The 127,833-nt window shown below is 36.5% G+C and overlaps 4 protein-coding genes and 2 long non-coding RNA genes across 7 annotated transcripts; 5 read left to right on the forward strand and 1 right to left on the reverse strand.

The window, feature by feature from the left end:
- The first annotated feature begins 3,117 nt into the window (after nt 1–3,117).
- Nucleotides 3,118–7,555, forward strand: LOC129453940 (uncharacterized). The gene is made up of 3 exons (XR_008647628.2): nt 3,118–3,299; nt 3,435–3,502; nt 4,181–7,555. It is a non-coding gene; the product is annotated as an uncharacterized lncRNA (long non-coding RNA).
- A 10,155-nt stretch (nt 7,556–17,710) lies between these two features.
- LOC141362998 (uncharacterized) lies at nt 17,711–18,272 on the forward strand. Its single transcript, XR_012368524.1, has 2 exons — nt 17,711–17,951; nt 18,166–18,272. It is a non-coding gene; the product is annotated as an uncharacterized lncRNA (long non-coding RNA).
- A 14,716-nt stretch (nt 18,273–32,988) lies between these two features.
- LOC141362997 (uncharacterized) lies at nt 32,989–42,354 on the forward strand. Of its 2 annotated transcripts, none has more exons than XM_073865401.1 (4): nt 32,989–33,523; nt 35,211–35,522; nt 35,688–35,987; nt 42,088–42,354. In XM_073865401.1, exons 1-4 carry the CDS (start codon nt 33,469–33,471, stop codon nt 42,243–42,245), a joined length of 825 nt encoding a protein of 274 aa, XP_073721502.1. In that variant the 5' UTR covers nt 32,989–33,468; the 3' UTR covers nt 42,246–42,354. The 2 variants fall into 2 exon arrangements, with proteins under 2 accessions (XP_073721502.1, XP_073721501.1); XM_073865400.1 differs by lacking the exon at nt 42,088–42,354 and adding an exon at nt 36,244–36,642 and having other exon boundaries at nt 32,995–33,523.
- Nucleotides 42,355–43,361: 1,007 nt separating this feature from the next.
- On the forward strand, nt 43,362–63,272 carry LOC129453010 (uncharacterized). Its single transcript, XM_073865266.1, has 4 exons — nt 43,362–43,609; nt 62,084–62,419; nt 62,640–62,927; nt 63,121–63,272. The coding sequence occupies exons 1-4, from the start codon at nt 43,555–43,557 to the stop codon at nt 63,270–63,272; spliced, it is 831 nt and encodes a 276-aa protein (XP_073721367.1). The 5' UTR covers nt 43,362–43,554.
- A 26,386-nt stretch (nt 63,273–89,658) lies between these two features.
- LOC129454080 (uncharacterized) lies at nt 89,659–98,631 on the reverse strand. The gene is made up of 16 exons (XM_073865267.1): nt 98,307–98,631; nt 97,875–98,222; nt 97,557–97,655; nt 97,257–97,310; nt 96,577–96,645; nt 96,309–96,362; nt 95,525–95,578; nt 94,916–94,954; nt 94,703–94,738; nt 94,082–94,126; nt 93,867–93,920; nt 93,529–93,573; nt 92,452–92,778; nt 91,805–92,098; nt 90,890–91,069; nt 89,659–89,738 (listed from the first exon to the last, which is right to left on the reverse strand). Exons 1-16 carry the CDS (start codon nt 98,593–98,595, stop codon nt 89,659–89,661), a joined length of 2,067 nt encoding a protein of 688 aa, XP_073721368.1. The 5' UTR covers nt 98,596–98,631.
- A 3,850-nt stretch (nt 98,632–102,481) lies between these two features.
- Nucleotides 102,482–107,040, forward strand: LOC141362952 (uncharacterized). The gene is made up of 4 exons (XM_073865268.1): nt 102,482–102,494; nt 104,018–104,341; nt 106,446–106,766; nt 106,902–107,040. Exons 1-4 carry the CDS (start codon nt 102,482–102,484, stop codon nt 107,006–107,008), a joined length of 765 nt encoding a protein of 254 aa, XP_073721369.1. The 3' UTR covers nt 107,009–107,040.
- The last annotated feature ends 20,793 nt before the right edge of the window (nt 107,041–127,833 follow it).

The following is a 127,833-nucleotide window of genomic DNA, read 5'->3' on the forward strand; positions in this document are numbered from 1 at the left end:
ACTGTATCAATATCAAATTCTCAGCATTGCTGACCGCATATAAGTATAATATGTACCCATTGGCGGCCAGTGACTTCTTCCAATGGGTGCGAATTCAAAAAATGTGTTCGGAGTGTCATGTGTGTTGCTCGTCATGTCAAAATATCTATTTGTTGCGTTATGTGAACCATGTGCATCATGCGTCATTTCAAAACAGGTGCCTGCTGCACATGTGTCGAAAGTGTTTATGATAAAAGAGAAGCTCACATTCACAAAATACTCGCAAGACACCAACTTAACATTAAACTCTGATTACAAATGAGATTAAGTGATAATCTGGCAAATGTGAGCATCTCTTTTATCATAAACCCCTTTGAAGCATCTGCATAAGGCTCGTATTTTGACAAGACACATTATGCACTTAAAGGAACAGTATGTAGGATTGTGGCCAAAACTGGTACTGCAATCCCAAAACTTGTGGCCAATACACAACATGACAAAATAAACATCAGTTGAGGGCTGCAACTCCACTTTTTAAATGACAATATCTTGGCCGGACCACTGTTGTGAGTGATATAAGTATGAAAATTATATCTTAGGCCAGGGCCATTTTATGATTCATTGATATACATTTCTTACATACTGTTCCTTTAAGTTTAAATGACGTGCCAAACACAAATTTTGACATGACGAGCCACACACATGACTGGCAAAATACATGTTGTGATGGGCTTTGCATCATGCGCCCTTTAAAAAGAAGTCACTGACCGCCACAGTATGTACCACAAAATACGTAACACAATACACATTGGTCTGTGGTACAAGGTGGCTTCCATGTTATTATTTTCTAAAGCAGAGATGTTTTATCATGCATTTATGATATCTACAAATAAATTATATTCCGTATATTCTGCCCTGGAGCAGGTTAGCCATGTAGCGCAAATTACTATGTTGATGATCACCGCTTAAAGCTAAGCTATTAGTTCCCAAAACCCAGGATTAACACAAACTAATTTTAAACTTAACCAGCTAGAAATAAAAAGTTCTAAGAACGTTCCCTGAAAGTTCCCGAATGTTCCCAAAAACATTCTGCCAACGTTAAAAGCGGCTAGTTTTTTTTAAGTTCTAGGAACGTTTCTGTTGTCTGAACGTTAGAGTAATGTTACATTTTACCATTTTTAAACGTTATGACAATGTCATGTTTTAATGTTCACACAATGTTTAAAACAACAACTGTTTATTATATTGACTTGTTTGATTGTTATGTAAATGATAGAGAATGATTGCATTTTATTATTTTATAAAACATTATTTCTGAATGTTCAGTAAATATATTGCTGTAGAAAACTCAATTCACTTACTAGGTTTAGATGTTGATGTTTCATTTTAAGTCACCCTTATTGTGATTCGTGTTTGTTTTAGTTGGTCTCTTGACACTTGACTTTTTGCCTACTAGTTTTTTCCTGGTTGTGTTAACTTTGTGGTAATGCACCACATTTGTTATGAAAAGTTATTAGTGTATTTCTGTGGTTGTTGGTACATAATGGTAAAGATCATCACCTAGTTCATTTACTAATCAAAAGTTTATTTTCTGCCAATATTGTATATTAGATCCAACTCTTTCACAGCAATTTGTCATTAAGGAGTTTTAGAAACTTTGGACAAAAAATATCCGCTGTATAGTTGGGATGCCCAAACATCAAGAATCAGACTATGAATCTCAACCATGGTGACAATTAAAATTGTTTAAAAAATCCTTATTTATCCATGCTGCAGTGCATGCTGGGAGTCCTGAATGAGGTTTGTAATTTGTTAATACCCAGCATGCATTGCAGCATGAAGTTTTTCATTTAATTGTCACCATGATTGAGATTCATACTCTGATTCTTGATGTTTGTGCATCCCAGTTATACAGCAGATATTTTTTGTCCAAAGTTTCTAAAACTCCTTAATGACAAAATGCTGTGAAAGTGCTGGATCTCATTTACATTTTTGACAGAAAATAAAGTTTTGATTAGTAAATGAATTAGGTGATGATCTTTACCATTATGTACCAACAACCACAAAATAACACTATTAACTTGGCATGTTCATAACAAATGTGGTGCATTAACACAAAGTTAACACAACCAGGAAAAAACTAGCAAGCAAAAAGTCAAGTGTCAAGAGACCAACTAAAACAAACACGAATCACAATAAGGGTGACTTAAAATGAAACAAACATCAACATCTAAACCTAGTAAGTGAATTGAGTTTTCTACAGCAATATATTTACTGCATACAGAAATAATGTTTTATAAAATAATAAAATGCAATGTTTCTCTATCATTTACATAACAATTAAACAAGTCAATATAATAAACAGCTGTTGTTTTAAACATTGTTTGAACATTAAAACATGACATTGTCATAACGTTTAAAATGGTAAAATGTAACATTACTCTAACGTTCAGACAACAGAAACGTTCCTAGAACTTAAAAAAAACTAGCCGCTTTTAACGTTGGCAGAATGTTTTTGGGAACATTCGGGAACTTTCAGGGAACGTTCTTAGAACTTTTTATTTCTAGCTGGGTAACTGGTTAGCAAACTAAACCAGCTTCATGTCTAGTGACATAGGAGGTAAGATTACAACCACTAAACAAATCAACGACAAACTACATAATGTATAATCCAAACCAAAACTGGACACAGGTGAGCACATCATGACACTTTTTAGCGATCGCACTGTTAAATTATTTGCCTTTTTCACTATAAAGTATTTGCATTTGTGATTTTACCGACTCTCCTGTTTACCCGTAAACTTATTTGATTATTTTGTGTTTTCTAGCTCGTCTGCCTGTTCCTGTCATCACCAGTAACTCAACACAATGTTCTTCATCATCATCATCAGAAAGCTCAAATTGTTTATTATTGTGTTCAGTGTTAAATGTGAGTGATGTGAGTCTGTCCTGGTACAAAGGAAACAGTTTATTGTCCAGCATCAGTGTGTCTGATCTCAACAACTCTCTTCATCTGGAGGTTGAATATCAGGATACAAACACATACAGATGTGTACTCAACAATAACATCACAAACCAAACTCAACATCTCAACATCAAGAATCTTTGTCAGACGTGTTCAGGTATGACTGCTGTGATTATTATTAGGTTTAATCTATGAACAGACAGACAGATTCAGTAACAGTTATGTCTCTTATTACTCTTCTAAGGTAACACCTCACTTTATATAATTGCGATCTGTTGTGTGGCTCTTGGATCTCTGATAATTGTAACTGCAATTCTGATGGTCTGGATCTACAGGAAACACAAAAACACAAATGGTAAATGTCAACAACAGCTCACAATATCAACTTTCCACCACAAAGTTTAGTAATAAATATAGTAAAAAAAATGTAAACATTGTTTTATGAACATGATTATCTGGTGTAGTAACATGTTTTCTGTCTCTGTAACAGTTCAAAGCGGTGAAGGGGAGCTCATATATGCCGATACAACATTTCACAAAAGACAAACACTTAAACCGGTGAGATCATTCATGTCATGTGTTGTTTTTCTATGTATCTTTCCATGGTATAACAGATTTAGATATGTGTTTGTGTGTGTGTGTGGGGGGTAGGAATAGTGTAATATCATGATTATTATGCTATAAACATGGTTTATGTGGACAAGACTTTAAATTGGATTGCATCTGTAGGAAAGCATAATGAATTCAAAGCCTGTTTTGATGCTTGCACTAGGATCATTTCAGATTCAAGACTCGTGTTCATACAAACTGATCATCAAAAACATGATATTTCAATACTACTAGACCTGTTCAAATAGAAAATATGCGTACATACGCATGTTTCGCAGTTAAACAACCTCACAGGAAATTGGACATGTAAGGTCATTAACATGCACAAACCTAAAGTGAGAAAAGTTGTCGAAATTTTAGCTTTTTTTTAGCGTGTTAGTGTGTGAGAGAAAATGTGAAAGATAAGAGCAGAAACACAGCAGGCCATAAAAGGATTTGTTATTTTTAACAATACACTCAAAGACAAATCTCACTGTATTAACATATAGCATTCATATATATTCTGTACCGTTATATAATCATGTTAAAGCGTATTTGTGTGTGTGTGTGTGTGTGTGTGTGTGTGTGTGTGTGTGTGTGTGTGTGTGTGTGTGTGTGTGTGTGTGTTGTGTGTTTCTATCTGTGCAGGGAGCTCCAGTAGAGGATGATGTGGTGTATGCAGGAATCATGAGTCGATGAACAAACTTTGAACACTGAGTGATGCTAAGAAGATAAAAAATATCTGACCACAGTCACAGATGAGTACAGAGTAAAAACAGAAGTTCAGATAGTTCTGGATCTTTAGTTGTTATCAGTAGAAACACACAGTTTCTATAACAAAACCATTTAAAGTGATAATGTTATTAAAAAACTTACAGGCTTCATTCAATGCTTTATTCTGATTGGTTAAAAAGATGTTATAATTTCCTCATATACAGCAGGGGTGTGAAACGGCCTGCAGGCCAAACATGGGCCACTACAGTGTCCAATACGGCCCGCATTATTAAATATTAAATTTTATTTTTCAAAATCCTTTCAGGTTGGACTGTGTTTAGTTTAACTTCACGTGGTCCTCGTGCACCCAATGATTCTGCCGTTTTCGCGGGCGTGACTCTTCCAGTAGACGCCAAGAAAAGCAGCAGTCGTGTGCCTCATGCAAAGCGTTCTGGGAAGCAGAAATCCTGATCAAGTTTTTAAGTTTTTTTTCTGCATTTGGTTCCCAGAAACGCTTTGCAAAATGCTGTACTTTTAATTGTTATTTTCCTATAAAGATAAAGTCTTATTAATGTTTAATTTTCATTTATCTTTTGAACAAACAGAAATTTCTAACAGTATAGTGCTTGTATTTTAACCATGTAAAAAAAGATGTCTGTAGTGTCCGTGATGTCACCCATAGGGTTCTGAAGATTGTTTTTGAAGCCAATAGTAGGCTTTGCCTGCCGTCATCATCTTGGCCACGCATCACTGCGCATCACTCGCGGATATCCGAAAGTGGGTAAAGACGTGAGTGAAGTTGAGATGGCTGTTTGCTGAAACCACGCCCACCTAGCTCAATTCTGACAGCAACTGTCACTCAAATGGCCACGCCCTTAATTATGCAGAACTTTAAGGCTTAATATAATTTAAACCGATGAGTTACAAAAATCACCCTCCTCACAGATGTACAGACCAAAAACAAATTTTGTACCAGGCTGTAAACATAATCTTGCAGGCTTCTTTTGCTGTTTTTTAAAAGTCTTACAGTAAGACATAAATCTCACTGGACTTCAGAATGAAGCAAGAGGCCACAAGACCTGTGGGGACTAAACCGACCAAAACCACAAACCTATAGACTAAAATAAATGTGTGAGGTCAGTTCTTCAGTTGATGTTCATCTCAGATCTTTTTTTATTTATTTAACCTTTATTTAGCCAGGTCAGCACGTAGAGAACACATTCTCAATTGAAACGATGACCTGGCCAAGATAAAGCAAGGTGCAAGACAACAAGTAGTTCCACATAAAAAAATTACACAAATAATACATGAAATAACCACAAGATAATAAATAAAGTACAAGTCTTCAAGACAATAAATTAAACAATATATACAAATTAATATATCCTAATCTGTAAAAAAAAGCAAAAATAAATGTAATATAAAATTATAAAAAGGAGGTCAGCAGGTACAACAAATTGGCAAAAGCTCTGATAGGCGTGCTTTAAAAGAAGTGAGAGAGACGGTGTTCTCAAGTTTCAGGGTCTTTTGTAGCTCATTCCAGTCTGCAAACTTGAAGGAGCTACGGCCAAAATAAGTATTTACTTTAGGTATTACTAGAGAAATATATTTTCTGGAGCGTAGGTTACGAACAGATGAGGCAATGGTAAGAAGAGAGTTCAGATACAGAGGGGTTTTGTGTAAAATTTATTTATATATGGGTCAGACGTCGAGTATGTAAAGAAGGCAACCCACTAGTGCGTATAAATCACAATGGTGGGTATTAAAAGATGGTCCAACCAGACTCTCGTACATTCATTTCATTTGTACAGAGAGTCTGGCCATGCTCCATTGCAAAGCGTTCTTTCTGTTAAGGAGGGTCTTCTGTTGAAGTTTAAAACTATTAGATCTGTCCAGTGTCACTCAGGATCTGCCATAGGCGATCGCTAACGTGTGGTCGTGATGTATATCATGCACCGAAACTGAACGGAAACAACAAGTCCGAATAATCAGAACAACAAAATTTAGCAAACCTGGTTCTTGCTCCGGCTTTAACTCCTGTATATTTTTGCTTTTTGATCTGGCTTTCGAAGACTTTAGAGAGGCATGGCAAGATCGATATTGGTCTTCATCTGATCTTATCTATCTTTTCTATCTCACATCTGTTCAAATGATATCAAGTTAACTTAAGTTCTGTTGCTATGGGGTTACTGTTATGTTTTTTGTGGTTGTTGAGGTGTTTGGGGCTTTGGTTGTTTTCTGGCCCAGGTCAAATAAGATCACAGTAAATTCTCTGTGATATCATGAGATATAAGATTAATATGTACAGTTAGATGTTTGTTCAAATCCCTAATGATGAGTGTCAAAGCAAATGGAAATGGAGCATAAATGTATAATATAAACTAACAAAACCAGATTAAAACACAGATCATAGATTGTATTTTCTTATTTCATAGATTGTATTTTCTTATTTCAGTTTAAGGTTATGAAGTAAAAGAAAGAATAAAGAGAAGCAGCAGAGATGAAAGAGGAACTAGGCTATTTGTGGATAAAGTGTTGAGAAATATGAGCTCATGGAAATCTGAGACCTCATGGACATTTCCGCTGTTTTGTGTTGGTGTGTGAGATTAAAGGATATAACCACAAACAATCCTGCAATATTATTAGTTAGTAGAAATGTTAATTCAGTAACATGGCTGCTTGCTAAAATCTTGTTTACATTTTGATCTTGAGCTCTTACTCTTTTATCAATGACTTTTATTTGTTCAGATGAATGTTTAGTCTTTGACCCTCATCACACCTACAGCTCTTATATGAGAGTCATGTGATATAGAGAGATTTGTGTAAATTTGAAAGCAAATTGGAAAATGTATATTAAGTTTCATGGTTCATAAAAGTGAGGAGTTGAAGATGAGGAACGACCTCCTGAGTTTGTCTGTGTCTGTGCAGGTTTTTTGCAGATGTTAAATGATGCGTAGCTTTCTGAGGATGTAAGCGTCTCTGTCCTCTCCTGCACAGAGCGTCTGTGTTAGCAGTCCAGTTTATCATCCAGCTTCACTCATAGATATTTGTAAATCTTTATAAACTCAACAGACTCTAATTGAGGCCTCAGCCTCCTGAAGTTCACCACCATGAACTATGGGATGTCACTTCCTTCATCTCATTCATCTTCAGCTTCATATATACATTATGTTATGTGTAAAAACAGTATTCACAGACAAAACTTTGCATTTTTATATGTTTAGTAATTCATTTTAAATTTGTTTATGCTACAGTTCAAATTCGATGAATTTATTGGTTGTGTTCATGAAATATATTCTTAAATTATAATAAATCTCTTTATTTACAAACATATGTTCATCTTTTTATATTTTAAACAGTATATTTATTGATTTTTACAGTAAACAGATCTTATCAGTGTTCAGTTCAGCTGTGTCAGATTACACTGCAGCGCCCTCTAGTGTTTAAACATGAAAACACACTGATAACTATTACACATACACTTATACAACAGTTATCAAAAAAATCAATCAATTAAATTTGGAAATAGTTTTATATATAGTTTTTCTATATATATATTATTCTTACAAAGTGTGTAGAAATGATTTGTTAAAGAAAGTAAAGTGTATGTGTGTGTTGTATGTGATCTTCAGTAATATAATCTGTTTTTGTGACTTGATAATTCAGTACTTAAGATTGTGTGTGTATAAATCTCGATGATTTAAAGTTACTTGACTGACTGACATAATGATTTCAAATAAGCAGAGATTATCGCTAAATGTGTTCGACTTCATTCCGGATGACGTCAATGTACCGCGAGAGCGAAGAATCATGAGGAGAAATGACATCGCATTGTTCTCGCGGTATTTTGACGTCATCCGTCTGCCGGACCTCAAACAAGTCTGCATAATTTTTGTGTTTCAACCCAGCCAACATTGCAAGGTGGGGCCCATGTGGGCCCCATATGGGCTTCCTATGTGGGCCCTATATGGGTTTGTCCATGGGTTCCACTATGGCCCCACGTGGGTTGCCCACATGAATTTGATATAGAAACTGAGTGGGGCTTATGTGGGGCCCAGCTGGGCAACACACATGGGGCCCATGTGGGCCCTATATGGGCCCCATATGGGCTTCCAATGTGGGCTGTACATGGGTTTGTCCATGGGTTCCACTGTGGCCCCACCTGGGTTGCCCACATGAATTTGATATAGAAACTGAGTGGGGCCTATGTGGGGCCCATGTGGGCAACACACATAGGGCCCATATTGCACCCACGTAAGGAAGCCCACGTTACATATCAGGGCCCAGAATGGATTTTTAATGGGTACTGGACTGGTCCCTTATTATAAAATAATAATACTTTTAATGCTTAATTGTAATTTACTTAAATAATATATTTGTTTTAAATTGAAAACCGATAAAAGCAAATCATTTCAGTTCGGTAAATATCAGATTTCAGCATAAATATTCAACAGTTCATTCATCTGTAACATCACAAAACATGAAGGAGGTGCAATATGAGAAATCAAATTAAAAAACTGTAAAGGTTCAATATATCAAAATACTTTATTGTCAATTTATAACAATACAATGCTAAAATAATCATGAACATTTAAAAACTGCTAAGGCAGGTAATGACTAACAATTTAACATAACACTTAAAATAAGCATTGAAAGAAGTCAAACTCTTAAAATACTTCGAACTCAAAAACAACACAAACATTGCTCACTCTTCTGGAGATGGTCTTCTGATCATCAATTCATCTTTGCTCAAACGTTTTATGAAGAACTTCCAAAGCATCCACAGCCAAACTCATTAAATGTCCTTGCACGTTTGCTTTGATTCATCCCTGTGCAGTCCGTGAACTTGTACCGTAGTATTACATTTTGTAAAAACACAACTCAGGATAAATTACAAGTGTAACAGTTGTGAGAGACTCCTGCTGCTCCGATAGAAACCGTATCCTTGCGCCTGAGCGGAAATTCTTGTAGTTTAAATGTTTATCATCTTTATAGTAATTTTAAAAGTCTGCCTATTTTAGCAAAGATTATTTAAAATATGATATTATATTATGTGATAAAAATCACAATTAAAAACATTTGAAGCAGGACTACTTTGTCAAGCGTAATGTGTCGTTGCAGTGAGCAGATCGTAATGAGGTCTCCTTATATGAAACACCTGACTCCACTAATCAGACTCCTTTCAGAATGTTTGAAACATTTCTTTAATTAACACACTTATCAAACTGATGAACTTTCTGACATTTCTTATTCACTCATGCTCAGCTGTGCAAATTAAAATTAATAATTGGCAGGTAAACATTACAAATATCACAAATAAATGTTAACAATAATGCATTTTTATTTAAAATGTTTTATACTGATCATATCCTATCTGTGATATTATTTGCTCTTTGTATAAAAGTGACTATAAACCAAAAGTAATAATTTTAAGAGTTTAAATGTATATAAAATGTATTTTAAGGATAAAATGTTTTGCCCACATAGGTGCCATGAGGGCCCCTACATTATTATCCCACATGGGCAAACCTATATGGGGCCCACATAGGGAAACCCACATGGGACCCACATAGTCAACCCACATGGGACCCATATATTGCCCATGTTAAGCCCATGGCCACATGAAACCCATGTTGCCCATATGGGACCCATGTGGGGCCCACATATCAATGTTAATTAAATGTAAAAAAAATGCATTTTTATTTAAAATGTTTTATACTGATCAAATCATATCTGTTATATTATTTGCTATTTGTTTAAAAGTGACAATCAACCAAAAGTTATTATTTTAAGATTGTAAATGTATAAAGATATATTTCAAGCATACATTTTTTTTGCCCACATAGGTGCCATGAGGGCCCCACATTATTATCCCACATGGGCAAACCTATATGGGGCCCACATAGGAAACCCACATGGGACCCATATATATTGCCCATGATAAGCCCATGGCCACATGAAACCCATGTTGCCCATATGGGACCCATGTGGGGCCCACATATCAATGTTAATTAAATGTAAAAAATAATGCATTTTTATTTAAAATGTTTTATACTGATCAAATCATATCTGTTATATTCTTTTCTATTTGTTTAAAAGTGACAATCAACCAAAAGTTATTATTTTAAGATTGTAAATGTATAAAGATGTATTTCAAGCATAAAAATGTTTTGCCCACATAGGTGCCATGAGGGGCCCACATTATTATCCCACATGGGCAAACCCATATGGGGCCCACATAGGAAACCCACATGGGACCCACATATATTGCCCATGTGAAGCCCATGCCCACATGTAACCCATGCTGCCCAGATGGGACCCACGTGGGGCCCACATGTCAATGTTGGCTGGGAATGCACAGGAATGATTTTGCAGACGTCACACACAATCTGATTGAGACACAACCTAAATATTTTGTTTCTGGGTTGCATCAGTTATGCTATGAAAGAGACGCCAGTAATTCTTTGTATCCACTGAAAGAGTAGAAGTGAAATAATGAAAGCATCCCCAGCTAGAAATAAAAAGTAGAACGTTCCCTGAAAGTTCCCGAATGTTCCCAAAAACATTCTGCCAACGTTAAAAGCGGCTAGTTTTTTTTAAGTTCTAGGAACGTTTCTGTTGTCTGAACGTTAGAGTAATGTTACATTTTACCATTTTAAACGTTATGACAATGTCATGTTTTAATGTTCAAACAATGTTTAAATCAACAACTGTTTATTATATTGACTTGTTTAATTGTTATGTAAATGATAGAGAAACATTGCATTTTATTATTTTATAAAATATTATTTCTGTAAGCAGTAAATATATTGCTGTAGAAAACTCAATTCACTTACTAGGTTTAGATGTTGATGTTTGTTTCATTTTAAGTCACCCTTATTGTGATTAGTGTTTGTTTTAGTTGGTCTCTTGACACTTGACTTTTTGCTTGCTAGTTTTTTCCTGGTTGTGTTAACTTTGTGTTAATGCACCACATTTGTTATGAACATGCCAAGTTAATAGTGTAATTCTGTGGTGTTTGGTACATAATGGTAAAGATCATCACCAAATTCATTTACTAATCAAAACTTTATTTTCTGTCAAAAATGTAAATGAGATCCAGCACTTTCACAGCAGTTTGTCATTAAGGAGTTTTAGAAACTTTGGACAAAAAAACTGTTGTATAATTGGGATGCACAAACATCAAGAATCAGACTATGAATCTCAATCATGGTGACAATTAAATGAAAAACTTCATGCTGCAATGCATGCTGGGTATTAACAAATTACAAACCTCATTCAGGACTCCCAGCATGCACTGCAGCATGGATAAATAAGGATTTTTTTAACAATTTTAATTGTCACCATGATTGAGATTCATAGTCTGATTCTTGATGTTTGGGCATCCCAACTATACAGCGGATATTTTTTGTCCAAAGTTTCTAAAACTCCTTAATGACAAACTGCTGTGAAAGAGTTGGATCTAATATACAATATTGGCAGAAAATAAACTTTTGATTAGTAAATGAACTAGGTAATGATCTTTACCATTATGTACCAACAACCACAGAAATACACTTATAACTTTTCATAACAAATGTGGTGCATTACCACAAAATTAACACAACCAGGAATAAACTAGTAGGCAAAAAGTCAAGTGTCAAGAGACCAACTAAAACAAACATGAATCACAATAAGGGTGACTTAAAATGAAACAAACATCAACATCTAAACCTAGTAAGTGAATTGAGTTTTCTACAGCAATATATTTACTGAACATTCAGAAATAATGTTTTATAAAATAATAAAATGCAATGTTTCTCTATCATTTACATAACAATTAAACAAGTCAATATAATAAACAGTTGTTGTTTTAAACATTGTTTGAACATTAAAACATGACATTGTCATAACGTTTAAAAATGGTAAAATGTAACATTACTCTAACGTTCAGACAACAGAAACGTTCCTAGAACTTAAAAAAAACTAGCCGCTTTTAACGTTGGCAGAATGTTTTTGGGAACATTCGGGAACTTTCAGGGAACGTTCTTAGAACTTTTTATTTCTAGCTGGGTACACACAGAGATCATGCAGACTCCACAGAAAAAGTCCACCTGACCTAACAGGGCTCAAATCAGAGACCTTCTTGTTGTCAGGTAACAGTGATACCCACTATGCTTTAACATGATGTGTTAAAATGGGTCAGGGCTGTTTTGGTGGCAAAAAGGGGACATACACAATATTAGGCAGGTGGTCATATGTGACCCTTTGTGTAAGGTGCATCCCATCTTTGTCTCCCACCTAAAGAAAATTCATGACATAAAACATCTCTTTTGGTTGCTAGCTATATTTTTCTGGTGTTTGATTACAGCAAATGTATGATTAAGTAATGTTTTTATAAAATGTCATAAAACTACATCTTGTGCAACCTTCAGCTTGGGAAGCACTGTCCTAAAAAATGTTGGACTGTTTCAACTCATAGTTGTGTAAAATATACACAAACGAAACATCAGTTTGGACTTCAGATTGATTAAAACATTCAGTGCATGTGAACACGAGAGAGCTTAAGAGCTGTGAAGACTAAACCCCACCATAACCACAAACCTATAGACTAAAATAAACGTGTGAACTCAGTTCTTCAGTTAATGTTTATCTCAGATCTTCATCTTATCTTATCATCTTAATATCTCACATCTGTTCATCTACTGAAGCTGATGAGATTCATGTCTTGTGTCTCTTCAGATATCTCCAGTTGTTTCTTAATTTGAATTTTTTGTGTTTTCTTTAACAGTCAGAAGTAGAGTGATGTCTGTTGTTTAGTGCTCAGTGTTTCTCTAAAATCTACAAACATCACAGTCACCTGATCTCAGTCCAACATCTCCATATAAACAACATTTATTCACACTTATATCTCATATAAATGACTGTAAACTCAAATGATATCAAGCGCACTTAAATTCTATTGCTATGGGATTACTTGCATGTTTTTTGTGGTTGTTGAGGTGTTTTGGGCTATGTTTGTTTTCTGGCCCAGGTGAAATAAGATCAAATCCAATTCTCTGTGATATCATGAGATATAAGTTTAACATGTACAGCTAGATGTTTGTTCAAATCCCTAATGCTGAGTGTCAAAGCAAACGGAATGGAGCATAAATGTATAATATAAACTAACAAAACCAGATTAATACCCAGATCATAGATTGTATTTTCTTATTTAAGTTTACGGTTATTAAGTAAAAGAAAGAATAAAGAGAAGCAGCAGAGATGAAAGAGGAACTATAGTCTTTTTGTGGATAAAGTGTTGAGAAATGAGCTCACGGAAGACCTCATTGACACTGACGCTGTTTTGTGTTGGTGTGTGAGATAAAGGTGGCTGTGCAGGGAGTTTTTTTGCAGATGTAAAATGATGCGTAGCTTTCTGAGGATGTAAGCGTCTCTGTCCTCTCCTGCACAGAGCGTCGTGTTAGCAGTCCAGTTTATCATCCAGATTCACTCATAGATATTTGTAAATCTTTATAAACTCAACACTGTCACTGTTGATCACAGACTCTAATTGAGGCCTCAGTCTCCTGAAGTTAACCACCATGAACTACATGTGTGATGTCACTTCCTTCATCTCATTCATCTTCAGCTTCATATATACATTATGTTATGTGTAAAAACAGTATTCACAGACAAAACTTTGCATTTTTAACATGTTTATGATAATTCATTTTTATTTATGCTACAATTCAAATGTGAGGAATTTAGTCAAGACTTTAATGGTTGTGTTCATCAAATGTATTCTTAAATGATAATAAATCTTTGGATATATATATGTATATATATATTGATTGATTTTTAAACATGTCTGATCAGTGATCAGTTCAGCTGACTCTTAATGCAGATTACACTGCAGCGACATCTAGTGTTTAAACATGAAAACACACTCATATAACTATTACACATACATTTATACAGTTATCAAATAATCAATCAATCAATTAAATCTGGTTATTTTTTTATATTTATGTATGTTATTCTTACAAAGTGTGTAGAAATTATTTGTTAAAGAAAGTAACCTGTATGTGTGTGTTGTGTGTGAGTCTTGAGTAATAAACTGATTTTTGTGACATATAAGATTTACTTACGTACTTAAGATTGTGTTTATGAGTTCTCGATGATTTAAGTCACTTGACTGACAGATGAAATAATGATATCAAATAAACAGAGATTATCGCTTGATGTGTTCAACTTCATGCCGGATGACGTCAACATACCGCAAGAGCAAGCGAGAAATCATAAGAAGAAGCTTGATGTCTCATTGTTCTCGCGGTGATTTGACGTCATCCGCCTGCCGTACCTCAAACAAGTCTGCATATTTTTTGTGTTTTAATGCACTGGAATGATTTTGCAGACGTCACACACTATAGATCTGATTGAGACACAACCTAAATATTTTGTTTCTGGGTTGCACCCACAATGACTAAAAGCAACAATTACTAAACGACTAAATCAACAGAGAGACAGATCTAAATCCACTATCATTTACTAATGAATTTACATCAGTTCATTTTATGCTATGGAAGAGACGCCAGTAATTTTCTGTCTCCTCTGAAAGAGCAGAAGTGAAATAATGAAAGCATCTGTCAGTGAACCGGGTCCACGGTTGCCAGATCAAAGACTTCCTAGCATTTCGCCTCCCTCACAAAAAATATTGTTACTGTATATTTTCATATATTGTTTATTATTTGTAGAATATAAATTGGATATAGAAAAATATTTCAATACAATCATTAAAGCCTAAAAATAATGTAATATATTACATCTTAAAAACATCCAAAGTGAACAAACTAAAAAACACTGCGGACTTGGCAACACTGCACTGTCATTCTTCTGCTCTTAGGGGTTGTGCACACCAAAACTTTTAAACGCAGCTGAAAACGCCAGGGCTGCGTTCAGCCCCAACAAAACGTTGCACAACGTTTATTAAACAGAAACGGTGATGCATTGAACACCCTGTTGTGATGACGCAAGAGTTGCAACTACGGTAGCTGAGAGGCCATTCTTTGTGTTCTTTTATAAATGTTTCTGGTGAAATCGTTATAAATGTGTGTTTAATACTGTAAAATACCCTCGATGTTACAGTCACTGACCTTGCTGTCCAGAATGAAAGACAACACTCCAACTTGAACCCATTGAGCGAGCTGTCTCTTTACTATCGCGTGGTTTTATACATCTTCTGACACACCCACCAAACAAGAGAAAACGCATCTAAAACCTGTTGCATTCCGTTGCACACCGTTTCAAGGAAACATGTCGTTCAACCCGGAAACCGTAGCAAAACGTTGCGCACCGGTGTGAGATTGAACGTGCCCCTGGACAACGCCAAATGTCAGCTGTTTTTTCAGCTGAGTGCCAGCTTTCTTCAGCTAAGACGGTTGGTTGCCGCAATACTTGTAACGCCCCTCCTTAATTTAATTTTGCCAAAAAAATCCCAGTGATGAAGTTTTCTGAACAATGTTTATTAACGTTTCTGTAGTTCACATTAAATCTTCTTTTCATTTAAGTTTAAAATGCAACCTTACATTATGTCTACATCTGTGCAAGTAATGACCACAGTGCAGTAATGTAAAGTATTCAGCAATCATGACATGAATTTATGTTTTTACCATGTTGGGTTTTTCTTTCATGGATTAGGGACCCCCTAAATAACCTTGCCACCCCATTTATAAAAGGTTGACACAAGTTTGCAACTCCTCAGGTTAACATGGGATTGTCGTGTATTGGTGAAAACAATGTGACACAATATTTTGTGCATGAAACAGTTACAGGGGGTATAATAATACTTTCTTCCTTACTTATCTGTAGCCCTAATAATCACGCGCGTCTTGTAAAGTGAACTTTGGTGCGTTGTACAAAGTGAAACCATTCTATCACACGTAGCGAGTAAAGACAAGCCCATCATAAAGTGATGTGAGTTAGAGAGGCAGGACTAAAGAAATACTAATCCAATCATATTAGCGATGTGAGTTACGGAGGCGGGTAATGCAGAGAACGAAAGCTGTTAACTGTTTGTGTACCATAAAGCGTTATTTTTACAGAACGGGATTGCAAAAGTTTTCTAATCTCATTTAAGATTCCTGAAAAAAAAAATATAATAAGTAAAAAATAGAAAACACAAGAATAAGACGGACATCAATGGTTATATATAAATACAGATTAATTGTTTGGTCGAAATTATTGCTAGTGACAAATCAGTCTTCCCTGAATATTGGAAGTGTCAGAACTTTGCCTTGAAGTCTTGTGTTGTATTTGTATTTTGTCATGGTGGCAGGGTTCTGGCAGTCCCAAGCAGTATGTGGAGGCTCATGTGTTAGGATGTGTAAGATGGAACCCAAGTGCAGACAGAGATTTGGATGAACACAAACTCTTTATTAAATAAACAGAAAACAAAGGCCCACGAGGGGGCAAAACAACATAAACAGGATAACTAAATAAGACAGAGTAAACACTAAACTGGACAAGAAATAGAACTAGACTACTAAACTGGATAACACTTAACAATAAACTGACTGAACACTAAATATACAAAACACTTGATATGACTAGATTTTACAGAGAACTCACAGACATGAAACTATGGCATCAAAGAACAATGAACAAGCACAGAACAACAAACACAAGGACCTTAAATAGGGGAGAACTAATGAGGACAACAGGTGACATGGGTTAAACAATAAAGAGGATGACAAGGGAGCGGGGTGAAAGTGACAAGACACCGGGAACACGTGGTCTAGTAAACCAATACTGAGACCACGTGAACCCCCACAAAACATGGGTCTGTCATGATTCTGCCACAAGACTAGATTAAACAAAGGACAAGATGGCAGAACCATGACATCATGCCTTGTTTATTGTGGCATGTGCCTCTGGTGTCTTGTCTTTTGTCCCCACCCTCTCGTTCTCCTGCTTATTAGTAATCATTGGTTTTCTCCCATCACCTGTTCCCGCTCGTTATCTTGATTGGTTTTTTTCTATTTAATGTTATTGTGTCCTTAGTTCTGTGCAGGATCATTTTGTATTGTGCTCGTGTCCGTGTCCGTTCTAGGCAACCTATATCTTGTCAAGTTTATTGTTATTTGTCTTTATATCGTGTTCCATGTTCTGTACCCCTTTGTGGGTGTTTTGTTTCTGTGTTTAATAATAAAGTCTTTTCTGTTCTCCCCAACACCGTCTGCTATTGGGTTAATTCGTCCGCTGTTCCTCACAGGTAGGGACATGTCCCTAGCGTCCCACCCTAAATCTATGCCCATGCCACCTGCTGGACTACATCAATCGTGCAATTTAAGTATAATTTTATTTAATAAAAAAATAAACATCTTAATAATTAAATAATAATTTAAATACAGTAACACCTCACATTTAACTTTTAATCATCCTGTATATTCATTGAAAGTGTTGTGAGGTCTCAGATCTTCTGTAAGATGTTTAGTGTGACCAGCAGAGGGCTGTGATGAAGATGTGAATATAAACACTGAACTGAGACCTGTGAGGATTAAAACTTACATGAAATCATTCAGTCAGTCAGGGTCTATTCATTACTCTCTTATCTGATAAAGATTGATTTATTATGAACTTTATGAGTGTCAGATTAATATAATGTTATGAATTATTATGGACTGTTATTTACTGAAGAAAATGTCTGATGTGATTTTATTCTGCTTGAGTTTGTGGAGTCTGCTGGGTAAGTCATCTCTGCTTTTATAACTTCACTTCAGTTTTAGTCAAACTTTATATAAGTGATTTATTAGACATGTGGTTAGTAACAACGATTTCTAATTGTAACTGTACTGCCAGAATTAAAGGAGATTTTTAGGTTAATGTCATTTCAGAACTCGCAGAAGACACAGAGAGAAATTAATTGTGTTTGTAATTCATCTTGTTGTTTATTTCTTCAGGTGTGTTTAGTGAGTTTGTGTCAGTGATGGAGGGAGATTCTGTCACTTTATCTGTCAGTCTCACTGAAACACAAAGAAAAGAGGGAATCACCTGGAAGTTTGGACCTCAGTACATCACCATAGCTGAAATCGAGGTTGAGGACAATAAAATCAGTGTTTATGACAAAGATAGAGCTGATGGGAGATTCAGAGACAGACTGAAGTTGGATCACAGTGGATCTCTCACCATCACAAACACCAGAATCACAGACGCTGGACTTTATCAACTAATCAACACCAACACAAATAACCAACTCAATATATTCAACATTACTGTCTATGGTGAGTAAAGAACTGATCAATATTTAAATATAAAAATGTGATTTCTGTTCCCATTTTAATATTTTTACCTAAAGCTTAATGTCATCATACATTATTTGTTATTTTTTTGCTTTAAACTCTAAGAAAGGATGTGTTCATTTTTTTAAACGTTTTGTGAAACACATTATATGTAATTTTGTGTTAATTCTTTGTTATAATAACACTGTTATAATAATAACAGAGATTTTTGTATTCTGGGACAACGCATTTAGTGTATTGTCCATAACTGATTGTGTTGTTTTTAACACATCTGTTCTAAGAGTGTATATTTTACAATTTATATTAACTGACAAATAAAATCTTATTAGATGAACTTATCAGATATTATATATTCTTCATTTAATTTATTCTTTATTATTTTAAAGCTCGTCTGCCTGTTCCTGTCATCAGCAGAGTTTCTTCACCATTATCATCAAGCTCAATCTGTTTATTATTGTGTTCAGTGTTGAATGTGAGAGATGTGAGTCTGTCCTGGTATAAAGGAAACAGTTTATTGTCCAGCATCAGTGTGTCTGATCTCAACAACAATATCTCTCTTCATCTGATGTGTCTGGATGATTCTTACAGCTGTGTGGTGAACAATCCCATCAGTAATCAGACTCAACATCTCAACACTGATCTCTGTCAGACGTGTTCAGGTACGACTGTGTTAGTGTTTATTTAATTTAAGAAATATAAGATATATATTCATTGTTACTCATTTCTTTACTCAGATAAGATCTACTGCTGTTGTGGTTTTACTGAAGCTGTGATCCAATTGGTCGTCTCTGTTCTGGTGGGCGTGGCTGCTGTTGGTTTTGTGGTTTATGACATCAGATCCAGAAGAGATGAAGAGAAGAAGAGGATGAGATCAGATAAACCCCACTAAACCTCTTCAGTTCATTTATTATAGTTATCACAAAATATTCAATATTATTTCTTATATGCTCAGGACATTTTATCCCAAGATCAGTCAGGTTTTAGAAAAAAACACAGTACCATCACAGCTGCCATGAAGGTGATAAATGATATCTCTGTTGCTCGTGACAAGAAGCATTGTGAATCACTTTTTATTGATTTGTCAAAAGCTTTTGACACGGTTGATCATGATGTTTTAAGGACTAGGCTTCTTAATTCGGGGTTTTCGGATAATACTGTCTCCTGGTTCTCAAATTATCTTAGTGACAGAACCCAGTGTGTTAAGTATGATGGTGTTCAGTCTGGTATTTTACCAATTCTTAAAGGGGTTCCACAAGGCTCGGTTTTAGGCCCTATTTTATTTACTATTTATATAAATAATCTTAATCGGAATGTGTCTGATGCAAAGTTTCATTTTTATGCAGATGACACAGTCATTTACTGTTGTGCCCCCTCTCTTAAACAAGCCATTGCAAATTTGCAGAATGCCTTTTTAGTGGTCCAAAACACATTGCTCCAGCTGAAACTTGTGCTCAATGCAGAAAAAACCAAATGTATGCTTTTCACGGGCCCCCGGAGTAGACCACTGAATATACCCTCAGTGGTTACTCTTGACGGACGTGAAATACAGATTGTCTCAACCTATAAGTATCTTGGTATTGTGATTGATGATTGCCTATCCTTTAAGCCTCATGTTCACTGTTTAGTGAGAAAGTTGAGGCTAAAATTGGGTTTTTATTTTCGAAACAAACTGTGCTTTTCTTTTAATGCAAAAAAACGGCTAGTGGCATCCACTTTTTTATCTGTGTTGGACTATGGGGACATATTATATATGCATTCATCTGTTCAATGCCTTCATATGATTGACACAGCCTATCATGCATCGTTAAGATTTATTACTAATTGTAAAGCTCACACCCACCACTGTGAGCTGTACTCTCGTGTAGGGTGGCCTGATTTGGCCACACGGAGGCTTTGTCATGGTACACATTCATATACAAGGCTATTCTTGGTATGCTCCCATCCTACTTGTGTTCACTTCTTATGAAAAAAAGTGCTGGTCATTATTCTCTCCGCTCTCAGGCTGTAGTCCTGTTTTCAGTTCCACACGTAAGGACTGAGTTAGGTAAAAAGGCTTTTGTTCACTCTGCTCCTTTTACATGGAATTTGTTGCAGAATAACTTAAAACTCAGTGAATTGATTTCGTTGAGTGCTTTTAAAATAAGAATGAGGTGTCTTGAGTTGAACTCCCTCACATGTCAATGTTTTTAATTGGGAATTCCTTGTAAGTGCATAATTGACTCTCAACTTGTTTTTATTTAATTATTTGTGTTTTTGTGTAATGTTGTGATGTAATTTAGCTGCCTATCTTGGCCAGGTCTCCCTTGAAAAAGAGATTTTTAATCTCAATGGGTTTTTTCTCCTGGTTAAATAAAGGATAATAAATAAATAAATAAAAATTCATTATATATAAACACAATCTTTATTATTTCTTTAAAATACTTCATTTGTTCAGCTTGACTGTTTTCTTATTAAATATTATTGGAAAAATCAAATTTTATTGATCAATTCTTTAAACTACAAGTGTAAACTACATCTGATACATGTGTAAAATGTGTTTTTGTAAAGAAACTTGAGAATAAATTTTATTCTGAAACATCTTTGTATTGACATCCTATAATACTCATGACATTCAGTGTTAGATATCTATACCTTGAGACTTGAGCCTACATTTAAAAATGGTTCGACCCATCAGGTATTTGCTAGAATTGCCAATCGCCAATCCACACAAGGTTTGGGTGTTTGTCAAGGTGTTTTGTGTTGCTACCGTATGGGGTTGTTTTCTGGCCCAGGTCAAATAAGTTCACAATCTCTAGATTTCTGCTACACATCCTCATAGGACAGTGTCCTTTAAAAAAAGTAAAGCTTAATACCTAAAGAGTTCATATTAGTACCCAGAGGCGGTCTTACCATAGAGGCATAGGTAGGCGGCCGCCTGGGGCCCCCCACCAGCGGTCAAATTAGGGGGGCCCCAAACCAACCTAATAAATAGCCTACATAAATAAATAAAACCCTTATTATCATGAACACTTCAAAAGCATTGTAAATTGTATTAATATTCTTAAGAAATACGTTGAAACTTTGAAATAGTAGTTAAAATGTCCAGTTCATGTTCTGTCACTAAACACTTAGGCTACACCCCCTTCTTTCACAATGAAATGGACTAGTCCATAACGGGCGTGCTGCGGCGCGAAAGATAAACACAAGTGACACGGGGACTGGGAAAGTACACGAACAGAGACTTAAAGACAAATATAAACGCGAAAATGGGGCTTTGGTAAGTCAACCGGCTAGTAATAGCCCTACATTGATAACAATTATTTTGTGGTGAAGTAAATAATGTTACTACAGAAAAAAAACTAATGTAACCCTACAGGGCTCCAGACTGCGAGTAAATAGTCGCATTTTGCGAGTATTTTCCCTGCCTATGACTATTTTTTATTAAATGTCGCACTGGCTGGACTGTGAAATTTAAATACAATTATATTAATATAATGCGCAGGCAGTGTTGGGGGTAACGAGTTACAAAGTAACGGATTACAGTAACTATATTACTTTTTTGGGTAACGAAGTAAAGTAACGCATTACACTAATAATATTGGTAACTACACTACTTTACTAGACTATAGGAACGCGCTTTCCTGCGTTACCCAAGCAGTGTTTGCCTGGGTGTAAAGTTCTGTCTGTTTAAGTGGTGCGTGCATGCGTGTCCCTGTACGTGTGCCGTTGCCATAGAGATTGATTTGACGTAGCTGCTGGTGCAAAGGGGAGCGGGAAATGAAGACGAAGGGTTTCAGCCACTGGGGCGATTCACATTACTTTCAGCGTATTGCTCGAAAGGACAAAAATATTCGTGTGAAATGCACACTATGCCCACACGACAAGTGTCTTTCAACTGCTGACAACGCGATGAGCAACCTGTCTGAGCATTTGTAAGCCCAGCATGGCAATACAACACTTGTGGCGAAAGATCCTGATTAACTTACCGGTCAGGGATCGAGAGGTCCGAACCCGAAGACGGAATTAGGTAAGTTAATGAACCTCAATCGAGTCAGACCCAGAGCATAATTCTTTTAAAGAAAATTATTTGAACGTAACCCGAACACCAATGTCGCGTGCGCCCAATTTATAGAAAAAAGCCAGGAGTCAGGACCGCTGTTTTCTTCATAATCTTACTTCCAAATCTAATCCTATAAACTTTTCGGTGTTTGATGAATCGCTGTTACCACCCTGCCAGACTGTCTTAAATAGAGAAATAAGTTAATTCCTTGATTTGCGTTGTTGATTCATTTATAAATAATTTCCCCAAGGGTTTAGTTTATGCGCAAAAAGCATTAAAATGAATAGAACGTGATGATTACGTCTTTCTTTGGTGAAAAAATAATAAAATAAATAAGCCTATATTAAATGTGTTTCACTTAAATAATTAGCAAATTAACAAAACGAATTCAAAAGTAGCCTATAGCCTAAATGAGTTTATTTTTTGTGTGACGTGCTCCCAAACCGATGCAGCACAAAACACTTTTTACCTATTTAAAATAGCACAATGTTTTGTTATTATTGCGAGTGTTACTTTACATAAATAAATGTACACATTACAGTTTTGAATGTTGTTTTACTTTTATTTGTATGACCATAATTTAAGGTAATTTAAGGTAATGCAAAATGCAAGCTCCTCACGCGTTTCATGCCATCACCCGCGTGGGTTTACACAGGGCAGCGAGAAAGAGACATTAAACTTTAAACATTTAACATTCTACTTGAGTTTTTTTGGACATTCCTTTGGAATCACTGCAATCATATCATCAATTTATAAGGTAATAATAAATATAAGCGCAGCGCTTATGACTGTTCAAACACTGCTGTCCGCTCAGCTGTCAATCTGCCGACCCTCACAAAGTTTCACATTAAATGATAATATATTTGAACAGTCATGGTCCTGTGCTTATTTCTGTCAATGTTCTGCATGAAGATCTTTAAAGGTTTCTACTTACATCACGATTTGCGGTGCGGCCGGTCGCAAACTTTATGTAAAACGGTATGAAATAAATTGATGCTGATGTCGGATAACGGGTCAACTGTTATTTTAATCTCGCGGATGCGGGTTATCAAACAGGACTGTGCATGACTCGTATAAGGAAAATGGAATGACAACATGAAAATTATAAAATAGCCTAACTTGCGGTGTTAAAGGGACAGTTCACCCAAAAATAAAAAAATTCTGTCATCATTAACTTTCCCTCATTTTGTTACAAACCTGTATAAATTTCTTTGTTCTGATAAACACGAAGCAACATATTTTGAGAAATGTTAATAACCAAACCAAGCATGAGCCCCATTCACTTCTATAGTAGGAAAAAATAATACTATTGAAGTGAATGGGGCTCATGAATGGTTTGGTTACAAACATTCCTCAAAATATTTTCATTCATGTTCACCAGAACAAAGACATTTATACAGGTTTGTAACAACATGAGAGTGAGTACATTATACAGAATTTTAATTTTTGGGCGAACTATAAATCCGATGGGGTCAAAAATTAGGGTGCACCTAACTTTTGTGCTGGTGCACCAGTGCAACCAGTGCAAAAAGTTAGTCTAGAGCCCTGGCCGGTCATTTAAAGTAGTCACTCATCATCAGCCGACCCCGCCTAAACCATGTCCATGTATCTATGTGGTAAATTAAGAAAAAGGAAAGTAAAGTAATAAGTAGTGAAGTTACTTTTCAAATGCAGTAACTAGTAAAGTAATCTCATTACAATTTCAAGAAGTAACTAGTAACTAGTAACTAATTACATTTTTTGAGTAACTACCCCAACACTGTGCGCAGGCGATTACGTCTGCGACGCATTCAGTCACTCTTCCTGTTGTTGCCCGCTCCCCCGCCTTTCTATCAGCTCAGGTGCATATCACCTCTCTAAACCCGTCTCTTTTGTCCACTTTCGACCGCTTCTGCCCTGATTGTTTTGAGGGGTGGTCTATGGAGACTGCGGGCGAGAGCCTCTGCTTTCGTTTTCGGGAGAAATGACGGGTTTAAAATAATGCGAACTAATATTATGTGATGTCAGAGTCCGGTGTTGTAATTAACGATGCTGCTGCACAGTGTAAGTCAGAAAAAACGTAATACATTGTGCTCAGTACACTGTTAACCCTGATATTGTCTTTACTTAAACAATCAAATAAACATCACTTAATATTTTCTGTTTTGAAGCCAAAGCTTAAAAAAGTTTAGTTGATTTAACTTTTAAGCTTACAAAATCCATTAAACTAAAACATTCAAGTAGAATGAACTTAAAATTATTAGTTCATGTTGTGAGGAATACCCATAATCCTTTGCGCCTGAATACTTTGATTATTTTCTGCTTTTTCACAGAATAAAAACTGATAAGAACTTTCACTACTTAAATATTTGTTAATAAAATGTCATATAGGTTTAAGCTCTTATATTATTGATGTTGTTTTGTTGTAAATTATAATTTTGTAAACTCACCGTTTAGGTGATCAGTGTTTCCGTACATGAACCCTGTTCAGAACACTTTATTGTATTTTTCTTCACAGTACTGACAATGCATGTCAAAAACACAGTTTTGTGTTTCTGTGGAGAATCACGTTTATTCAATGACTGACTTAAAATCAGTCATCAATTCTGTGTTATAATACCATTTATAACATCAAAAGTAATATAAAGTGATAAAAACTAAAGTTATATGCAAGGGGGTTTCCGCACTAATTTCTAGTAATGTAAACTAATCTGGGTTAAGAGTGCAGGAATATTGGAAGAAGTCTATTCAACTTAAAATTGTTGTTAGAACAGTTTATATGTTTAAGTAATCACTACTTAAAGTTTTTAAGTAATCATTACTTAAAGTTTTTAGGGCAACAAGTTTGCTTAATTTTTTTAAGTATATTCAACTTATCCGGGCTTACAGTGTACCTTAGATTACAAGTCCTGGCCAAATGATATATTCAGAGTGCATGGAGACATTTTGTAGTGATTACAGCACAAGAATGTGATTTCTTTACTCAAGTCTGTGTTAAAGTAACCTAAAGCTTTTACAACAAAGTAATAAAAAGTTGATTGTAAGTTTAATGGTTTACAGTAAGGCAAATATATGTTAAAATAATAAGTATGGTAAAGTAAAAAAAAATTAATGTATATAAAGAATACAATTATTTGTATTTGTAATTAATTTGTTAATGCATTAAACTTGTTTGGACTTAGTTTTAGTGTTTATTTTTTGTTTTTATACCACCCAGTGACTCAACAATACACTGTGGTAAAATTCACAACCCTTTTGTTATGTTTGTGAAGAAAACATCAAAGAAAACATATTTTTAATATAAAGTGATTGTAGACTGGATTTTTTTAAACCTTTTATCATAGTCTTGGGTATGTGAAAGATTAGTAACAACATTGGCTTTGATGCATTGCTAGTTTTTGTGCAGCATCAGATTTAAATTATTTCTCCCTCATTTACTGTTCGTGGCTGTTTTTTCCCCATTGACTTATTCTCTATTGGTTTGTGTAGTGCTGCACTTTGTGTGACCTCTGCTTTCCATCTTCATTTTGGAGTAAAAAATACCTTCGCCTAGGGCCCCCAATTTGCTAAATCCGCCACTGTTAGTACCTCAGAGGAATATTTTGTTACCAAATGTAATCTGTACCTAAATGGTAAGTATTAGGACCATTTTAAAGTTACTGCCCCAGTAGAACCATTTTTGACAATTTTTAAGGACAGTGTACAGATACAGATGATGTATTTTAATATATAAACAAAGTTAGATTGTGAACAGTTAGATGTTAGTCAGTTGAGTGTGTTTATAGTTGTAAAGTTAAAGGGTGTTCTGGACTTTGTCATTTTAGGGTTACACGCCAAACTTTCTAACCACTAGGCTCAAACATTAATTTTAAAGAAAGAGGAACATTTTTCTGCTCAAAGCACAATTCATGAGAAACTGAAGCTTACAGAAACCAAAGTGACAAAACGTTGACAGATCTTACTGATATAAATGTGTGAATGTTCCATCTGAAAATTAACTTAAGCATTTTACAACAACAGTCAAACATGGTTAATACTCCTTTTAAATGAAAGTGAAAGTTAAAGTTTAAAGATCCCACAATTAACTCCTGTAAGGAATGTGTAATACAAATATACAAAATATAAAAAGAAAAGATAAAAAGATTCAAAGATATTATGTTTGTTTGTTTGTTTGTTTAACTGAAGTTAGGGGCAATTTGTCATCTTCAGTTTACATAACCTGCATGATTTTTGTCCTATGGGAGGAAACTGGACAACCCAGAGAGCTGAAGTTACAGCTTCAATTTGGTGGCACCAGTCATTGGGTGGTGTAAAAACAAAAAAATAAACTAAGTCAAAACATGTTTAAAGCATGTTTAATTACAACACAAGCACCGACTCTGACATAATATTAGTTTGCATCATTATGTCACAGGGTGACTTTTATAGAGCGGAACCGAAATTGGCGAAACTCGGTTCCGCTCGAAGATGGTTTCCGCCCAGGCCATATTTGACGATGCACTCGCTCACTTCCTGGTTTCCAGGGCAACGCAACCAGGGCTTTACGAGCCACAGGTGAAAGACATTAAGAAGCAAAGTGTGATTGGAGGCTGTGGGAGGATGAATCACTTAAATAGCTATGTGGGAACACAAAGCAAAAAGCGATTGACACGGGGAAAGCTCCTTTGCCAAAGGCAGAGTAAAGACACGCACCTTTTGAAGAGCCGAAGGCTCTGTTGATCCGGGCTGCGCTAGGAAGCACGCGGAAAGAAGACGGAGCCACAGGAGGCGAAAGAAAGGCGGCTGTGGATCTTTTAAAGGAGCACCCCGAAAAGTGCTTGTTGTGTGCTACGTGTACTTGTGGTACGAACTGACTGTTGTGCTGCGTGTTTACTCGACGCGCTACTGGTGGCGGTCCAAACTCTCTTGCTCAGGCTGAGATCGTCCGTTTGGAGGAACATTGGAAACCTTAAAGATTGAGGAACAAACGGAAGTTACTGATATAACGACACATCAAGAGGAAAGTATTGTGAGTTGACGTTGCCTGCTGTGTGGACCAGAGAAAAAGGGCAGTAAGAGACACAACCCCCAGGATTTGTGAGTAACAGTATTGTTGCATACACGCTGCGTATATTAACTTGCCTTTTTAGTGGACACCTCCGTGAGAAGGAGAGCGGCCCTACCCCTAAACACAGCGTGGTGGGTGAGCCGGAGAGTGAGTTTCGTATTGAAGCCAGCCACAGTGACGAAACCACCACGAGACCGCAACATCCATCGCTCATCGGACCTGGGCAAAGTGAACGAAGACGGGCGTCCTTTGTGTGCACTTCAGTGTGGTGGGTGAGTCTTTGTGCTGTGAGAACTTTCACTTTATCGTGGTGCTGTGCATTTTGCTGTGCATTTTGCTGTGTATTGCTGTGTGTGTCTCGTCAGACAAACCCCCGCCTTCGTACATCTTGTCCGGGAGGACGAAGAGGCAGTCGGCCTTAGTGGAACTAATATACTGTATGTGTGAGTGTGTTTCTGGTTCAAAGTGACGGAGTAGTGTCCCGACTCGAGCCTCTGTGCAGACATTCGGGGCTTGTGGGAGAGCGCCGGTGAAGAGCTGGAGACTAGTGGATGTGTGAGTACTACTAGGAACTGTTATTGTGGATACCTTGACCCGTGTATTACCTACCGTTACAGAGAGTGTGGTGTAGGAATCCCGCCCGTCCCGAGGTCCCTACGAAAGGGCGCCCCTGTCCGGTGTGAGATTGCCTGACGGTAACAGGAGAGGGCAGCGCTCGGCCTTGGTGCGACGGTGCGACGTTTACACCCCTCTGTGACCAACGCGCTCGTCGTGAGGTTCCGTCCCCGACGCTACGTGGAAACTTCACACCACACCAGACTCAGTGAGAGGAGACCAAATGCCCTGCTGCCTGTGGAGAGAGAGAGAAAGAGAGTGAACACCAGAGAGAACGAACTGTGTGGAACCTTATACTTACCGTAGGCTGTGTTCAGCGAAGAGGTGAGAGTAAACCAAGTGAAACTAACTGTGTCTTGTGTCCCAGCTGCTGCCTGTGGAGAGAGAGAGAAAGAGAGTGAACACCAGAGAGAGAACGAACTGTGTGGAACCTTATACTTACCGTAGGCTGTATTCAGCGAAGAGGTGAGAGAAAACCAAGTGTAACTAACTGTGTCTTGTGCCCCAGCTGCTGCCTGTGGGGAGAAAGAGTAAGAGAATGAGCGACACGAAAAGAAACGGTGTTGAAATCCAGCCTGCGAAGATAACGTGAGCCTGAGGAGGCCGTTATTTCAAGTTCCCCCTTTCCCCCCTCCCCTATTTATGATTTTAAGTAATTTAAATAAAGTGCATTTTTAATATTATGCTTACCTTGTGTGTCTGGTCATTGGGGTGGCTTTGGGAACCTCCTCGAGGTGGAGAAAGGGGCGTGACCTTATTAACATCTGGGTCCACCCCTACCTGTGACAATTATAAACCCGAAAACGAAAGCAGAGGCTCTCGCCCGCCGTCTCCATAGACCACCCCTCAAAGTAATCAGGGCAGAAGCGGTCGAAAGTGGACAAAAGAGACGGATTTAGAGAGGTGATATATGCACCTGAGCTGTGATAGAAAGACAGGGAAGTGGGTCAGCAACAGGAAGAGTGATTGGATGCATTATATTAATTTAATTATATTTAAATTTCAGTCGCGCCAGTGAGACGTTTAATATAAAATAGTCGAATAGGCAGGGAAAATACTCGCAAAGTGCGACTATTTACTCGCAGTCTGAAGGCCTGTAGGGTTAAATTCATTTTTTTATTTAGTAACGTTATTTACTTCACCACAAAATCATTTTTATCAGTAGGGTTAAATTCATTTTTTTATTTAGTAACGTTATTTACTTCACCACAAAATCATTTTTATCAGTGTAGGCAGTTGACTCACCAAAGCCCAATTTTCACGTTTATATTTGTCTTGATACGTCTCTGTTCATGTACTTTCACAGTCCTCGTGTCACTTTGTGTTTATCTTTCGCGCCGCAGCACGCACCGTTATGGACTAGTCCATTTAATTGTGAAAGAATTCGGGGGTGTATGTGTGTACACTGTAAAAAATTGCTGTTAAAAAACAGCCAAATTTAACAGTATAATTCTGTTTTTTAACAAAAACAGAAGTATACTGTTAAATTCTGCATTCTGTAAAAAATCAGTTCTCAGAATAATGTGAATTTACAGCCCTGAGAGTCCACCGTTTAAGACTGCGTCCCAAATCACACCCTACACCCTCATTCACTATTCCCTACATTAGTTTCCTAATGATCCACCTGAAATCAAGTCAATGAGTTCAGAAACTGAAGCATTAATGATGGACACCTGCTGCTAAAAAAATCACTAAAGAAAACATAAACAAAAAAAGAGAAGACATGAGCAGAAACACTTACAGACACAAAGACTTAGATGAACATCAACTAAAAATAACACAAAACATTAAACATCTCCATATATCACCAGAGGAGAATTAAACATTTACACAAACACCATTACCACCATCTTCACTTATAAACCACTTTGACTTTATTTCTGTTATACATTTACAAAAGTTCTTACTGAGAACAAACATGTGTTTACTAGACTTTACAAGCATTTTCTTTAAAGTCACCATTATGGTGATCACTGTTTTCATTAGTTGGGCTCTTGACTTGGTGTTCAGTCTGGTTGCTGTAACTGTGTCTTTATGATGCATGTTTGTTATGCCAAAGAAAACCAAGAGATGATAGAGTCTCATGAGGTTGGGTGTCTGATTATTGATCAGTAGTTTCTCTCGCCAGCCTTAAGAAGCTTAAACATAACAATTAATAGTACTTAGGGATGTTTATGATCGAGTATTTATTTACATATTTGAATCAGAATCATTACAACTATTATTACAGTAATTTGATATCTTGACAGAATTGTATACATATGGACTTTGGTGAACGTGAAACCCTAGCCCTCAGCTGACACACACAGACATCAAGAATCAGCCTATGATTCTCAACTATGGTGACAAAAGAAAATGGGAAAACAGTTCATCTGCATAATTTATTCATGCTGCAATGCATGCTGGGAGTCATGAATGAGTTTTGTACTATGCTGATACCCAGCATGCATTGCAGCATGAAGCTTTTCATTTGATAGTCACCATTGTTGAGATTCATAGCCTGATTCTTGATGTCTGTGTGTGTAGTTTGCATATGTTTTTTATTTCATTTATTCCCAATGTTTTTAAGATTCCTCTGGCTACCTCAATACTCAGTTTCTGACTACTATAAAGGGTTGCCACCCATCTAACCACTTATGAGCTTCTGTATAAAGTCAGTAAATTACTTTTAACTCATGACACTAACACCATAATGGTCATTAGTCAGTGATAATACTTTACTTATACTTTTTTGCCATATTCAATGTCTTTCAAATCACATTGAAAAGGCCTGAATAAATATAACACCAAAGAGCAAACCCAAGGATCAAGAGTCCTACTAAAGCAACCGCTGATCACGAGAATGGTAACTATTATTTAGGGATCAGACTATTAGACTACAGCTGTCCAAACTCAAAACAACTTGCACTGACATATCTTAAAATACATCAATGCCCTTTGTTTTGCCTGAAAATGCACAGAAGTAATGTTAGGCATGTTTGTTAAAACTAGTTATATTTTCTAATTAAACTATTCCTGGTTTAAGATAATCCCTGTCCAGGAAACCACACCTTATGATTTACTTCTCAGTAAGAGCTAATGTACATTTAAAATAAAATCATACTGGTTTGTAATAAGTGAAGATGGTAATGCTGTTTGTGGAGTTGTTTGATGATCTTCTTGTGAGATCTTAGAAAATCTGAGTAAGTCTGAGTCTCATCTAAGTCTGTAAGTTGAGTTTCTGCTTGTTTTCTCTTTAATTCGGTTCTTGTTCATCTTTCATTCAGTGATTGTGTTTGTTAAAAGCAGCTGTTCATCATTAATCACTTAATCATCACTTCATTATCTCATTAACTTCAACATTGGGTCTGTTTCTTTTACTCTTTGTAGTGTGGACACATTAAGCAGTGTTCTTTGACACCAAGGATTTTGCGATGGGGGTTAAAGGGTTAAATGTGTAAGATATAAAAACACAGAATGCTAATGTTTTTTAACAGTCCGAAGGAGACCGTAAAAAAACAGTATCTTGCTGGCAACCAAGCTTCCAGTTGATTACTGTTATTTAACAGAATGTGCTGTTAGAAACAGAAAACCTAACAGTCAAATTTGCATACAGAAATATGTTAATTTCACACAGACATTAGAGAAAAGTCCTTGTATTTTGTTTTTTAAATCATGTGAACTTAAAAACTGATCAGGGGATTTACACAAGATGATAATGTGAGATACGTCTTAGTGTTTAATGTTCTGTTTTGTTAGGATTTGTCTCAGTTTTTGGGTTACCATTGTGCTGAAGAGTAGTGTGGTTGTTTAGGTCAAGGATGGGCAGTAAATCATTGATGTTATACTGCCTGTTGTTTTATTTTAAAGCAGTAATTGTGTAGTTTACTTGTGATGAACTACATGAGATTTGTGTGAAAGTTTAAATGTTTGGAGTTCAATTTTAGAAGTAATTTTTGTTTTCAGTGGACTCAAATGAATTAAGTTCACAATACTAACACCACCATGTAAATATATCTATTTATAAACTTGAATGGATCCTGCTATTGGTTTCCTAAATGAAATGAGTTGCTTTCAGGGCATTATAACATTAACATACTGTTAAAATAGGGGAGCTGTAAATTAACGGAAGTAGAACTGTATTTAACAGAGGCAGAACCGCTGTAGATAACACAAACAGTCCCATGTTGTTAAAATAACAGTTGACTGCTGTAGGTAACAAAACAGTATCATGCTGTTTTTCCTAATAACAGTATCCCGCTGTAAATTAACAGTGCAATGCTGGCAACCACAGCTTCCAGCATAATACCGTTTTTTTACAGGGAAATTTTTTACAGTGTAGTGACAGATAAACATGAACTGGACATTTTAACTACTACTTCAACGTATTTTAATACAATTTACAATACTTTTGAAGTGTTCATGATGATAAGGGTTTTATTTTTTGATTGATTTATTAGGTTGTTTGGGAGCCCCCTAATGTGACTGCTGGTAGGGGGCACCAAGTTTGTTATGTACTGCAATTGTAACCTGTACTGGATACAGTATTTTACACTTGTCTGTTGTTTGCTGAGCTATGTACACTACTGTAGTAGCATGACACCTGGACAGGTTTTGTTGTGATTCTCCATGTTGACTGATTTGGGTATATGGAGAGAAATCAATGATATTTTGCGGCATTGGTCTTGTGTAGTGTTTGGTGAACTATTGTATAGTTGCACTTTCTCTGTGTACTTCATTTACAGTAATCACTGAGAATTAGACTTGTTAAAAGTGTTTTAGGTTAGAAACAGTGTGTAACTGGTTCAAAAAGATTAAAGTCTTATGAAACTTAACAAAATATTGTTTTTATAAAGTTGTGTATAGTTTAGGCAAAAGTGTTCCATTTTGCAAATGATATGAAGTGTTGTGCTACTTTGGTGTTAATTGTGTGTAGTGTTTTGACAAAACGGGCCCTGTAAGATTAATGCATTAACGCCACCTGCTGGACTAGTGATGTAAGCTTGACTCCGAGGGTATCATTTTACTTGATAACAAATGAAATAATATTTACAAAAAGAGTTTTAGTGTGAACAGTAGAGGGCGCTCACCTTAATATGATATTAATTTATATCACAATATTTATAGATTTGTGTGACATTGAGATGTGTCTTCTTACACAACAACTATTAAGAAACACGAAACAACTAAAACAAGAAGTGTTTATCAGACTCAACTCACTTCTGAATTACTCACTCAACATTATATTCATTTATCAGTTATAAGATATCTATTTTCTCTTCAGTTATTATTTAGATCTGTCCTGATGGAGAAGATGAACGGTGTGATTTTCTTCTGTTTGTGTTTGTGGAGTCTGTCTGGTAAGTTTTGTTTATTACAGTTTAAGTACAGAATAAAACATTTAGGGGTAGTTTACAGGACAGGGCTTTATGATTAAAATTCATGTTTTGTATATCTTAACAGACATCAGAGCTATTGTTTTGTTTCGAGATTCACATAAGTAATGTATATTGTAGGGTTTGTTTGTAAAAACTACTTTAATGTCCTAATATAAGCAGTGTTTAAATCGAGGGGGGCTGGGGTGGCCCCTGACCTCCTATAAGTATTGAGGGACCCCCTATAAAGCACAAAAATATTAATAATATAATAAGGGGTGTTTTTTTTATTAAAATTAAAATGCTAGATAAATAAAATTTTCTCATTCCCACAATTGATATTGTTCATTATTTGTACCAGTTTCGCAATAAACGATGCTACTCCAAGAGCTTTCTATCTGAAAAAAATGAAACTCTCAAGTGCGCCTCACGCTGTTTTCTGGAGGAATTGACAGATTGTTAGATTGTGTATTTGGTTAGGGGTTTTAAAATGTTTTGATTTTAAGTTAATTTTGAGTTAATTTGAGGGTTTATTTGATTAAAACCTTGATCCAGGACCAAAAAATAAATAAACAAATGCAGGTGGGGCTTAGCTGGGTCCTCCATAATATTTGACATGAATGTAACACTGAATTGGTAACACTTTACAATAATGTTCTTTAGTTAACATTAGTTAACTACATACGTTAACATGAACTAATGATTAGCAGAACTTATACAGCATTTATTAATGTTAATTTTAACAATTACTAATACTTTATGAACATTTTGTTAACATTAGTTAATGCACTGTGAAATAACATGAACAAACAATGAACAGCTTTATTTCTATTAACTAACATTAACAAAGATTTATAAATACTGTAACAAATGTATTGCTCATGGTTTGTTCATATTAGTTAATACATTAACTAATGTTAACTTATGAACATTTTTATAAAGTGTTACTCACTGAATTTAATAAATACCTAGTCAACCCAGTATCCATGAATTTCCACATTTTGGCATGATTGCATCACACATTTCTGTTTATGTGTCATTGTAACGTATTGGTTACTCAACTGTTTCGTCCTGCTTTCATTCCATTGTTGCTTCATTTTAGGGTTAGATTTACATAAAATGACATCATTTCCCAAACTCAACGCTAACCCTAACGCCAGGCAACAATGGTTTAAAAATCAGAAAATAAAAATTTGAAAAAATTAACCAATACTTATACAATAAGTGCAATACATCCTAATACAAAACACCAAATCTAACCCTAAACCGAAGCAACAATGGTTTGAAAATAGGAAAAAGTAGTTGAGTTACCAATATGTGACAATGATCACAATGAAATTAATCATAAGGTTTATATTTTTTCAAAACATCATGTCAATCAAATGTCCCATAATAATATTCAGTAAATCTAAACATTTATATGAGCAGCTTTTTAATATGACCAAAACAAGACTGATCCAACTAAAGTCAAGTGTGTAAAATTTAATTAAAAAGCAAAGTAATTATATGATTGTTTGAGATGAGCCAGAGAGCTTCACTTCACATACAAAATATGAGAAGATTTTGTTTTCTATTATAATTTAATAAACGCTGTACTTTCATGTGTACAAAATATCTGCATGAGAGAACAAACTAAATGATCTTCAATAATTCTTGTTGTTTATTTCTTCAGGTGTGTTTGGCAGTCAGTTTGTGTCAGTGATGGAGGGAGATTCTGTCGTTTTATCGTTTAGTCTCACTGAAAAACAGATAAAAGATGGAATCTACTGGAAGTTTGGACCTAATAAAACTCCTATAGCTGAAATGATAAACTATAGAACTACTATACATGATGATAGACCTGATGGAACATTCAAAAACAGACTTCTTATAAACCATGAGACGGGAACTCTCACCATCACAAACACCAGAACACCACACACTGGACTTTATATTTTAACTGACAGCCAAGATGAACCTCTCAACATTTTTAACATCACTGTCAGTGAGTAAAGATTTGCCTTCATTCATGTGTTTTCACCCTGTTATGTTTTATATATATATATAAATGTGTTACAATTATTAAGAACATTATAGATGAGTTTTTAACTTTGCTTCTCTAATGTTACATTTAATTTTAAATCTGTATTTATTTATTTAAATTCTCCAGCTCGTCTTCCTGTTCCTGTCATCACCAGAGACCCAACACAATGTTCATCATCATCATCATCATCATCAAACTGTTCATTATTGTGTTCAGTGTTTAATGTGAGAGATGTGAGTCTGTCCTGGTATAAAGGAAACAGTTTATTGTCCAGCACCAGTTGGTCTGATCTCAACACCAACAACATCTCTCTACATCTGGAGGTTGATTATCAGGATACAAACAAGTACAGCTGTGTGGTGAACAATACCAACACAAAACAAATTCAACATCTTAACATCACTCATCTCTGTCAGACGTGTTCAGGTACAACAGGTTTTATTGTTTATTTAATTGCTTAAGGAGTCTATTTATAAGCAGTCATTATATTTGAACCGAAATAAATAAATAAATGCACACAAATTAGTAACACACTGATCTACACAAATTTCTATTGCGTATTTAAATCTTTATTGTGTTTTTTATGTAATCGTGTAATTGAATAAATCCTGAGAAATTAACATTGATTTTTTATTAGATGATAATGAATCATAATTTGGTTTATTGTTGCTCTTATCTTCAGTAAAAGAAGTCCTCTACTGCTGTCGTAGTTTTATTGAAGTTGTGATCGGATTGGTCGTCTCTGTTCTGGTGGGCGTGGCTGCTGTTGGTTTTGTGGTTTATGACATCAGATTCAGAAGAGATGAAGAGAAGAAGATGAGATCAGATAAACTCCACTAAACCTCTTCAGTTCATTTATTATAGTTATCACACATTATTCATTAAACACAATCTTTATTATTTCTTTAAAATTCTTCATTTGTTCAGCTCGACTGTTTTCTTATTAAATATTATTGTGGATCCAAACTTCATTCAGCTTTAAGTTGGGTCATTGTTTATTGGTGAAATCTCATTTTATTGATCAATTCATCTGATACATGTGAATAAATAAAGAAGCTAAAGAATAAATGTTGATTCTGAAGCATCTTTGTATTGATGTCATTGATGATCACTTATGAAAATCCTACATAAATCAATGACTCACATAGACTCACATCCTATAATACTCATGACATTCACTGTTAGATATCTATAACTTGAGATGTGAGTGTTGTGTCATCCACTATAGTTCAGTATGAAAACTTAAAACAATGTTTGCTTCTGGTGAAGTTCAGATAAGTAATACACATATACAATAACACACATAATATGTTTAGACAGATTTAAAAAATGGGTTGAAGTTTTTTGTGTTTTCTTTAACAGTCAGGAGCAGAATGAGGTTTGTTGTTTAGTGCTCAATGTTTCTCTAAAATCTACAAACATCACATTCACCTAATCTAAGTCCTACCTCTTTAAATAAACAACATTTATTCACACTTATATCTCATATAAATGACTGTATACTCAAATGATATCATGTTAACTAATATCTGTTGCTATGGGGTTACTGGCATGTTTTTTGGGCTATGATTGTTTTCTGGCCCAGGTCACAGCCAATTCTCTGTGACATCATGAGATAAGTTTAATATGTTTGTTCAAATCCCTAATGCTGAGTGTCAAAGCAAACGGAATGGAGCATAAATGTATAATATAAACTAACAAAATCAGATTACAACACAGATCATAGATTTGTCAGGATTGCAGGAAGAACCCAAATGCAGATGGAGATGGAGGGGTTAACAAAAGACTTTAATAGTGAAAACACAAGACAAAACAATAGCCCACGTGGGGGCAAAACCCATCAACAGGGGATATACACTAAACAGAGACTTTACACTAAACTTCACGAACAACTAGACAGATAAACTAGACTTGACCTCTAGATGAACACGACTGGCAAACACACACGGTACAAAATTATCCTGCACAGAACAAAGGAAACAGTGACATTAAATAAGGAAACCAAACGAGATAACAAGGAGGGAACAGGTAATGGGAATTAACTAATGATTAACAATAAGCAGGAGAATGAGGGGGCCGGGACAAGAGACAAGACACCCGAGCACACTACCTAAACCAAAGGCCATGAGCTACCACACCAAACATGGGTACTGCCACATCAACTATGAATCACTATGACAGGAAGCCCAGCTAGAAATAAAAAGTTCTAAGAACGTTCCCTGAAAGTTCCCGAATGTTCCCAAAAACATTCTGCCAACGTTAAAAGCGGCTAGTTTTTTTTAAGTTCTAGGAACGTTTCTGTTGTCTGAACGTTAGAGTAATGTTACATTTTACCATTTTAAACGTTATGACAATGTCATGTTTTAATGTTCAAACAATGTTTAAAACAACAGCTGTTTATTATATTGACTTGTTTAATTGTTATGTAAATGATAGAGAAACATTGCATTTTATTATTTTATAAAACATTATTTCTGTATGCAGTAAATATATTGCTGTAGAAAACTCAATTCACTTACTAGGTTTAGATGTTGATGTTTGTTTCATTTTAAGTCACCCTTATTGTGAATAGTGTTTGTTTTAGTTGGTCTCTTGACACTTGACTTTTTATTTGCTAGTTTTTTCTCTAGTTGTGTTAAGTTTGTGTTAATGCACCACATTTGTTATGAATATGCCAAGTTAATAGTGTTATTCTGTGGTTGTTGGTACATAATGGTAAAGATCATCACCTAATTAATTTACTAATCAAAACTTTATTTTCTGTCAAAAATGTAAATGAGATCCAGCACTTTCACAGCATTTTGTCATTAAGGAGTTTTAGAAACTTTGGACAAAAAATATCTGCTGTATAACTGGGATGCACAAACATCAAGAATCAGACTATGAATCTCAATCATGGTGACAATTAAATGAAAAACTTCATGCTGCAATGCATGCTGGGTATTAACAAATTACAAACCTCATTCAGGACTCCCAGCATGCACTGCAGCATGGATAAATAAGGATTTTTTTAACAATTTTAATTGTCACCATGGTTGAGATTCATAGTCTGATTCTTGATGTTTGGGCATCCCAACTATACAGCGGATATTTTTTGTCCAAAGTTTCTGAAACTCCTTAATGACAAACTGCTCTGAAAGAGTTGGATCTAATATACAATATTGGCAGAAAATAAACTTTTGATTAGTAAATTAATTAGGTGATGATCTTTACCATTATGTACCAACAACCACAGAAATACACTAATAACTTTTCATAACAAATGTGGTGCATTACCACAAAGTTAACACAACCAGGAAAAAACTAGTAGGCAAAAAGTCAAGTGTCAAGAGACCAACTAAAACAAACACGAATCACAATAAGGGTGACTTTAAATGAAACAAAACATCAACATCTAAACCTAGTAAGTGAATTGAGTTTTCTACAGCAATATATTTACTGAACATTCAGAAATAATGTTTTATAAAATAATAAAATGCAATGTTTCTCTATCATTAACATAACAATTAAACAAGTCAATATAATAAACAGTTGTTGTTTTAAACATTGTGTGAACATTAAAACATGACATTGTCATAACGTTTAAAAATGGTAAAATGTAACATTACTCTAACGTTCAGACAACAGAAACGTTCCTAGAACTTAAAAAAAACTAGCCGCTTTTAACGTTGGCAGAATGTTTTTGGGAACATTCGGGAACTTTCAGGGAACGTTCTTAGAACTTTTTATTTCTAGCTGGGAAGGCAGGACCATGACAAGATTGTATGTTCTTATTTCAGTTTACGGTTATTAAGTAAAATAAAGAATAAAGAGAAGCAGCAGATGAAAGAGGAACTATAGGCTATTTGTGGAAAGTTTTGAGAAATGAGCTCATGGAAATCTGACACCTCATGGACATTTCTGCTGTTTTGTGTTGGCGTGTGAAATTAAAGGATATGAGCACAAACAATCCCGCAATCTTATTGGTTGGTAGAAATGTTGATTCAGTAACATGTAGGCTGATTGCTAAAATCATGTTCATATATTGATCTTGAGCTCTTTTATCAATAACATTGTTGTGTGTTCAGATGAATCTTTAGTCTTTGACCTTTCACCTCATCACACTAACCAACCTGATCTCACAAAGTTCCGTGGGATAGACACGGAATTTTTTGCACATTTTTTCGTGTATGTTACATTTCGAATATAAATATGACGCACTTTCAATAAAGATTAATGTTTCTACGGGTGAACTGTAATGGTTGTGTTCATCAAATTTATTCTTAAATGATAATAAATCTCTTTATTTCCAAACATATGTTCATCTTTTTAGATTTTAAACAGTATATTTATTGATTTTTAAACAGATCTGATCAGCGATCAGTTCAGCTGTGTCTCCTAATGACAGATTACACTGCAGCGCCCTCTAGTGTTTAAACATGAAAACACACTCATAACTATTACACATACATTTATAAAACAGTTATCAAATAATCAATCAATCAATTAAATTTGGTAATAGTTTTTTTCATATTACATGTTATTCTTACAAAGTGTGTAGAAATTATTTGTTAAAGAAAGTAAAGTGTATGTGTGTGAGTCTTGAGAAGCCTAATAAACTGTTTTTGTGACATTGATAATTCAGTACGTAAGATTGTGTCTATAAGTTCTCAATGATTTGAAGTTACTTGACAGATGACATCATGATATAAAATAAGCAGAGATTATCGCTTGATGTGTTCAACTTCATGCCGGATGACGTCAACGTACCGCGAGAGCGAAGCGAGAAATCATAAGGAGAAGCCTGATGTCGCATTGTTCTCGCGGTATTTGACGTCATCCGCGTGCGGGACCTCAAACAAGCCTGCATCCTTTATAGTAGAGAGGTGCTGTTCGCAGTGCATTTTGGAATTTTGTGGTTCAATGCATTGAAATGATTTTGCAGACGCATAATCACAGACTCTATACAGTAGATCTGATTGAGACACAACCTAAATATTTTGTTTGTGGGTTGCATTTACAATGACTGACAGCGACCATGTTTAGTGTGACCAGCAGAGGGCTGTGATGAAGATGTGAATATAAAGACACTGAACTGAGACCTGTGAGGATTCAAACTTACATGAAAGCATTCAGTCAGTCATTTACTCTCTTATCTGATAAAGATTGATTTATTATGAACTTTATGAGTGTCAGATTAATATAATGTTATGAATTATTATGGACTGTTATTTACTGAAGAAAATGTCTGATGTGATTTTATTCTGCTTGTGTTTGAGTTTGGTGGGTAAGTGATCTCTGTTTTTATAACTTCACTTCAGTTTTACTCAAACTTTATATTGATTTGACATGTGGTTAATAATAATAATGATGTCTAACTGTAACTGTACTGACAGAATTAAAGGAGATTTTTATCATTTCAGCTCTTGCCACACAGAAGACACAGAGAGAAATGAGTTGTGTTTGTAATTCATGTTCTTGTTTATTTCTTCAGGTGTGTTTGGTAGTGAGTTTGTGTCAGTGACTGAAGGAGATTCTGTCACTTTATTTGTCAATCTCACTGAAATACAGAGAAAAGAGGGAATCACCTGGAAGTTTGGACCTCAGTACATCACAATAGCTGAAATCGAGGTTGAGGACAATAAAATCACTTTATATGAAGATAGAGCTGATGGGAGATTCAGAGACAGACTGAAGTTGGATCACAGTGGATCTCTCACCATCACAAACACCAACATCACAGACTCTGGACTTTATGAACTAATCAACACCAACACAAATAACCAACTCAATATATTTAATCTTTCTGTCTATGGTGAGTAAAGAATTTATCAATATTTAAATATAAAAATGTGATTTGTGTTCCCATTTTAATATTTTTACCTAAAGCTTAATGTCATCGTACATTATTTGTTATTTTTTACTGTAAACTCTAAGAAAGGATGTGTTCATTTTTTTAACGTTTTGTGTAACACATATGTAATTTTGTGTTCATTCTTTGTTATAATAACACTGTTATAATAATAACACAGAGATGTGTGTATTCTGAGACAACGCATTTAGTGTATTGTCCATAACTGATTGTGTTGTTTTTAACACATCTGTTCTAAGAGTGTATATTTTACTACTTTATATTAACTGACAAATAAAATCTTATTAGATGAACTATTATTTATTTAATTTATTCTTCATTATTTCAAAGCTTGCCTGCCTGTTCCTGTCATCAGCAGAGTTTCATCATCATCATCATCATCAAGCTCAATCTGTTCATTTTTGTGTTCAGTGATGAATGTGAGAGATGTGAGTCTGTCCTGGTATAAAGGAATCAGTTTATTGTCCAGTATTAATGTATCTGATCACAGCAGCATCTCTCTTCATCTGAAGTGTCTGGATGATTCTTACAGCTGTGTGGTGAACAATCACATCAGTAATCAGACTCAACATCTCAATACTGATCTCTGTCAGACGTGTTCAGGTACAACTGATGTTAGTCTTTATTTAATTTAAGAAATATAAGATATATATTCATTGTTGCTCTTATATTCAGTAAAAGAAGTCGTCTACTGCTGTTGTGGTTTTACTGAAGTTGTGATCCGATTGGTCTTCTCTGTTCTGGTGGGCGTGGCTGCTGTTGGTTTTGTGGTTTATGACATCAGATCCAGAAGAGATGAAGAGAAGAGGATGAGATCAGATAAACTCCACTAAACCTCTTCAGTTCATTTATTATAGTTATCACACATTATGCATTATATATAAACACAATCTTTATTATTTCTTTAAAATTCTTCATTTGTTCAGCTCGACTGTTTTCTTATTAAATTGTGGATACAAACTTTATTCAGCTTTGAGTTTCTTCATCAGTGTTTATTGGCAAAATCTCATTTTATTGATCAATTCATTAAACTACAAGTGTAAACTACATCGTGTGAAAAATAAAGAAACTTGAGAATAAATGTTGATTCTGAAGCATCTTTGTATTGATGTCATTGATGATCACTTATGCAAATCCTTCATAAATCAATGAGATTATGTTAATGATACAGAGTCACATAGACTCACATCTCATAATACTCATGACATTCACTGTTAGATATCTATAACTTGAGACGTTTCATGATCTGTTCTGTGTACTCAGTGTTCATCTATAGTTTATTATGAAAACAGAAATAAATGTTTGCTTCTGGTGAAGTTCAGATGATGATGTATAAATATACAATAACACATAAAATGTTTAGATAGTTTTATAAATGTCATTGAATTAAATGAGTTGTGATATATTTCTGTATAGTTCAGTGTTAGAGTCGTGCATTAGCAGCACATAAGATCATGGGTTTACTGTAAATCACTTTAGATAAAAGCGTCTGTATAAATGTAAATGTGCACACAAATGCTTGATGATTTTTATAAAGACTTTTCTCTTTTAGTTTATTTTCATCAGTGTCTCATCTGTCATATCTCACAGGTATTTCTGATGGTTTCAGTTCCAGTTTGTTAATGTGTGAACAGATCAGAAATACATCAAACTATAACAGGATCACAATTTTAAGGTTAAGGCAAAGATGCCTTCATATAAATGTACAATATTCAAATATTATTAGTGTGTTTTGTATTTTCATAGCAGTATAAAGAGTAAGATCAGTGTTGTTTATTAAAGCTCAATATGTGTTATATATAATAATGTGTTGTGTGTTTATCTTTCAGCACAAACTGAACTCAATCTAAAGCATCACAGTCATCTGATCTCAGTCCAACATCCCCAATTCCCCATATAAACTGTAATCTGTGATCAGTTCAGCTGTGTCTTAATGCAGATTATTTTGGTGTATTTTAGATTTTTGTGACATTGAGATGTGTCTTCTCATCCAACAACATCAACTATATGAAACACGCGACAGCTAAAATAAGAAGTGTTGATCAGACTCAACTCACTTCTGTATTACTCACTCAACATTATATTCATTTATGAGTTATAAGATATCTGTTTTCTCTTCAGTTATTATTTAGATCTGTTCTGATGGAGAAGATGAATGATGTGATTTTCTTCTGTTTGTGTTTGTGGAGTCTGTCTGGTAAGTTTACAGTTTAAGTACACAATAAAACATTTAGGGGTAGTTTACTGGACAGAGCTTTAGTCTCAGATTAAAATGCATGTTTAAGTGACTTAATTTAAAAATATCTTGTCTTGACATATCTTAAATTACATCAGTGCCATTGTTTTGTGTCAAGATGCACATCAGTAATATTTTTTGTAAGGTTTGTTTGTACTTTAATGTCCTCATAAGCAGTGTTTGAATTAAGGGTTTATGGACCTCCTATAACAGGGGTGGGCTTCCTGGTTCTGGAGGGTTACTGTCCTGCAAAGTTTAGCTCCAACCCAAATCAAACACACCAGAAAATCATAATCAAAGTCTGCAGGATTCATTGGAAATTATATTTAGGTGTGTTTGATTAGGGTTGGACTTGAACTCTGCAGGATAGTCGATCGCCAGGAGCAGGATTGGACACCCCTGAGTTTGGGACTTCAAAACATTTTGAGTTTGAGTTTAGAGTAATTTTGGGTTTCTTTGATTTAAATGTTGATCCAGGACAGACAAAAAATGTTGTTGCTGACAGATGACATCATGTTATAAAATAAGCAGAGATTATCGCTAGATGTGTTCAAATTCATGCCGGATGACGTCAACGTATCGCGAGAGCAAAGAGAGAAATCATATGAAGCCTGATGTCTCATTGTTTTCGAGGTGATTTGACGTCATCTGCCTGCGGCACCTCAAACAAGCCTGCATACTTTATAGTAGAAAGGTGCTGTTTGCAGTGCATTTTTAGGGGTCAAGCCCCGAAGGGGCGAAGACCCCTATTGTATCCGTTAGTTTTCTTAATTTTATTATTAGGGGTCAAGCCCCGAAGGGGCGTAGAACCCTATTGTTATTGTTAGTTTTCTTATTATTATTAGGGGTCAAGCCCCGAAGGGGCGTAGAACCCTATTGTTATTGTTAGTTTTCTTATTATTATTATTATTATATATTATTCTTCTTCTTGTTCTTCCGCCATTGAAGTCAATGGCAGCCCATAAAACCGTACATAGGAAAGTTATGAAATTTGGCACACATGTAGAGGATGTTCTAAGAAGTTACTATAGCAACATTGGTGTGTCTGACTCAAACCCTCTAGCGCCACCAACAGTCCAAAAAACCACTTATGTTCATGCTCATAACTTCTGACTCGTGAGTCCTAGAAACTAAATTCTTGTTTCCTCTGAATCCTTGGCTGATGATGATTCAAATGCACACATTGATGTAATTTGTGTCATGCACATCTTTCCGCCATTTTGAATTTTTTGTAAAACCTACTTTTTCGAACTCCTCCTAGACCGTTTGTCCGATTTGCATGTCCTTTGGTATGTAGCATCTAGAGACACCCAAGACAAAAAGTTATCAAAAGCTTTTTGATAGACCAATGCGTTCTCATATAAATTGACAACATATATGGCGGCGAGCACGCCAAAACGGACGTGAGGCCTTATCTTCGCAAAACTTTATTGTATCGACACGAAACTTGGTATATGTCATTAGAGTCATGACCTGAGGGTGCCTGCAACGTTTCGTCACAGCGCCACCTAGTGGTCACGAGATTCGAAAAATGCCTATTTTCGCTTATAACTACTTCAAAATTGAGTCTAAAATCATGAAGGTGGTCTTGTTAGATTCCTTGAGGCATGCCGAGTCAAACGATACCAAACGGTTTTCGGTCGGCCATTTTGGGTGTCGGCCATTTTGAATTTTCTCATTAAGTTCAGTATTTCACAAACAGAATGGCGTATCGCTACGAAATTTGGCATGGTTCATCAGTGACATGTTCTGAGCGCACTTATAAATCTTTAGGACGGCGCCACCTAGTGGTCAGGATATGTAAACATTTTTTTAAAAATCTTTATGTCATTTGATTAAATTGCCACTATGACATAAAACTTCACTCTATTGATTCCTTGGCTCATGCTGAGTCCGACTGTACCAAATATGTCTGAGTCAAACCTACTTCCTGTCGGCCATTTTGAATTATATTGAACACCTACTTTTTCGAACTCCTCCTAGAGCACTTGTGTGATTGGCTTGATTTTTGGTATGCATCATCTAGAGACACTCTAGACAAAAAGTTATCAAAAGCTTTTCGGTAGACCTATCCGTTGTCGTATAACGCATCAAAGAATGCGAGGGCGAGCACGCCAAAATGTGTTTGAGCCTGTATCTTCGCAAAACTTTTGCGTATTAATATGAGACTTGGTATATGTCATAACAGTGATGACCTGAGGGTGCATGCACCATTTCGTCACACTGCCCCCTACTGGTCACGAGATATAAAAAATGTCTATTTTTGCTTATAACTACTGCAAATTTGAATGTAAAATTATGAGACTGGTCTTGTTAGATTTCGTGAGGCATGCCGAGTCAAACGATACCAAATGGTTTTTGGTCGGCCATTTTGTGTGTCGGCCATTTTGAATTTTTCTTTAAGTTCAAGTATTTCAAAAACGCAATTGCGTATTGTTATGAAACTTGGTATGGTTCATCAGCAACATGTTCTTGGAGGACTTGTAAACTTTCCGATGCCCCCTAGTGGTCAAGAGATTTGAAGCTATATCTCTCCATCTCTTTATCGTATTTACACCAAATTTGGTGGGTGTCATCACAATCAAGACCTGAGTCACAATTTATTTTTTGGTCAGTGCCCCCTAGTGGTCAAGTCATTTAAGGCTATATCTCTGCATCTCTTTATTGTATTTACACCAAATTTGGTGGGTGTCATCACAATCAAGACCTGAGTCACAATTTATTTTTTGGTCAGTGCCCCCTAGTGGTCAAGTCATTTAAGGCTATATCTCTGTATTGCTTTATCGTATTTACACTCAATTTGGTATGTGTCATCACAGTCATGACCTGAGGCACCATCTATTGTTTCGGCACCGCGCCACCTAGTGGTCTCAAGATACAAAAAATTTCTATTTTTTTCCTAAAACTAATGCAAACTTAGATCTTTAATCATGACAGTCATCACGTATGAATCATTTTTTGCCATGTTTGGCTTGACCCCGGTATCGCTGCTTGCAGCTATATTTAGGGGTCAAGCCCCGAAGGGGCGTAGAACCCTATTGTTATTGTTAGTTTTCTTATTATTATTCTTGTTCCTCGTTCTTCCACCCAAAAGTCAATGACAGCCCATAGAACCGTACGTAGGAAAGTTATGAAATTTGGCACACATGTAGAGGACAGTCTCAGAAGTTACTATAGCAACATTGGTGTGTCTGAGTCAAACCCTCTAGCGCCACCAACAGTCCAAAAATCCACTTATATTCATGCTCATAACTTCTGACCCGTGAGTCCTAGAAACTAAATTCTTGTTTCCTCTGAATCCTTTGCTCATGATGATTCAATTGCACACATTGATGTCATTTGTGTCATGCACATCTTTCCGCCATTTTGAATTTTCCGTAAAACCTACTTTTTCGAACTCCTCCTAGACCGTTTGTCCGATTTGCATGTCCTTTGGTATGTAGCATCTAGAGACACCCCAGACAAAAAGTTATCAAAAGCTTTTTGATAGACCAATGCGTTCTCGTATAAATTGACAACATATATGGCGGCGAGCACGCCAAAACGGACGTGAGGCCGTATCTTCGCAAAACTGTATTGTATCGACACGAAACTTGGTATATGTCATAACAGTCATGACCTGAGGGTGCCTGCAATGTTTCGTCACAGCGCCACCTAGTGGTCACGAGATTCGAAAAATACCTATTTTTGCTTATAACTACTTCAAACTTGAGTCTAAAATCACAAAGGTGGTCTTGTTAGATTCCTTGTGGCATGCCGAGTCAAACGATATCAAACGGTTTTCGGTCGGCCATTTTGGGTGTCGGCCATTTTGAATTTTCTCATTAAGTTCAGTATTTCACAAACAGAATGGCGTATTGCTACGAAATTTGGCATGGTTCATCAGTGACATGTTCTGAGCGCACCTATAAATCTTTAGGACAACGCCACCTAGTGGCCAGGATATGTAAATAAATTGTTTAAAATCTTTATATCATTTGATTAAATTGCCACTATGACATAAGACTTCACTCTTTTGATTCCTTGGCTCATGCTGAGTCAGACTGTACCAAATATGTCTGAGTCAAACCTACTTCCTGTCGGCCATTTTGAATTATATTGAACACCTACTTTTTCGAACTCCTCCTAGAGCGCTCGTGTGATTGGCTTGATTTTTGGTATGCATCATCTAGAGACACTCCAGACAAAAAGTTATCAAAAGCTTTTTGGTAGACCTATCCGTTGTCGTATAACGCATCAAAGAATGCGAGGGAGAGCACGCCAAAATGTGTTTGAGCCTGTATCTTCACAAAACTTTTGCGTATTGATATGAGACTTGGTATATGTCATAACAGTGATGACGTAAGGGTGCATGCACCGTTTCGTCACACTGCCCCCTAGTGGTCACGAGATATGAAAATCGTCAATTTTTGCTTATAACTCCTGCAAGCATGTGTGTAAAATTATGAGAGTGCTTTTGTTAGATTTCCTGAAGCATGTCGAGTCAAACGATACCAAATGGTTTTCGGTCGGCCACTTTGGGTGTCGGCCATTTTGATTTTTTTCTCTAAGTTCAAGTATTTCAGAAACGCAATTGCGTATTGTTATGAAACTTGGTATGGTTCATCAGCAACATGTTCTGGGAGGACTTGTAAACTTTCCGGTGCCCCCTAGTGGTCAAGAGATTTGAAGCTATATCTCTGCATCTCTTTATCGTATTTACACCAAATTTGGTGGGTGTCATCACAATCAAGACCTGAGTCACAATTTATTTTTTGGTCAGTGCCCCCTAGTGGTCAAGTCATTTAAGGCTATATCTCTGCATCTCTTTATTGTATTTACACCAAATTTGGTGGGTGTCATCACAATCAAGACCTGAGTCACAATTTATTTTTTGGTCAGTGCCCCCTAGTGGTCAAGTCATTTAAGGCTATATCTCCGTATCGCTTTATTGTATTTACACTAAATTTGGTATGTGTCATCACAGTCATGACCTGAGGCACCATCTATTCTTTCAGCACAGTGCCACCTAGTGGTCTCAAGATACAAAAAATTGCTTTTTTTCATAAAACTAATGCAAACTTAGATCTTAAATCATGACAGTCATCACGTATGAATCATTTTTTGCCATGTTTGGCTTGACCCCGGTATCGCTGCTTGCAGCTATATTTATTATTAGGGGTCAAGCCCCGAAGGGGCGTAGAACCCTATTGTTATTGTTAGTTTTCTTATTATTATTATTATTATTCTTGTTCCGCGTTCTTCCACCCAAAAGTCAATGGCAGCCCATAGAACCGTACATAGGAAAGTTATGAAATTTGGCACACATGTAGAGGACAGTCTCAGAAGTTACTATAGCAACATTGGTGTGTCTGACTCAAACCCTCTAGCGCCACCAACAGTCCAAAAATCCACTTATGTTCATGCTCATAACTTCTGACCCGTGAGTCCTAGAAACTAAATTATTGTTTCCTCTGAATCCTTTGCTCATGATGATTCAATTGCACACATTGATGTCATTTGTGTCATGCACATCTTTCCGCCATTTTGAATTTTCCGTAAAACCTACTTTTTCGAACTCCTCCTAGAGCGTTCGTCCGATTTGCATGTCCTTTGGTATGTAGCATCTAGAGACACCCCAGACAAAAAGTTATCAAAAGCTTTTTGATAGACCAATGCGTTCTCGTATACAGTAACAACATATATGGCGGCGAGCACGCCAAAACGGACGTGAGGCCGTATCTTCGCAAAACTTTATTGTATCGACACGAAACTTGGTATATGTCATTACAGTCATGACCTGAGGGTGCCTGCAACGTTTCGTCACAGCGCCACCTAGTGGTCACGAGATTCGAAAAATGCCTATTTTCGCTTATAACTACTTCAAACTTGAGTCTAAAATCATGAAGGTGGTCTTGTTAGATCCCTTGAGGCATGCCGAGTCAAACGATACCAAACGGTTTTCGGTCGGCCATTTTGGGTGTCGGCCATTTTGAATTTTCTCATTAAGTTCAGTATTTCACAAACAGAATGGCGTATTGCTACGAAATTTGGCATGATTCATCAGTGACATGTTCTGAGCGCACCTATAAATCTTTAGGACGGCGCCACCTAGTGGTCAGGATATGTAAATAAATTGTTTAAAATATTTATATCATTTGATTAAATTGCCACACTGACATAAGAATTCACTCTACTGATTCCTTGGCTCGTGCTGAGTCCGACTGTACCAAATATGTCTGAGTCAAACCTACTTCCTGTCGGCCATTTTGAATTATATTGAACACCTACTTTTTCGAACTCCTCCAAGAGCGCTCGTGTGATTGGCTTGATTTTTGGTATGCATCATCTAGAGACACTCTAGACAAAAAGTTATCAAAAGCTTTTCGGTAGACCTATCCGTTGTCGTATAACGGATCAAAGAATGCGAGGGCGAGCACGCCAACATGTGTTTGAGCCTGTATCTTCGCAAAACTTTTGCGTATTAATATGAGACTTGGTATATGTCATAACAGTGATGACCTGAGGGTGCATGCACCATTTCGTCACACTGCCCCCTACTGGTCACGAGATATAAAAAATGTCTATTTTTGCTTATAACTACTACAAACTTAAATGTAAAATTATGAGAGTGGTCTTGTTAGATTTCGTCAGGCACGCAGAGTCAAACGATACCACATGGTTTTTGGTCGGCCATTTTGTGTGTTGGCCATTTTGATTTTTTTCTTTAAGTTCAAGTATTTTATAAACGCAATTCCGTATTGTTATGAAACTAGGTACGGTTCATCAGCAACATGTTCTGGGAGGACTTGTCAACTTTTCGGCGCCCCCTAGTGGTCAATAGATTTGAAGCTATATCTCTGCATCTCTTTATCGTATTTACACCAAATTTGGTGGGTGTCATCACAATCAAGACCTGAATCACAATTTATTTTTTGGTCAGTGCCCCCTAGTGGTCAAGTCATTTAAGGCTATATCTCTGCATCTCTTTATTGTATTTACACCAAATTTGGTGGGTGTCATCACAATCATGTCCTGAGTCACAATTTATTTTTAGGTCAGTGCCCCCTAGTGGTCAAGTCATTTAAGGCTATATCTCTGCATCTCTTTATTGTATTTACACCAAATTTGGTGGGATACCAAATGGTTTTTGGTCGGCCATTTTGTGTGTCGGCCATTTTGAATTTTTCTTTAAGTTCAAGTATTTCAGAAACGCAATTGCGTATTGTTATTAAACTTGGTATGGTTCATCAGCAACATGTTCTGGGAGGACTTGTAAACGTTTCGGTGCCCCCTAGTGGTCAAGAGATTTGAAGCTATATCTCTGCATCTCATTATCGTATTTACACCAAATTTGGTGGGTGTCATCACAATCAAGACCTGAGTCACAATTTAGTTTTTTGATCAGTGCCCCCTAGTGGTCAAGTCATTTAAGGCTATATCTGCATCTCTTTATTGTATTTACACCAAATTTGGTGGGTGTCATCACAATCAAGACCTGAGTCACAATTTATTTTTTTGTCAGTGCCCCCTAGTGGTCAAGTCATTTAAGGCTATATCTCCGTATCGCTTTATTGTATTTACACTAAATTTGGTATGTGTCATCACAGTCATGACCTGAGGCACCATCTATTCTTTCGGCACAGTGCCACCTAGTGGTCTCAAGATACGAAAAAATAGATTTTTTTTCATAAAACTAATGCAAACTTAGATGTTAAATCATGGCAGTCATCATGTATGAATCATTTTTTGCCATGTTTGGCTTGACCCCGGTATCGCTGCTTGCAGCTATATTTAGGGGTCAAGCCCCGAAGGGGCGTAGAACCCTATTGTTATTGTTAGTTTTCTTATTATTATTATTATTATTCTTCCTCTTCCGCCATTGAAGTCAATGGCAGCCCATAGAACCGTACGTAGGAAAGTTATGAAATTTGGCACACATGTACAGGACAGTCTTAGAAGTTACTATAGCAAATTTGGTGTGTCTAACTCAAACTCTCTAGCGCCACCAACAGTCCAAAAGTCCACTTATGTTCATGCTCATAACTTCTGACCCGTGAGTCCTAGAAACTAAATTCTTGTTTCCTCTGAATCCTTTGCTCATGTTAATTCAATTGCACACATTGATGTCATTTGTGTCATGCACATCTTTCCGCCATTTTGAATTTTCCGTAAAACCTACTTTTTCGAACTCCTCCTAGAGCGTTTGTCCGATTTGCATGTCCTTTGGTATATAGCATCTAGAGACACCCCAGACAAAAAGTTATCAAAAGCTTTTTGATAGACCAATGCGTTCTCGTATAAATTAACAACATATATGGCGGCGAGCACGCCAAAACAGACGTGTGGCTGTATCTTCGCAACACTTTGGTGTATCGACACGAAACTTGGTATATGTCATTACAGTCATGAACTGAGGGTGCCTGCAACGTTTCGTCACAGCGCCACCTAGTGGTCACGAGATTCGAAAAATGCCTATTTTCGCTTATAACTACTTCAAACTTGAGTCTAAAATCATGAAGTTGGTCTTGTTAGATTCCTTGAGGCATGCCGAGTCAAACGATACCAAACGGTTTTCGGTCGGCCATTTTGGGTGTCGGCCATTTTGAATTTTCTCATTAAGTTCAGTATTTCACAAACAGAATGGCGTATCGCTACGAAATTTGGCATGGTTCATCAGTGACATGTTCTGAGCGCACCTATAAATCTTTAGGACGGCGCCACCTAGTGGTCAGGATATGTAAATAAATTGTTTAAAATCTTTATATCATTTGATTAAATTGCCACTATGACATAAGACTTCACTCTATTGATTCCTTGGCTCATGCTGAGTCCGACTGTACCAAATATGTCTGAGTCAAACCTACTTCCTGTCGGCCATTTTGAATTATATTGAACACCTACTTTTTCGAACTCCTCCTAGAGCGCTCGTGTGATTGGCTTGATTTTTGGTATGCATCATCTAGAGACACTCTAGACAAAAAGTTATCAAAAGCTTTTCGGTAGACCTATTTGTTGTCGTATAACGCATCAAAGAATGCGAGGGCGAGCACGCCAAAATGTGTTTGAGCCTGTATCTTCGCAAAACTTTTGTGTATTAATATGAGACTTGGTATATGTCATAACAGTGATGACCTGAGGGTGCATGCACCATTTCGTCTCACTGCCCCCTACTGGTCACGAGATATAAAAAATGTCTATTTTTGCTTATAACTACTGCAAACTTGAATGTAAAATTATGAGAGTGGTCTTGTTAGATTTCGTTAGGCATGCCGAGTCAAACGATACCAAATGGTTTTTGGTCGGCCATTTTGTGTGTCGGCCATTTTGAATTTTTCTTTAAGTTCAAGTATTTCAGAAACGCAATTATGTATTGTTATGAAACTTGGTATGGTTCATCAGCAACATGTTCTGGGAGGACTTGTAAACTTTCCGGTGCCCCCTAGTGGTCAAGAGATTTGAAGCTATATCTCTGCATCTCTTTATCGTATTTACACCAAATTTGGTGGGTGTCATCACAATCAAGACCTGAGTCACAATTTTTTTTTTGATCAGTGCCCCCTAGTGGTCAAGTTATTTAAGGCTATATCTCTGCATCTCTTTATTGTATTTACACCAAATTTGGTGGGTGTCATCACAATCAAGACCTGAGTCACAATTTATTTTTTGGTCAGTGCCCCCTAGTGGTCAAGTCATTTAAGGCTATATCTCTGCATCTCTTTATTGTATTTACACCAAATTTGGTGGGTGTCATCACAATCAAGACCTGAGTCACAATTTATTATTTGGTCAGTGCCCCCTAGTGGTCAAGTCATTTAAGGCTATATCTCCGTATCGCTTTATTGTATTTACACCAAATTTGGTGGGTGTCATCACAATCAAGACCTGAGTCACAATTTATTGTTTGGTCAGTGCCCCCTAGTGGTCAAGTCATTTAAGGCTATATCTCCGTATCGCTTTATTGTATTTACACTAAATTTGGTATGTGTCATCACAGTCATGACCTGAGGCACCATCTATTGTTTCGGCAAAGCGCCACCTAGTGGTCTCAAGATACAAAAAATGCTATTTTTTCATAAAACTAATGCAAACTTAGATCTTAAATCATGACAGTTATCACGTATGAATCATTTATTGCCATGTTTGGCTTGACCCCGGTATCGCTGCTTGCAGCTATATTTATTATTATTATTATTCCTCTTCCGCCATTGAAGTCAATGGCAGCCCATAGAACCGTACATAGGAAAGTTATGAAATTTGGCACACATGTACAGGACAGTCTTAGAAGTTACTATAGCAAATTTGGTGTGTCTAACTCAAACTCTCTAGCGCCACCAACAGTCCAAAAGTCCACTTATGTTCATGCTCATAACTTCTGACCCGTGAGACCTAGAAACTAAATTCTTGTTTCCTCTGAATCCTTGGCTCATGATGATTCAATTGCACACATTGATGTCATTTGTGTCATGCACATCTTTCCGCCATTTTGAATTTTTTGTAAAACCTACTTTTTCGAACTCCTCCTAGACCGTTTGTCCGATTTGCATGTCCTTTGGTATGTAGCATCTAGAGACACCCAAGACAAAAAGTTATCAAAAGCTTTTTGATAGACCAATGCGTTCTCATATAAATTGACAACATATATGGCGGCGAGCACGCCAAAACGGACGTGAGGCCGTATCTTCGCAAAACTTTTGTGTATCGACACGAAACTTGGTATATGTCATAACAGTCATGACCTGAGGGTGCCTGCAACGTTTCGTCACAGCGCCACCTAGTGGTCACGAGATTCGAAAAATGCCTATTTTCGCTTATAACTACTTCAAACTTGAGTCTAAAATCATGAAGGAGGTCTTGTTAGATTCCTTGAGGCATGCCGAGTCAAACGATACCAAACCGTTTTCGGTCGGCCATTTTGGGTGTCGGCCATTTTGAATTTTCTCATTAAGTTCAGTATTTCACAAACCGAATGGCGTATCGCTACGAAATTTGGCATTGTTCATCGGTGACATGTTCTGAGCGCACCTATAAATCTTTAGGACGGCGCCACCTAGTGGTCAGGATATGTAAATAAATTGTTTAAAATCTTTATATCATTTGATTAAATTGCCACTATGACATAAGACTTCACTCAATTGATTCCTTGGCTCATGCTGAGTCCGACGGTATCAAATATGTCTGAGTCAAACCTACTTCCTGTCGGCCATTTTGAATTATATTGAACACCTACTTTTTCGAACTCCTCCTAGAGCGCTCGTGTGATTGGCTTGATTTTTGGTATGCATCATCTAGAGACACTCTAGACAAAAAGTTATCAAAAGATTTTCGGTAGACCTATCCGTTGTCGTATAACGCATCAAAGAATGCGAGGGCGAGCACGCCAAAATGTGTTTGAGCCTGTATCTTCGCAAAACTTTTGCGTATTAATATGAGACTTGGTATATGTCATAACAGTGATGACCTGAGGGTGCATGCACCATTTCGTCACACTGCCCCCTACTGGTCACGAGATATAAAAAATGTCTATTTTTGCTTATAACCACTGCAAATTTGAATGTAAAATTATGAGACTGGTCTTGTTAGATTTCGTGAGGCATGCCGAGTCAAACGATACCAAATGGTTTTTGGTCGGCCATTTTGTGTGTCGGCCATTTTGAATTTTTCTTTAAGTTTAAGTATTTCAGAAACGCAACTGTGTATTGTTATGAAACTTGGTATGGTTCATTACCTACATGTTCTGGGAGGACTTGTAAACTTTTCGGTGCCCCCTAGTGGTCAAGAGATTTGGAGCTATATCTCTGCATCTCTTTATCGTATTTACACCAAATTTGGTGGGTGTCATCACAATCAAGACCTGAGTCACAATTTATTTTTTGGTCAGTGCCCCCTAGTGGTCAAGTCATTTAAGGCTATATCTCTGCATCTCTTTATTGTATTTACACCAAATTTGGTGGGTGTCATCACAATCAAGACCTGAGTCACAATTTATTGTTTGGTTAGTGCCCCCTAGTGGTCAAGTCATTTAAGGCTATATCTCTGCATCTCTTTATTGTATTTACACCAAATTTGGTGGGTGTCATCACAATCAAGACCTGAGTCACAATTTATTGTTTGGTCAGTGCGCCCTAGTGGTCAAGTCATTTAAGGCTATATCTCTGTATTGCTTTATCGTATTTACACTAAATTTGGTATGTGTCATCACAGTCATGACCTGAGGCACCATCTATTGTTTCTGCACCGCGCCACCTAGTGGTCTCAAGATACAAAAAATTGCTATTTTTTTCATAAAACTAATGCAAACTTAGATCTTAAATCATGACAGTCATCACGTATGAATAATTTTTTGCCATGTTTGGCTTGACCCCGGTATCGCTGCTTGCAGCTATATTTATTATTAGTTATTCTTCTTCCGCCATTGCGGTCTATGGCAGCCCATAGAACCGTACGTAGGAAAGTTATGAAATTTGGCACACTGATAAAGGACAGTCCAATGTGTCCCCACAGCAAATTTGGAGTCTCTATGTCTAACCCACTAGCGCCACCAACAGTCCAAAGTTGCACTTATGTTTTTGCATATAACTTCTTATCCGTAAGCCCTAGAAACAAAATTCTTGGTTCCTCTGATTCCTTGGCTCAAGACGATTCCATTGGACCCTATGTCGTTATTTTCCGTCATGAAAATTTTCCGCCATTTTGAATTATTCGTAAAACCTACTTTTGCGAACTCGTCCTAGAGCTTTTGCCCGATTGCCACGAAAATCAGTATGCAGCATCTATGGACACTTAAGGCAAAAAGTTATTAAAAGAATTTTGATAAACCAATCCGTTGTCGTATGGCGCATCAACAAATTTTACGTAGAGTGCCAAAAAACAGGTTTTTGTCTGTATCTTCGCCAAACTTAAGCCTATTGACACAACACTTGGTACTTGTGATGCCAGTCAGGAACTGAGGGTGCATGCACAGTTTCGTCGCAGCGCCACCTAGTGGCCAGACGAATGTTTTATACGCCTATAACTTTGGCTGCGATTGACGTATTTTCATGGGACTTGTTTCTTTGGAGTTCTGAATCGTTGCCGAGTCCAACGATACCAAACATGCCAGAATTCGCCTTACGATTAACCCTGCGCAGCAAAATAGCGCTTAAAAAACACGTGTGAATATCTCCGCGAACGTTTTTCCAATCGACTCGAAAACACCATAGGAAGAAACTAACCTTACCTTCTGAACAAAAAGTTCTATTGGCGTTATATTAAAATTTTCATCAGAAATGGCCGAAAATTGCAAAAAACGAAAAATTACCTTCAAATTTTGTGTTTTTTAAACATAAATGGTTGTAACTTCGTAACGAAAATATATTTTTTCACCAGATTTAATACGCTGATGCATGAGCACATTCTGAGGCTACACAAAAAAAATTGTATGCTTGCACCACTAGATGGCCTTATAATTGAACAAAACCTTTGATAACAAGCCAGCCCTATGGTCATACAACTGTTTCTTCACTAAACTAAAGTGTATTGTCATAAAACTAGCTAGATGTAACACAATCATGACCTGATGTTGCATGCACAATTTTTTCATTGCGCCACCTACTGGTTTTGAGATAGAATATGGTATTTTTGCCTAAAACTACTGCAACAACACATCTAAAACCACGAGTCATCATGGATTATTCCTTTCATGGCTTTGACTATGATCACTGGTGGTTGCCAATTCACTCCCTAGCAACCATTGAGAATTCCTTATTAACCGTTTTTGCAAAAGCTATATCTCTGCATCAGAACATTGTAGAGACACGGGGATGGTCTCTTTTGACTCATTAACACCACTGTAACATTTTGTTACCTAGGTTCTTCAATCTGCTTATCCAATCTCAATTTTACATCCTTTTGTGCCCTTTTCGGCTTGACCCCGGCATTGCTGCTTGCAGCTATATTGTGATTTTGTGTTTCAATGCACTGACATGATTTCACAGATGTTATAATCACAGACTCATTGATCAGTGCAACTACTGAACTATAGATTTGATTCAGACACAACCTAAATATTTTTTTCTGGGTTGCATCCACAATGAATGACAGCGACAATAACTAAACGACTACTAGATCAACAGATCTACATCCAGTATCATTTTACTAATTAAACTAAATCAGTTCATTTTATGCTATGAAAGAAACACCGGTAATTCTTTGTATCCACTGAAAGAGCAGAAGTGAAATAATAAAAGCATCTGTCAGTGAACCGGGTCCAGGATTGCCAGATCATACAAAGACTTCCTAGCATTTCACCTCCCTCACAAAAATGTCCTTATTACTGACTGTATGTTTTCAATTATCGTTTATTATTTGTAGAATATAATTTAGATAGATAAAAATATTTCAATACAACTATTAAAGCTTAAAAAAAAACTATGTAATATATCAAATCTTAAAAACAGTCAAAGGGAGAAGACTAAAAACACTGGGGACTTTGCAACACTGCAGTGTCATTATTCTGCTCTTAAAGTGTCGTTTGGTTTAAAGAGGAGCTTTGACGTCACCTGCTGGACTACATCAAGCGTGCAATTTAAGCATCATTTAATTTAGTAATAAAAAGCAGAAAACATCTTAATAATGAGATATTCAATTAAATACAGTAACACCTCACATTTAACTCTTAATCGTCCTGTATATTATATATAAAAGGTTTAGTGTGACCAGCAGAGGGCTGTGATGAAGATGTGAATATAAAGACTATGAACTGAGACCTGTGAGGATTAAGATGAAATCATTCAGTCAGTCATTTACTCTCTTATCTGATAAAGATTTATTTATTATGTACTTTATGAGTGTCAGATTAATATAATGTTATGAATTATTATGGACTGTTATTTACTGAAGAAAATGTCTGATGTGATTTTATTCTGCTTGTGTTTGTGGAGTCTGATGCACTGTAAAAAATTGCTGTTAAAAAACAGCCAAATTTAACAGTATAATTCTGTTTTTTAACAAAAACAGAAGTATACTGTTAAATTCTGCATTCTGTAAAAAATCAGTTCTCAGAATAATGTGAATTTACAGCCCTGAGAGTCCACCGTTTAAGACTGCGTCCCAAATCACACCCTACACCCTCATTCACTATTCCCTACATTAGTTTCCTAATGATCCACCTGAAATCAAGTCAATGAGTTCAGAAACTGAAGCATTAATGATGGACACCTGCTGCTAAAAAATCACTAAAGAAAACATAAACAAAAAAAGAGAAGACATGAGCAGAAACATTTACAGACACAAAGACTTAGATGAACATCAACTAAAAATAACACAAAACATTAAACACCTCCATATATCACCAGAGGAGAATTAAACATTTACACAAACACCATTACCACCATCTTCACTTATAAACCACTTTGACTTTATTTCTGTTATACATTTACAAAAGTTCTTACTGAGAACAAACATGTGTTTACTAGACTTTACAAGCATTTTCTTTAAAGTCACCATTATGGTGATCACTGTTTCCATTAGTTGGGCTCTTGACTTGGTGTTCAGTCCGGTAGCTATAACTGTGTCTTTATGATGCATGTTTGTTAAGCCAAAGAAAACCAAGAGATGATAGAGTCTCATGAGGTTGGGTGTCTGATTATTGATCAGTAGTTTCTCTCGCCAGCCTTAAGAAGCTTAAACATAACAATTAATAGTACTTAGGGATGTTTATGATCGAGTATTTACATATTTGAATCAGAATCATTACAACTATTATTACAGTAATTTGATATCTTGACAGAATTGTATACATATGGACTTTGGTGAACGTGAATCCCTAGCCCTCAGCTGACACACACAGACATCAAGAATCAGAGTATGATTCTCAACTATGGTGACAAAAGAAAATGGGAAAACAGTTCATCTGCATAATTTATTCATGCTGCAATGCATGCTGGGAGTCATGAATGAGTTTTGTACTATGCTGATACCCAGCATGCATTGCAGCATGAAGCTTTTCATTTGATAGTCACCATTGTTGAGATTCATAGCCTGATTCTTGATGTCTGTGTGTGTAGTTTGCTTGTGTTTTTTATTTCATTTATTCCCAATGTTTTTAAGATTCCTCTGGCTACCTCAATACTCAGTTTCTGTCACATTATTAGACTACTATAAGGGGTTGCCACCCATCTAACCACTTATGAGCTTCTGTATAAAGTCAGTAAATTACTTTTAACTCATGACACTAACACCATAATGGTCATTAGTCAGTGATAATACTTTACTTATACTTTTTTGCCATATTCAATGTCTTTCAAATCACATTGAAAAGGCCTGAATAAATATAACACCAAAGGGCAAACCCAAGGATCAAGAGTCCTACTAAAGCAACCGCTGATCACGAGAATGGTAACTATTATTTAGGGATCAGACTATTAGACTACAGCTGTCCAAACTCAAAACAACTTGCACTGACATATCTTAAAATACATCAATGCCCTTTGTTTTGCCTGAAAATGCACAGAAGTAATGTTAGGCATGTTTGTTAAAACTAGTTATATTTTCTAATTAAACTATTCCTTGTTTAAGATAATCCCTGTCCAGGAAACCACACCTTATGATTTACTTCTCAGTAAGAGCTAATGTACATTTAAAATAAAATCATACTGGTTTGTAATAAGTGAAGATGGTAATGCTGTTTGTGGAGTTGTTTGATGATCTTCGTGTGAGATCTTAGAAAATCTGAGTAAGTTTGAGTCTCATCTAAGTCTGTAAGTTGAGTTTCTGCTTGTTTTCTCTTTAATTCGGTTCTTGTTCATCTTTCATTCAGTGATTGTGTTTGTTAAAAGCAGCTGTTCATCATTAACTCAATCATCACTTCATTATCTCATTAACTTCAACATTGGCTCTGTTTCTTTTACTCTTTGTAGTGTGGACACATTAAGCAGTGTTCTTTGACACCAAGGATTTTGCGATGGGGGTTAAAGGGTTAAATGTGTAAGATATAAAAACACAGAATGCTAATGGTTTTTAACAGTCCGAAGGAGACCGTAAAAAAACAGTATCTTGCTGGCAACCAAGCTTCCAGTTGATTACTGTTATTTAACAGAATGTGCTGTTAGTAACAAAAAAACCTAACAGTCAAATTTGCATACAGAAATATGTTAATTTCACACAGACATTAGAGAAAAGTCCTTGTATTTTGTTTTTTAAAGGGGACATATTATGAAAATCAGACTTTTTCCATGTTTAAGTGCTATAATTGTGTCCCCAGTGCTTCTATCAACCTAGAAAATGTTAAAAAGATCAACCCAATAAATTAGTTTTGGTAAACCATTTTCTGCAAGCATGTGAAAAATAGGTCATTGTAATTTGGCCCTTATTGTGATGTCAGAATAAGGTAATACCGCCCCCTTTATCTGCACTATCCAACCACAGCACAACCATTTAGTATGGAGAGAAAGAGAGAGATAAAATATTTCACAGCACAATTGAGTTTCAATTGCAACAAACCACCATCATTGTGATCAGTGGTTGCACTTCATCCGCTCATTTGCATTTTAAATGACACACCCAAAACGGCACACTTTTGCTCAGACCTATTTTAGACTTAGTTTTCATCTTTAAAAAAATCTCATAATATGTCCCCTTTAAATCATGTGAACTTAAAAACTGATCAGGGGATTTACACAAGATGATAATGTGAGATACGTCTTAGTGTTTAATGTTTTGTTTTGTTAGGATTTGTCTCAGTTTTTGGGTTACCATTGTGCTGAAGAGTAGTGTGGTTGTTTAGGTCAAGGATGGGCAGTAAATCATTGATGTTATACTGCCTGTTGTTTTATTTTAAAGCAGTAATTGTGTAGTTTACTTGTGATGAACTACATGAGATTTGTGTGAAAGTTTAAATGTTTGGAGTTCAATTTTAGAAGGAATATTTGTTTTCAGTGGACTCAAATGAATTAAGTTTACAATACTAACACCACCATGTAAATATATCTATTTATAAACTTGAATGGATCCTGCTATTGGTTTCCTAAATGAAATGAGTTGCTTTCAGGGCATTATAACATTAACATACTGTTAAAATAGGGGAGCTGTAAATTAACGGAAGTAGAACTGTATTTAACAGAGGCAGAACCGCTGTAGATAACACAAACAGTACCATGCTGTTAAAATAACAGTTGACTGCTGTAGGTAACAAAACAGTATCATGCTGTTTTTCCTAATAACAGTATCCCGCTGTAAATTAACAGTGCAATGCTGGCAACCACAGCTTCCAGCATAATACCGTTTTTTTACAGGGACATTTTTTACAGTGTGGGTAAGTCATGTCTGCTTCAGTTTTAGTCAAACTTTATATAAGTGATTTATTAGACATGTGTTTAATAATAATGATGTTTAACTGTAACTTTACTTACAGAATTAAATGACATATTAAGTCTCATGAGTTGTCTTTGTAATTCATGTTGTTGTTTATTTCTTCAGGTGTGTTTGGTGAGTTTGTGTCAGTGACTGAAGGAGATCCAGTGACTTTATCTGTCAGTCTCACTGAATCACAGAGAGAGGACAGAATCTCCTGGAAGTTTACATCTCAAGAAATAAACGCAGCAGAAATTATCATAGCTGAAACAAAAGACAAGGGAAATGATGTCCGTTTCTACAAAGATAGAGCTGATGGAAGATTCAAAGACAGACTGAAGTTAAACAAACATACTGGATCTCTGATCATCACAAACACCAACATCACACACACTGGACTTTATAAAGTGAACACAATCCGCACAAGTACCCATCTCAAAACAATCAATCTTACTATCTATGGTGAGTAAAGAAAGGAAAACATTCAAATAAATGTGATATGCGTTGCCATTTCAATATGTTGATGTCTTTTACCTAAAGCTTTATGTTATCATGCATTATTGATTATTTTTTTACTGAATACTTTAATACTTTATTTAATTTTTAATATGAACTGACCAATAAAATTGTATTAGATTAGGTCTGATCAGTCTGGTCATAATTTATTCTTTTTTTTTAAAAGCTCATCTGCCCGTTGCTGTCATCAGCAGAGTTTCTTCACAATGTTCATCATCATCATCAAATTGTTCATTATTGTGTTCAGTGTTGAATGTGAGAGATGTGAGTCTGTCCTGGTACAAAGGAAACAGTTTATTGTCCATCATCAGTGTGTCTGATCTCAACATCAGACTCTCTCTACCTCTGGAGGTTGAATATCAGGATACAAACACATACAGATGTGTACTCAACAATACCATCACAAACCAAACTCAACATCTCAACATCACTCAACTCTGTCAGACGTGTTCAGGTATGACTGCTATTATTCTTTTTTATTTATTTGAGAAATCTATTTATAAACAATCATTATATTAAATAGAATTTTCAAAATAAATGTTTTACAAAGTTTATTTTTTTTTTGTAAAAATTTCCACAAATTACTTTATTTGAGACCAAGAGCAACTATAAGATATATATTCATTGTTACTCATTTCTTTACTCAGATAAGATCTTCTGCTGTCGTAGTTTTACTGAAGCTGTGATCCGATTGGTCGTCTCTGTTCTGGTGGGCGTGGCTGCTGTTGGTTTTGTGGTTTATGACATCAGATCCAGAAGAGATGAAGAGAAGAGGATGAGATCAGATAAACTCCACTAAACCTCTTCAGTTCATTTATTATAGTTATCACACATTATTCATTATATCTAAACACAATCTTTATTTTTTCTTTAAAATTATTCATTTGTTCAGCTCGTTGTTCAGTTTCTTATTAAATATTATTATGGATCCAAACTTTATTCAGCTTTGAGTTTCTTCATCAGTGTTTATTGGCGAAATCTCATTTTATTGATCAATTCATTAAACTACAAGTGTAAACTACATCTTATGGATGTGAAAAATAAAGAAACTTGAGAATAATTTTGATTCTGAAGCATCTTTGTATTGATGTCATTGATGATCACTTATAAAAATCCTATAAATCAATGAGATTATGTTTATGATACAGAGTCACATAGACTCACATCCCATAATACTCACAACATTCACTGTTAGATATCTATAACTTGAGATATGAGTGTTGTGTCATCCACTATAGTTCAGTATAAAACAGAAATAAAGGTTTGCTTCTGGTGAAGTTCAGATATATAATGATGTATAAATATACAATAACACACAAAATGTTTAGACAGATTTAAAAATGTCTGAATGTCATTGAATTTGATGAAGTGTCTGTGTTTCTGTATAGCTTAGTGGCACAGCATTTTTATTAGCAGCATAAAGCGTTGCTCACTGTAGATAAAACCATCTGCCAAATGCATAAATGTAAATGTGATGACTCAAAGAGTCATCTTTTATATTTTAGTTCAGTTTCAGTTCAGTGTTTCATCTGTCATATCTCACAGATCTTTCTGTTGGCTTCAGTGTGTAAGAAAATGTAAGCGACAGAAATACATCAGACAATAACAGGATCACAAATTTTAATCGCATATTTGACATTCAAAGCTGTTCAGGCAAAGATTTATAAAGAAAACGTACATGTTTTGGGCCTGTTGGAGGAAACCGGAGTACCTGGAGTAAACCCATACTTACACGGAGATCATGCAAACTCCACACAAGAAGGCCACCTGACCTAACAGGGGCTCAAACCAGAGACCTTCTTGCTGTGAGGTAACAGTGATAGAATTGTGATTGAATAAGGGTGTTATACGGTCTTCCAAACAGCAGGGGGCGCTGTCTCGAAAAACGAGGAGTCTGAGAATGGGGGTCTCTGATTGGGGGTCTGTAGCTGCAGGCTCCAAGTCTGCAGCTTCATAATATTGGGTTGAGGCGTCAGCCTCCTGAAGTTGTTGATGAACTACATGTGTGATGTCACTTCCTTCATATATACATTATGTTAACGGTATTCACAGACAAAACTTTGCATTTTTTAAATGTTTATAGTAATTAATGTTAAATTTGTTTATGCTACAGTTCAAATTTGATGAATTTAGTGGTTGTGTTTAGCAAATTTATTTTTAAAAGATAATAAATCTCTTTATTTCCAAACATATGTTCATCTTTTAGATTTTAAACAGTATATTTATTGATTTTTAAACAGATCTGATCAGTGATCAGTTCATATGCGTCTCCTAATGACAGATTACACTGCAGCGCCATCTAGTGTTTAAACATGACAACACACTCATAACTATTACACATACATTTATACAACAGTTATCAAATAATCAATCAAATTTGGTAATATTTTTTTCATATATACATGTTATTCTTATAAAGTGTGTAGAAATGATTTGTTAAAGAAAGTGTATGCGTGTGTTGTATGTGAGGCTTCAGTAATAAATTGTTTTTGTGACATTGATAATTCAGTACTTAAGATTGTGTGTGTGTATAAATTCACTCGATGATTTCAAGTTACCTGACTGACTGACAGATGACATAATGATATCAAATAAGCAGAGATTATCGCTAGATGTGTTCGACTTCATGACGAATGACGTCACGTACCGCGAGAGCGAAGCGAAAAATCATAAGATGAGCCTGATGTCGCATTGTTCTCGCCGTATTTTGACGTCATCCGCTTGCGGGACATCAACAAGCCCAGTGGCGGATTTAGCAAATTGGGGGCCCAAAGCGAAGGTACGTATGGGCCCCCATCCGAACTATAAAAGTATTTTTTTACTCCAAAATGAAGATGGAAAGCAGAGGACACACAAAGTGCAGCACTACACAAACCAATAGAGAATAAGTCAACGGGGCAAAAACAGCCACGGACAGTAAATGAGGGAGAAAACATTAAATCTTATGCTGCACAAAAACTAGCTCTCACCCGCCGTCTCCATAGACCACCCCTCAAAGTAATCAGGGCAGAAGCGGTCGAAAGTGGACTAAAGAGACGGATTTAGAGAGGTGATATATGCACCTGAGCTGTGATAGAAAGATGGGGGAGCGGGCAGCAACAGGAAGAGTGACTGAATGCGCGGCAGACGTAATCGCCTGCGCATTATATTAATATAATTGTATTTAAATTTCACAGTCGCCCCAGTGAGACGTTTAATAAAAAATTGTCGCATAGGCAGGGAAAATACTCGCAAAATGCGACTATTTACTCGCAGTCTAAGCCCTGTAGGGTTAAACTTGTTTTTTCTTTAGTAACGTTATTGACTTCACCACAAAATCATTTTTATCAATGTTGACTCACCAAAGCCCCATTTTCGCATTTATATTTGTCTTGATACGTCTCTGTTCGTGTACTTTCACAGTCCCGTGTCACTTTGTGTTTATCTTTCGCGCCGCAGCGCGCACCGTTATGGACTAGTCCATTTAATTGTGAAAGAAGGGGGTGTAAGTTTGTGGTGACAGAACATGAACTGGACATTTTAACTACTATTTCAAAGTTTCAATGTATTTCTTAAGAATATGAATACAATTTACAATGCTTTTGAAGTGTTCATGATGATAAGGGTTTTATTTATTTATGTAGACTATTTATTAGGTTGGCTACTTAGGTTGTTGTTTATTTCTTCAGGTGTGTTTGGTGAGTTTGTGTCAGTGATGGAGGGAGATTCTGTGACTTTATCTGTCAGTCTCACTGAATCACAGATTAAAGAGGGAATCTCCTGGAAATTTAGATGTCAAGAAATGACCGTACCAGAAACAACCATAGCTGAACTAGAAGATAAGGGAAATAATGTCCGTTTCTATAAAGACAGAGTTAAAGGAAGATTCAAGTTAAACAAACACACTGGATCTCTGACCATCACAAACACCAACATCACACACACTGGACTTTATGAGGTCATCAACACCAAAAAAAGACCAACTTAAAACATTCAATCTTACTGTCTATGGTGAGTAAAGAAAGGATAAACATTCAAATAAATGTGATATACGTTGCCATTTCAATATTTCATGTCTTTTACCTAAAGCTTTATGTTATCATACATTATCAATTATTTTCTTTACTGTATACTTTAATACTTTATTTAATTTTAAATATAAACTGACAAATAAAATCTAAGATTCACTTATCAGATCCTATTTAGTTTTCTTTTAATTCTTTTTTTAAGATCGCCCGCCAGTTCCTGTCATCAGATTGTGTTTGTCCTGGTATAAAATTTATTGTTCTGATGTGTGCGTCCTTGAGACTGTAAGTTATATTTCTTCATGTTTGAGATACTATTGTTTACGTGCATTAAGAATTGTGCATCAAGTTTATATGTGTACTAATCTACGGTCATGTCAAGCATAACTGTTTTAAGTTAGCTCATTGTTGCAATCGCCCATATTAATAGCATAATATTCAATCCTTTGTATATGTTTTGTTGCTAAATTAGTATGTTAGCATTTAATTTACTAACAGACATACATTATTGGATGTATCGCAATAATCTGTGTTAGATGGTATTTGGGTTATTACTGAGGTAATAGCGCCGTCTAGCGGCCATTTGTGAATATTTCACCCAGTTCTACATATGTTTCATTTGACGGTTTGTTCATTAAAGGTATTTTGCGGAGGATTTTCTTTTTCCGGGTGGATCACCAAGACTATTGGTCCTCCTAGTTGTCAATCAGGAGTGTTGCGCAATTGCATTTTCTAAAAAAGTGGACAAGGCGGTTCTTTTCTAAAATTCGAGAAAATCCTCCGCTACACCTTTAAATGTATGCAATGTCTAAATGTATACTTTAGTATATTACTTGTAAATTTATGTTAAATGCATCTATTATTTGTTGTACTTCAGAAACCACACAGAAAAGAATGTAAATGACTGAACACGATTCAAGTGGATTTTGCTAGAATAAATAAGGGACTTTGAGCTATAGATGTCGTGAAAAATCTATTATTGCATCATACTATAACCTTCTGATCGAGGTTGAGGACAAGTGTTAACACATCAGCATCTCACACACATACATCTAGAACAGTTGTGATCCAATTGGTCGTCTCTGTTCTGGTGGGCGTGGCTGCTGTTGGTTTTGTGGTTTATGACATCAGATCCAGAAGAGATGAAGAGAAGAGGATGAGATCAGATAAACCCCACTAAACCTCTTCAGTTCATTTATTATAGTTATCACACATTATTCATTAAACACAATCTTTATTATTTCTTTAAAATACTTCATTTGTTCAGTTCAGATCCAAACTTTATTCAGCTTTATTTTCTTCATCAGTGTTTATTGGCAAAATCTCATTTTATTTATCAATTCATTAAACTACAAGTGTGAACTACATCTGATACATGTGAAAAATAAATAAATTTTGATTCTGAAGCATCTTTGTATTAAAATGACTTTAAGAAGGGAAGGGGAAAGTTTAAAACTAAATCTCTCGCTCTGTTCTCCAGGTGGGTCGTGGTCCAGAGCAATGGAAGAGGGGAGGGGTGTGTACCTCAGGCTTTCTCCGCCCGGCTCGTATTTCCCGTGGCGCCCTCCTCTTCTTCCTGGAGGCAGAAACAAAAATAAAATGAATGTTGGAACAGCGGCGCGTGTGTGTATCCGGACCGTACCCCTAGTCACGGGTATATCTCTCTTCCTGCACAGGTGGCTGGTCAAACACACAGAGGGGTTGCGTCACACGGCTGGGGGTCTCTCTCTCACCTCTCCAGCGGACACGACACACAATAGGTATGGTAGGTATAATCTCTCCTTCTCTCTCCTCCTTCACACAGGCTGCTGTCTGGAACGCACAGAATGGTTAGTACGCACTGGGGGTTTCTCTCACCTCTCCAGCGGACACGGCATACAGTAAGTATGGTAGGTATGATCTCTCTTTCTCTCTCTCTTTCTGCACAGGCTGCTGGCTGGGACACACAGAATAGTTAGTACACACTGGGGGTTTCTCTCACCTCTCCAGCGGACACGGCATACAATAAGTATGGTAGGTACGATCTCTCTTTCTCTCTCTTTCTTCACAGGCTGCTGGCTGGGACACACAGAATAGTTAGTACACACTGGGGGTTTCTCTCACCTCTCCAGCGGACACGGCATACAGTAAGTATGGCAGGTATGATCTCTCTTTCTCTCTCTTCCTGCACAGGCTGCTGGCTGGGATACACAGAATAGTTAGTACACACTGGGGGTTTCTCTCACCTCTCCAGAGGACACGGCATACAGTAAGTATGGTACGTATGATCTCTTCTATAATTCCCTTACTTCCACACGTGGCTAGTCGACAATCAATGCAAGTATAGGCTTCATTTGGGTGACCCCGTCTTCTCCTTCTTCCCCGGAATTCGGTATGGCGTTGTTTATACGACTCAGTCTACGTTACTAGAGGCTATAGTCACCCGAGCTGGTTTTCCTCCGGCACTCCCACCACACTGCTCCGCGGTAGGGCCGTCCTTTTTCCCACTAACAGTTTGTCACACAACAGGTTAACAGCAAATGTCTAAAGGTAGTTATTTGTACTCACAAGCACCGCACGGTATGCTCCGTTGGCAGTCTTTCCTCCCACACAAGTTCACATCCACAGCCGCAGACAAGTTAGCGTGTACACATACGACACGATGTTTACACCAATAAGGTCAGTAACTCTTGTTTCCTTCAAATGGTTTGTTACTCACTCTAACGCCGATTTCTCTCGTTATTTCGTTTCAGGTTCCAGCAATATGCTTTCCTTCGTCCCAATACAGCCACGCCAGCCCAGCCTGAAGAGAATACACAACACAGCAGCAACGCCAACACACGCCAACCAAGACTCCAACAATCGACTCCCACTGCGTTTTTAGACGATAACTTTATACTCCCCGGATCCGTTGTCTCCCCCAATCAGCAACCGCTGCGGTTAATCCGCCGCACCTGCGACCGATTTGCTGACTTTGCGCTTGCGGGGTTTACCGGAAGTTCCGGTGTTCGCGATCTTCCGTCTGAACAGAAACGCTTCCGAGCGGAACAAAACTCTCCAACTCCCCTAAGCGATCGTCACCCTGTGACATAAATGTGCACACAAATGCTTGATAATTTTTGTAAACATTTTTATCTTTTAGTTTATTTTCAGATACATATATAAACAGAGAGAAGAAAGATGAACCACATCATTATTTGTGGTTTAACAGATCTGATCTGTGATCAGTTCAGCTGTGTCTCTTCATGCAGATTATTTGGGTGTATTATAGATGTGAGTGACATTGAGATCTCATCCAACAACATCAACTATAGGAAACACACGACAGCTAAAACAAGAAGTGTTGATCAGACTCAACTCACTTCTGTATTACTCACTCAACATTATATTCATTTATCAGTTATAAGATATCTGTTTTCTCTTCAGTTATTATTTAGATCTGTCCTGATGGAGAAGATGAATGATGTGATTTTCTTCTGTTTGTGTTTGTGGAGTCTGTCTGGTAAGTTTTCAGTTTAAGTACAGAATAAAACATTTAGGGGTAGTTTACAAGACAGAGCTTTAGTCTCAGATTAAAATGCACGTTTAAGTGACTTAATTTAAAAATATCTTGTCTTGACATATCTTAAAATACATCAGTGCCGTTGTTTTGTGTCAAGATGCACAGTATCAGTAATGTTTTTATTGTAAGGTTTGTTTGTACTTTAATGTCGTAATATAAGCAGTGTTCTAATGTCCCATAGAAATATTCAGTTAATCGAAACATTTAAATGAGCAACTTTATAATATAATATGACCAAAACACATTGATCCAACTAGAGTCAAACGTGTAAAATGAAATTTAATATCAAAGTAATTATATGGTTTGTTGAGAAGAGCCGAGAGCTTCTGCTGATCACTGCAGATACAAAATATAAGAAGATTTTGTTTTCTATTATAATTTAATAGACGCTGTACTTTCATGTGTACAAAATATCTGCATGAGAGAACAAATGTGACTAAATAATCTTCAGTAATTCTTCTTGTTTATTTCTTCAGGTGTGTTTGGTGAGTTTGTGTCAGTGATGGAGGGAGATTCTGTCATTTTATCTGTCAGTCTCACTGAAACACAGATCAAAAAGGGAATCACCTGGAAGTTTGGACCTAATAAAATTTCTATAGCTAAAATAAATCAATATAAAATATATGAAGATAGAGCTGAAGGAAGATTCAAAGACAGACTGAAGCTGAACAATCACACTGGATCTCTGACCATCACAAACATCAACATCACACACACTGGACTTTATCATATAACCACCAACCAAAATATACCTCTCATGATATTTAACATCACTGTCTATGGTAAGTCATCCATGTGTTTTCATCCTGTAACTTTTTAAAATAAAATATGTAAAAATGATTAAGAATATTGTGAATGATAATGGGTGAGTTTTTAACTTTGCTCCTCTAATGCTTTCATTTAAATCTGTATTCATTTATTTCTATTCTCCAGCTCATCTACCCATTCCTGTGATCACCAGTAACTCATCACAATGTTCATCTTCATCATCATCATCATCAAACTGTTCATTATTGTGTTCAGTGTTGAATGTGAGAGATGTGAGTCTGTCCTGGTACAAAGGAAACAGTTTATTGTCCAGCATCAGTGTGTCTGATCTCAACATCAGACTCTCTCTACCTCTGGAGGTTGAATATCAGGATACAAACACATACAGCTGTGTACTCAACAATACCATCACAAACCAAACTCAACATCTCAACATCAAGAATCTCTGTCAAATGTGTTCAGATACAACAGCTGTCACAGGAGTCACAGGTGTCAAAGGGGTCACAGGAGTCAAAGGGGTCACAGGAGTCAAAGGGGTCACAGGAGTCAAAGGGGTCACAGGAGTCAAAGGGGTCACAGGAGTCAAAGGGGTCACAGGTGATGTTTGTGTTTTCTTAATTTAAGGAATCTTTTCATAAACAAACATTATATTTGAATCAAAATAAATAAATGCACACAAATTAAACCTATTAACACACTGATCTACACAAATTTCAATTGCGTAATAAAATCTTTATAGCATTTTTGTGTTTGTGTAATTGAATAAATCCTGAGCAACTAACAGTCTGTTTATTAGATGATGAATCATAATTTGGTTTATTGTTGCTCTTATTTTCAGTAAAAGTCGTCGTCTACTGCTGTCGTAGTTTTACTGAAGTTGTGATCCAATTGGTCGTCTCTGTTCTGGTAGGCGTGGCTGCTGTTGGTTTTGTGGTTTATGACATCAGATCCAGAAGAGATGAAGAGAAGAGGATGAGATCAGATAAACTCCACTAAACCTCTTCAGTTCATTTATTATAGTTATCACTATATCTAAACACAATCTTTATTATTTCTTTAAAATTCTTCATTTGTTCAGCTCGACTGTTTTCCTATTAAATATTATTGTGGATTCAAACTTTATTCAGCTCAGTTTCTTCATTAGGTCATTGGGCAGAATCTCATTTTATTGATCAATTCATTAAAGTGTAAACTACATCTGATACATGTGAAAAATAAAGAAACTAAAGAATAAATGTTGATTCTGAAGCATCTTTGTATTGATGATCACTAATGCAAATGTCACCGGTCGGGGTAGACCACTAGTGTCTCTCCCCTGAATTCCACCTCGAGGAGGTCCCCAAAGATACCCCAATGATCGACAAACGAGAAGGATAAGTACTTTTAAAACAACCTTTATTTAATTTAATTAAAATGTTCTTGGGAAGGGGGAAAGGGAAATCTAAAATGACGTCTCCGTTGTCTCTTCACAGGAAAGGAGGGGCCGGACACCAGGGGCAACGTGCCCGCAGGGGGAAAGGGGGGGATCCCACGGCTGGTAAGTATATCCTCCTGGGGCCCTTTGGCCTCCTCCAAGTGGTGTTGTTGACACGTGGTGCCCTCCTCTTCTCCTGGCAAAGACACAAACTCACAATAAGTGTATGGAGCGAGTATGGGCTACTACCTGCAACCAGGCGAGGACGATATTCCTGAAGTCGAGGTTGGAAATAATTTGTCTCCCTCTTCTCCTCCATTCACAGGCTGCCTGGTCGACTCTCTTCCGTCTGGGGCTTTGAGTTCCTTGCAGCTCGTTGTGCGGCACTCCTACAGTCACAGCAGGGGACAAGGTAAGTATCACTTGCAACTTAATTCAGATGCTCTCCGTGTTTCACTGGGCGCGCCGTTCTAGGTTTCACAGGGTAGTACAACGTTAGCTTGGCTTTAGTTAACTTTCAGGTCTCTCTGGACGGGCTGCTCTGGGCTTACGGACTTTCGAGGCAAGTATGGCGTTAGCTTGGTTCAGTAACTCCCAGGTCTCACTGGGCGTGCTGTTCTGGGCTTTACAGGGCTTTCGAGGTAAGTTTGACTTTTTGCTTCACTATGGACAGTAGATTACTTCAATCGCTATATTTGGATTTGTCGACTTCACCGGTGGGTTTTATACAAGGAAAACCATACATCACCTTGGCTTCGTTCAAGGGCTGGGGAGGGCAGGCTTTACCAGTCTCCACCGCTACTCGTCAGGCCAGGCGCAGCTAGTTTCGCTCCGGGAGAGGAGATGGATGAAACCGCAATGCGGTGTCCATGCTGTCGGACTGATACGCCACTTCCTGACCCTTCCACGCGCCGGCTGGGTACCTAGTTCAGAGGGGCAGGCAGCTGGACTCTCCACAACACAAGATATACACACAGGTAATTAGACTCGCCCGTAATCGGTCACCACTCCCCGTCTGACAGTATGGTTTTTCCCCACAATACCTCACTAGTGGCACTCACTCGGCTTTCTCCTCACTTGGACACAAGGGCTGGAGTTGTAGATGAATGGTTACAAGAAAATAGTCACTGCCACCGCAGTCCATGTAGCGCACACACACAAGTTGGCTTGACCTAGGTGCGGGTACAGACAGCAAGAGACACGGCACAACACTGCAAGACTTCAGGTGCACACACGTCAAAAAGCACACTCACCCATTGCAATATACACACACTTTAGTGATCGGAAAGGCCGGTACTCCACATTACATCAAGGCGCCCTGTGGGAACCACTGGAACCGTGCACTCAGGTAGCATTGTTGTTACTTCAAGTAATCCACACGATGATATATGTTGCCCTGTTTGGTCCCTGGCTCGCCCACCAGCTTTGTTCTCCACGGTGGGGCCACTAAAACAATACACAATCTCCACACACGGAATTAATTTCCACTTTCTGATGTCCAATGAAACAAACAACCCGCTGTACTCACGATTTCTGAACGTTTGTCTTCCTCTCACTCGTTTTCTCTTCCGACAGGTTTCCAAACGCCCAATAATGCTGTCAGATTTCCGTCGTAAGATCGGCTGTGTACTCCTGCCTTCAATACAACACACATACGGGTGAGCACATACCCCTTTAACTTTGTCCTCTTCAAACCTGGTCCGTTATTTATCTCCAAAATGTCTCGTTCTGCCAGCAGGTCCTCCTTCAATGTTTCTGCCTGTTCGCCCCGTCTCTGCAACAGCCTAAACACCGCTTCGCCCACAGTGGTTCGTTCCAACCACACAACAACAGCAATGTCAACATCCTCACTGTGTCTTACATGCTTCCTTTATACTCACTTCAGGCTGCGAACCGCCCAGTCAGCAATCGGCACGTCATCGCCTCCACCTGTTTGCCATTCGCACTGATTCGGTTGCCCACGGTTACCCGGAAGTGACGGGTGTTTGCACACTTTTGGTCCGGGCGGAACTTTCTCTCACATCTCTAGTTTCGCCCTAAAAGTCACTCGTGACACAAATCCTACTTAAATCAATGAGATTATGTTTATGATACAGAGTCACATAGACTCACATCCCATAATACTCATGACATTCACTGCTAGATATCTATAACTTGAGATGTTTCATGATCTGTTCTGTATACTCAGTGTTCATCTATAGTTTATTATAAAAACTGAAATAAATGTTTGCTTCTAGTGAAGTTCAGATATGTGATGTATAAATATACAATAACACATAACATGTTTAGACAGTTTTATAAATGTCATTGAATTAAATGAGTTGTGATATATTTCTGTATAGTCAGTGGTAGAGTCGTGCATTAGCAGCACATAAGATCATGGGTTTAATCCACGTACAGATTTTAAAAATGTATATCTTATAATGAACTGTAAATCACTTTAGATAAAAGCGTCTGTATAAATGTAAATTTGCACACAAATGCTTGATAATTTTTATAAAGACTTTTATCTTTTGGTTTATTTTAAGATACATATATAAACAGAGAGAAGAAAGATGAAGTACATCATTATTTGTAGTTTAACATATCTGATCTGTGATCAGTTCAGCTGTGTCTCTTAATGCAGATTACCGTATTTGGGTGTATTATAGATGTGAGTGACATTGAGATCTCATCCAACAACATCAACTATAGGAAACACACGACAGCTAAAACAAGAAGTGTCGATCAGCCTCAACTCACTTCTGTATTACTCACTCAACATTATATTCATTTATGAGTTATAAGATATCTGTTTTCTCTTCAGTTATTATTTAAATCTGTCCTGATGGAGAAGATGAATGATGTGATTTTCTTCTGTTTGTGTTTGTGGAGTCTGTCTGGTAAGTTTTCAGTTTAAGAATAAAACATTTAGGGGTAGTTTACAGGACAGAGCTTTAATCTCAGATTAAAATGCATGTTTAAGTGACTTAATTTAAAAATATTGACATATCTTAAAATACATCAGTGCCTTGTTTTGTGTCAAGATGCACATCAGTAATGTTTTTATTGTAAGGTTTGTTTGTCCTTTAATGTCCTAATATAAATGGTGTTCTGATGTCCCATAGAAATATTTAGTTAATCTAAAAATTTAAATTAGTAGTTTTATAATAGTTACAGAAACATCTTCTGATGCACAACCTTGGACACATCATCAGTGTTGTTTCCTGGACTCACAGGGTGTTTCGGGTCTTGCAACAGACACCCTCCTCCAGGCGACCCGACCGAGGCTGATCAAACCCCGGTCTGTGTCCAAGTGGCATGCTACCGCCCCCACCGTTCTCCCCTCTTCAACCAGAGCCATCTGGATGCTTTCTCTGCTGCCTCCACATTATTGCTTATGGCTCTTCTTCGGTTGGCGCCTGTTATGCCCAGTGTACCATATGCCTTATTCAGGGTGTGGCTGGCAAATCCCCTACTGCCTACTTCCACTGGCATACACCTGGTCCTCCACCCATTCGTCCGACACTGCTCCACCAGCTCCTGATATTTTTCCCTCTTTCTCTCCTGAGCCTCCTCCATCCTCTCCTCCCAGGGGACGGTTAGCTCTAGCAAGATTAGTTGTCTGGTGGCCTCAGAGACCAAGATGATGTCAGGTCTCAGCGTGGACTGAGTGATGTGTGCTGGTATCCTCAGTTGCCTCTCTAGGTCAACTGTCATTGCCCAGTCTCGGGCCGTTGAGAGCAACCCAGCAGAGCAGCTCTTAGATGTTCCCTTTGGCCTTTGTCCTTCCTTGATGAAGTGGATAGCCTTGGCTGTGGCTTGACGGTATCGGCTGTCTTTGATCCCTTTGCTGATTGCCTCAGCAATGGTTTTAAGGACCTGATCGTGTCTCCATCGATACCGGCCTTCGCCTAGTGCCTTGGAGCAGCTGCTCAAGATGTGTTCTAGTGTCCCTGGCTTGGAACACAGCGTGCATGCAGGTGTCTCTACTCTGCCCCATGTGTACAAGTTAGATGGGCTGGGAAGAACGTCGTAAACCCCTTGTATCAAGAATCTGATTCTCTGGGGATTCCATGTCCAGATGTCCTTCCAAGTGACATTCCGCTCCATCGCCTGCTCCCACTTCATCCAGGCACCTTGCTGCCGCATGGCCACTGCTTTGCTGGTTCTCTCCTCCTCCACTGAAGCACGCACCTCCTCCTGCACCAGCCTCTGCCTCTCCCTCCCGCTGGCCAAGTCGTAACGGGTTGCTGTTAGGCTTCCAAGTCCGGCTCTGCCTTGCGCTACTGTCCCAAGGATGGCCTTGTGCTTCAGCCGAGTTTCAGCTTGCTGGACTGCCTCTGCTGCCTTCCACTTTCTCCCTGTCCTGACGACAATCCCTGCCCCGGACACTTTCGCATCTCTGGATCCAGAGTACTGCAGATGTTCCCGTGCCCGTGTCACAATGAACTCCTCCCTCACTGAGCTTAAAGGCAGTCTGAGCTTGTTGGTGTTCCCATACAGAGCGATGTTGCTTAGGCTGCGTGGCAGTCCCAGCCATCTGCGTAGATAGCTGCTCACCCTTCGCTCTAAACCTTCAACCACCGTCATGGGGACCTCATAGATGAGCAGGGGCCAGAGGAGTCTTGGTAGGATTCCATGCTGGTAGACCCAAGCCTTGAATCTTCCAGGGAGCCCTGATCTGTCCACGGCTCTCAACCAGTCCTCCATGGAAGTGCTGGTTTCCCTGATGGAGTCTCTATCGTTGAGGCTGCAGTTAAAGGCCTTCCCGAGGCTCTTCACTGGTTTCTCAGTGACTGACGGGATTTGATGTTCTCCCAACTTGAAGCGGAACTTATCAGTGACTCTCCCCTTCTTTAGCACCAAGGACCTGGATTTTGCTGGTTTGAAGCTCATGCGTGCCCATACCATGAGCCTCTCCAACCCTCTGAGAATCCATCTTGCTCCTGGCACTGCTGTTGTTGTCACTGTGAGGTCGTCCATGAAGGCTCTAATCGGAGGTTGCCTTACTCCGGACTTGCTGAGGGGACCTCTGCACTCTGTCTCGGCTGCCTTGACCATCATGTTCATTGCCAGCGCGAAGAGAGTCACTGAGATGGTACAACCAGTGATTATCCCTACCTCAAGCTGGTGCCAATCTGATGTTAACTGGCCCGAGGAGACCCTCAAGCTGAACTTGTTGTAATAGTCCAGGATGAGGCCTTTAACCTTCTGCGGAACGTGGTGTTTCTCCAGTGCGACCTCCACCAGCTTGTGGGGTATTGAGCCATATGCATTGGTGAGATCTAGCCACAGCACGGCCAGGTCCCCCTTGCCTTCTCTTGCTTCCCTGATAAGCTGGGTTACCACCCCTGTGTGTTCCAGGCACCCTGGGACTCCCGGAATACCTCCTTTCTGCACAGACGTGTCGATGTATTTATTGCTCAACAGGAAGTTGGAGAGTCTCTTGGCCACAATGCTGAAGAATATTTTACTCTCCACGCTGAGCAAGGAGATGACACGAAACTGGTCGATGTTCTCAGACTTCTCCTCTTTTGGAATGTACACTCCCTCAGCATACCTCCATGGCTGGGCAATCTTGCCTCTTCTCCAGATGACCTTCAGGGCCTTCCAGAGTCTGTGTAGAAGCTTTGGGCAGTTCTTGTATACCTTGTAAGGCACTCCGCTTGGGCCTGGTGCTGAGCTTGACCTTGCTCTCCTCACCACTTCCTCCACTTCACTCTGGCAGGGCTCCTTCAGGTTGAACTCTACTGTGGGCTCTGGTGGTGTCAGCAGTGCATCGCATGGCCCTAATGGTCGTTCTCTGTTCGGGTCCGAGTAGGTGGCCTTGAGGTGGTTGTTGATCGCGTCCTTGGAGCAGGTGAGTTGGCCAGTCCTCTTTTGGCCAAGAAGCTGCTTGGTCAATTTGAAAGGGTTGGCCAAAAATGCTGCCCTCTTCTTTGCTCTCTCTTTCCGCCTCCTCCTGTGGTACTCTGCCCTACAAAGGGTCAAAAGTTGTTTCCTCAGGATTCCTCTCAGATCTGCTAGGCCAGCTCTCTCTACTTCCCCTGCTGCCTTGTACTGCCTCTTTAGTAGCTTGAGTTCTTCCCTGAGACATTTGATTTTCCTCACTCTGTGGCTTGCAGTGTATGCCGATGGAGTGGGTTTGGGTGTCACAGATCCAAATCGCTCAGCTGCAATGTTCACTATGAGAGTGGTCATCGTTAACAATCGATGGTCCACATCCCCCTTAGCTGTCACTTCCAGGATCTGGTTCACGTCTTCATCGAACTGGTGCCACTCAGCTTTCTTTGAGGATTGGGGCCACTGGATCCTTGGTTGAGCCAAAGGGGCACCGCCAGTTCTTATTGCTGCCACTTGCCGGCTTTGGGGGCTCTGTGGGCTGTCAGGAGGTGCTGTCACTTGAGGGCAGCTTTGGGTAACAGGCGAACGGCTGGCAGCAGGTGTTGGCGACACTAGGAGGCTCCGGGCACTGTGGGTTGCCTCCGGGCCTGGCTCCTCCTGCGTCTTACCAGAAGTTGTGACTTCTGTGCGATGTGTCGTCGTCGCTGCTGCTTTCAGACATCCCATCCTGCCTTGATGGATTCGTAAGCCCCTCTCGTTCTTGCAGCTCTTGCCGCAGATGCACTGTACTGTCGTTGTCGTTATTTCGTTGTCCTGTGTCGTCGTTCTTAGGTCCGTCCTATTGGGGTGCTCATCCTCCCCCCCTCTCGGGCACCCCTGGGGGTATCTTTTCTTTGAAGGTTTTGTAGCTTGCTTTGGGTTCTTCCTCTCGGAAGAAGTGGTTTGGGCTGCCAACCCTCTCCACCCCGGGTTGCCGTCTTTCCGGCTGTCATCTGTCTCTCCAGCTGTCACCACACTCTTCATGGTTGTCACCCAGTCTGTTCCTGGTTGTCACTGGTGCTCCCAGAAATTTTCAGTTACAGAAACATCTTCTGATGCACAACCTTGGACACATCATCAGTGTAATATGACCAAAACACATTGATCCAACTAGAGTCAAACGTGTAAAATGAAATTTAATGTCAAAGTAATTATATGGTTTGTTGAGAAGAGCCGAGAGATTCTGCTGATCACTTTAGATACAAAATATCTTTGTTTTCTATTATAATTTTATAAACGCTGTATACTTTCATGCACAGCAAAGTCCCCGGTGTTAAATACACACTGTGGGTGTATATATAATCCACTCCCAGATGGGTGTGTATAAAGACTGGTGTTAAAATTTAACATTGAAGCAGTGTTGAAGTTAATGAGATAATGAAGTGATGATTAAGACATTAATGGTGAACACCTGCTGGTCATTCTGTGTCAAATCAACCTTAATTTTAGAATTTTCCCTGTCTTTAATTTTTTATTTTGATGACTCTTTTTCTGGATAAAGTAATACTAAAATAATGCAGAAAGACAAAATATTTAAATGTAATAGATGAAATCCCCACAGTTAAATAAACACTATCATCATCTCTGTTTGAAAACTAAAATTACAACTTGCTTGCAGAGTTACATGGATAACTTCGATACAACTGCTGTAAATCTGGTTAATAAAGTTGGTCACCATTGCTCCGATTAGTGTTTACTTTAGTTGGGTACTTGGGTCTTAAAGTTTATTGTTAGTTTTTCTGCTCATTGTGGTAGTGTGTTAATTAAACACTTCTGTTAAAGCAGAGGAAGATGAGAGAAATGAAGTCTAGAACTGTTACAATGTTAATTATTATGAAAACATAAGTGTTGTGATTCAATGATCTCATACAAAAAAATAATCACTGAATATAAGTGTATAATTTTATATTTGGTCCACCCCATGAAATCCATATAGCCTCAAGAGTTAATATTTTTCACTGAAATCTAATCTGTGCTTTCAGTCAGACACACTGAGACATCAACAATCAGCCTATAAAACACAATCATGGTGACAATCAACAACAAAGCTTCATGCCGCAATGCATGCTGGGTACCAGGATTGTATAAAACTCATTCATAACTCCCATCATGCATTGTGACATGACAAAATTGTGCAAATTTCTTACCATTTACTGTCACCCTTGTTGAGATTTGTATCAGAAGTTATGATGTCTCTCTTAAGCAAAAAAAAAAAAAAAAAAACTAAAGCATTACAGCAGTCTTATTCAGAACAGTGTCTTTCATAGAGCATGTTTGTATTTGCATTGTTGTCTTTATCATTTATTTGTGATCAAATGTTTTAATGATTGGTAAAGAATAAAATTAATAACCAATCACAGATGCTACAGAAAGTTTTCCCTCTATATCAAGCAATGAACAAGCAGGCTTAATAAAACAATGTTACAATTGCTAAAAGTGGAAAATCAGTTTAGTGAAGGTTAAAGGAAGAATGCCTAACTAAAGGAAACGTTAATCACAATAATAGTGACTTCAAATGAACCCATAACAAACACAAACTTAAGATTTAATGTGATACATTCTGTGATTACATCACGTCAGAAAGAAGATTTGTCTACTAAATCATGTTTGTGGATGCTTGTATTTTGTTCTGACAGTTGTTTAGAAGTTAAACTTATCATCCCGGTTTAGAAAATAACGCTGCAAGTTATAATTTTAGTTTTTTTAACAGAGATGATGATAGAGAGGCAAACGTGAAAGATTGCAGCTTTTGGAGTCATACACCCAACAATGTTCATTTAATACTGGGGATTTCTCCTTAATTCATCTATTGCATTTTGTCTTTCTTCATAATTTTAGTATTACTTACTCAAAAAAAAATCCAGGAAAATTTAGTTAATTTGACACAGAATGACCAGCAGGTGTTCACCATTAATGTCTTAAGCATCACTTCATTATCTTATTAACTTCAACACTGCTTCAGTGTTAAATTTTAACACCAGTCTTTATACACACCCATCTGGGAGTGGATTATATATATACACCCACAGTGTGTATTTAACACCGGGGATTTTGCTGTGTGTGTACAAAATATCTGCATGAGAGAATAAACCTGGGGCCCGTACCATGAAAATGGTTAAACAAACTCAGGGTTACAGGATTAGTTTCAGGTTGACAAAACCAAGCCAATGTGCAGGCCTTGTTGGTAAAAGCTATTTTCATGGTACCCAAAACCCAGGATTTGAACAAACTAATCCTAAACAAAGCTGGCTAACCAACTAAACCAGCTTCATGGTATAGGCCCCTGACTAAATAATCTTCAGTAATTCATGTTGTTTATTTCTTCAGGTGTGTTTGGTGAGTTTGTGTCAGTGATGGAGGGAGATTCTGTCGTTTTATCTGTCAGTCTCACTGAAACACAGAGAAAAGAGGGAATCTACTGGAAGTTTGGACCTAATAAAACTTCTATAGCTAAAATGAATGAATATAAAACTACTATATATTATTATAGACTTAATGGAAGATTCAAAAACAGACTCCATATAAACAATCAGACTGGATCTCTCACCATCACAAACATTAGAACCACAGACTCTGGACTTTATAATATAACCACCATGAGTCAAGATGAACCTCTCAAGATATTTAATGTCTATGGTGAGTAAAGATTTGCCCTCCTCCATGTGTTTTAATCCTTAACTTTTTAAAATAAAATATGTTACAATGATTAAGAATATTGTAAATGATAATTCTCTAATGCTTTCATTTAAATCAGCATTAATTTATTTATATTCTCCAGCTCATCTACCCATTCCTGTCATCACCAGTAACTCAACACAATGTTCATATTGTTCATTATTGTGTTCAGTATTGAATGTGAGAGATGTGAGTCTGTCCTGGTATAAAGGAAACAGTTTATTGTCCAGCATCAGTGTGTCTGATCTCAACATCAGACTCTCTCTACCTCTGGAGGTGGATTATCAGGATACAAACACATACAGCTGTGTACTCAACAATACCAACACAAACCAAACTCAACATCTCAACAACATCAAGAATCTCTGTCAGATGTGTTCAGATACAACAGCTGTCACAGGAGTCACAGGAGTCGAGGTCACAGGGGTCACAGGTGTCAAAGGGGTCACAGGTGATGTTTGTGTTTATTTAATATAAGGAATCTATTCATAAGCAATCATTATATTTGAACCAAAATAAATAAATGCACACAAATTAAACATATTAACACATTGATCTACACAAATTTCAATTGCGTAATAAAATCTTTATAGCATTTTTATGTGTGTAATTGAATAAATCCCGAGCAACTAACAGTCTGTTTATTAGATGATGATAAATCATAATTTGTTTTTTTGTTACTCATTTCTTTACTCAGAAGAGATCTGCTGTTGTTTTGGTTTTATTGAAGTTGTGATCCAATTGGTCGTCTCTGTTCTGGTGGGCGTGGCTGCTGTTGGTTTTGTGGTTTATGACATCAGATCCAGAAGAGATGAAGAGAAGAGGATGAGATCAGATAAACTCCACTAAACCTCTTCAGTTCATTTATTATAGTTATCACACATTATTCATTATATATAAACACAATCTTTATTATTTCTTTAAAATGTCTTATTAAATATTATTGAAAAAATCTAATTTTATTGATCAATTTGTTAAACTACAATCTGATACATGTGTTAAATGTGTTTTTGTAAAGAAACATGAGAATAAATTTTATTCTGAAACATCTTTGTACTGACATCCTATAATACTCATGACATTCAATGTTAGATATCTATAACTTGAGACTTGAGCCCACATAAAAAAAAATGGTTCGACCCATCAGGCATTTGCCAGAATTGCCAGATGCCCAATCTGCCCACTGTCTGGGTGTTTGTCAAGGTGTTTTGTGTTACTACCGTATGGGGTTGTTTTCTGGTCCAGGTCAAATAAGATAACATCAATCCTCTATTTAAATTTACATTCATTCAGTAGACACTTTAAACTTACAAATGAGAAAACATTTAGCATTTTAATATATAATCAAAGTTAGATTGTGGACAGTTAGATGTTAGTCAGTTAAGTGTGTTTATAGTTGTTTAAAGGGTGTTGTTGACTTAGTCATTTAAGGGTTACACGCCTAACTTTCTAACCACTAGGCTCAAACATTAATTTTAAAGAAAGAGGAACATTTGTCTTCTCAAAGCACATCTCATGAGAAACTGAAGCTTACAGAAACCAAAGTGACAAAAAACGTTGACAGATCTTTTTTACTGATATAAATGTGTGAATGTGTAAAACAGAAACAACACTCCATCTGAAAATCAACTTAAACATTTTACAACAACTGTCAAACATGTTTAATACTCTTTTAAAATTAAAGTGAAAGTAAAACGTTAAAGATCACAAAATTAACTCCTGTAAGAACAGTGAAATAAAAATACACAAAATATAAAAAGAAAATATAAAAAGAAAATGATGTGTTCAAGAGTCATCAAGAGTCATGTGATATAGATGATGAACTACATGTCCCAGTTGGCACCTTGACGTCAATTTAACATCAATATGACATCAAAATGGATGTCAAAATGACGTCACAAAATAGGTCAAAAATGAAAGTCATTTTGACGTCAAAGTGTCTATGTCAATTTGATGTCAAGATTTTGACCTCTGCTGATGTCATCAGTGTTTAAGTTAATGAGATAATGAAGTCATGATTAAGACATTAATGGGGAACACCTGCTGGATCATTCCACGTCAAATCAACTTAATTTTGGAAAATTTCCTGTCTCTAATTTTTTATTTTGATGACTTTTCTGGAGAAAGTAATACTAAAATGATGAAAAAGGTCAAAATGTTAAATGCAATAGATATATAAAAACTGTCGTACATATATATGACTCCATCTTACAGAGTTTTAAAAAGTAACACTGAAGCAGAGTCAAAAGCTGCAATTTTTCACTTTTGCCTTTCTATCATCATCTCTGTTTGAAAACTAAAATTACAACTTGCTTGCAGAGTTACATGGATGATAAGTTTAACTTCTATACAACTGCTGTATCTGGTTAATAAAGTCACCATTATGCCGATTAGTGTTTCCTTTAGTTGGGCATATGGGTCTTGAAGCTTAGAGTTAGTGTTCTTTTGTTCATTGTGTTTATAAAACACATGTGTTAGAGCAGAGGAAGATGATATAGGTAAAGTTTTAAACTGTTGATATGTTAAGTGTTGTGATTCAATGATCTCAAACTAAAAAATAATCACTGAATGTAAATTATAATTTTATGTTCTGTCAAACATGTGATACTCCTGTGCTGTAAAAACCCATCTAGCTTTTAGAGTATTTTTTTCACACAAATCTAATCTGTGGTATCAGTCAGATACCCTGAGACATCAACAATCAGCCTATGAAGCTCAACCATGGTGACAATCAATAACAAAGCTTCATGCCGCAATGCATGCTGGGTACCAGGATTGTAGAAAACTCATTGATAACTCCCATCATGCATTGCAACATCACAAAATTGTGCAACTTTCTTACAATTTACTGTCACCATTGTTGAGATTTGTATCAGAAGTCATGAAGTTTCTAGCATTACGTTTTTATTCAAAACACTTTCACATAGTTTGCACACTGTTTACGTAGAGCATCCCTTATTTATGCTTTATCTCCTTATATTTCTTTCATCATTTCATGTCTTAACGTTAGGCAGCATAACATATAAGCATGCAGTATTAGATAACGTGATAAGTTTACTTCTTAACCAAGCAATGAACAAGTGCTCTTAATAAAACACTGTTGTAATTGCCAAAAGAGGAGAGTCAGATAAGAGAAGGTTAAGGGACAAATGCACAACTAAAGGAAACACTAATCGGGACAATGGTGACTCACTTTATTAACCAGATTTACAGCTGTTGTATTGAAGTTAAACATCTTTCATGTAACTCTACAAGCAAGTTGTAATTTTAGTTTTCAAACAGAGATGATGATAGAAAGGCAAAAGTGAAAGATTACAGCTTTTGACTCTGCTTCAGTGTTACTTTTTAAAACTCTGTAAGATGGAGTCATATACACAAGGAAGTTTTTATATATCTATTGCATTTAATATTTTGACCTTTTTCATCATTTTAGTATTACTTTCTCCAGAAAAGTCATCAAAATAAAAAAAATTAGATACAGGAAATTTTCCAAAATTAAGTTGATTTGACACGGAATGATCCAGCAGGTGTTCCCCATTAATGTCTTAATCATGACTTCATTATCTAATTAACTTAAACACTGATGACATCAGCAGAGGTCAAAATCTTGACATCAAATTGACATCGACACTTTGACGTCAAAATGACTTTCATTTTTAACCTATTTTGTGGCGTCATTTTGACATCCATTTTGATGTCATATTGATGTTAAATTGATGTCAAGGTGCCCACTGGGGTGTGATGTCACTTCCTTCATCTCATTCATCTTTATCTTTCACAGTATACAAAGTTTTGCTTTTTTGTTTTGTTTATGTTAATTCAGTTTATGTTAGTATAAAAGAGTTTGATGTAGGGCTGGGCGATAGAGCTAAAATGTTTATCATCGATATAGCATGTTATATCATTCGATAGCGATAATTATTGATATTTTTATGACCCATTTAAAATAAGGACCAGGAGAAAAATATATTACATTTAAACATTTTTATTTTAAACTTAACCTTCCTCTGATCATAATCCCTTCAGGTATTAAGACAGAAATGTCAACAACCATAGAAAACTTAAATAAATACATTTAAACATGAGTATAAATTTACAATGAACACTTAACAATTATCTTATCTAACATTTAAGGTGCACAATAAGAGAAAATGTAAGAAATTCTTAATAAAGTAAAATAATAAAATAGTGCAAAGTGTTAGATATAAACATAGAAACCTGAGAATTTAGTGCAAGTTCCCCAAAGGGTGAGCGCGGCTAAGGTGGTACATCAGGTTCGTGGTATTACCAGACTTGGCTGGGACGACGGTCTTGCATAATTTGCAGACGGCATTGGTCTGACTACGGTCAGACTTATAATATCCAAAAAACTGCCATACTGGCGAGCTGAATTTTCCTCTTTTATTTACAATTTCCTCGCTCTCTGCAGCACTCATTTTCTGCTTGAGGGTGTTTTCACATATACACTGTTTAGGTCGGCTCAAATGACGTGTCGCTCCGAGTACGGTGCGTTTGGGTCAGTGTAAACATAACAGCCGCACTCGGGTGCGCACTAAACGGCCGCTCCGAGACCGCTCTAAACAGGTGGTCTCGGAGCGGCTGTTGCCGAACTCTGGGGCGACCCACCTGTGGTGTGAACACTGCTGGACCTCGGGCCGAACCAAATACAGGAAGTTCTCCACGTTGTGACGTGAGCCGGGTGTTATATTGTGGGTTAACAACAAACAAGCCAATCCTGGTCCGTTGCATAGAGATTCGCTGTCTCCTTTAAGTTTGAGCTGATGATTTTATAAATGCATAGCTGTCCTCCACACACAAATAGTGACATTACGGGCTTTTTAGCAAACGGCTCCGTGAGAAAGGCTTTAATAGAACAGCTACGCAATTTCGCGTTAAAGCAAAGAAACTTCACAAAGACGTGCATCGTTTATCTCCACATCTTGATAGCTGCGCTCTCCCTGTCAGGCTGGTTGTCGTGGAAACGTGGGGGTGGTCATGAGACGGTAAGAGCTGTCAGAGACCAATGACAGCGCTGACCGTTGTCACATGGTGTACGGTGCGGCATTTCAAGTAAAGTAAAAAATATATATATATGTGAACACGGACCGCACTAACTGAAAAATGATACAATGTATTTTGGTGCGCTCCGAGGCCGCACCACGGTGCGCACCAACATATGTGAAAACAACCTCAGTTTTCTGCCGGTTACTGAAGAGGAATCGAGCACGAGACAACGCAACCAAACTTGATACTGTTACATAATTGGCTGTTAGCGTGTCACTCCCTACGTTGCTAGGTTACCAGAGAGCGAGTGCCTTTGTTAATGCAACGAAACTTGCTTTGCAACCTCCGTTTTCTTCTGACGAAAAAAAAAATTATCGAACGTTTTATCGAACACATTTTTTATTGCTATCGATCACGTGTCTATCGTGATACATATCGTTATCGTTTTATCGCCCAGCCCTAGTTTGATGTAGTGATGGGGACGAGACCGCCTAAGCCGAGTCCAAGTCAAGACTGAGGGCCTTATTTTAACGATCTAAGCGCATTGTCTAAAGCGCACAGCGCAACGTCTAAATGGGCGTGTCCGAATCCATTTTTGCTAATTTAACGACGGGAAAAATTGTTTTTGCGCCGAGCGCATGGTCGAAAAGGGTTGGTCCTATTGTAATGGGAGTATTTTGGGCGTAACGTGCAGTAAACCAATGAGAGTCACAGCTCTCATTCCCTTTAAAAGCAAGTTGCGCTGGCGCTATGTCTAATCCCTATTTAGATGACGGACTTTGTAAACTGAAAAACTAAACGGAGGTAGAAGATCCCCAGTTTAAGATTAATGTTAAATAATTGTGTTGTTTTTCCCTTATATTTAAATTGTTATTTTTTTATTAAAACTTTTAAAACCTGTTTTCTTTTAGTCATGGAAGTAAAAAGCAGGCTTTTAATTGCTTTAAATGTATGGCTATCCAATATCATCAAAAAAATAATTTACAAGTAAAAATACTTTATTTGTAACAAACAGGAGATAAAGAAATTACAAACGGCTCTCCTCACGTTTCAGCACTTTGGACAGCGTTTTTTTTAGCAAAGAGTTTTTTTAAGCATTACTTACAAATGTTTCTCATCTCGCCATATCCACAGGTACATCATATACAATAAATCCGTGAGGTAGCATTAAAAAAAAAAAACATTTAAAAACAGATGCATTTGTTTAAAGCAAAGCATTTATTTACTTATCAGGCTGCAGGTAAAGCAGCTCTTTGCGCCTTCTAACGTCTCATAATCAGTCCTCATTTATAAATATGTCCAAGAGACTCAATAATAATCTCTTAAATTCAATCCTTTAATCTTTCATATTTAAAAGCATTTTTGTGCTGCTGCGCATTCATGTTCTTTGTGATAAGCAAACCCGCGTTGTCCTCCCGTTTATAGGCGCATATTACTAATGCGCTCTTTAAATAACATAAAACACATTGCGCCATTGACTTTAGACTTTAGACCAGGTTTTTGTTGGTCAATGGCGTAGTCTATTTTAGTTGCCTCAAAATAGCAACGCGCCAACAATGCGCCTGAACACACCTCGTTTTTCAGACCAGAACGCCCATGGGCGCAAAGGGGGCGCAAATGCATTTGCTATTTAAACAACGCGGCACTAAACGTGAAAATTAGGGTGGAAAATGGCGAAAGACACTTGCGTCGCGCATTGCGCTGCATTGCGCCGGGTGTAAGATAGAGTCTTTGAAGGGTTGAGACCGAGTCCGTTGGTTTTGAAATACAATTGAGTCTGAGTTGAGACCGAGTCCTTTAGGAGTCGAGACCAAGACCATAAAAACATGTCAGTTTTCATATTCATGATTTAATATCACCCCAGTTAATAATCAACAGTTAGGCCTACAGAATAAGTTAGATTGGGAATTGTTTAGAGAAGCAGTCTTAACGTCTCAATATGGACTATGCTTTTACTATCATTAAAAATCCCTACAGTACCACATGCATCATCTTCTTACCCAACCCATAAGGTGACATTGGAGTAAAAAAAATCTAAAGTTTAGTTTCATGTGCTCATGTGAAACTTTCATGTGCTCACGCCAAACCTTCATGTGCAGAATTTTTTTAAAAAGTAATTTTTTTGCGTGTGCAGTAAAACTATTGCATGCACACATGAAACGCTTTCACGTGCGCACGCAATAGTTTCACTTGGGCATGTGAAAGTTTCACATGCGCCTGCAATAGTTTCACGTGCACACGCAAAGCTTAACACAGTAGTTTCACGTGCGCACGCGACAGTTTCACGTACGCACCCAAAACTAAACTTTATTTATTTATTTATTTATTTATTAGGAGCTCTGTATCTTCTGTCTCTTTTTCTACAGATAAATAAACGGCTCTGATGGCAGTATCTTTGCATTGCACCATGGGAAGTCATTTTCAAATAATGCCTTTTAACATTGCATTTTATTATTATTATTATTGTTATGTGTTTTTTATATAAACATAAAAAATGCGTTGGTCTCGAGGACTCGGTCTGAAATTATGAGTCCTTCTCTTCACACTGTGGTCTGAGACCGAGTCTTTGAAGGAATGAGTCCGAGCCGAGTCCGACAAAAGCAGAAATCGGTCTTGAATTTGTCTGTTTGTAGTCCCGTCATCTCTCCAGATGTGAATGTGTGATGAATAATAATAAAGCATAAAATATTTCAACAAAGTCTCTGTACAACTGCACATCTGAAGACATCCAGAATACATGAACTGAAAATTCAGTGTCTTTAATGCGCAAACACAGTTAATTGCAAATAAATGAAAATTTGCATATCTGTTTATCATAATGTGAGTTCAACAGCACACAGAGGGTTAATTTCTTGTTTTAACAGAAAGCAGTAAAACAGATTTGTTACTGTAGATGATGATGATGATGATGATGTTACATTACTGATGAGGATCTAACTTTGTTCAGTAAAGGTGTCTTAACGGTCACTGATTCATCACTGATATCTGCTGAATCTGTCAGGAAACACAAATAAAATCACAGATATTAAAAAGAGAAAGAAAGTTGTGTATTAATGGAGAAAAAGACTGACAAAAAATTTCAATAATTTACCATCAAAATACATTTACTATTAACATTTGCAAATCTGTTTAAACAATGAGCATAATTTATTTTGATATGTAAATCTTATTTTGATGCATTTTATTCATATATGTTTAATATAAATATATAGACGTGTACTTAAAATAAATATGTGACCCTGTCTGTAGTCTCATTATCTAATGATGTCATTTGGAGTATCATAGTTTGATTTTGTGCTTCTCAAGTCTTAAATATTGCAACCTTATAAATTAAGATGTATTTTACAGCTTCACCACTAGATGCCGCTGAAATATATCAGTCCATCGTTAAGTCTTTAAAGGGGTTGTTTAATGCTATTTTATGCGTTTTGACTTATTAAGACAGTTTAAGAGTTTTAGTCCTCATGCTAAACATAAGCAAAGTGTCAAAAAAGCAGTTAAGCTTGTGAGTATTTCTGAGCCAAACTCACACCTCCTTTTTCCTACAAGTTTCGGAAAGTTTTTTTCAAACGGGGGTATCCGTTACGACTGATTGACCCCATATTCCTTTTATGGGCCTTTACCTCCAGAAAAGCACGCCTGCCCTGCTCGTCAAGTGAGAGCGAGAACACGCATTAGCATTGCTCCGTCGAGTAGAAGTCACCGGTATCATTGCACAGCACGCGGCAACTTTGTTTTAGCAAGATAGTTTGACAAAAGAAGTGTGTTTCTGGATGTAAGGAGAAGAAAACCTTATTTAGATTTCCCTGTCACTTGGTGGTTAAAGGTTGAGGCTCCTATTAATGATGATGGCAATGGTTTTGATGTCATGTAGTTTGGAATAAACTTACATTTAACATTTTAGAAAACATTTCCCTTATTTTCAAATCCCAATGTTGACTGTATGTGTAATGTTTGGATGTGTGCCTTTGTTTTCTCTTTTTGTTTCTTGTCTTTTTCAAATCTAGTTTTATTTTTAATAAATGTTAAGCTGAATTTAGATGCTGTCTTGCCTACTTGCCTCCAATGTTAGACAATTTTATAGCCTTACTGTAAATATTGTCTTTAAATCTGTGTTGAAAGCATTACTGATCTATAACATTCACCTTTATAAACACTGTTCATCTTCAGTCTGTCTTTAAAGCTCTTATCAGTTTTATATAATGTAGGTTTATCAGTACTTCCAGCATCTTCCAACATCGACGTTGTATCTCCAATCTCATCATCTCTCTGTGTTTTTGTGTGTAAAGGGACCGATTTCTTTAACTTTCCTTTTCTGATCGTCTCTTCATTTATAACAGCAGCACATAGATGAGAAAAACACAGAAGATCAACATCACATCAGATCAAGTCAATATACTGGAGAACACAGATACAACATAAAGATCATTCAGTGGATTTTATTAATCAGTTTAAATATAAAGAAAAGATCTACTATCTGTCCTCTGACACAGAGAGAAACTTTTTATTAAAGTGTCAAGTCTTAAATATTTTACCCTTTCAATTTAAGATACAATTCACAGCCTCACCACTACATCCCCTTTAAAGGTGGACTGTGAAGATTTCATTGACATCTAGTGGTGAAGTTACAAATTGTTACCAACAGCTTAGTATCACTGCACCGCTCATCCATCTCTTTCAAAGGTCAGCTGTTAAATCTATTATTAAATTAATTCTTAAAAATCAATCAGACTCGATTCAAATTAATTTGTGAGTCAGAGAGATTTAAAGATGGACAGGTGTTCTGAATCTTAACTTAGTTTTGCTGCTTCTGAAAGTTTCAAAGACCTTTGGTTGTTAAAAACAAAAATCATCAATACTCAATGTAAAGAAATTTAACAAACACTTTATTCACATCATCTGAGCTGCATAAACTATTGCACATGACATTAATTTAATTTAATTACATTTCATGCACTAAGTAGTCTGGGTTTCCACATGCTGCCTTGCGCACAACTTCTCTATTTTACTGTTTTAGAAGATGAAGTGAATGATTATATGAGAAGTGTTGAGTTACTCACCAGTGACTTCAACATTAAATATTCTGTATGTGATTTTTCCATCAGCTTTGATCAGCTTTAGTGTATAAACTCCTTCATCTGTCTCTCTGATATCTCTGATGTTGAGATCTCCAGTCTGAGCGTTCATCTTCAGTCTGTCTCTGAATCTCTCATCATCTGTATATGAAGTCTCGCTGTCTTCTCCATTCATTCCAGTTACAAGAGTGATTTTATCTTTTGAGGTCCACGTCACCTCATCATCTTCCTCTATTTTAACTTTAGTGCTTAGAATAACAGATCCCATCGTAGGTCGCACTGTTTCAATCAGCAAACAAAGAAAACATCATTCAGTAAAGCTTGATTCTGATTGGTCAGTGCATCATTCCAAATAATAACAACAGCCTGAAATTAATTTCATATTCAGTCAGCTGGATTTATTTCAACTTCACATTAGGGTCCTGATCACTTGATGATCTCTTACAAAAACTGCAGTTATTTACATATTAGATGAGTTTATTTCAGACACACTGAAGAAAATACAATCATCAATAATCTCATGTAAATGTTGTCTTTAATAATATTTAGTGTCAATCTGTGCTCATCACCGCTCTTTATTAACATTCAAAGTTAAAATAAATAATGTTAATAACTGAAACTCATCTTCTCACCATAGTAAGCAACAATTAATTTTTTCTCTTTGTTTCCGCTGTTGTTCTTGATCTTTACTTTATAAACTCCTGTGTATTCAGATCTGAAGGCTCTGATGGTGAGATCTCCGGTCTGAATGTTCATCTCCAGTCTGTCTTTAAATCTCTCATCAGTGTCATATAATGTAGGTTTATCAGTGCCTCCAGTATATTCAGCTATAGGCATGTCTCCAAACATCCACAGTATCTCATCATCTTTCTGTATTTCAGTAACACAAGTGTCTAAAGTCACAGAAAACCCTGTCTTTCCTATTCTGATCATCTCTTCATTTATAACATCAGCACAGACTGTAGATGAGAGAAAATTATTTTAGAAAGAGAAAAACTTTATATTAAAGTACTCAAGTCTCACTGACTGAAAACATAAATCCACATCAGACGCTCAGGAACTATATAATGACAACATCAGTTTCATTTTTAAGTTTTTAATTTCCTTTATACATACTAACCAAGATTATTATTTTTTAAAGTATTTTAACCTCTTAAAGGTGCACTGTTTTAGATTTTAGGAGCATCTCGTGGTAAAAAGAGGCAGGAATGCAAAATATTTTCAGTGCGTCATGTGAACCTATGTGCATCACGCATCATATCAAAATACATGCCTGCTGCAGACGCTTTAAATGAGTTTATGATAAAAGAGACGCTCACGTTCACAAGATACTCACAAGACCGAAACTTTACACTAAACTCTGATACACATGATATTAAGATCTAGCAAACGTCTCTATGATCAAAAAAACTTTGAAGCATCTACAGCAGGCACGTATTTTGCATGATGCACATATGTTTACATGACGAGCCACACACATGACGATAATTTGATGAGCTTCACATTCATTCCTCTTTAGTTAGCAGCCGGCACTGGCTACGATAGACAAAGATGTTGTCTGAGACAAAATATAAAAACAAATACTTGTTGCAAGACATTTTGTATATAGCTGCCAAATCTTTTTCATATACATTTTCATATACAAACTCAATTCAATTTGATTCCTGAGTCACTGAGATGTAAAGATTGACAGATGAACTGAATCTTACCTGAGTTTTGCTGCTTCAGACGCTTTTTATCAACTTTGTCTGTTCCTGTAAAACAAAGGATCATATTAATCACACTGTTTCTGATTTTCACCAACTTTATTTACATCTGTTTGATGTTAAAATGAGCATAAATATGTCTAGTTTCATTTTATTCAATGTCAAGAAAATCAACCTTCACCTCACCCAAGCTGGGATTAAGAGTTCAGAGACCCCTGAACACAATATCTTGTTGGGACCCATCACAATCAAAGTTTAAAATTATAGGGTATTATTTGTTAACTACACCTAGTTAACAGAGAAGATGTATAAGTTATATCTGAATAAATGACTTGATTTACCAGCTTGATCTCCTTTCACTGATACTGACTTCCCTTCATCTTTCACAGCAACACCTAGAAGACAATATATTGTAACATGTTATAATAAATGATCTATTTGATATTTTGAGCTTAAACTTCACACATGTACTCTGGGGACACCAACGATTTATTTGGCATCTTAAAATGTCTTATGAAATGTCCCCTTTAAGATTGACACATGAACTGAATCTTACCTGAGTTCTGCGGCTTCTGAATGTTTTCATTAACTTTGTTTGTTACTGTAAAACAAAAATTATCCAATCAGGTAACACTATTACTTAAGGATCATTAATTGCGTGATTTGTTTTATTTTCACCGGCTGTATTTATATCTGTTTAATAAGCAATGTAAACATGAGCATAAATATGTTTACTATAATTGTATTCAATGTCAAGAAAATCATGATTCACGAAAACTTGATTCTGATTGGCCATCGGTGATATACACAGATAACAACAGGGGCTTGACATTAACACCCGCCAGCTCGCCAAATGCGGGTAGATTTCGACTGTGGCGGGTAAGACAGCCAATCCCACTAGACACTTTGGCAGGTTGAATATAATTTTTTAGTTTTCTTCAAAGTTATGCGAAATGATAAACAATGTGCAATGCGACACTTGGAAACTACATCTCCCATGAGCACTCTGCATAGCGCAATGCACATAGACCGTTGCGGACCAATGCGGACCAAAGCGGCACGTCCCAGAGAGTACAAAAAAATTCAATATAAATCTATTATTAATAACAAACAAATTAATAAACCAAATGTATGTTCATCTTGTGGTAAGGTTGCGAAGTGCAAGTCCACAGCTCACCTTTCTCTTTTGGAGTACATAGAGAAGCTACGGTAGCTGAAACAGGACAAAGATGTCAACATAGAGACAAATACTTTCTGCATTAAAACAGTCATTTTGTGGGTCAGCTGTCAAATCTTTTTTCAAAATATTTATTAAAAATCAATCAAACTCAATTCAGATTGATTTATGAGTCAGAGAGATTGAGATATTGACAGATGAACTGAATCTTACTTGACTTCTGCTGCTTCTGAAGGTTCTGTTGAGCTTTGGCTGTTAAAAACAAAAATTCACAGAATCAGTTCACACAGTTACTTCAAGAAGGATTATGTTTATATTTCTGATTTCCACCAACTGTATTTATATCTGTTTAATTAAGCAAAATAAAGAGGATTAAACCAGGCGCTGCTCGTCTGTATGGGCAGGTGGGGCAGTGTCTTACCAAAATATGAATCCACTTCAACTCTTTATAAAGTTAATCAAATCTAAACTGCTAACTTGTAAATGTGTTTAATATTCCTCAACAAATATTTTTGAGAGTTTCTAGACTATGTTTGAAACATAAGTGAACGGCTCATTTGATTACTGTATGTAATGATCGATCTGAGAGAAGCACCTGTGATGTCTATTACACATGACTGTACTTTAATTCAATTATTTTAATACACTCAGAAAAGTAAATTAACACTCTTTACATAACAGGTTTCTTAACTGAATATATATTAAATATTTACTGTATAGCAGCATAGAAAAGCCTGAAGAGTCTCTATAAGCGTTTAAGATAAATGCATCAGTTCATGGGGAAGATTTATAAGTTATATGTGAATAAATGACTTGATTTACCAGCTTGATTTCCTTTCTCTGACATTAACTTCACTTCATCATTCACAGCAACACCTAAAAGAAAAAAAGCACAGAGAGAAATATATAAAAAATATAATATTATAATAATATATAATAATATTTGAAATTATTTAAGTATCTAAGTTATATCTGAATAAATGACTTGATTTACGAGCTTGATCTCCTTTCACTGATACTGACTTCACTTCATCTTTCACAGCAACATCTAAAAGAGAAAACACAGAGAGAAATATATAAAAAACATAATATTATAATAATATATAATAATATTTGAAATTATTTAAAGGGGACATATTATGAGATTTTTTTTAAGATGAAAACTAAGTCTAAAATAGGTCTGAGCAAAAGTGTGCCGTTTTGGGTGTGTCATTTAAAATGCAAATGAGCGGATGAAATGCAACCACTGATCACAATGATGGTGGTTTGTTGCAATTGAAACTCAATTGTGCTGTGAAATATTTTCTCTCTCTCTTTCTCTCCATACTAAATGGTTGTGCTGTGGTTGGATAGTGCAGATAAAGGGGGCGGTATTACCTTATTCTGACATCACAATAAGGGCCAAATTACAATGACCTATTTTTTCACATGCTTGCAGAAAATGGTTTACCAAAACTAAGTTATTGGGTTGATCTTTTTAACATTTTCTAGGTTGATAGAAGCACTGGGGACACAATTATAGCACTTAAACATGGAAAAAGTCAGATTTTCATAATATGTCCCCTTTAAGTATCTAAGTTATATCTGAATAAATGACTTGATTTACTAGCTTGATCTCCTTTCACTGATACTGACTTCACTTCATCTATCACAGCAACATCTAGAAGAGAAAACACAGAGAGAAATATATAAAAAACATAATATTATAATAATATATAATAATATTTTAAATTTTTTATATACTTAAAAAAAGTACAACACATAGATGTGCTGATTTTCTCAGCAATAATGCAGTTCTATAGACTTGACAGAGGTTTTCTTGAGATTTTTCTTCTAATGTTTGAGACTTGACAGGGTGAAGATGTTTGTCTTACCTTCCTTAACCTCATCATTTCTCCTTTCTGCTTCCTTTACTCTGCTTTGCACAAAACTTTTCTGTTCATCTACAGGAACCAATAGTGATTGAGTCAAAATAAGATTATCATTATTATTTAAAAACTTACTTTAATTTCGTAATGTATTCATAACTCTGAACTTTCTTATGTGACTGTTGCGCGGCTGAAGCGTGACCGCTGAGTCGCGTTTACAAGCTTGAATTGGGTACATTCCATATAGATACACTTTTGCTGTGATTATTTTTGTAAATGAATACAAAAGTTTACTGCTAAAACTTGAGATTTTCACCGGGGCACAAAAGATTTACACTGGGGAACATGCTCCAGTAAAAGGGGTCTTGCGACGCCCCTGATTAATACCACAGTCTCATCCAACAAATAAATTCAATATAAATCTATATTATTAATAACAACCAAATAAATAAACTACATGTATGTTCATCTTGCTGTAAGGTTGTGAATTGCAACCAATGGCTAAGTCCACAGCTCACCTTTCTCTTTTGAAATACATAGAGAAGCTATGCAAGACACAGATGTCATTGTCTGAGTCAACTTATATAGAGAAATCAGAGTTTAAAATTATAGGGTATTATTTGTTAACTACACCTAGTTAACAGAGAAGATGTATAAGTTATATCTGAATAAATGACTTGATTTACCAGCTTGATCTCCTTTCACTGGCACTGACTTGCGTTCATCTTTCACAGCAACATCTAGAAGAGAGAAACACAGCATTATAGATGTAATTTATGGGAGTAATGAAAAACAAAGCGTTAAATATATTGACACAACTTTTTTACCAGTTTATTTTAATTCCCTCACACATGTAATTGTTTCATTCTCAGCAGATTTCTTCTAAATAACGACTTCACACAGAGTGGATTCCAATGCACCAAAATCGGATTTGGACTGACAGTGAACAAGGTCTTATTGCTGTATGAACTGAAGGTTAAACTTACGTTTGAGTTTAGAGATCTTGTGACGATAACAAATCAAACCAGCAGCAATAACAGCAGCAATAACCAGGAGGAAGAAAACACATAATCCTGCTATAACACCTAACAATAGACATGTTTCTGTAATGATAGAGAGAAACAATCCACATTATATTTAATAAACCCAGATTCCTGCTATGAAGGGTTTAAAAATTTTTTTACTTTTACTCTTTAGTCAATAAATGATTTTATTTTGAACCCTTAAAGGGTGATTCTTCATGTTATGATCCGAATTATTTAAAACACAGCTAATCATCTTTATGAGAGATTTGAGATACTCACCCCTGACAGTAACACTGAATATCTTGTATAAAGTGGTCTGTTTGTTTCTGATGATCTTCAGCTGATAAACTCCAGTGTGTTTAGATTTGCTGTCAGTGATGGTGAGATCTCCAGTTTGATCATTTATCTTCAATCTGTCTTTAAATCTCCCATCAGCACCATCATATAATGAAGTCTTATTGTCCTCCATATCAAATTCAGCTATGAGAGCACTTTCATCTCCAAATATCCACTGTATCAGAGCATCTCTTTGTGTTTGAACATTACAGGGTAAAATAACAGATTCACCCTCCATCACTGTAAAAGACGTCACTTCACTTGGTCCAGAATTAATAACAGAAGGAGACTCTACAAAAAGAAACAGTAACACAGACAAATTTAAGAAGCTTAAATCAAAATTAATTTGTAAAGACAAAATATATTCACACTTACCAAAAACAGTAACATTAAATCTCTTGTATACTGTTTCAGTGTCAAGATTGATCTCTGCTTCATAAAGTCCAGAGTTTTTGATCATCATGTTATTGATGGTGAGATCTCCAATCTGTTTGTCTGATATGTGCAGATTGTCTCTGAATGTCCCATGTTCATACCAGATATTTTTTATAGTAATTTCAGCTAAAAGACTTTTAGATTCGCCTTCTCCAAACCTCCACCAGATCATCTCATCGCCCTGTAGCTGTGTAATATCAGTCCGTAGAGTAACTGAACCACCAGCCATCACGGTCAATGACTTCACATCTGGATCACCAAACACACTTGCTGAAATACAGAAAATAACACAGAGGTACACAAATACAGAGATTAAACGTGATCAAACATAATCTGACTTCTAGTCTGACTCCACCACAACCTTTACGAAACCACCTGTTCTTTACATTATGAGGATCAGTTAGAAAACTTTAACAACAACAAATAATAACCTTAACCTTAATAACCTTTTCCACAGACTGGGTCACATTTGACAAAATACACTGAAAAAAACAACTTGTAAAATTTACTTTAAAAAAACTTTTTTTAAGTAAAATTTACTGCTTTTTATAAGTAAAACTTACCTACTAAAATCAAATAAAATTTACTTAAAATTGCATGATAAAACATATGTTAAATAATTAATTAAATATTACTAAATTATTTTATTTAGAAGTTAGATTTATTTTAATCGTTTAGGTAAAGTCTATTAGGTTTTTTTTTTGAAAATTGAAGCATTGCTGTCCTAATAATATTAAATAAATCGTATTTTCTGTTTGTTATTTTCTTTAACATATTTCTATGGACCTAGTTATTTTTAGTGTTATAAATGGCATTATAACACAAAATTCATGACTGACAACAAGTCAGTCATTGAATAAACTTGATTCGGAACAGAAACGCACACAAACTGTGTTTCTGACATGCATTATCAGCACTGTGGAAAGAATTACAATACAATGTTCTGAACAGGGTTCATGTAAAGAAACACTGATCACCTGAACGGTGACTTCACAAAATTATTATTTACAACAAAACAACATCAATAATATAAGAGCTTAAACCTTTATGACATTTTGCTAACAAATATTTAAGTAGTTAAAGTTCTTATCAGTTCTTATTCTGTGATAAAGCTTAAAAAATAAAAATATTCAGCCGCAAAGAATTGTGGGTATTCCTTACAACATGTGCAAATAAATGTAAGTAAATTTTACTTAGATTTTTTAGTTTAATGGATTTAATATTTTTAATTAAAATGAACTAAGATTTTTTCTTGAATCTGCTAAAGTTTTTGATTAAAATTTACTTAATTATTTTAGGACTATGTGCAGTGACTATAAAACAGTTAAATAATACAAGAAAATATCTAATAAGACTTACTATTCCCACACAGTTCATTTTTTACATGAATTAATTGTGTATTTATCATCATTTTACTTAGGAAAATCTAGTTCTCAATAAATGTTAATATTATTATGTAGAAATTATAAGAGTTAATCTAATAAATATTACTACACCAAAGAGTTAGTTTTTTTCAGTGTATCCCATTCTCAGGAGAAGTATAGTTAGGAAAATAAGTATTTAAACACCCTGCTATTTTGCAAGTTCTTCCACTTAGAAATCATGGAGGGGTCTAAATTGTCATCGCAGGTGCATGTCCACTGTGAGAGACATAATATAAAAAAATCCAGAAATCACAATGTATGATTTTTTGACTATTTATTTGTATGATACAGCTGCAAATAAGTATTTGAACACCTGTCTATCAGCCAGAATTCTGACATTAAAAAATCTGTCAGTCTGCCTTTAAAATGTCCACCTCCACTCCATGTATTATCCTAAATTAGATGCACCTGTTTGAGGTTGTTAGCTGTATAAAGACACCTGTTCACCCCATACAATCAGTAAGAATTCAACTACTAACATGGCCAAGACCAAAGAGCTTTCCAAAGACACTAGAGACAAAATTTTACACCTCCACAAGGCTGGAAAGGGCTATGGGGAAAATGCTTGGTGAAAAAAGGTCCACTGTTGGAGGAATCATTAGAAAAATGGAAGAAGCTAAACATGACTGTCAATCTCCCTCGGACTGTTGCTCCATGCAAGATCTCACCTCGTGGGGTCTCAGTGATCCTAAGAAAGGTGAGAAATCTGCCCAGAACAACACAAGAGGAGCTGGTCAATGACCTGAAAAGAGCTGGGACCACTGTTTCCAAGGTTACTGTTGGTAATACACTAAGACGTCATGGTTGGAAATCATGCATGGCACGGAAGGTCCCCCTGCTTAAACCAGCACATGTCCAGGCCCGTCTTAAGTTTGCCAATGACCATTTGGATGATCCAGAGGAGTCATGGGAGAAAGTCATGTGGTCAGATGAGACCAAAATATAACATTTTGGTCATAATTCCATTAAACGTGTTTGGAGGAAGAATGATGAGTACCACCCCAAGAACACCATCCCTACTGTGAAGCATGGGGGTGGTAGCATTATGCTTTGGGGGTGTTTTTCTGCACATGGGCGATTGCACTGTATTAAGGAGAGGATGACCAGGGCCATGTATTGCGAGATTTTGGGGAACAACCTCCTTCCCTCAGTTAGAGCATTGAAGATGGGTTGAGGCTGGGTCTTCCAACATGACAATGACCTGAAGCACGCAGCCAGGATAACCAAGGAGTGGCTCTGTAAGAAGCATATCAAGGTTCTGGTGTGGCCTAGCCAGTCTGCAGACCTAAACCCAATAGAGAATCTTTGGAGGGAGCTAAAACTCTGCGTTTCTCAGCGACAGGCCAGAAACCTGACTGATCTAGAGAAGATCTGTGTGGAGGAGTGGACCAAAATCCCTCCTGCAGTGTGTGCAAACCTGGTGAAAAACTACAGGAAACGTTTGACCTCAAAGGCTACTGTATCAAATATTAACATTGATTTTCTCAGGTGTTCAAATACTTATTTGCAGCTGTATCATACAAATAAATAAAAAAAAAAAACATGGATTGTGATTTCTGTCTCTCACAGTGGACATGCACCTATGATGACAATTCTAGACCCCTCCATGATAGCAGGGTGTTCAAATACTTATTTTCCTCACTGTATATAACATGTTAGTACAATCTTTCTATGAAAAGAATAAAATTGCCAATAATGCCATGTACTTTATTCTATGCTATTTATCAAATTAACTGTTATTTTTTATTTTCCTAAAAAAGCTATGGAAAAAAATGCTATACAATAGGACAATATACAAATTTGAATTTATTTTTGTCAAGTTGTCTTGGATAATATAAATGTACTATATAAGATTAGTAAATGCTACTTTTTCCAAATATAATGTGAAAGTGAAAGCATTAATGTTAAAACTAAACACTTACCACACAAGAGAAATAAAATAATGATTGTGAAAGTCTTCTTCATCCTGCTGTTGATTCCAATAAGAGCAGATATAATGAAGATATTCAGTGGAGGTTATAAACAGATCTCATTAGTTGTGTTTGTTCATAAGATTATCAGGTCTGACCGGGGGGATTTACTTCCCTCTTGAGTTCTGCAGAAACTGCACAAAACATTTACCTGAACCAGATCATCAAGATTTTTCAGTAATGGGTGTGTTGTTAACTTTATGATGACATTAAAGTACTATGAAAGTGATCTGAAAGCTTTTTCAATGGCAGAGTATCAAAATAAATACATTAAGTGCAAGTGTACAAGTGTGATACATGTGTACAGAGAAGAAATTCAATAATGACATAAATACCTAAGATAAATAAAAGAGGATGCACAGGTGTAAAGTCTTAAAGCTACAGTTTGTAGATATTTGCAGTAAAATATCCAAAAATCACTAGGCCAATATATTTTGTTCAGCTTATTACTTACAATATCTCTAATGTTTTCAACAACTTGTAAATCGTGAGAAATTACAAAAGTGTCGTGGACAAATACAGAGGTAACGTTAGTGTATGGCATCTGTCGGGCTTCTCACTTGTTTATGGACTTCGATTAATCTTTAACATTTTTTGATGAACTGGGGACTTCAATACTATTAGGTACGCGAAATTAAACAGTTGTCACCTGGCATTGGGGTTAGGGTTAGGTTTGGGTAGGGATGTCATTATGTAAATCTAACCCTAAACCGATGCGAAAATGGTAGCAAATGGTAAGAAAATAGGAAAGAGAATGCAACGGACTTAATAGTATTGAAGTCCCCAGTTCGTCAAAAAATGACGCGAAAGGTATACCCTCCGCGTCAAAATATTGACGCATGGTCAAGTGTCGTCAAATATTGACGCCATGGGTGTGAGACTGGGTTGGTGGAGGCAATCGTCACACCTCATAAGATAGCAAAATAGCTTCCACAATCCATTTACTGGTGGTCTTCTGGGTTAACTGGGCCAATATGTCTTTCACCATGAAGTGAAAACTCTCCACTATAATGTATAAAGTTTCCTCGTGGAGGGAGCTCTGGAGTAAAGTATGGTCTCAACAATTTATAAATGATTTTATAATAATTTATCCCTTTCAGTGCAAACTTTTCTCTTTTTCACACGCCTTGCAGTATGTTTTATCAGATGCTCAGCCATCTCTTAACCATAAAATATAAACAATCGTGTTGCATGTTTCTGAGTAATGACTGATAGATATCACACTGATAGATTAAGATAATGATTATTTATTTTTCAGTTGTTATTTACAATTATTCTTTTTAGAGCAATGCTCCCTCTTGTTGCTTATATTTAATTTCTTTTAACTTTATTTTTGATGTTTCCTTATCTTATGAATGCTTATGGAGTGTTTCAGACAGAACCTGTGTAACAACTATTGAAACGAGACATTCAGAGAAGTAATCAGATCAGTGTTTAACCACAAGTTAAGAAAAGGGGGCGGGGCATACACTTATCAGAGCTTTTAAGAGTGTATGTACGCTATTGTTTTATGTTTGCTTTGTTAAATTCCGTTCAGTCTATTCAGTATTGCGGTTATTATTTGGATCTGTTCTGTGAGCTGTTGTAGAAAATGATTGACGTGACTTTCTCCTGTTTGTTGTTGTGGTGCCTGTCTGGTAAGTTATAGGATGTTTGTTTTTATTTAAGGGCTTATCATTTGATAGAAATTACAGAAAACAGGACAATTTTTAAAACACATACATGCTATTTTTCATTTGCACTTTTCATTTATATATGCCCAGCTGATGCCTGACCAATGACCACCGGCAGAACCCGCTTAATCTCCTTATCCGTTTCAATGTATATATATATATATATATATATATATATATATATATATATATATATATATATATATATATCTCCCAAGGGTTTTTCCCTGCTAGGACTTTTTTACTTCCCTGGCAAAAAAGTCAGGGTTTTTTTCTCCTAGGGGGTTTTTCAACCGTTACATTAGTAATACGTTCGCTTATAATGTTGATTTATAGCCGCAGCAAATTTAGCTGCTTGTGCTATCGTGTATTATGTTGTGCTATCTGTCGATTTTCTGTGCTTTTCACTGCTTCTATTAATGTAAAGCTGCTTTGATACAATTACCAAATTGTGAAAAGCGCTATATAAATAAAATTTAATTGAATATACAATAATATTTCTTTGAGAGTATATTCATTGGGCATGTCATGTTTTTAATATAATTTATATAATTTATATCATCAGTGCTGATTTTATTTTCCAGGTGTGTTTGGCAGTGAGTTTGTGTCAGTGATGGAGGGAGATGCTGTTACTTTATCTGTCAGTCTCACTGAATCACAGATTAAAGAGGGAATCGCCTGGAAATTTGGACTCAAAGATGTTCGTATAGCTGGAGTCATGAGAGAGGACAATGATGTCAGATTATTTGATGATAAACCTGATGGGAGATTCAGAGACAGGTTGAAGTTAAACAAACACAGTGGATCTCTGACCATCACAGACACCAGCATCACACACACTGGACTTTATAAAATATTCAACACAAAGACAAACACCAAACTCAAAACATTCAACATTACTGTCTATGGTGAGTAAAGAAGAACTTTGAATAACTTTTGTGATCTTACACATTATTGACTGTCTGATTAAAGACTTGTAAGGCTAATTTTTTGAATAAATGATCAATTGGCCCACTGCTAGTCATGTGATTCAACTGAGAGAGTCTTCGACAGAGTCTTCCTTGTTATACAACGTCTTTAACTTTTGATGTAATGCTCTACTTGTAGATACATATTTTTTCTGGTAGAAGCGATCTTTTACCATTTCTGTAGTTTTCTCGATTCCAAAATGCCCTGAATCATCATGCAAAGATTGCAACACTTGAAAGCGGTACTTTTCAGGAAGGAACTTTTCTCAGATGTACAGATGTTGTACGAGTAACTTGATACAAGAGGTCATTCTGAATCTTCAACCTTGGCCTTGCATAATGGCGCTTTTCCATTGCATAGTACCCCACGGTTTGGGTCAGCTCACCTCACTTTGGCTTGGTTAGCTTTCCATCGAGTTTAGTAAGACTTCGCAGTGGGAGGGATTATAGGCGTGTCGTTATATTTGCGCTGCCTGCTGCTGTATCATACAAGTGGGAGCGTTGTTGGAATGCTAAACATCCCCATACATTCATTTATTTCTCATTCCGCCACAAAATCAAAATTGACCACCACAAAAAGATGTTTATGGCGTTTATCAATCACATGACAGTTTCTGTACAAACACCCGTGGCGTCATCAGTCGACGCGCTCCGTTTACCCAGCTAGAAATAAAAAGTTCTAAGAACGTTCCCTGAAAGTTCCCGAATGTTCCCAAAAACATTCTGCCAACGTTAAAAGCGGCTAGTTTTTTTTAAGTTCTAGTTTCTAGTTGAGATTCATAGTCTGATTCTTGATGTTTGTGCATCCCAGTTATACAGCAGATATTTTTTGTCCAAAGTTTCTAAAACTCCTTAATGACAAAATGCTGTGAAAGTGCTGGATCTCATTTACATTTTTGACAGAAAATAAAGTTTTGATTAGTAAATGAATTAGGTGATGATCTTTACCATTATATACCAACAACCACAGAATAACACTATTAACTTGGCATGTTCATAACAAATGTGGTGCATTAACACAAAGTTAACACAACCAGGAAAAAACTAGCAAGCAAAAGGTCAAGTGTCAAGAAACCAACTAAAACAAACACTAATCACAATAAGGGTGACTTAAAATGAAACAAACATCAACATCTAAACCTAGTAAGTGAATTGAGTTTTTTACAGCAATATATTTACTGAACATTCAGAAATAATGTTTTCTAAAATAATAAAATGCAATGTTTCTCTACCATTTACATAACAATTGAACAAGTCAATATAATAAACAGCTGTTGTTTTAAACATTGTGTAAACATTAAAACATGACATTGTCATAACGTTTAAAAATGGTAAAATGTAACATTACTCTAACGTTCAGACAACAGAAACGTTCCTAGAACTTAAAAAAACTAGCCGCTTTTAACGTTGGCAGAATGTTTTTGGGAACATTCGGGAACTTTCAGGGAACGTTCTTAGAACTTTTTATTTCTAGCTGGGTAGCCTCATTTAAGTTGCATATACACATATAATGTCTTGCAAATGTGCCGCAACAAACCATTATGGTGTTCGTGATTCTCAACCTGTGGATGTTTTTCATCGCTAAAAGGGAGTTTGGGAACTTGTAGCAAAGCACAGATGACAACATATTTGCTCGAGCGCAAGCTAGCACTAAAGCTAATCTTTTACATTATAGCAATGACGCTGCTAGTGACGATTCTCTCAGACCAATCAGTGATCTACTGTGTTTTCGCGTCACGTTTGGTATCAGGTTGGATCGCTTGGAACCCCAACCGAGGTGGTACAAAAAAAAAGTATCGGGTACTACGTACTGCACCCAATGAAAAAGCTCACAAAAGTAAGCTGACCCAACCCAAACTAAACCAAACCGTGGGGTACTATGCAATGGAAAAGTATGTTGATAAGTACTTTTCCTAACTCTACACCTCGCTTTACTTCACTAACTATGAGATCTTCCTCTTGCGCGGTTCTCATATCTGCATCAGTAAGTTGCCTCATAGGACTTGAAGATAATTTATGTTATTTATTCTGTATTATTCTCCAGCTCGTCTGCCTGTTCCTGTCATCAGCAAAGATTCTTCACAAAGTCCATCATCAAGAAAATCAAGAAAAAATTACCATGAATATGAAGAAAGCTCAAAATGTGTGTTGTTGTGTTCAGTGTTGAATGTGAGAGATGTGAGTCTGTCCTGGTATAAAGGAAACAGTTCATTGTCCAGCATCAGTGTATCTGATCAAAGCAGCATCTCTTTACATCTGGAGGTGGATTATCAGGATAACAACACATACAGCTGTGTACTCAACAATAACATTGTGAATCAGACTCAATATTTCAACATCAATGAAGTCTGTCAGTCGTGTTCGGGTGAGATTATACGGTTTATTTGTGTTTATGTCCTTTAGTGGTGCAGAAACACAAACAATATAAAACTTATGAATGACTGATACAGTTTGTTTGAAAGGTTGTGATGATTAATTGTGCATTTTTTCCTCTTACAAGCCTTCTGCTGTTGTGGTTCTACTGAAGCTGTGATCCGATTGGTCGCCTCTGCTCTGGTGGGCGTGGCTACTGTTGCTGTCTTGGTTTATGACATCAGAACCGGATGAGATCAGAGATTCTGTTAAATGATGGATGAATCTGTAATACTATCATATATGTCTATATCCTCACACATTTGCTTTTATTGACACTATTTCTGTATTTTTTTCATATTTGTGACTGTACAGATTTGTTATATTTCAGCAGCTCCAGTGTTTAAACCTGAAAACACACTGATAACTATTTCATATAGATATACTCATCACATATCATTTCAATTTAATAAACCAGCATGCTCATTGAACAGTAGTCATGTTAAATATTCCTTTAAAATGAAAGTGAAAGTAAAAGTTTAAAGATCACACAATGACACTGATCAACTCCTGTAAAAACAGTGTAATAAAAATATACAAAATATAAAAAGAAAAGATAAAAGATTCAAAGTTATGATGTTAAACTTAAAAACTTTTAAAAACATTTATAACTTGAGCTTAACAGCACACAGAGGGTTAATTTCTTGTTTAAACAGAAAGCAGTAAAACAGATTTGTTACTGTAGATGATGATGATGTTACACTGATAATGATGGAGATCTAAACATTTTTTTGGGTCCACAGTCACAGCTTTCAAATGCAAATGCCACACTTAAAATCAACTCCAGACCTTTAACATCTGTCATTCATGAGGACATTATTTAACAAATATACAATTCCTGTCCATTAAGTCAACTGTCCCATTACTTTTGACTTCTTTAAAAAGTGGAGCTACATATTAACCGGCTGTAATTCTTAAATCCTGGATGTGAATATCCTCAAAATAAAGCATAATATCATAATATATGAATGTAACTGGAATACAATTTGGTAAAGAGCTAAAATAACATAAAATGTGCTTCTGTCCCAATATTTTTGGACCGAGCTGTATGTCAACAAAGTCTTTGTACAACTGCAAATAACAATTCTTGTGTCTTCAAAGCCTTAAAACATTAAGATACAAATAATTAAAGTTTATATTTTTGTTTATCATAAACTTTAAAAGTCTTCAATAACATGAGTTCAACAGCACACAGAGGGTTAATTTCTTGGTTTAACAGAAGTCAGTTCACCAAATTTGTTACTCAGTGGTCTCAAACTCCCGGCTAGTGGGCCATTTACTGCCCTCCCTCCCCCTATCTGCGGGCTACAGCTGCTGTAAAAAATATTACATAATGGTAAAAGATTGTTATTTACTTTAAATAAAATAAAATTTACTTTATTTATTTTTGTTTGATTATTGATGTTAACGTTTAAGGAGCCGTTCACATGTCTTAAAACGCGTGTTAAACGTGAGTCAAAGCGCTTTCTTTCAAAAGCTTTTAAGAGGATAAGTGTCTTTCATTGCAACCATGAGCCTCGCTCAGAATAATGAAATACATGATTAGATTTCTCATCTGTACCTCACGTCAATCATATCATTGTCACCATGTGATCAGTTAATCGGGTCGAGACTTTGGATCTATCAGCTGTTTCCAGTAAAGGTTTCGTCTCCTTCTCCACTGATTCATCACTGCCATCTGCTGAATCTGTCAGGAAACACAAATGAAATCACAGATATTAAAAAGAGAAAGTTGTTTATTAAGAACAAGACAAATTTCAACAATTTAACATTGATAAACATTTACTAATAACATTTGCAAATTTGTTTAAACAAGGAGCATTATCATTAGGACAGTCATTTATTTTGATATGTAAAGCTTATTTTCATGCGTTTTATCTTCTTTAACAAAGCATTCACATAACATGTCCAGTAAATGTACATTTCCCGCAGTAGTTAGTTTGTCTAGAACAAAGCACTCACATACCTCATATGGGTAATATACTATTGCCGCAATAGTTAGCCTGTCTGGAACCGAGCTGACTTGAACCACTATAATGTTTGGCACTTGCATTGCATGCGAACGGCCCCTACGCTAATAGAATTCTGTTTTTCTCTCCCTGTCTCGTCCTCGACCACGAGGACCATGAGACAAACAGACCAAGTTCCTGTTGCTGTGAAGATCATTGCATCACTGATCCACTGGCTGTCCTTCAACGTGATGACCAGCCGATGCCCGACCAACGACCACCGGCTAAACCAGTTTAATTCGCTTACCCGCCTCCTATCCCTACCGTTTCTATATATCTCTATATATATATAAATATATATTAATTCCTCCCAAGGGTTTTTGTCCTTCAAGGACTTTTTCCCATTGGGTTTTTTTTCCTAGAGGGTTTTTAATCCCAGGGAGAGTCAGCCAACTTTGGCTTAACTTAGCACTTTACTGTATACGTTACATTATTAATATGCTCGCTTGTACGGTTTAACCGCTTTCTCTACTTCTTATATTATCTATTGATTTTCTGTGTTCTCCTCTACATCTTCTCATGTAAAGCTGCTTTGCAACAATTAACACTTGTGAAAAGCGCTATATAAATAAAATTGAATATCAAGATATCCCAAATAACACCCATAAACACTCACAGTCTTCCTACAAGTCTCCACTTTCATGATGTATCTAAATGTATAAAATACAGTGAAGTCTTTGAGTGTTGGGAAACATGTTGTTTGTGCTTTATTGTCATGTAAAATCAATCACACCCGGATGAAGCTTACAAATAAACTCCTTAGAAAGTGTTAAGGATTGAAACGTCTGCGTCTTATGTCTATAACAAGTCATGTGCAGATTCAGGAGAGCCACACAACAAATGAAAAAGTTATCCAGGGATTTAAAACTGTGGATTTGGATCATCTAGTGGATTGCGTAAAGTTACTTTGTGATTGTATTGAATGACTAAAAACAGTTGTATACTATTACTTCTAAATATATTTTATGTATATATTAATAGAAGAAAACTTTACTGGAAGGCATTTTGTGAAACTTTTGTGAAAATCACAAAAAAATCCTGATGGGCAACCTTTTTGTAAAGGTTGTCGGGGAATGAGTTAATTCATACATTAAAAAATAAAGTAGTCTTTTCTTAAAGAGAACAAATTTATTTTTGTATTTCTAAATTTCTTTTTTTCTGCACATTTCTATAAAAAATGTGTTGGTTTCTGATTGTACATGTCTAATTAGAATGTCTCTTATTTTCAAATCACAATCTTGACTGTATGTGTAATGCTTGGATGTGTGTGTCTTTTTCAAATCTAGTTTTATATTTAATAAATGTTAACCCAGCTAGAAATAAAAAGTTCTAAGAACGTTCCCTGAAAGTTCCCGAATGTTCCCAAAAACATTCTGCCAACGTTAAAAGCGGCTAGTTTTTTTTAAGTTCTAGGAACGTTTCTGTTGTCTGAACGTTAGAGTAATGTTACATTTTACCATTTTTAAACGTTATGACAATGTCATGTTTTAATGTTCACACAATGTTTAAAACAACAGCTGTTTATTATATTGACTTGTTTAATTGTTATGTAAATGATAGAGAAACATTGCATTTTATTATTTTATAAAACATTATTTCTGTATGCAGTAAATATATTGCTGTAGAAAACACAATTCACTTACTAGGTTTAGATGTTGATGTTTTGTTTCATTTTAAGTCACCCTTATTGTGATTAGTGTTTGTTTTAGTTGGTCTCTTGACACTTGACTTTTTGCTTGCTAGTTTTTTCCTGGTTCTGTTAACTTTGTGTTAATGCACCACGTTTTTTATGAACATGCCAAGTTAATAGTGTTATTCTGTGGTTGTTGGTACATAATGGTAAAGATCATCACCTAATTTATTTACTAATCAAAACTTTATTTTCTGTCAAAAATGTAAATGAGATCCAGCACTTTCACAGCAGTTTGTCATTAAGGAGTTTTAGAAACTTTGGACAAAAAATATCTGATGTATAATTGGGATGCACAAACATCAAGAATCAGACTATGAATCTCAATCATGGTGACAATTAAATGAAAAACTTCATGCTGCAATGCATGCTGGGTATTAACAAATTACAAATCTCATTCAGGACTCCCAGCATGCACTGCAGCATGGATAAATAAGGATTTTTTAAACAATTTTAATTGTCACCATGGTTGAGATTCATAGTCTGATTCTTGATGTTTGGGCATCCCAACTATACAGCGGATATTTTTTGTCCAAAGTTTCTAAAACTCCTTAATGACAAACTGCTGTGAAAGAGTTGGATCTAATTTACAATATTGGCAGAAAATAAACTTTTGATTAGTAAATGAACTAGGTGATGATCTTTACCATTATGTACCAACAACCACAGAAATACACTAATAACTTTTCATAACAAATGTGGTGCATTACCACAAAGTTAACACAACCAGGAAAAAACTAGCAAGCAAAAGGTCAAGTGTCAAGAGACCAACTAAAACAAACACGAATCACAATAAGGGTGACTTAAAATGAAACATCAACATCAACATCTAAACCTAGTAAGTGAATTGAGTTTTCTACAGCAATATATTTACTGAACATTCAGAAATAATGTTTTATAAAATAATAAAATGCAATGTTTCTCTATCATTTACATAACAATCAAACAAGTCAATATAATAAACAGCTGTTGTTTTAAACATTGTTTGAACATTAAAACATGACATTGTCATAACGTTTAAAAATGGTAAAATGTAACATTACTCTAACGTTCAGACAACAGAAACGTTCTTAGAACTTAAAAAAAACTAGCCGCTTTTAACGTTGGCAGAATGTTTTTGGGAACATTGGGAACTTTCAGGGAACGTTCTTAGAACTTTTTATTTCTAGCTGGGAAGCTGCATTTAGATCTGCTTTCTTGCCTACTTGCCTCCAACATTACACCATTTTATATCCTGACTGTAAATATTGTCTTTAAAAATATTTAGTGTAAATCTGTGTTGAAAGCATTACTGCTCTATTAACATTCACCTTTATAATCACTGTTCATCTCCAGTCTGTTTTTAAAGCTCTTATCAGTTTTATATAATGTAGGTGTATCAGTACTTCCAGCATCTCCCAACATCAAAGTCGTTTCTCCAATCTTATCATCTCTCTGTGTTTTTGTGTGTAAAGGGACAGATTCCTCCAGTTTTCCTGTTCTGCCCCTCACTTCATTTATAACAGCAGCACATAGATGAGAAAAACACAGAAGATCAACATCACATCAGATCAAGTCAATATACTGGAGAACAACACAGATTATATGTACAACATAAAGATCATTCAGTGGATTTTATTAATCAGTTTAAATCTAAAGAAAAGATCTACTATCTGTCCTCTGACACAGAGAGAAACTTTCTATTAAAGTACAGTGTCAAGTCTTAAATATTTTACCCTTTCAATTTAAGATACAATTCACAGCCTCACCACTACATCCCCTTTAAAGGTGTGAGTCAGAGAGGTTTAAAGATGGACAGGTGAACTAAATCTTACCTGAGTTTTGCTCCTTCTGAATGTTTTCAAGACCTTTGGTTGTTAAAAACAAAAATCATCAATACTCAATGTAAAGAAAATTAACAAACACTTTATTCACCTCATCTGAGCTGCATAAACTATTGCACATGACATTAATTTAATTCAATTACATTTCATGCACTGAGATCAATAAACTGTAGCACTATATAATAGAGGGTATGCACATGACGTCACCTTCGGTGAATATGACTGCGGTTACGGCAGTGCTTCTCAATTATTTTCTGTCACGCCCCCCCCCCCCCCCTAGGAAGAAGTAAACATTTCGCGCCCCCCCCAACTCTCCGCCGCAACTGTAAATAGTATAATTTGTCTATAAAATGACACATCTGCAAAACATTGTATCCTTATTAACATTAAAGAAAACACACAAAAAAAAGAAATATCGATCAACTTACAACAAAGAATAACTTTATTAACATTGTTTTTTAGTCTGTAACAGAAAAGACTTAAAATGCATGAATTTGCCTGAAATAAAAAAAATCAATCCTTATTTAAAGTATAATATTTTTTGACCATTTCATACTGAAAAATTAAATTAAATATAAATAATTTTAAAAAAACTCAAGCGGCTTATAAGCATGATTGGGGTGTAATGTCTTTAAGTGACGGTGCAAAAAAAATCACTTTCTGAAAAAGAATTTTCCCCGGGGTCTGGCGCGCCCCCCCGGGTGTCGCTTCGAGCCCCCCCTGGGGGTCCCGCCCCACTATTTGAGAAGCACTGGGTTACGCCCACTGAATGGCAAAAGACAGAGTGGCAGCATTTTAGCAGCGTGACATTGATGAAAACACGGTGAAAATGTGTCGAAATGGGAAAAAGCTGTTGTGCGATAGACTGTACTAACAGATTAACAAGAAGTCAGAGATATCGTTTTACAGACTGACAAAAAACACCAAAAGGAGAAATAAGTTGATCGTTCATACCAACATCCACAGACCACGGGTTGGTTGATAAGTTGCTAGGGTCACTATCAAGTATTTTTCAAGTATTTGTATTTTATCAGTGTTTTTGTTTGGAAACATACATTCCATTACATTTCATAAATACACGTACATTTAATATTTAAGTACATTAACATACTTTTACTTAAGTAAAAGTACACAATTTTAATGTAATTAGGTATTAACTACATTTTAATATGCAATATTAAAGAATACACAGTATGATTCTAATGTAGTCCAACTAAATTCAATTTAAGCTAGTCAGTTTTACTAGCATTTGCACCACAACTGCTTACAAGCCAGCCATTTTGTTGAATGTTTCCCACTCAATAGGGTGTGCTCCCGTAGAAAAGTGACGTCAATGCATACCCTCAGTTTTTTGTAATGAATATATTTTTGTTTTTTACTGTTTTAGTGAATGTTGATATAAGATGAAGTGAATGATTATATGAGAAGTGTTGAGTTACTCACCAGTGACTTCAACATTAAATATTCTGTATGTGATTTTTCCATCAGTGTTGTTCAGCTTTAGTGTATAAACTCCTTCATCTGTCTCTCTGAGATTTAAGATGAGGAGATCTCCAGTCTCAGGTTTCATCTTCAGTCTCTCTCTGAATCTCTCGTCATCTGTGTATGAAGTCTTGCTGTAGTCTCCATTCATTCCAGTTACAAGAGAGGTTTTATCTTTTGAGGTCCACTTCACTGTATCACCTTGTTGTATTTGAACTTTAGTGGGTAAAGGGACAGATCCTCCCATCATAGCTTGCACTGTTTCAATTAGTTAACAAAGAAAACATCATTCAGGAAAGCTTGATTCTGATTGGTCAGTGGCATCATTTCAAATAATAACTGAAATTATTTTCATATTCAGTCAGCTGGGTTTATATCTATTTCACATGGGAAACAATATTAACAATATTTAGTGTCAATCTGTGTTTAAAGCATCATCACTCTTTATTAACATTCACAGTTAAAATAAATAATGCTGAAACTCATCTACTCACCATGAATCAAAGCAACAATAAATTTTCTCTCTTTGGTCCCGCTCCTCCTCTTGATCTTTACTTTATATTCTCCAGTGTTTTCAGTTCTCATGTTCTTGATGGTGAGATCTCCGGTCTGATGGTTCATCTCCAGATTGTCTTTAAATCTCTCATCAGTGTCATATAATGTAGGTTTATTAGAGCCTCCAGTGTATTCAGCTATAGTCATATCTTCAAACATCCACACTATCTTATCATCTCTCTGGATTTCAGTAACACAAGTGTCTAAAGTCACAGATAACCCCATCTTTCCTGTTCTGATCATCTCTTCATTTATATCAGCAGCACATACTGTAGATGGAAGAAAAATGATTTTACTCATCAGATTAAATACAAAGAAAACTGTCTGATCTCTGACACAGAGAGAAACTTTCTAATAAAGTACACAAGTCTTACTGACTGTAAACATAAATCCACATCAGATGCATCAGGAACTATAAAATGACAACATCAGTTTCCTTTTCTTTATACATATTGATCCAGATTATGATTTTTAAAAGTATTATAACCTCTTAAAGGTGCACTGTGTAGATTTTAGTGACATCTAGCATTAAAGTTGTGATTTGCAACCAACAGCTCAGTCCACTACACGCTAACTCTTTCAAGGTAACAGGAATGCAAAATATGTGTTCAGTGCATCATGTAAAGATGTGCATCACGCATCATGTCAAAATATGTGTCTCCTTCAGACGCTTTAAATGAGTTTATGATAAAAGAGACGCTTACAAAGATACTCACAAGACACTTAACACTAAACTCTGATTACACATGAGATTAAGTATCTCTTTTATAAACCTCTTTTATAAATCAAATTCAAAAGATCAAACACATATTGACATGACAAGCCACACACATGAAAATGTTTTGATGAAGTTCCCATTCATGCATCCTCAGAAAAGACGTCACTGACCAACACTGGCTACAGTAGATGTTGTTGTCCGAGACAACATATAGAGACAAAAACTTGTTGCAAGACATTTTGTAGGTCAGCTGTCAAATTACAAAATATTTTTCTAAAAATCAATCAAACTCAAATTAAATTGATTTATAAGATTTATTCGTTTTATAAATCTATTTTTTTTCTATTATTTGTTTATCTCTGGTGCTGTTTGTTTATTTTAATATCACATTTATTTAGTTTGTTGTGTGTGCGTTTTATCTATATAGTCAAATCTATATTTTTTATATTTCTTAAATTTCAAACTCAATTCAAATTGATTTGTAAGTCATAAAGATTTAAGGATTGACAGATGAACTGAATCTTACCTGGGTTTTGCTGGTTCTGAATGTCTCCATGACTTTTGTATGGTACTGTAAATCAAAAATTGTCAAATCAACTCATACAGTTACTTTATAAAGAATCAAATTTATCGCACATTTTTTTCCGACCGGGAAAATATATTTATATCTGTTTAATTAAGCAATGTAAAAATTAGCATAAATATGTCTAGTTTAAGTAAGGAATAATTGAAGACGAGTCATTGAATTACCAGAAAAGAATACACACCCAAGTGGCACGGCATGACACAAAGCGGAGTTATAGTATTTGACATAAACGTTAATCAACACATTTGTTATGGTGGTTTTTACTTGAAGGCAAGGGGGCTCAGATTGTTAGAAATGTAAGTTCACGTGTAAGGAATAGTTGACAATGGATCATTGAATTATTCAAAAATACTGCAGCCCCAAGGTGGTAATGCGACACGATGCGAGGGGAGTGCCTTTACACTTCAGATGTGCATTATTTTTTAAATAACTCAAAGGACCGGAGTCAATTATTCTGCTTAGACACCAGAGCAATGTTTGTGATAACGGTGGTATATTTTAAAGACATTTGACAAGTTAGGTGTGCGTTTTACAGGAAAATAATCAACACTCATGGAACATCTAGGGATAAGGTTGTGAATTGCAACCAACAGCTCAGTCCACCACAAGCTCACTCATTCGAGGAGGCAGGGATGCAAAATATGTGTTCAGTGCATCATGTCAGAGATGGGACCAAGTCACACATGTGCAAGTCTCAAGTAAGTCTCAAGTCTGAACCTTCAAGTCTCAAGTAAGTCCCAAGTATTTTTTTTCTTGGGCAAGTCAAGTCAAGTCAAGTCACAGGCTATGTCAAGTCAAGTCAAGTCAAGTCAAGTCCTGTAGTAGGTCAAGTCAAGTCCAAGTCAAGTCACCTTATTATTGTAATTTTACCTGCAGAATCTGATCTTAATAAAGTGAAAAGACAAGATATACAGTAACTAACTATCAGCAAATTACAATAATTTGGATTTGCATTGTAAATACTCATATTCAGTAAAATACATCATGTAATCAAACAAAATTGTAACTTCATAAATTATTTATTTTTCACTTCTGCCAACCTTGTTTGGTATGTTTGAAATTTTCAACATTGAGTCCATAAAACAAATAACAGCTTAACATCCAACAGACTCCTCTCTGAACACCTCCCTCTCTCTTTTAAACACAGTTCACACACACACACACACACACACACACACACACACACACACACGCACGCATGCACGTGCGCACACACACACACACACACACACACACACACACACAGCAGTCAGGCATGCATGGTTTACGGGGACATTTCCATAGATGCAATGCATAAATACTGTACAAACTGTTATATTTTATTCCCCTAACCTACCCCAGTCCCTAACCCCAATGTCACAAAAACCTGTTGCCAGTCTTTAATCTATGAAAAATTTAGTTTTTTAGCGTTTCAGTTTATGGGGACACTTCCTGTGTCCTCGTAAACCATGGTTATAGCATAGTTAACATGTCATTATACACTATACACACACACATACACACACACACACACACACACACACACTCTCTCTCTCTCTCTCTCTCTCTCTCACTCTCTCTCTCACACACACATTCACACACCTGTATTATGCCCTGAATGGCTGCTCAAGGATGCGGCCAGAAAAAACTACCGCGTCGCACCGCGTGCGCGTCTCTTCCGTTCGCGCGCCTACATTTGAAATAACGAACTTGAGCGCGCAAAAGACGCTTACAAACTTAGACAAAGTAGCCAAGTCTCGTACCACTCAGATCAAGGGAAGTATTTTTAAAAATTAGGCTAAACTATTTTGCCCACATTTGTCCCCAACACGTAATGAGGGTTAATGGCTACTTTAGCTATTAGAACATTAGCTAGCTACCAACTAACCAGATATTAACAAATTGACAAGCACTTACTGAATGGCTCTTCAAATGACGGACGAAATTGGAGGTTGTCGTCTGACTGCCCATAATTTTAATGTTGCATGTCTTGCAACGCACTGTTCGTCTTTTGCCATCTTGTTGAAGCCGAAAGCGATGACGATCGGTACCCCTCCGGCTGACATGTTGATGTCTGATCTAAGTGGGCGTGGTGTGCATATACGAGAGGGCATGACTGATCATAGTGTCGTGATTCAGTCATGACAACAGCATTCTCAGCCTGCGCTCCAGCTGGGTCAACTTTATTTTTTAAAATAATTTATATATTTTATATTCAATCAGAAAACATGATGTGATTAACACTCAAGTCATTCAAGTCATCGTGTCTCAAGTCAAGTCAAGTCCCGAGTCTTAGACTTCCAAGTCCGAGTCAAGTCTCAAGTATTTTATTTTTTGTCAAGTCAAGTCACAAGTCACAAAAATAGCGACTCGAGTCGACTCGAGTCCAAGTCACCAAGTCACAAGTCCCCATGTCTGCATCATGTACATCACGTGTCAAGTAAAAATATGTGCCTGTTGCAGATGCTTTGAATAATTTTATGATAAAAGAGACACTAACATTCACAAGATACTCACAAGACAACAACTTACACTAACACTAAACTCTGATACACACGAGATTAAGAAAGTATCTGGCAAACACGAGCATCTCAAACACGAGCATCTCAAACACGAGCATCTATAAACCTCTTCAAAGTGTATTTTTGACATGATGCATGATGCACATAGGTTCACATGATGCACCAAAGACATATTTTGTCTAAGGGTCTACTTAAATTTCAAATGTTGAAAATTTTTGGTTAAAAATGGCTAAAAATCGGTTTCGAGCCGAAAATGGAGAAAAAAAAACGCCCACTCATATTTTGATGTCCCCATGAGGAAACAAGCTTATAAATCAAACAGAATGATGTTTCTTGACAATGTGAAGTAGTAGAAAGGTTTCTGTGATGGTTTGGGTTAGGGAATAGGGTAGGTAAGGAGAATATAATATACACTCTAAAAAAAATCCGTAAAAAAACGGACAAAGTACTGTGTAAATATGAAGGAATTATCCGTATTTATGTTTTACAGGCATTTATCCGTTTTTTTAATAACATGTTGCATTATGGGTGCAATAACACCTGCTGCAATCTTTCACGTTTGCCTCTCTATCACCATCTCTGTTTGAAACCTAAAATTACAACTTGCTTGCAGAGTTATTTTCTAACATGGATGATGTTTAACTTCTAAACAATTGCTGTCAGAACAAGATACAAGTGTTAAACTATTCCATCATTCAACACATGTGATTTAGTAGACAAATCTTCTTTCTGACGTGACGTGTAAGTCAAATGGATATTTACCACAACATTTATCACATTAAATCTCCAGTTTGTGTTTGTTTTAGATTCATTTGAAGTCACCACTATGGTGATTAGTGTTCCCTTTAGTTAGGCTTTTGTCCCTTGACCTTCCAGAACTGACTCTGCTCTTTTAGCATTTGCAACAGTGTTTTTGCTCGTAGCAATTACAACCTGTTTGTTGCTTGAGGAAGGAAAATTGTCTATGATGTCAAATAAGCTTGGTTGTTTTTATGTTATGCTGCCTAACTTTTAAAAATGAAATGATAAATAAGATTAAAGAACTGAAATGTATAAGAGTGACACTCTATGCTGATCTTAAAACACACTGTATTAAATAAGATGGCTGAAAATGTGTCAGCTGTGGTTTTTGCTTCAGAGATATCAACACTTTGGATACAAATCTCAACAATGGTGAGAGTAAATGTTAAGAAAGAGTTTTCTACAATACTGGTACCCAGCATGCATTGCGGTATGAAGCTTTGTTGTTGATTGTCACCATTGTTGTGCTTCATAGGCAGATTGAAGTGTCCCTAAAGGTTACGGACAATGTTCTGTAAATCTACGGACATTTTTCTGTAAATCTACAGAATGTTCAGTTTTTGAATAAACGGAAATGTCTGTAAACATAACGGAAAAGGTACCGGTAATTTTCTGCCAGGACATTATCCGTTTTTTTACGGATTATTTTTTTAGAGTGTATAGTTTGTACAGTATAAAATGCATTACGTCTATGAAATGTCCCCACAAAACATGGAAATCAGAATGTGTGTGTGTGTGTGTGTGTACAGAGAAAAGTTTAACATTTTAAAGTTTTTAAAAGAAGTCATTTCGCCCAAGTGAATCGTACATTTTTGGTTTTCAGTTTCAGCCAAAAAATTTTTTTCGGTGCATCACTAATTTTGACACAAGGCACAAACTTCATAATGTTTTGACAAGCTTTGCATTTGTGTCTCCTTGGAAAATAAGTAATTGGCTACGGTAGATGTTGTTGTCTGAGACAAATGTATTTTGTAAATATTTTTAAAAATATCTGTCAAACTCAATTCAGATTGATTTATAAGTTAAAGATTGACAGATTAATTTAATCTTACCTGAGTTCTGCGGATTCTGAATGTCTTCATGATCTTGGTCTGTTACTGTAAAACAAAAATCATCTTATGAGTTAACACAGTTACTTTATGAAGGAACAAATTCATTTCCACTGTCTGTATTTACATCTGTTTAATTAAGCAATGTAAAAATGATCATAAATAAGTATAGTTTAATTGTATCCAATGTCAGAAAAGTCATGATTCAGGAAAACTGGATTCTGATCAGCCAGTGTTGATAACACCCAAACTTAATACCACAGCCTCATCCAGGTACTGTGAGTCATCTTAGGGCGTAATAAGTACAAATAAATTCAATATAAATCTATATTATTGATAACAAACAAATAAAAAAAAAACTAATGTTTGTTCATCTTGTGATAAGGTTGTGAATTGCAACCAATGGCTAAGTCTACAGCTCACCTTTCTCTTTTGAAGTACATAGAGAAGCTACGATAGAAGACACAAGACAAAGATGTCAACATATATAGAGACAAATACTTTCTGAACCAAAACATTCATTTAGTGTGTCAGCTGTCAAATCTATTTTTAAAATATATTTAAAAAAAATCAATCAAGATCAATTGATAGATTGAGATATTGACAGGTGAACTGTAGGACAGGTGGACAAGTTTTGTTTTTGGAGCTGGACCATAAAACAATAAAAAACACATTCTGTGTCTATTTTTGAGAGACGTGTTGTCTCTCTCCACAGGGGTCACGGATACCCAGGAACTGATCTGTATTTCACCCCCTCTCTCTTCTCCTTTAACCCACTAAACATGAGACGTCCGCTCGACGTGCAGATCATGTCTATATTAGGTCGGTTGGTCCAGGCCCTTATCTGTATGTCTATACAACGTGCAGATCTGGTACAGTATCTGGACGTCTGACTATGACCCCTCTTGGACGTCAGGTAGACGTCCAAAAGGGGTTCGGGAAATCAAAACAAAAATATTTTATACAAATGTGGTCTATGAGTTCTGAGTCAAAAAACATAAACATCACGTGTATTTTTGAAGAATATTTTGTTAAGCTGTTAAAATAATGTTATCTTTATATATGAATGTGTGTTCAAAAACATAGCGCTGCTCATAGATAAAGTTCCACCTTAAATGCTCTCTCTCTCTCTCTCTCTCTTTAATTAACAGAGATGTATATGCTGACGTTTTATTGAAAATGTTTTGTCACCATAATGACGATCAGTGATTCCTTTAGTTGGGTAGTTTGACTCTCTGACTTTTCATAGTAGTGTTTGGTTTTTGTAAGAGTGTTTGCTAAAGCACGTTATTTGTGGCAAAGAAAATTTGTTTAAACAAAACTCACATTTGGATCTTACAACTTCACTGAACGTTTACCAACAGTAAAACCACATATGTAAAGTCTGTAAATTATTTTTATAAACCATGTAGTATTGTCTCAATTTCTCAGTTGATTTGAGGTGTCACATCCAACTTATTGTTTAGGTTTATACCACCACTGGGAAGCATTTATATAAAATTAAAAGTCCAGATTTCATTGTCACACATGCAGACATCAAGAATCAGCCCATGAATCACAACAGTGGTGACACTCTCTGGACTCATAAGTTTTTATAATACGCTGGTGCAATGCATTGCAACATTTAGAAAACTCACCATCGTTGTGATTCATGAGCTGATTCTTGATGTCTGCATCTGTGTCAAAAATTCTGGACTTTAGATTTCTGATTACAGCCACGAGGTTCCATGTTTTGTTACAGTAGGCAGCAGTATGCACAGAAGTATGTTTATTGCAGCTCCAAACAAAACTGAGATAGAAGTTTACTTTAAAAAAAATTATTATATTTTATTTGTGTTGTTAGTTCAGTTATATCATACCACCATTTCTGACCATCAATGTAATTAAAGTGAAGCCACAAGTAAGTTGCATTGGTAACAAATACTTGGTGCAATAATAATGTGTTTTCAAAAACACCATCATCAAGCACACACACTACAATATAAAAACAAAGAGTCAAACTACCCAACTAAAGGTAACACTGATCATCATGAGGGTGACAAAACATGTTCAATAAAACATCAGAATCTTGTAAATTCTCAAAAACGAGCCGTATAAATGACAAAAAATAAAATGAATTTGGTTTGTTTAGTCAGTATGGGCCTACTTCAAAACAATGCTTTGTTAAAACAACTTTTTGTAATGGTGATGACATTGTTTTAGAGAATGTACATTTAACAATTATTCAGCGAGAGCAAGTGTGGGAGGAAGAGTGAAGTTCAGGTCACTTCACTTCAATTATTGAACGAGAGAGCGCGAGAGAGAGAGAGAGTAAGAAAGAGAGAGAGAGCGCAAGAGAGAGAGAAAGAGAGAGAGAGAGAGAGAGAGAGAGAGAGAGAGAGAGAGAGAGAGAGAGAGAGAGAGAGAGAGAGAGAGAGAGATTGTAGACACGATAGTTAAGGTGGAACTGGAATATTTGGGAATTATCTATAAGCAATATTTTTGAACATTTATTCATATATAAAGATTATATATACACATCTGATGTCTAAAATGGCCACATTTTAAATAGTTTTAATTTGCGTGGAGGTCCCCTTGCATCAATATTGGATGTTCAGAACACGTCATAAAAAGACGTCATAAAAACTTTCATTTTGGCTCCTCATGGGACGTCGAAATGACGTCTTTTTAAGACGCATTGCTCAGTGGGAAGGTTTTGGTTACTGGAAATATACTAAACACATGTAACATTGGATATATCATATGTTGTGATGCTACAAAGGTTTCATCTTCATGTTTGGTGTTGTTTTAAAGGTGATGGTGCAATGGTTAAAAAGGTCTAATTTCTATAATGCTAAAAGAAAGTATATCAAAGTTTAAAACTTAAGACAAAGTCTGTACTCCTGCGATGGGTGTCACCTCATGAGAAGATCTAGATTACAGATGGTTAACAGTCCCATTTGGTGCTCCTCTTCAGGTCACGAGAACCGACTAACCAAATCCTGATTTGAGATGTTATTATTCTTTGTCTCGTTCTGTGTATATAAGGTGGCTTGGCAAGAGACTCTGGGAAGTATTCTTTAGCAAGAATCTTCCCCACACTTTGGGTGTGTGTATTCAGACATTATGGAAGTATTCTTTAGCAAGAAACTTCCCCACACTTTGGGTGTGTGTATTCAAACATCTTTAACAAGAATCTTTCTGAACCATTTTGGGTACATTATATTCATAATGGAAGTACTCTGTAGCCAGAGTGTCTATTGCCAGGTATGACTTTGTAACTTTTGCAACTGTTGATAATTTTAATTAATTGGACTTGAATCAAATTCTGTATGATATTGTTTAATTTATGTTTGAAGCTGAAACCTGCCTGGTATAATAAATTGTTACATTTGATTCATCTGAATTCTTCAGAAATTGTATTGATTTATTTTAATTCTTTCAGAAATTGTTATGACCAGTAGATTAGAAGGAGTCTGGTATTACCGCAAGATTATTCTGTCAGGATATGATCACACTGAGGTTTTGATGGTCGAATGGAGCATGGGGCACATTCATTAAAACTCTCAGATTTATCACCTGCCTTAGCAAGTTGCATGAGCGTTAGACTAAAGTAACTATTTTTATGATCGGAGCAAGCATGGAGCGGCCAGACATAAAAATATTAGTTTACCCGGTAACCTCTGACTAAGATCAGACTGACAATTTTGTGTCCGTGAGATGTACGCAAACGGCCGGCGTATGCTCTGTGCGATACCGGGTCCCTAATGAACGAATAATTAAGACTATGGGAATATATAAATAATCAAACATCTAAATTATGATCAACAGATAATTGGAATAATGCACAAAATTCTTAGTATATTAAATTGGAGTCAGATTATAATTTAAACACAGAGATCAAAGACCTTAATTTAATCATGATATGGAATTATTCTTCTAGAAGCGCTGAGGAAGGAACGAACACGAGACCCCTTCACCCACTCCACTTGCATCCGTTGTTGGGCTAGTGGGTGGTACCTTACAGAACTGAAACTTACCTGAGTTCTGCTGCTTCTGAATGTCTTCATCAACTTTGTCTGTTCCTGTAAAACAAAAATCTTCCAATCAGTTGCAGTTACTTATGAATGATCCATCGGCTGTATTCAGGGGCGCTGCTAAGGATTTTGGTCCCCATGAAAAGAATCTTGACAGGGCCCCCAACACAGCTGAGACTTTTTTCATATTAATTTACATAAAATCATGCGCTTTTATGGTATTTTGACTACCAATGGGGTGAGAAAATTTTACTTGAACTAAGTGTTTAAGAAAAAAGAAATCTTATTTCACAATTTTTTTCTCACCCCATTGGCAGATCATTTTGCTTGTTTTAAGAACAATTTCACTTAAATTGTATATTAATTTGTCTTACAACTACACTCTAAAAAAAATCCGTAAAAAAACAGACAAAGTACTGTGTAACTATGAAGGAATTTTCCGTATTTATGTTTTACAGGCATTTATCTGTTTTTTTTTATAACATGTTGCATTATGGGTGTAATAACTCCTGCTGCAATCTTTCACTTTTGCCTCTCTATCACCATCTCTGTTTGAAACCTAAAATAACAACTTGGTTGCAGAGTTATTTTCTAACATGGATGATGTTTAACTTCTAAACAAATGCTGTCAGAACAAGATACAAGTGTTAAACTATTCCAACATCGACACATGTGATTTAGTAGACAAATCTTCTTTCTGACGTGACGTGTAAGTCAAACGGATATTTACCACAACATTTATCACATTAAACCTACAGTTTGTGTTTCTTTTAGATTCATTTGAAGTCACCACTATGGTGATTAGTGTTCCCTTTAGTTAGGCTTTTGTCCCTTGTCCTTCCAGAACTGACTCTGCTCTTTTAGCATTGCAACAGTGTTTTTGCTTGTAGCAATTACAACTTGTTTGCTGCTTGAGGAAGGAGAATTGTCTATGATGTCATATAAGCTTGGTTGTTTTTATGTTATGCTGCCTTACATTTAAATATGAAATGATAAAATAAGATTAAGGAAATGAAATGTATAAGAGTGACACTCTATGCTGATCTGAAAACACACTGTATCGAATAAGATGGTTGAAAATTTGTCAGCTGTGGTTTTTGCTTCAGAGATATCAACACTTTGGATACAAATCTCAACAATGGTGAGAGTAAATGTTAAGAGAGTTTTCTACAATCCTGTTACCCAGCATGCATTGCGGCATGAAGCTTTGTTGTTAATTGTCACCATTGTTGCGTTTGATAGGCGGATTGAAGTGTCCCTAAAGGCTACGGAAAATGTTCTGTAAATCTACGGACATTTTTCTGTAAATCTACAGAATGTTCAGTTTTTGAATAAACGGAAATGTCTGTAAACATAACGGAAAAGGTACCGGTAATTTTCTGCCAGGACATTATCCGTTTTTTTACGGATTATTTTTTTAGAGTGTACACTGTAAAAAATGTCTGTAAATTGAACAGTAAAATACCGTATAAATGATACAGTATAAAACCGTATTTCACAAAACATGTGATAACCGTAGGATTCACTGTGAAAAACTTTAATTAGTTTTACAGACTAAGACCTTACATTTAACAGTAAAAAACATATAAAAATATGGTTTATTTCAGTAAAATTAACAAGATACTAGCAATATCAGCGTAATAGATATGGCATTATGCGTTATTGATGTAACATTAAAACTTTTAGAGAATATATTTGTTACCAATATACTGAACCATCAGTTTATATTTTACTAAATCCTTGTTGATAGAGTTTAAAAATTAGAATAATATCAGTCTGCACTATAGTGGTCATCATGCAGGCATTTGTCATCAAGTTCCTAATTTTATCACACTAAAATTACTTTTAAACATAAAATTACAATTATTTTCTAAACATGGACGATAAGTTTACAACTGCTGTCAAAACAAGATACAAGTGCTCAACTATTCCAGCATCCACACACGTGATTTAGTAGACAAATCTTCTTTCTGACGTGATGTAATCACAAGTCAAATGGATATTTTCCACCAAATTTATCCCATTAAATCTCCAGTTTGTGTTTGTTTAAAGGGCCATTTCACCGATAGGAACATTAATCTTTATGGAAAGTGAGTCATATTTGTAGTCAAAATGTAACATAAATGTAGAATTTTGTGCCTATTTGACAGAGAAAAGACAAAATGTGACTTTAGAGCACATTTGTATGAAAAACTACAACTGCCACTATGCACCACAATGCACAGCTCTGCAAGCCACTCCCATTACTCGGAACACGGCTCAGACATGCTATTATGTACATAAATGCCACGTTAGTAAAACAAAGAAAATAGCCACCACCACTGTGTCTGACTGACACCAATCATGATTTACTTTTAAACGTGATGTTACATTGTGGTACACACAATAACACTCTGGCCTGGTGTGTAGCAAAGTCTTATTCAAACAGTAACGTGCGGTTTCAGATCCACAGTACAAATGTCTTTCCAAGTACTTAAAAAAAGTGTATGCATTTTAAATGTTTATTTAGTTTTACCAATTTTCTTTTTGTCTCTTGTTTACTGTAATTACATTTGTGTTATTATTGGCCTCACTGCTCTCACAATATAGACATATAAAACACCGCTCAGATATGCTATTGTGTACATAAATGCCACGTTAGTATAACAAAGAAAATATAAACACTCACTTTAGTCCGTTTATCCCTGCATCCTCCACACAAACGCGTCCCCTGCATAATATCTCCACAGACGCGCTGCCTCAGCTCTTGGAGCTTGTGCTCGTAAACCGAAACACGTCTTTGAAATAAGCACGCGACCAGAAACATTCACAAAACAAACGTCCATATCCTTATCTGATCCAGAAATGTTAAACCGAAAGCAAACGGCGCGAGTCCGTCCAAGCTTATATACTCCGCAGCGCGTCTGCTCGTAAACCGAAACATGTCCGTGAAATAAACGTTCCAAACGCGCGCAAAGTTCCTCTCTTGCATAGAAACCTTCACCAAACAAACGTCCATATCCTTATCTGATGCAGAAATGTTATAAAGAAGCCACACAGCGAGAGAACAGGCAAGCTTCTCTACGCAGCAGAGGCCGATGGTTGCTGCTTCTTCACCGGGCTCCTCTACCCAGCCGACGCCCAGGCTCCGGCCTACTCCTCGGGCTTCTGTTCCTACATCTGCCTCAGCTCTTTGCAGTATTGTGGCTCATAAAGGTGCAATGTACAGCGGATTAGAGCATCACGCTTGTAAAATCACCCTCTTCCATGTAATATTGATTAACTTCCACTGTTATTGTAACATGAATTCTGGCTCGCTCCACAACTTCTGTTTAGCTTAGCTTAGCATAAAGATGGCGGCTGGTCGTTTTTTTTCGGTCTGTGTTCGTATATTTTCGTAAGTCCCACCCACTTATCTGTAATTGGTCTGAAGCGTGAGTGGGTCCCACCCATAGCCCCCACCTTGGAAAAATGAGGAATGAGTGTCTGTAGTCTTTCACACTCAATAGAGATACAGGATTTCCTTCTTTCAATGACGCAAAATGACGATTTTTACATCATTGAAAGAAGGAAGTGCCTCACTGAAATCAGTATTTCTCCCCTCTCAGGGGAAACTGAGGGAATGGTGCACGACCATTCAAAAACATGACTGGGGTTCTAACGGTACAAAGCTTAATGCAAATGGGTGAAGTTTCCCTTTAAGATTCATTTGAAGTCACCATTATTGTGATTAGTGTTTCCTTTAGTTAGGCATTTGTCCTTGTGTCCTACATTGACCTAACTCTCCTCTTTTAGCAATTGCAACAGTGCT

The sequence above is a fragment of the Misgurnus anguillicaudatus genome, unplaced genomic scaffold, assembly GCF_027580225.2.
Source record: "Misgurnus anguillicaudatus unplaced genomic scaffold, ASM2758022v2 HiC_scaffold_31, whole genome shotgun sequence".
NCBI classification, from domain to species: domain Eukaryota; kingdom Metazoa; phylum Chordata; class Actinopteri; order Cypriniformes; family Cobitidae; genus Misgurnus; species Misgurnus anguillicaudatus.

Coding starts and splice junctions, on each gene's coding strand:
- LOC141362997 (XM_073865401.1), top strand. CDS start 33,469: ATGGAGAAGATGAACGGTGTGATTTTCTTCTGTTTGTGTTTGTGGAGT. Junction 33,524..35,210: donor GTGTTTGTGGAGTCTGTCTG/GTAAGTTTTGTT, acceptor TTATTTCTTCAG/GTGTGTTTGGCAGTCAGTTT. Junction 35,523..35,687: donor CATTTTTAACATCACTGTCA/GTGAGTAAAGAT, acceptor TAAATTCTCCAG/CTCGTCTTCCTGTTCCTGTC.
- LOC129453010 (XM_073865266.1), top strand. CDS start 43,555: ATGGAGAAGATGAATGATGTGATTTTCTTCTGTTTGTGTTTGTGGAGT. Junction 43,610..62,083: donor GTGTTTGTGGAGTCTGTCTG/GTAAGTTTACAG, acceptor TTATTTCTTCAG/GTGTGTTTGGTGAGTTTGTG. Junction 62,928..63,120: donor ACTCTGTCAGACGTGTTCAG/GTATGACTGCTA, acceptor TTCTTTACTCAG/ATAAGATCTTCTGCTGTCGT.
- LOC129454080 (XM_073865267.1), bottom strand. CDS start 98,595: ATGGCTGGTGGTTCAGTTACTCTACGGACTGATATTACACAGCTACAG. Junction 97,311..97,556: donor CAAGATCTCTAAACTCAAAC/GTAAGTTTAACC, acceptor TCTCTCTTCTAG/ATGTTGCTGTGAAAGATGAA. Junction 95,579..96,308: donor AGTGAAAGGAGATCAAGCTA/GTAAATCAAGTC, acceptor TTTTTCTTTTAG/GTGTTGCTGTGAATGATGAA.
- LOC141362952 (XM_073865268.1), top strand. Junction 104,342..106,445: donor ATTCAACATTACTGTCTATG/GTGAGTAAAGAA, acceptor ATTATTCTCCAG/CTCGTCTGCCTGTTCCTGTC. Junction 106,767..106,901: donor AGTCTGTCAGTCGTGTTCGG/GTGAGATTATAC, acceptor TCCTCTTACAAG/CCTTCTGCTGTTGTGGTTCT.